The 111,459-nt window shown below is 41.9% G+C and overlaps 1 protein-coding gene across 2 annotated transcripts; it reads left to right on the plus strand.

The window, feature by feature from the left end:
• The first annotated feature begins 387 nt into the window (after positions 1–387).
• On the plus strand, positions 388–109,470 carry LOC126213136 (uncharacterized). 2 transcript variants are annotated; one of them, XM_049940755.1, is made up of 9 exons: positions 388–635; positions 19,035–19,199; positions 21,963–22,229; positions 32,634–32,767; positions 36,209–36,414; positions 39,813–39,881; positions 56,192–56,260; positions 109,173–109,232; positions 109,388–109,470. In XM_049940755.1, the coding sequence occupies exons 2-9, from the start codon at positions 19,036–19,038 to the stop codon at positions 109,427–109,429; spliced, it is 1,011 nt and encodes a 336-aa protein (XP_049796712.1). In that variant the 5' UTR covers positions 388–635; position 19,035; the 3' UTR covers positions 109,430–109,470. The 2 variants fall into 2 exon arrangements, with proteins under 2 accessions (XP_049796712.1, XP_049796711.1); XM_049940754.1 differs by lacking the exons at positions 109,173–109,232; positions 109,388–109,470 and adding an exon at positions 68,584–69,191.
• The last annotated feature ends 1,989 nt before the right edge of the window (positions 109,471–111,459 follow it).

The raw sequence follows: 111,459 nt of genomic DNA on the forward strand, positions 1-111,459 counted from the left end.
GCCTTAATTATAATGCGTCTCGGAATTTTTAAACATAGTACCCATGGAAAGTTACTATCCCACCTTTCACATATTTTTCTTAGCATCCGTAGCAACAACAGTAATTCACCTTAGCAATTACACTATCAACAAAAGGTGAAAACACAACAAAAACTCTTCATATTATAAACTTCAAACTCTGCGGAAAGCACAAACGCACAGCGAAGTCCCGATTACACGTGACAATCCTGGTTTAATGTTAACATGCGCAGAACGCAATGCTCACTCCATTTATATTTACTCTATGGCGTAAACCAAAGTGTTTACGCGGTGCGTAGATACTAGATACTTTGGGCCAAGGTGTTTTAACCTCGTTGCTCTGGACTAACCACTTGACGTCGACGCGAGTACATGCTGTTGGTAGGTGTCGGTGGCGCTGTTGGGCGGCGCTTGTTGTAGAAAAAAAGCTATATCGCTGACTTTTCGTGTGATAAGCCCTCGTGTGATAACAAAAGAATGTGTTGAACGACGCTTGGAAAAAGGTGCCGGTTTCTTCGAAATTATGTATACGGTGACTAGAAATTATGTATGAAGATAACATGAAGTCAACAATGCATCTTTCGAGTTCATGTCGCAGGCTGTTTACTTAGCGCACGGTGAGTTCAATCCTATCTTTTTAGCCATAATCTTCGAATACATATGAGAAAGAGTATGAGGCAGCTTCCGTTCCATGAACCGCGTATTTTCAGCGTAGTTTTAATTCAACCGGGAACAATGTAAGTAAATAGTTGAATTTAGAGCCGAGATGGAGATAGCGGTTATCATGCAACCGGGACTTGTGCTATAAAACTGTGGTTAGAAAGGAACTTATGATTTGGGGTACTCATTACTGTAGTGGCGAATTTAATATAGCCCCTTTTAACTTTTAAACCAAAGAACTGTATCCAATTTGAAGAAATTATCCAGGTTATAAACCAGTCTTAACACCCCACCATTAGCGTTTGTTTATTATTTTAGATGAATCAAACAAGTGTCGTGGGATTATGTATGCGGTCAGGGGATTCATTCCTTTGCCGTCGTTAGATTAATAATTTTTCTAATTTTTGAACACCTAATTGAAAATGTGACACGGGGTAAAAGTTATGTATTGGATCCCCAATGTCTTTTTCAATATGGCGCGGACGTAAACATAACACTTCGCTACCGGTCAGTTCGTTACCACAGCCTTTATTTGCCTTCCACATTCGTTGGCTTTGCCAACTCGCAGCCATATTATCACCTTTCAACATAACTTAATCAGAAAGCGCCAATGTTCGTAAACGTATAAGACGGGAAGTGTCATTTGGAGTTCTTTAAATATTTCCCTTTATCGTTCATTACAGCGAAGCCCTATCATTATTCTGATAGCTCGTGTTTTAGATTAAAAAGTTTGTGTCATATCTAGATTTCCCTAGAAAATCACACCACATCTAATCAAGCTGTTCATATAAGTACAAAAGGCATGTAACAATAATTCAATGCCGCAACAGCCCCAAAGTTTTCTTAACGCACATCATTTATTTAATTTTTTTATTCAAAACTTCTAGATGCATTTTCCACTCCAGTAAGCAGCCATCCATGCCTAGAAATTTTGTGTATGGAGCTTCTGCAGTATCATAGTTCCCTAACCTAATTCTTGTGCTGCTTACCTTTTCTTCTGATAGTCAGTTACTGAAATTGATCCATACCATTTTTCCTTATTCGTGACAAGAGCGTAATCAGTAAACCATGTAACCATTTTCGTACATCATTTATTGTCTTTCTCAGACAATATGCTGTAGATCATCCCCAGTGCATCCTTATGCTTGTTATCAGTAAACATCACTGTATCAGCTGTTATAAAATCAGTTGACAAATAAGGAACAACAGATCACCTAACACGGAGCTCTGTGGCTTTCCATAGCTAGGCCTAATATTTTTTGTACTTTGAGAGATATTCCTTGCCTTCATGACATGTTTGTATTCTGTTGTCCAGCAGGCAGTTAGGAATTGAACCATTTGAAGGCAGCTCCCGGGCCCTATAACAGTCTAGTTTCATACACAGTGAGTCATGGCTTATTAGATCAGATGGTTTGGACAAATCTTTGAATATTCCACAGCTTAATTAGTTAATATCCAAGGCATTAAGGACCATTTTTTATTAATTGAAAGACTCTTATTTCTGTTGTTCCTTAACTCCTTTTGAGCATTAGTAAGTGTTTTATTGTTTTATTCAGGAAATCAGTTATCCTTTCATAAATTACTCTTCCAGTTATTTTAGAAATACCTGTCAATTTGTAGAGTATCTTTATTATTTTGATGGAAACACCCCCCATCCTGCAAGTTGTATTAATAATGCCAGTTATCTGTGAATCTATACTGGTGCAGCTAGTTTGATTACCTTGTCTTGACTTAAATTAATACCGTTACACACTTCATTTTGTAATTAATAGCATTTCTCACCTCAGATTCTGTTACTGATTACAGAAATATTCTTTCCACAAATTGGTATTCTTATATTTTTGTTATTTGAATTGCATGTATTTTTAATTAGTTTTGGTGCCATGTTTGTACAGTGCTTGTTAAATATATTGACTACCACTCTACTCTCACTTTTAATTTTGGTATTAAAGTATTCAATTTTGCATTTTCCTGTGCTATTGTTTGTTACCTTCCAAAACTTTTACCTTATTACTTTCCCTTTTGTTATATGAATCATTGCTTGGCCTTCTTGCTGCCTTCTTGCTGCCTTCAAAACATACCTAAAGACCCTTCTGCATTTCCTGAAATACAGATTTATTGTTTTGATTTTGCGATGTCTGTTTAGGTTTTTAACGGTGACAGCTGATTTCTTAATTCCTTGTGTTAATCATGTGTTAGACTTCTCACTGGCATTGATGATTTTTATTTTATTTTTTATTTATTTATTTTTGCAGTGCTATGTCATAGCAATATTTATAGTTAGCGAAAAAGCTTCACATTTCTTGCTGCATCAGCAGTTTCTTCGGTCCCAACGCTTCCTTTTCAGCATGCTATTCAAAGACCTTATTAACAGCTCTTCTCTGTAGGTCCCTACATGTTTGTCAGTGGCTGTAAAATTCATCTACATGGATGTCAATTCACATAAACAATATTGAAAATCTTTTTCTGCAGCCTGTTCCTTATAAAGTTTTGCCTGTTTAGCCTTAACACCACTCCTAACATAAATGCATTCCTCTCCAGATTTGTAAGTTTCCATGCAAAAGACCGAATGAGGTGGCACAGTGGTTAGCACACTGGACTCGCTTTCGGGAGGCTGACAGTTCAGACCTGCGTCCGGCGTTTTCTGTGGGTTTCCTAAATTGCTCGAGGCAAATGTAGGGATGGTATCTTTGACAGTGCATTGCCAACTTCCTTCCCCAACCTTCCCTGATCTGATGGGATCGATGACCTCCTGTTTAGCCCCAACCAACCCTCGAAAAGCTACTTATCATGTCAGTCTGGTATTTTTGTTGCACAAATAGAGTTAACGGAAACGTCCGATTCTACCCGTCTGCTTTGACCTATGACGTCACAAATATGGCGGAAATGACCATTCACAACTACTCCCATATTGTGACTATGACGTCATTACGTAAACATGGCACCAAATGCAAAAAACGATCAAACACGTATTCCTCCAAAAATGTAATGAAACTAACGGGACAAGTGGGGGAAATTGGGGGCTTTTCGCTGGGGACAAACTAAAAATAAACACACGCCACTAAACCAAAATACAAAAATTATAAAATAAAACGATCACAACCTTCCCAAAATCAACTAAAAACAATATTCACTGGAATCGAACACTTCCCTTGACCTATATCGGTCAACAGCAACTACCAATACCACACTATAAGTCTCAAAACTTTCACCGACACCACACTTAAAAAGAAAGAGAGAGAGAAGTTGTCCCTGATCCGACACACCGGAACTTAGTAAGCCTAATTTCTTCACAACGCACTAAACACTTCAGGACTTCGGCCAACAGGCCAAATAGCTGAAGAAATTTTATTAGAGACAACGCACTGTCCCCCATCATTGCCGACAACTGAAAACTGTTGACCTTGTCAGTCATATCTATACTTACCTAAGACATAAACAAAGCAATCTACCAAAATTCGCACACAACGAACACGAAAAAAAAACTACAATAACAAACCCAAAATCGTTAACTCACTGAAAAATATTCAGCTGATAGCACAGCCACCACAGATACCACACACGTGCAATGCTACCACACAAATGTACCTCATACGCCACATAACAGCTAACCATAAACACACCACCGGAGAGAACCACCGACCGCAACAATACGCCACCTATAAACACACCACACACATGGAAACTAAACCAAAAACATCACCTAACACACAGCACACAAACACACTACCAGCACCACCGATCACATCAAAATGACACCTACAAAGACGCCACTCTCACAAACTAAACTCCGTGCCCTCGTGATGTCACACACCACAACAGCCTTTCGTCACGGGTCAAAGCTGATGTGTGGAATTGGACGCTTCAGTTGGCCCCACAAATCTGCCTCTCTTGTTGCCTGTGCTCATTAATAACACAGAAACCTCCCTAAGATTGCATTTTAAAATGACTTGCAGCTGACACAGTTTGTTGAGTTGCTTACCTTGGTGTTTCCTTCAAGCTCCTTGGGGGGGGGGGGGGATACAATGCTTCTGTTGATTGTGATTGTTGTTCTGCTGCTTTTACTAGTAACGGTAATAACTGTTGCTACCACAGATAGTAGTAATTCTACTGTTGCAGGCAACTCTTGTTAGTGAATTTGGGATTGGAGTCCCTACAGGTTTCCTCAGATGTCCTATTTGCTGTTTTCTTGCTCTCTGAACACATTTCCAGTGGATCACCCATTAATGTACACACAGTATAATGTACCCCGTGTCTGGGACTGGAGGAATCTGTAGAAGTGGGATTGCTTTGGAACCACATAAAATGTTTCCACCTGTCACCAGCTTCAGCTGCCGAAAAGTACAAAATACTGTGGCGCACGTTCAGGGCTCGGACGAAAGTACGGAAACGACGTGAGAAGTGCATGTTTAGAGATAAGTGCAGGCGCTAGCCGAGCCTGCGGGTGGTGCTGGTGTATTTGACCACGAATGGCACCCGGGCACAATATTCTCAGTAGGCTGCAAGTGTAATTTGTGGTCAGAACAGTGAGCTGTGTAATTGTGAGTGCATTATGTCAGAGCTAAGTGAATTTGAATGTGGGCAAATTGTTGACCCGTCTGTTGTGGTTGCTTCAATAATGAAGGTAGCAAAAGTATTTGATGCTGTAAGAGACACTGCATTGAAGATTTATACCACTTACGAGAGAAAGTCCAAAAATCGTCCACTAAGTCACAATGGGGACAAAAGTGCGTCTAGGTGTGGTCGAGACTGCAGTCGCCGTCATAGGATTGTTACGGTTGCTGAAAGACGATTGTTACAAAAAATAGGATAGCTATAAAAGTCACTCAAGAACTGAATGTTGCTCTTGTGAACTGTCAGCACTAATACAGCACGAAGGAAGCTCCGTAAGCAGGAATTCCGAAACCACTCATCATTGGTGCAAATGTTCATAGCTGGAAAACACGGTACCAAAGCCATAAAACCTAGACTGCTGGAGCTACGGAAGACTGTCATTTGTCTGGACGGGTCTCGTTTCACATTGTTTTCGGCTTTTGGCAGAGTTTACGGGCCAAGAATGAGGCACAGTAGGGGGTCTGTGATGATTTGGCATGCGATATAATGGTATTCCGTGGGCCCCGTGCTTAGTCTGTGTGGTCATACCACTGCCAGGGATTGTGTGACCAGTTCGGCTGGTTGGGTTCATCCCACGGATACTTGTTCCTCAGTGGTGCTGGTGCATTCCGAGGTGTCACGGCCGCTGTTCATGCAGATTGCATTGTCCAGGTCTTGTTTTGTGAGTAAGAGGATGGATTGTTGTATCTCCCCTGGTTACAACAGTCACCAGGTCTCAACATTACTGAGCCTTTGTCGTCTACTTTGGAGAGTAGGGTGCACAGTTGCTATCCATCTCCATCATCGTTAACTTCACTTACAACTTTTTATGGGAAGAATGGTATACCATCATCTTAAAAACTGTGCACGACTTCCATTTATCTGTTCTGAGATGACTGGAAGCTGGTTTCGATGATAATTATTTCCCTGTACCGTATTAGGCACTGTGATGGTGTGTTCCGTACACTAGTATTTACGCAAATTATAAGTAAGCGGATGCACGGGGTGTTGCTAAATCTTTTAAGTGGAGCATTTGTCTTTCTAATATAACAATTGGATTATATTCGGCTAGCTGGTTGGGTGGCTTAGCAACAAGGTTAGATATTGTATTACATATATCGCTTTTGTGAAAGAGCTAATTTAATTTTTCCATACTTCATTCTGTATATACAGTAACGCATTACATCTAATACACCAACAAAAATTATTAAAATCCCTATTTTATTTTTATCGTCAAGCTAGTAAGCGAAAGCTACAAGAAGACATATTTTACATTTCCTTCTGGATAGAATTTTCGTTTAATTGTAGTCTCTAGAGTCTCCATTTTCTGCATCTATGCTCTGCCAAATACCGGGAAATGCATGGCAGAGGGTACGTCCCACTATACCAGTTATTACGGCTTCTTCCCATTCCGTGGACATGGAGCGTGGGAGGAACGGGTGTTCGACTGCCTCTGTGCGTGTTGTAATTATTCAGATTTTGCCCCCCATGCTCCCTATGATAGCGATACGTAGGGGCTTGTAGTATATTACTAGAGTCATCATTTAAAGCCGCTTCTTGAAACTTTGTTAATAGACTTTGTCAGGTTAGTTTATATATATCTTAGAAAGAGTTCCAGTTCATTTTCTTCAGTATCTGACACACTGCTGTGGATCAAACAGACCTGTGACCATTCGTGCTGCCCTTCTCAGTATACATTCAATATTCCCTGTTAGTCCTCTTTGACACATGTCCCACACACTCGAGCAATATTCTAGAATTGGCAGCACGAGTGATCTGCGAGCAATTTGCTTGGTAGATTGCACTTGTCCAGTATTCTACCAGTGAACAGAAGTCTACCACCTACTTTATCCACAACTGCGTGTATGTGATCGTTCCTTTCCATATGCCTACAAAGTCTTACACCAGATATTTGTTTGCATTGGCAGAATCCAACAGTGACTCGTGTATGTTATAGTCATAGGATACTAAGGTTTTTCATTTTGTGAAGTGCACAGTTTTACATTTCTGAACATTTAAAAAATTACCAACCTCTGCACCACTTTTAAATCCTATCAACATCTGACTGAATATTTGTGCAGCTTGTTTTGGATAGTACTTCAATTTAGATGCTAAATCATCCGCAGAAAGTTTGAGGTTACTATTAATATACACAGAAGTGCCAAAGAAACTGGTATAGGCATGCGTATTCAAATACAGAGATATGTAAACAGGCAGAATATGGCACTGGGGTCGGCAATGCCTATATAAGGCAACAAGTGTGTAGCACATTTATTAGATCGGTTACTGCTGATTCAGTGGCAGGTTATCAAGATCTACGTGAGTTTGAAGGCTAGAAAAAGATCCTGCAAGAACGGGACTAATGATGACTCAAGAGAATCGTTCAATGTGACATAAGTAATCGTTCAATGTGACATAAGTGCAACCCTTTCACAAATTGCTGATTTCAATGTTGGGCCATCAGCTAGTGTCAGCGTGTGAACCATTCAATGAAATATCATCGATATGGGCTTTTGGAGTTGAAGGCCCACTCATGTACGTTTAATGACTGAACTACGCAAAGCTTCACGCCTTGCCTGGGCCCATCAACACCGACATCGGACTGTCGATGATTGGAAGCATGTTGCCTGGTAGACGAGTCTCGCTTCAGATTGTATCGAGCAGATGGACATGTACACTTGTACCTAATGAATCCATGGACGCTGTATGTTAGCAGGGGACTGTTCAAACTGGTGGAGGCTCTGTAATTGTGGGGGGCATGTGCAGTTGGAATGATATGGGACCCCTGATACGTCGAGATATTACTCTGATAGGTGACGCATACATAAGCATCCTATCTGATCAGTTGCATCCATTTGTGTCCATTGTGCATTCCGATGACTTGGGCAATTCCAGCAGGACAATGCAACACCCCACATGATCAGAATTGCTACATAGTGGCTCCAGGAACACGCTTCTGATCTTAAACACTTTCACTGGGCACCAAACTCCTCAGACATGAACGTTATTGAGCGTATCTGGGATCCCTTTAACATGCTGCTCAGAAGAGATCTCCGCCCACTCGTATGCTTACAGATTTATGGACAGCCCTGGCAGGATTCACGGTGTCAGTTCCTTCCAGCACTACTTAGTAGATTATCTTGCACGCTCGGGGGCGGGGGTGGGGGCTACACCATATCAGGCTGTTTTTAGCAGTTTCTTTGGCTCTTCAGTGTACAATATGAAGAGCAAGGATCCCAACACACTTTCCTGAGACACACCTGACGTTACTTCTACATCTGATTTTGACTCTCTCCATCCAGGATAACATGCTGCGTCCTCCGTACCAAAGAGTCCTCAATCCAGTCTCCCCTGCGGGTCCTGGTATTAGAATAGGCCCAAGGTATTTCTGCCTGTTGTAAGAGGTGACTAAAAGGAGTTTCACACATTTTCGCCTTTGTGATGGTCCCCTGTAGGGTTTGACCTCCATTCTTCAAAATTTTCCTGAAGAGTGAGCCAATTGGGGAAGGGCACCTTACATGGCGCATCGTGTCCATTGTGCATTGAGATCTTTAGCCCACTTTCTCATCGTCCCATTTCAGTCCTCCCCATTCTCCATCTCTTGGGTGAGGACACCTTCCTGGGTGCGTTACCCAACATGCAGTTTGCAGTGTCGATTTCTGCATTGATGATGACCATGGGCTTCTTTGCACCTCATATCCAGCACAGTAACCAGTCTGTTGTGGTGGGGCTGCCGTGTACCCTGTTGGTTGTAGCCCTCTGACACCACACAGGGATTGCTCTGCTGATGTCTGCACCATTAACTCCCCACATATGCCAAGGGGTAGATGCCTATCCCCCTGGGGCATTGGGACTCCCGGCAATGGCCATCCTGCCAGGTGGCCCTTGCTGAGACTGGGTGGTACCTGTGGGGAGGGCCCGTGGTCGGAGTGGGTGGCATCAGGCCAGATGACACGCGATGCAGCGTAGTCCATCATCTCTTGCTGGTGGTGAAACACCAGCAATCCGTAAATGTTCACGAGCTCAATTCGGTGCGCAGAAGTATGACCCCAAAGCATTCCCCTCCCTGGCTACACCATGGGAGGAACGTCAGGCTAAAGATGGCAGCTTATCTTAATCGTCCCGGTACCTTGTATGTTCGAGAGCTGATGGGGAATCTTTCGTGACAATGAAGCTTTAGTTTTTTGTTGATAATTTAGAGAACAAGTTTGGGGAGGTGGTGGGCTTGTCCAAAATGAGATCTTGGTCAATCTTGATCAGAACAGCATCCTCTGCAGTCACGGGAGTAATTCGCTTGTGACAAGCATCACGCCCTATAAGAGCTCAAATATGGTCCAGGGTATCCTATTTCACAGGGACATTCTTTTGCAGTCTGACAACGAGCTGCGTGCTAGTTTAGAGCGGCGAGGTGTACATTTCATCCGGTGTGTCCACCAGGGTCTGAGGGATAATCAGGTTGCCACTGATACCTTCATCTTGGCCTTCGAGGGTGATTGCCCGAGAAAGTGAAGGGGATGGTCTACCGGTGTGATGTAAAGCCCTATATCCCTCCACCGATGCAGTGCTTTAAGTGCTGGAAGTTAGGCCATATGTCTTCCCGCTGTACTTCCAGCATCGCATGTCGAGATTGTGGATGCTCATCACATCCCAATACTCCATATGCCCCACCTCCCATCTGTGTCATCTGCGGAGAGCACCATTCGCCTTGCTCGCCATACTACAGTATTCTCCTTGGACCGACTGACCTACATTGAGGCTAAGAGAAAATTTGAATGCCTGCATCCCGTACGTATGACATCATCTTACGTCGCCGCTACAACAATTCTGGCACCATTAACTGTGCCTACCCCAGTCACCTCTCAGAGCTGGAAGACTACACCTGCCCCCTTGATGGTGGGGGCAGTTCCCTCCCTGTTGCTCCTGCACCACCTATTTTGGGACCAAACACGCCCCCCCCCCACCCCGAAACCATCAGGGACGCCCATCTCCACTTCTAAGCCAGATAACCATAAGTCTTCTTCGGCTTCTCTTGCTACGAAGGGGTCCCATGGGTCACTCCCTTCGCAGGTTTCTGCTAGTGGGAAAGATGACACCCGCCAGCGGCTGAAGAGCCCGAAAGCAGCTGGTTGTAGTGCTTCACGCTCATCCTGAGTCCCGGAGACTAATTCAGTGCAGTCCTCCCAGCCAGGGAAACCCAAGGAACAGTGCAAGAAATCGAAAAAGAAACCCCGAAGGACAAGGAACTTGTGGTGGCACCCACACTACCGCTACCTACAAGCTCTGCGTCTGAGAGTGGGGTGGAGATTCTGGCGTCCTCTGAGGACCTGGAGCTTACCAGACCCTCGGACACAACGGATATAGACTGCTTAGGCAAAAAGTTGGTGGCAGCACCCTGAGGTATAAACTGCCTCATTGAATGTTTCACGACTCCCAGTCTCACAATGACGTCCTCCATTCGAATTGCGGCAGTTTTTTCCACCGCCTGGCTTAGCTACAGCAATTGTTAAGCCTTACACCTGCCTGGTTCCCGGCAATGTGGACCCCTGCCCTCTGCGGCTATAAGGGATATTACAGGAACTGTAGCAACTATAATCGAGTGTCAGGTGGAGTTTGTGTTTGTCCTAAACTCAGTCTGTAGTGACACTGTGCCCCTTCAAACCCTCTTGAAGCTGTGGCTGTCAGAATAAGGATGACGCAGGAAATAACTGTCTGCAATTTATATCTTCCTCCAGATGGTACAATATCCCTGAATGTGTTAGCTGCACTGATTGATCAACTCCCTAAACCTTTCCCACTTTTGAGAGATTTTAACACCCATAACCCCTTGTGGGGTGGCACCTTGCTTACTGGCTGAGGCAGATATCTCTGAACTTTACTCAGTTCGACCTCTGCCTCTTAAATACTGGGTCTGGCACACATTTCAGTGTGGCTCATGGTAGTCACTTGGCCCTTGATTTATCAACTTGCAGCCCAGGACTTCTCCCATCTATCCACTGGAGAGCACATGACGACCTGTGTGGTAGTGGCCACTTCCGTAAAGGACATTGTGCAAAATTTCATCGTGGCTGGAGATTGTCAGTTGGGAACCAAAGGTCCACTTTGTGTGGAATGCCTCTGTCAAGTTGTGTGGGTGTGGGTGTGTGCAACGAGGAGGAGAAGATAGATTAAAGGGAGGGAGGGAGCTTCTGGGTGGGAGAAAAAATAAGGTAATGAGGCATGGAAGAATAGGCAAGCCCACACTAGCATCCGTAGGTTAGTTTCAGGTAGCACATTAAATGGAGTAGGTTGTAAGGAGAAAACAGCAGAGAGAATAAGCCCTATTTATGTAACTCTGATAAGCTGGTGTACAAAGAATTATGGTGAGACTGATGGGTTGATAGCTACCCACACAAAGCGGGTTTTTTACCAGGTTTGAGCACCAGAATGAAGGTGCTTTCCCACCACTCCGATGGAAAGACGCCATCGCACCAGATCAGGTTGAAGATGACGAGGAGATGTCGCTTGTAGTCTTCCTGTCACTGCCTCAGCGTCAGGTCCATGGGCGCCTACCCAGATGGGCTCTAAACAAGGCTGACTGAGAAACTTCCACCTCTACTGTCACCGTTGAATCTCCTCCACTCGGTAACATTGATGTTATGGTTCATTAGGTGACTACCACAATTGTTTCTGCAGCGGAAAACACAATCCCTTGCTCTGTAGGGTGCCCCCAGCTATGGCAGTCTCTTGGTGGCTGCCGGATGTCGCTGAAGCAATTAAGGAGTGTTGGTGAGTGCATTCGCCAACTTATCAAACGACTGAAGCAGGAGTGTTGGGAGAGATACATCTCGATCATCGCAAACATGATTTCCGAGCCCGTTGCCGAGCACTTTGCTCGAGCGTCTGCATCGGAGAAATAGCCCCCAGCCTTTTGCACTCTCAAATGGCAGCTATAAGGGAAAGTCCTCTCATTTACTACATGCCCCATTTACAGACTGGGAACTCCTGTGCCCTTGCACATTGCCCTGACACAGCTGCTGGACCTGATCGGATCCACAGTCAGACGATTAAACATCTCTCATCTGACTACAAGCGACATCTCCTCGTCATCTTAAACCTGATCTGGTGCAATGGCGTCTTTCCATCGGAGTGGTGGGAAAGCACCTTCATTCTGGTGCTCAAACCTGGTAAAAACCCACTTTGTGTGGGTAGCTATCAACCCATCTGTCTCACCATAATTCTTTGTAAGCTGCTGAAACTGTTGGCGGTTGGTTTGGATCCTGGAGACACATGGGCTACTGGCTCCATGTCAGGGCAGCTTCCACCAGGGTTGCTCTGCCACTGATTATCTTGTTTCCCTCGAGTCTGCCATCTGACAGCCTTTTCTAGACGCCAACACCTGGTTGCCATCTTTTTTGGTTTACGAAAAGCATACAACATGACCTGGCGACATCATATACGTGTCACATTATACGAGTGGGGTCTCACAGGCTCACTCCTGATCTTTATCCAGAATTTCCTGTTGCTCCGTACTTTCCGTGTCCAAGTTGGTGCCTCCCATAGTTCAGTCCGTATCCAGGAGAATGGAGTCCCGCAGGTCTGTGTATTTAGTGTGTCTCTATTTTTAGTGGCAATTAATGGTCTAGCAGCAGCTGTCAGGCCCTCCGTCTCACCTTCTCTGTATACAGACGACTTCTGCATTTCGTACTACTGCTCCAGTACTGTTGTTGTTGAGCGGTGCCTCTGGGGAGCCATCCACAAGGCGCAGTCATGGGCTCTAGCCCACGGCTTCCAGTTTTCAGCTGCAAAGTCGTGTGTCATGCACTTTTGTCGGCGTCATACCATTCATTCGGAACGTGCACTTTACCTTAATGACAATCCACGCACTGTAGTGGAGACATATCATTTCCTAGGACTGGTTTTCGATGCTCGATTGACTTGGCTCCCTCATCTTCGTTGGCTTATCAGAAATGCTACAGCACCTCAATGCCCTCTGTTCCGTGAGCAACACCAATTGGGGTGCAGATCACTGCACGCTGCTGCAGCTCTACAGAACCCTTGTCCAATCCCGAATTGACTGTGAGTGTGGTATATGGCTCGGCAGTGCCTTCAGAATTGCATTTACACGACCCTGTGCACCACTGTGGGGTTCGATTAGTGACAGGAACTGTTATGATGAGTCCGGTGACCAGCGTAATCGTGGAGGCTGGTGTACCTCCGCTGCAGATGAGACATGCGCAACTGCTTGCCAGTTACGCAGCACACATTCATAGTTCCCCTGAGCATCCGAATTAAAGTCTCCTTCTCCTGCCCACAGTAGTCCATCTCCCACATCTGCGGCCCAGATCGGGGCTGATGATTGCGGTTCGCGTGCAGTCCCTTCTCTCTGAACTGGAGTCCTTCCCTTTACCACCTCTACTTGCAGTCCGTTCACGTACGCCTCCACGGTGTACACTTCGGACGCAGCTTTGTCTGAACCTTTTGCAATGCCCTAAGGGCTCCGTTAACCCCGCCGCTCTCCGCTGTCACTTCCTCTCGATTCTTGACGTGTTCTGGGGCTCTGAAGAGGTTTGCACTGACGGTTCTATGGCTGACGGTCACGTAGGCTTCGCACATGTTCACGGAGGACATATTGAGCAGCACTCCTTGCTCGATGGCTGCAGTGTTTTCACTGCAGAGCTGGCGGCCATATCTCTTGCTCTTGAGTACATCGACTCGTGTTGTGGCAAGTCATTTCTCCTGTGTACTGACTCATTGAGCAGCCTACAAGCTATCGACCAGTGCTACCCTCGCCACCCTCTGGTAGTGTCCTTTCAAGAGTCCATCTATACCCTGTAACAATGCAGCCATTCCGTGGTGTTTGTGTGGACCCCAGGACACGTCGGAATCCCCGACAACGAACTTGCCGACAGGCTGGCCAAACAGGCGACGCGGAAACCGCTTCTGGAGATAGGCATCTCCGAAGTTGACCTGTGTTCTGTCTTACACCGCAGCGTTTTTTTACTTGGGTAGATGGAATGGCATCACAGCATGCACAACAAGCTGTGTGTCATTAAGGAAACTACAAATGTGTGGAAATCTTCCGTGCAGGCCTCTCGCAGGGAATCAGTTGTCCTCTGCCGGCTCCGCATTGACCATACGTGGCTAATGCGAGGTTACCTGCTCCATTGTGAGGACCCACCTCGGTGTCGCTGTGGCTCCCAAATGACAGTCGTCCACCTCTTGCTGGACTGCCCACTTTTAGCCACTCTGCAGCAAGCTTTTTAATTTTCCCAGCTGCATGCCTTCGGTGTTGGGCAACAATGCCTCCACAGCAGCTTTAGTTTTATATTTTATCTGTGAGAGTGGGTTTTATACTTCTATGTAGGTTTTAGTGCATGTCCTTTGTCCCTCTGTGTCCTCCACCCTAGAGCTTTTAGGGTTTAGGTTTTAATGTGTTGCAGAGTGGCTGGCTTTCCCTTTTTGTTCTCGTGGTTGGCCAGCTACTTTAATTTGCTTTCATGTTTTACTCTCTTCTGTTTCTAGCATCTCTGTTGTTTTCTTGTCCTTGTCCTTGTTTGTTCCTTTTAGTGTTCGTTGCCTTCCCTTTGTTCTTTTGGATTTTCCTTTCTTTCCGTTTTGTGTTTATATATTTCGTCTGTTTTATTCTCACACTTGTGGTATTGTTTTATTAGGAACAAGGGACTGATGACCTCGTAGTTTGGTTTCTTCTCCCACCTTTAAACCAACGAACCAACCAACCTCACAGGCTCAAGCATAGGCCCGATGGCAAAATCCAGGCACTTAGTGGCACATGCTGACTCAACATTGTGAGTTGCTGGTGACTCTGTGAGCACGACCCTGGCATTGCGTCAGTGGCTGGCGCTGGCATTACACACATTTTGCTGGAGTTAGGCAGGCCGTGTGTGTGTGTGTGTGTGTGTGTGTGTGTGTGTGTGTGTGTGTGTGACAGCTGAAACGAGACCTGCTTTGTCACTATAAAAAATAGCTGTCCGGCCAGGCTGGGCACGGGCATCTGCCGTGTGTGAAACGGTCGACATTCCTCCACTGTCCCGACGGGACCGCGAGCCCGTGGGTCTGGCTGCCGTCCGGATAGGCCGGGGGTCGAACTGAGGTCCTCTCGGGCCTGAGCCAGTGGGGTCAGACAGTGCCGTGCACTGCTCTAGAGTCACCAGGCGGGGTTTGACCCCAGACGACACTGCCGACTGCTGCCAGCTCCAGTATTGACTCACTCTGCCCACTACACACATGCGCGCGATCGCGCGCACCTACCTCTGCCTGTCGTTACACTCTGAGGCAGCTGGAATGCGCCTTTAGTAAAATTGCTGTCGATTCGAGTGGTCGGGAAGTGCCGACACCTTTCCCAACTTGAGGTTCTTCGACCACTGCCACCACTGTCTGTCTTGCCGGTGTGTATCTAGGAAGTCGGTAAATTGTTACCAGTAGCTGTCTTCATATACTGCACCTTTTTCACACCTCCATCAGAAAACAATTCGAGAAGACACCATTACAATTCTTTTGACAGCATTCCTCCAAGTGTTTGCAATGTAAATAAATGGACTTCATATTAATGGGTAATTAGTTCTATATTAACAACTGCTAATCAGGGAAAATCATTGTCTCTCAGTGTAACTCGCCCGTTTCTGTACACAGTCGAAGCCCCCGGTTTCGGGGTCTTCGGTCACCAAGTGTCCCGGAAGATAAGTCTGCTGGCGAGTGACGTCCAATCTGGGATTGGCGGGCTCTGGCAGCGGCTCATTGAGAGTCCGATGCGGGCACCGCAGCCCGGGGTCTCGGAACACCTGCTGTCTGGCCACAGAGGCCGGCACACCCTCGCTAGCACAAGCTGCCGGCAAGGGAGGACCTGTTCGCTGCACGTGTTGTGGAGGAACAGGTGTCCCGGTGAGACTGAGTGCTTTGGCTTTTCTTGTGCCTCAAAGCTGTTGTCATTTGGAATGGACCGTCCGACGAGCAGATAATATGAACAGAGTGTTAATCAGACAAAAGCAGCAACTAGGTAGATTGGTGGTATCTCGCAAGTAAAATAATGCGCGAGAGATGTCACAGTAAGAAGAAAATAGAAGAGAGATAGCACAGGCAAAGAGGGCATTCCTAACAAATTGAGGTCTGCTAGCGTGACACATAGGCTGTAATTTGAACGTGGAAGTGAATTGTGCACTGTGTAAAAGCCAGGAGAGAATCAAAGTGTTCGTATGTGGTATTACTGTATGCAGATGGAAGTTAAGTGTGTTGGTATGACTAGAAGTGAGGAATACTCCGATGTGGGAAAGGAGGATGAGAAAGGTTGAATAGAAAATATTGGGAATAACTTGTACGGTATTAGAGGAGCTGTAAAACATAAATGTGTAGTGGAATCCAGAAATTGGAATACATCCAGCAAATAATTGGAGTGGGGCATTGTGTGTAAGTACTCAGACATGAAGAGGTTGGCACAGGAGAGACGTTTTCTGCACGATGTTTTCACAGCTGACGTAGTCTCCTTCAGGTTCTGCGAGCCGTCCCCTCGTGCGTACTCGCCGTGTGGCTTCGGATCGGGCTGTGGAGTATAGTAGGTGTTACACTGCTTTTTACTGTGCAGCTATACAGGTTGGGCACTAAGTCTTGTGCTGATTATAAAAATTTATAACAGAATAACTGTTTGACATAATAAGTTACATTTGATGCCGTTACATAGGTTAGTGTTACCTGTTTTTTTAAAGACCACTTACATTAGTAAGTCACAACATGTGCTCCCTCGGTAGCTCGGAGAATGTCGAGTCGGTATTCCACTTCCCGCCAGATGTTTCGTAACATGTGTTCTGTCACAGTACCCACAGCAGCTTGTATCCTACCCTTCAGTTCGTCGTCGTCAGCAACTGGTGTGATGAAGACTCTGAAATATTACTGTATCTCATTGCCCTATCAGAACCCCTCGGAGAGCATTAAAGATAAACACCAGTCCTAATTGCCCTGTTGCCAAATTACATACAAAAACAACCACTATTTCAGTATACATATAATTCGAAAGTGATGCTTTGCTGATTATCGTTGTTCTTATGTGAAAAACACAATATAAATGTGAAATTAATACTGTAACTAATCGAAAGATGTAGCATATGGTCAGGATTTACCAGTAAACCTATCATTATAAAATCACTACAGCAAATTAAATAGAACATATAAATAAAGCACGTTAATTGAATCTCCGATATATGTTAGCACTAAAATTCAGGCACTAGTTGATTTGTTATAAACAAATTTAGAAATGTAATTGTTACCTGTAACATAATTAGTCAGAAAATGTTATATTAACTCATAATTAAGTTGAAAATAGGTTCACCTTGTTCAGCACTGAGATTGTAAATTTTTAGCAATGTGTGTCTCATATTCGGTTTAACTTTTAATTGTGATTTTACATAAAATTGTAATTTTCATTGTAGGTAATTGTTAACAAAAGTATAAATAGAGGTCACGCAGGCGCCTTGGGGCACTCGTTTTTTGACTAGGGTTGCGAGCAAATGTATTGTAGGCTCACTCGTTTGTTGATTGTTGTGAACTCTGTGTCGTTCGATGTTAACTTTGGGTACATGTGGTGTAACCGGTACAGTTCACCGGGCTCGGACACCAGAGTCCTGGAAATGTATCAGTAGTAAAACTGCACTGTACTTTGGAATTTATTTGGGAGTCTTCCGCAATCCTTTTCATAGGCTGCACAGCGACGAGACGAATCCAGGAATTTTACAACACCCCGAGAACTAAACAACTCTCACTGTTGGTAGAATTTACGTGAAAACAATAGCACATCGACTGGGCATTTCACTCAAAAGTCAAAACATTTGCAACACTGAGGTGGGAAAATATAAACATCTCAACTCTGTCCTTGATATAGCCCCAGAAAAAAAGTGAAGTGGGTGTATTATCTGGAGAGGGGAGCAATGTCCGGATCGGTGGATCGGAAGGAATGGTTCAACACCCTGGCCACCCCACTCTCCAGACGTTACGCCCGTTGACTTTTTTTCTGGGGCCATATCAAGGACAGAGTCTTCGTCACATCAGTTGCTGACGTCGACGAACTGAAGGCTAGGATACAAGCTGTTGTGGGTACTGTGACAGAACACATGTTATGAAACATCTGACAGGAACTGGAATACCGCTTCGACATTCTCCGAATTACTGAGGGAGCACATGTTGAGGTTTACTGACGTAAGTGGTCTTAAAAACTAGTAACACTAACCTATGTAACACCATCAGATGTAAATTATTATGTCAAATGGTAATTCTGTAATAAATTGTTATAATCAGGGCACGACTTTGCGCTCACCCTGTATTACGAGCACCCACTACACCCATTGGTGCTCATTTTGTTTCCAGGGTGCACACTGATATTCCACAAAACGCAGTTTCTCTGTTGCCTAGGTCTAGTTTAGTTGCCAAAATATTCTGCACAATGTGGAATTAACAGCTTTGCTGAGCACCCGAAAGCACACTATTAAGGAATAACCGAGAAAACTTGCGTATAAAAGCTACTTCACTTTGCTCCATAGCTTTGAGGAAATATACTACTAAAATTTTTTGATAAAACTAGTTTCTACAAAATAAATTTCTCCAGCAGCTTTTTAATGGTATGTACAAAAAGTTGTATGATTTTTTTTTTTTGTTCTTTTATCTTTCTAAGCCCTGTGACTGCTTCCTGTTTATCTGTCACTTTCTTCTGATGGGTCTAATCTATTCTGTGGCAGAATTTTGTCATAGCATCTTGCACTGAGGTCAGTCTGCCCGTGTTGCAGCATGGCGGCGATCGGCTCTGCCACACTGACGGCACCACTGATCTGCAGCCACGAAGCGGCGACACCCGCGTCGGTGGCACTGCCGGTTTATGATGACGAAGTGGGTCTCGGTGGGCTGCCGGACCGAGGACCCGACGACCGGCCGGAGAGGGAACTCTGCCCAGGGTAGGTTGAGCAGTGCATTGTTTCGTACGTACACGCTTCTCTGGTGCGTGCACGGTCGGCTGACTTGTTAAAGTCTTGTAAATTTGTATTAGGGTACACGTGTAGTGTGTTGTATCTGTTGGATAATTATTTAAAGACCATTGAACTTTTAAGTCAGGATTACTATTTATTTTAACACTACTTAACAAACCCAGTATTGCATGGGTATTCTTTCTGCCAATTTTCTATTAGGGTAAAAAAAAAAAAAACTGTGCTTTTAGTGTAATATCTGCAAAGTGTTTTTGTAAACGTCTTTATGGCGGTGTCTGAAAGACATAGCTCTGTAGATGACAGCTGTTTTCACTTACAACCGTTGTGCTTCACGGTTGAAAGCCGTCAAAAGTGTTGCCAGGTGTCTGGTATTTCTTTAAGTTGACTAGACTGCAGGAGTGACTCAGTAGTAAAGATAAACATATTAAACAATGGAAATCCCAGGTTGGAGTATCAATAGTGTAGGAAGAGAGAGATTGCTACTTACCGTGAAGATGACATGTTAAATAGCAGGCAGGCACAATTAAGATGCTTACACATTAGCTTTCAGCCACAGCCGTCATCAGAAAAAGAAAGAGCGACACACACCATTCGTTCACACAAGCAAACAACCTTCACAGACACAAACGACCACCAACTCTGGCAGCCTGGGCCAGAATGCAATTCTCATGTGGAATGGAAGTAGCCATCCAGAGGGGGAAGACGGGGGGGGGGGGGGAGTAGTGGAAGGGTTGGTAGTGTGGGTAGTGTGTGGGTTCAGGGGACAGAAGAAAGCTGTTTGCCAGAGTGTGTAGGGGCTAGAATGCAGACAGGCACATTGTCAGGAGGATGTTCGGCAGATAGGTGGTGGCCGGGGGGGGGGGGGGGAGCAAAAAGGAGAGGAGTGGGGAAAGGTGAGCAGGTGGAGGGTGACACACAGAGAGTGTGGGAGGTGTGAATGCGGAGGAGGTGTTAGGACAGGGGAAAATGTTGGGTGAAAGGTTGTGGGGACAGTACGTTAGCGTAGTTTGAGGTCAGACTAATTAAGGGAGCAAAGAATGTGTCGTAACGATAACGCTCATCTGCACATTTCAGAAAAGCTAGTGGTGGATGGGAAGATCCGAACGGCTCGTGTAATGAAGCGACCGTCGAAATAGAGTACGTTATGCTCGGCTGCATGTTGTGACACGGGGTGGTCTATTTTGGTCTTGGCCACAGTTTGGCAATGGCCATTCATTGTGGTGAAAAGGTGGTTGGTAGTCATATCAATGTAAAAAGCTGTCAGTGATGGCAACAGAGCTGATATGACATGGCTGCTTTCACAGGTGGCCCGGCCATGTATGTCTGTCTGCAGCTTAACGTGTCATCCTTACGGTCTGTAACAGTTTGTCATTTCCTCCACTGTTCGATAAACACATTGAAACTTAGTGCACGATGGGGCTTTTTTTACCCATCTCAGTGTGTATGACATCATATATCTTTAACTATGTGCTGCATAATGATAATATTTGTGTAGATACATTCAGCAGCATATGTGGATACTGCTAGTGAAAGATATTGCAAGTAGATTTGGTAGCAAAGAAGTATTAATTAAAATATCATACATAATGTGGCTGTTTTAATTGCATCTTATTGTTTGTCATATCTTCTGGACTATGATAGGAAGGTTGTTCTTACCCCCACAGCAATTGGTGTGAGACTGTGAGAGTTATTTGTACAAAGTTTGGATGAAATTGGTCCAGTGGTTTTGTGAAGGAGATGTAGAAAACACACACACACACACACACACACACACACACATTCGTTTTTATAATATGAATCGAATGTATCGATATTCACAAGTGGTTTTGGTACATGATTGCCTTCAACATAAGTGGTGTGCGTATTCACTGTCAAAATGTTCATCCATAACTAAAGAAAGTAGTACTGTAAACATTTTGCCAAATAGTTCCATGTATTTCGACAGTTATATTTTAGTTTTGTGTGTGTGTGTGTGTGTGTGTGTGTGTGTGTGGGCGGGGGGGGGGGGGGGGTGGAGAGGCTTGTGTGTGGTAATTATAGTTTCATTGTTTATTTCATTATACCATTGATTTTTGTTTATCTACATATTTGTGGAAGGTGACATATCTTCGAAAAACTATCCTTGTAGAGCTATAAACTCTGCACCTTGTATGGACTGTCTGTTTAAACTTAGGTGTTTTGAGGTTGACCTCAATAGATTAGTCCCTTCAGAATGAACTAAAAATACATTAGTACTGTGTACTTCAGTTTGTAAATAAGAAAGTGTTATCGAGTATGAGAAAGTGTTATTTCATTTAGAAATGGTTTCTAAGTCAAAAATTCAGTTCAGGTGAGGTGGTCAACGTTCTTTTTCCTCCCTTAGACCCAGAATGCTTTCAGTGGTTACTTCGTAAATAACTTATTGTTCCATAAAATTTCGGGCATGCAGCCGCATAATTTCAGCTCCTTCTTCCAATATTTTGACTGAATACCGTCCAGCCATCTTCAGAGTGAGCCGAGGTAATTGACGCTCCAGCACTTGCTCCGTCCTATTAAACTCGAGGACCGAACCACTGCGTATACGGCCAAAGATACACGTCTTTGTGCCGCAAAAATGTGGAGGTACACATTAAATAACTAATTTTCTTTTTTAAAAAAGGTCCACGTGATTAGTGAACTGTATGTAAGTGTATCGGTATTTCTTATGTGAGTGTGAACTGTGACCGAGTGCACTCAGTGAAGGTACAATTGCAGTGACTCCGCTCGCCTCTCGCACCTCGACCGACTGGCGATCGGCCGGCTGCAGGAGGTGGCGGCGTCCCGCCCCGCGCCGGCCTCCACGTCCGGGTCGCCGTACACCGGCCGGCTGCGACACGCGTACTGTACGGACCCGGCCGGACGTGAGTGCCGGGATCTCGGTTCGGACCTGCACTCGGAGGATCCGGCCCTGCCGCACGGAAGCGTGGGAGGCGTCGGCAAGTCGGAGTGGTACCCCTACGCCTGCTACTACTGCGAGTGCAGGTGAGTGGGCGGGCCGGTAGTCGGCTTCCGCCTTCTGTGGGTCGCTTAGGAGGTACCTGTGGGTTCTGTGCATCTGGAAATAGTCAGAAATACAGAGTGCACCCGAACTCGACCAGATGTAGTTCGGAGAGATTTTCTGAGTGTTTCGGTATAAGAGGTCCGTCATCTCTGGTAGCATTTAGTTCGATTCCTTATCGGCACGTATCTTTGTAGGTGACGTGCTCGTGTAGTGGAACAGGTAGCACGTTAGCTGGATAGACGGAAAGGTGAGCCAGATCCGGACCCAAACCGTGTGGTGAAGTGACACGTGTTGCTGGTGCAGTGGCCAGGTTGAGTTTGGTTTTTAGGCAGTTTCCTACGATCGTCCAGCCAAATGCTGGGCTGTTCCTCAATTTCCACCTCAGAAAATACGATCACTCACAGAACAGAGGGTACACAGTTCACTGCAGGCACGACTTCCCTTATATAACTGATGACTGTGAGGACGGGAAGTGCATCAGGTCAAAAGTTATATTCTAAATTTGTGTAATATCGAGTACAGCAGACCCCGTACTAGAAGGGAATAATGTTAAGAAGAAAACAATCTTTGTACTTATGAGGGTGTGCTGAAAAATAATGCCTCTGAATTTTTTAAGGGAAAACTCTTAAAGCTTTCTAACTCTCTTGCTTTTACAGAAGGGCTCACTGCATTCGGATTTTTTTTGTCATTGTACTGTTTGTCAAACATTGCCACCTGTTGCGACAGTATCTAACACTTGCTGCTAGTGTAGTTGCTCTTCCAAACAGCGTCCTATATGACCAAACCAGTTGCTTTACCTGTGGTTACTCGCACGTTAGGGACTCGGCCAGAGGTTCGAGCTGCGCACGTCTCCTTTTGGTGACCTGTAGATAATTCGCTGCAAATAATAACTTGTAGGGCCTAACTGTGATACTGCAGTCAAATAGTCTGTGCCTTGGCCAGAATTGAGAGTTAATAAAATACACAGACATACAAAATAAAAGTTAAATGAATGATTTAATAAAAAGGGTTATATTCTAACGTCTGTAATTGACAAAGACGAAAGAGAATTATGTCGGATAATGATTATTCGAAAAGGGCACCTCAGGTAAACGGGACGTGCTCCTACTACATTCAGCTAAGATACAGACAGAAAAAACCCTTATCAAATGCAGTAAAGTTATATTGACATCATTAAGAGAATAGCGGCAAGATACCTAAACTGAACAATCGTCAAAGACTCGCGAAGACTGTGTCTGTTTCGTGATCACAATATGCGAGTTAGCAGTTTGAAGTAGTTCAGAGTTCGACACGATGATTTGCAAATTGAGACTTGCAATACAAAGTAGTTACTCGTACTCTGTCTTCTTAAGTTCCGTAATACGAGGGGAGTACGTTCGGACCCCTCGTGAGCTAGCCCGTTCAAAAGTAAGATTATTGTAGTGGCCATACACTGCCCACATTTGATCAACTGTACAACCAAATCGCACACTTTACTGTAGGCAGGCTGCCTTCTTCTGGCACTCTGCACCAAATGTACAGAACCACTCCTTCGAGCTCTTCACTCGAAAAAGTCGCAGTCTCCACTCTACTTTCGTAGTGTTCTGCTACTGTCTGCTGTTGCGTTGGCTGAAGGCCATCGCCACAAAAATAAGTCACTCTTAATTACTACAAACATAATTTGGCTCGGCTTGACCATTTCCGTGACTAAACTGTGTTACAACAATCTTTAAATAAGGAAATGTTACAAACATCATCACACTCGGATCATTTACAATAATTACAAATAAAGGTCTTTTCATGAATAAATAAGCCAGTATTCTTGCACAAGTGCACTCACAATAAATGACAACAGTGTGCTGTCATTAAGTTCGTTTAAACAGTTGTTTAGGCCTGCTTGTCAGAAATGCTTTTTGCTCACTTTTTTCAATAATGGTGTCAGCTAATGCATATGACTGACCAATTCTTAAATGACAATGATTTTTAAGAGAACTTTTTTAAAGTTACTGACAGAATAGTAGACTGTTCATTGAATGACTTCACAAGTACGATGATATGTGAGGTATTCATGTTGTATTTATTTACTGTGTCATTGTGGAGAATATGATGTTCTGACAAACGTGTATGTAATAAAAAAGATGTAAAAGACATAAGTAAGTAAAGAAAACTGCTACAGATCAGTGGCTTTTGATAGCTATTGTACAATGCCGTCATAGCTATTGTACAATGCTATCGTCTGAGATATCGCCTGTTGAAATTGCGCGAAGCATTTAAAAGTTGTTAATTCAAACATTCATTGTGAAAATGTACAGTCACTGTGAAATATTAACTTATGTAGTTTCAAAGACATTGAAAATATTGTTGTCACTGGATGCACCTTATTTTTCTGAGCTCAAAAATGTATTCAGATTTATTTTAGTCGTGGACAATAAATTACTGTGGATTTTAAGAGAGTTGTAAGAAGCAGTCTTTCACTCCACCATTTATTTGTGCATCTCCTGCACAAAGGCCGTGCGAGCAACATCTTTCCAGAGTCCCAGCTTTGGGACTTGCCCATTCCCAGTGTCGCTGCTCCCCTTTGTACCTGGACTCTCCAGTACCGACCGCAGAGCCAGACTTGCCCCTCGAGCCCTGGGCCCACTAGCATTCAGCTGTACAATTATTTCACTTCCCTTCGTACCACCTGCAGGCGGCCAAATCGTTTGCCTACGTTACACTATGCTGGGAGGCGATGTTCCAGCCCCGTTGAAGTATTTCAGGGTTGCCACAAGTTCTGGAAATTGGGGGATATCGAAGTGTCAGGGAAATCGGGGAAATATCAAGTAAATTGGGAAAAAAAAATGGAAAAATCTCGTTTTTTGTCTCAGTGGATGAAATGGTTCGTCTATTGAGATTTCGTGCACCGTTACTGGCTGGGTGCAGCCGAGTACGTGCGTCACTCCCTACTCTCTCGTTCTTACTGCTTCTCCCCTTCCCACCACTCTCCTCAGCTTGCAGTCAGTGCTGCCACCACGTCTTGCTGCTGCCGACGAGGGGGGCAGGGAGGTGTGAGGGGTGGTTTGTTTGGATCTGGTGCACGGAGACTATTTACGCAGTGGCCGGAGAAGGTGGTCGTGTGGACGTGAGTTGTGTCTGAGTGACTGCATGTGTGTGTGCTCTCATTTTCTGACAAAGGCTGTGACCAAAAATTTAGTTCTGATAGTACGATTGTCTTTTCTGTGTGCCTGTCTGCGGCACGGCGATTGTCTTTACGGTGAGTTGCTACGTATCCTCATTAGTATTGATTCTCAGAGTATACGCGCAAGTTATCTGGTGCACGGATTTATCACCACGGTCTCATTTCGTCGACACGGTGTGGTCTGATTTCGTCGACACGGTGTTTGTGACACGTGAATAGCTGGCCACACGAGTGGACTTCCCGTGACGGGCCAAAACCGCAGGCCATTTCTGTGGGTATCTCTTATAGATCACACCTGCCGTTCTGAAGCCCATTGTTTCCCACTAATGTGCAGGACCTGCCTGTCGGATCTAGTCTCGCCAGTCTTCCCGCAGAACAGGCATGTTTGTGTGTGTCGTAATGCAGTGGATTTTCGTGTTTTATCCGTGGAGCCGGGACTGCCGTGCTCCTCAGCAGACTGGAGGCCACGGGCAATGGCTTTCAGGAATTGCAACTGTCGCACCGCAAGTACATTGAACGGGGTGGTATTTTATTTATTCCACTACATTTTGACACTTTGAAAGTAGTTTCTAACACACAAAGTATGGACAGTAAGAAGAAGAAAATGGTGGCAGTCCCTCGCACTTTGTACACTATGTACACACATATTTCATGAAAGAAAAACCGCACAATATCTTTAAAATAATAGACATAAACATTTTACTGGCAGTCACGTAAAGTGTTGGTTTACGCAACTCTTCCCTGCCTTATGCACTTTTTTCAATGGGCCTACTTTTTTGTAATGTTTATTCAGTCATTTGATTTAAATATAATTTTTGAAATTTCTTTTTGTTTGTCACATAATTTTAATCATAATATTAACTTTTCCATTTGCTCACACTTTGGGGCAATGGCCTTGCTGCAGTGGATACAACGGTTCCCCTGACATCACCGAAATTAAGTGCTGTTGGGCGTGGCCGGCACTTGGATGGGTGGCCATCCAGCCGCCATGCGCTGTTGCCCTTTTTCAGGGTGCACTCGGCCTCGTGATGCCAATTGAGGAGCTACTTGATTGAATAGTAGCAGCTTCAGTCAAGAATACCATCATAACAACCAGGAGAGCGGTGTGCTGACCCCGCGCCCCTCCTATCCGCATCCTCCACTGAGGATGACACAGCAGTCGGATGGTCCCGGTAGGCCACTCGTGGCCTGAAGACAGAGTTTTTTTCCCCCGCCCCCCCTCACACACTTTTCTCCCCATCATTCTCGTTGCTTTTGGAATCTTTATTAATGTGATTTTAATTATTTTTAAGTATTAAAGTATTAACTTTGATTTAATTTCTCAAGTTTCATCATCCTGTAGTTTCATTCATGTTATTGCAGTCATTATTTCTATTCCTCATTTTGTTTGAATTGTGTGTCACAACTCCCTTCTTTCATTTAAATCTTCATCTGTGTTACTTTATCCGTACTGCAATAAGAATTTGTTTTAAATGTTTGTATGATGGTCAACATAAAAGAAGTACATCTTGTAATAAAAAATACTTATTTGACACAGTTGCACGGGCAGTATAGATTATTTTGTCTTTTGTTTTTTCAGTGATAGATGGGCATTTTCAAATGTTTAAATATTATGATAGATAAATAAAAATAATTCACGTGTGTGAAAATTAAAATGGAACAAGAATGATGGGATGGAAAGTGAGAACAAATGAAAAATTTAATGTCAGTTCAAATAACATGATAAAGGAATAAAAATAAAACACAAATTTAAACCAGTTGATTGAATAAAAATAGTGATCAGACATTTTGATAAAAATTTCAAAGCACTTAACGAGTTTCGAACCGACTACCTTTACCATGTGAAGGACAGTACCTTAATGATTATGCTAGGCAATCAGTGTGAATAATATTCCTTATTTAGAGCTGTAGAGCGTCACGCGAAATTACTTTCTTGTCGCTTACTCTCTAATGAGGGTCCACCGGGATGAATGGCTCCAGTGTGATGTTATCTGTGACCTTAAGCTACGTCATTGTGTAGGCGGTTTTACAGGGTGTATACAACCCGGGACAATCGGGAGACCCGGGAATTTTTTCATCCGGGAGAAAACTGGGCAAAACCCGGGAATTGTTTAGAATTCCGGGAATTTTTCATTGTTTTAGTTTTCAGTTAAATTTTTGTGATTCTGACTGGTAAGAACCAATACTCTAACAGAGGATATTACTGTATCCCGCTAGAGCATAATAATACTATAGTAACAAAACATGAACGAGAGGAAAAAGAAAACGAAAATAAAACTTAAGTTGCAAAGGAAATGCGCCGTATACAACAACAAAACAATGCTCATACAAGCGTCTGCCAACAACAGTGTGTCAAAGGCTTCAGGAAGACTATGCAATGCTTTATAACAACAAATTGTCTCCGATGAGCGTGACGTGACAACTGTTTAAATTAGATTAGTTTGAGCAGTTGCGGGCAGGCTCTTGTGCATGCACAGTTGAGTCGCGTATGAGTAGTACCTTCTCCCGCTTCTGGTTACAGAAGTGTGGCTGGGCGCCACTGCTTAATTTTGCCCCGGTTCGGAAATAAAGTAAATGTGGGGCTGATGCACAGAGCAGTCTAAGTTGTGGAGGGGAGGTGGGTCGTCTCCACGTGACCTGTGTTTACGTTCAGTAATTTTGTTGTTTCTTCTTCGTTTATTGTTCTCAAGTGAAATGATAACAAAACGGATTTTTGTGGCCGGGAACTATCAAATGAATTGAAATATGTGCGCATAATTACAGAAGGCTAAAATATGTTGTTAGTTTCAGATTTTATTCCCATCTTTCTGACAGTCGAGCATTAATCTCCTTACAGAACAATGAAGTTATTTTTGCTGGTTTGCCAAAGAGAGTAGGCTTTTATTAACCTTTTCTGCCAAGGCAGTCAATTTATTTGAAACGAAGTGTTTAATTTTACACTACTGCCTAGTTTCAACTGTTCGCTGCATTTCAAGTGCACATATGACATTATGCCATAATAAAGAACAAAACATGAGATAATACGGTACTGTAACACCAAGAAAATTTACATACGAATGTGCATTTTAAGCCGAATTGTACATTTTTGTATGGTTCACGAAATTCCGACGCTCTTGAAGTATCCTCTTTTGTCTTTTTTTTCTTATATGACATAATGTAAGATCTTTTAACGTTTTACACGTACGAACATATGGGCTTCCTGCATCATCGTAGCTGCGCAAGTGCGATGATGCCTATTACCTGGCGCTCTCTTGCAACTGCTGAAACGAACCTATTTCTAACAGGTCGCGGGAAAATATTGCGAATGGTGGTTTTAAAAGTATTATATTCAAAGCAGATTTCCTTTTACGCAAGATAAACTATGTGCGAGATGTACAATGACTTCTTTAAATCACAAAGCGTTTGACTATCATTTAAAAATCAACTGTTTGAGGACGACCATTTAGAAGATTGCGAGCTAGAGCGTTTATTTGATGTATCTTAAAGTGTATTACACGCAAAAAAGATCAACATTATATGTGGAAGCTTAGCTTCTCTTCCAGCTTATTAATCTTAAAAAAACCATAAACATTCAAAGTATTGATGATGAGTTTTACGGTGCGGAGGAAGAGTATACTGTCACTTAACACGGAAAAAGTGTATTTTCACCTGGGAGAAAGAGTGTTTTTAACTGGGAAATCCGGGAATTTTTTTCTCCTTGTCCATGTATACAACCTTTTTTAAAAACTGGATCCCTTTGCCGGCGACTACTCCTTAGACAATACATGAATGATTTCTGACATTTGACCAATGAATGTTTTGGCTGTTCTTGTCGCTCCTCTTGTTCTCCTGACATTATAATTCTTAGTGCTCTGTATTTGGTGGCACACCTAGCTTCTCTGTGCCGGGACTCCAAAGCACAGAACAATTGCCATGCCCAGCAGGTACTGCAAAATGTGGCAATACTGTAACCGCCAACCCACCTCGAGGATGGTTAATGTCCGTCTGTATCAGTTCACTTGCAAAAATGGTGACAAAACCCTCTAAACTGTTTTTGTTTCCAAACTATGTAATTAATACAGGGTGACAATTATTGAACTATATGAAATCAAATCATCATAATTCTGAACAGTTTGCATTAGGATGTTCAAAATGCACAGTTGGCTATGGGGCAGGATGGGAATTAATATGTGAATATGGTTTGGTTTAGCAATGAAGCCCACTTTCATTTGGATGGATTAGTCAATAAGCAAAATTGGCACATTTGGGGTACTCAGAATCTGCATTTTGTGATTGAGAAGTCTCTTCTCCCTCAGCAGGTGTAAGGTCCAGTCACAAATAATCTTGCAATATTCCTTGATGGCACAGTGACTACTGAACGGTACATGAAGGTTTTGGAAGGTGATTTAATCTCCATTATCCAAAGTTATCCCGATTTCGACAAGATGTGGTTCGTGCAAGATGGAGCTCGACCCCATCAAAGCGGAGAGTGTTTGATGTCCTGGAGGGAGCACTTTGGGGACTGCATTCTGGCTCTGGAGTACCCAGAGGCCACTGGTATGGGCCTCTGTTGGTGGCCATATTCTCTGGATATGAACACCTGTGACTCCTTTGTGTGGTGCTATATTAAAGACAAGGTGTACAGCAATAGCTCCTAAACCATTGCTAAGCCGAAAACAGCCATTCAGGACGTCATAGACAGCATCGATGTTCCGACAGTTCAGCAGGCCGTGCAGAATTTCGCTATTTGTCTGCGCCATACATCGCCAACGGTGGCAGGCGTGTCGAACAGGTAGTTACCTAAATCTGAATGTCTGTAGTGATGTGTTAGTGTTGAATAAAGTGTGTAACTAATAATGTTTTATTTTTCATGTAGTTAAATAATTGTCACCCTGTAAATGGCTCCATCTATCACAATCATCTCGTCGGCTGGATAGAGACGTGGGGTAACACGTCGAATTATTCTGAAAACTACGTGGATTGATCAGATAACTAATGAACAGCTACCGAATCGGAGAGGAAAGAGCTTTGTGCCGCAACTAAATAAAAAGAAGAGTGTGAATGATAGCTCACATTCTGAAGCATCAGGGAATAATTAGTGTGGTAAGGAAGTCATGTGTGGGAGCTAAAAATTGCACAGAGAGAAACTTAAGCATGATTGCTGAAGGCATATTAAATTGAATGTAGATTGTTGTAACTGGCCAAAACTGGTCTTCAGACTGAAGAATAATTTATCATCACTGCTGTTCTTTTAAAGTTAGGACTAGTTGTGTATTTGGGTAGTTGCCTATGTTTTGGCGAAGCATCTGAAATGAGAATTGGTTTCATTCTAGACTTAGTTGTACTCATTAATTTGCGGTTATTTGTGCACAAGCTCTGATGATTGATGTATCACATAGACTTCAACATCATATTGCTGTTGCAGAAAAGGGTAACAGCCCTTAATACTCGGATAGACTATAAAAACATAATGTTCAGTTGCATTTTGTGATCCAGAGAATGACTGTAATGGTGTACCTGATGACAACACTAGGACAAAGAAATAACTTTTGACAAAATTCATTTTAAAAATGTTGATTGAAGAGTTTTTATAGGTTGTTTGTTTTCACAAGCTACCAAACTCATTAAAACTCTTTAAGTGGGATGTATTCAACACACAAAATCTTTTGTAGTTTTTATTTGTTTTAAATATCAGTCCCAGGTCACCCAAGTAACACACCTGAAACTGAAATATACACAGCTAGTTTCAGATTATTCAGGTCAGTACACAACAGGACTGTATCAACAAAAAAAAAAAAAAAAATACACAGATTATCCTAAATACATGTTTTCACTGCAATTGAAAGCCTACTGAGCATTCTGGGTGCTCACTGTTTAATAGGGTGTTATTTGCCAGGAGCTGACAACTTACTTACAAAATTACGCTTAAAACACATTAAATTGTGTGTCAGTTTCTTTTAATTGACTTTTTGGAAATAATAATCCCATTATTTTCCGTTTCTGGTTTTCATCGCAGTTCTTATTTCCCAGAGAGTTAGAACATTAGTCAAACAAATTTTGATCTGGATACTCCGTAAACAAATCAATGTGTTCTAGTGCATGGATGTACATGATTTTGGGTTTCTTAATCAGTGTCAGTGTGATTATACCACAATTGTGATAAAGTTTCATTGCATTTTTTTCTTTTTTCCAACTATTAATAAGTCATTCATCATTGGAACAATACATTTACGGTTACCTATTATTTTCTTAGCTTGGGCAAACTGCGTGTAAGACAAAATAACAACAACAAGAAATGTGATAAAGGTTAGCAGTATTTGTCAGTGATCCATTTCAGAAGCTACAACATTACTGAGTTTTGTTGGCGGCAAGAAAAGTATGATCAAAAATGCATTCCGTCTGATGATGTTTTATAGTATGCTTTCATTTGTTACCAACTGAGAGCAAGAATCCTGAAAGAACCATTCTAGAAGAAAATCTAGATCATTTCTTTGGCTACTTGGGTAGCATTTGCCCAAAGATGTGCTGGGAAATGGAAAATTTCAAGAGCATGGTGAAAAGTAATGCTTCCAATTTTTTTATTCTCTTCTCAATATCGGTTGTGATATTTCACGTCACACACATTACTCGGTTGACTTTTCCACTTCACAGTTGAGAGTTGCAACCCCCTGCCACTAGAGTACTTCGAATCGCAGTGTGTATTGTGACTGTGTATAATGTAACTATGCCGGTGTGTGAGAAACCCTCAGAAAACTGAAAGCACAAAGAATTCGTCCTCTCCTTCAGCACGACAATACCAGACCACACACGAGCGCCGAGACATCTGTGACAGTCTGATGCCAGTTTTCACATAAATAATTGAGGTATTGCTTTTCAGTCCACTCTCGTGTTGTTAGAGGTGTGTCTGGATGGGAATTTGCGTCTTTGTTGCCGTCTGTGGTAAAACACGAGTCACATGAATTGCAGTGTATTCAAAATGAAAATATTTTGTTTAAACATGCGTGCACACACACACACACACACACACACACACACACACACACACACACTAGTGATAGTAATAATGCAAGATAGTCACTATGTGTCACACTGCAGTGGGCCAATTATGTTTTGAAACGGTTTTAAGAAGTAGCATAGAAACTGTGGTTTAATAAATATGTGAAGTAGAAATAAGATGGCACCAGTTACTTCATGCTCCATTTATTTTCAGTGGAAAAGTAACAGCACTCTTTGATTGCGTGTGTCTCAGGTTCAAATTCGTGAGCGCTCGCAGCATGCACATTGTGGACGTGCACACGAACTTGATCATCTCTTCCGGGCCGAACGAGGCAGAGCCCGAGAATCGGCCAGGTGACGCATTCGGTGGTGAAGACTCCGACCGCAGTGAGTGTCCTCCTTGTGCTTCCTCTCTCTTTTTGTTTTCTTGCTCCTGTCGTCAGTACTAAAGATAATTCGATGCAGCTCTCTGTTCCTAACACTTCCCTCCGTTATTTTCATTGTTTTAGCATAACTGCTGCATCCCAAATTAACGATGACCTGCCCCTGCAATTCATTCCTTCTACAGTTTTTTGAGCTACAGTTATTGAGTCCCAGTATATGGCCCACAATTCTGTGTCCCCTTGTGTATTACGGTATTGCAGATAGAAGAGCTGTAATGCTAAACTAATCTGAGAGAGAATCGTAGTTCAAAAATTGGTATGTTGGTCCCAGTTAAAATTGTCATTGGTCTCCATAATTCTTTTAGGAAATGAATAGTTGTTAAAAAAAAGAAAAGGCATCTGAACAGGCCTTTTGAAGGCCCAATGGTATAAAGTCTGGTATCATTGCCATATTAAGCTGGTGTTTTGCCTTTCTCTGGCCAGGAGGAGGTCAGTGTGGCATTATCCATCAGATGAGAAGCTGACTAGCAACGTCTTTGTACTTCAGAAGTACTTCTGATGATATCTGTATTGCCACTTCCCTTAAAATTTGTGGCTAGTAAGGAACGCTGCATATACAGATGTGTGTGCACTCGCAGGATGTATATGCCCTGGGAGAACCAGGAAATCTAGGAAAAGCCCTTGAATTTTTAGAATCCTAGAAATTTTTCATTGTTTGTTTTCAGCTAAATTTTTTAAAATTTTGACTGGTAAGAACTGATGATCTAACAAGGATTTTTACTTAAACCCACTACTGCAGAATAATAGTTGCAAAGAAAATGTGCCATTTACAACAACAAAACACAGTGCACATATAAGCATCTGTCGACAGCGGAGTGTCTTACTCTGCAATACTTCGTAACGGCAAACTGCTTTTGAAGAGAGTGACATCACAATTGTTTACATTTCTAATAGGTTGCAGGAAAATATTGTGAATGGTGATTTGAGAAGCATTACTTTCAAATTAAATTTCTTTTTACAGAAGATGAACTACGTTGCATGTGAAAACGTGTGTAAGGACTTCTTAAAGTTGCAGAGTGTTAGACCGCCATTAAAAACGTAATGCTTTCAGGACCAGCCATTTCGAAAAATTCCGGGCCCAGAACACCAGCCATTTATGCCATTATTTAAAATTTTACTGGCACATTTGTGTTTGATATATCTTAAAGTGTAACACACATTAACAGAGGCCAACTTTAAGATTAGGTTTTTATATGTATTTTAGTTCTTTTGTGGCTTACAAATTATGCAATAATGATGACAAACAGTATAATGAACCTTAAAAAAACTACAAAGTGAATTCTTGAGCAATATCACATGTAATTGGTTTTTCTATGGAATAGTAGTAGTGCTCAGTGGAACGTATATTCAGCCAGATAATCCACAAAATGTTCAAGCACATAGTGAAATTTATAATCGTGCTTGTCAGAAACATTCAGCTGCTGCACTTTAAGCTGTTCTCTTAAGACCTTGCTGAACCAACAAAAAAAAAAAAAAAAAGCAAAAAAAAAAAAAATGATAACCCCTTACTATACATTATGTGATAAAAAGTATCCGCACACCCTGAAAACCATACGTTTTTCATATTAGGTCATTGTGCTGCCACCTACTGCCGGGTTCTCCATATCAGCGACCTCAGTAGTCATTAGACGTCGTGAGAGAACAGAATGAGGTGCTCCACGGAACTCACGGAGTTCGAACGCAGTCAGATGATTTGGGTGTCACTTGTCATGCGTCTGTACGTGAGATTTCCACACTCCTAAACATCCCTAGGTCTACTGTTTCCGATGTGACAGTGAAGTGCAAACGTGAAGCGACACGTACAGCACAAAAGCGTACCGGCCGACCTCGTCTGTTGACTGACAGAGACTGCCGACAGTTGAAGAGGGTCGTAATGTGTAATAGGCAGACATCTATCCAGACCGTCTCACAGGAATTATAAACTGCATTCGGATCCACTGCAAGCACTATGACAGTTAGGCAGGAGGTGAAAAAATGTGGATTTCATGGTCAAGCGGCTGCTCATAAGCCACACATCACGCCGTTAAATGCCAAATGACAACTCGCTCGGTGTAAGGAGAGTAAACATTAGTCGATTGAACAGTGGAAAAATGTTGTGTGGACTGGCGAAACACGGTACAAAATGTGGCGATCCGATGGCAGGGTGTGGGTATAGCGAATGCCCGGTGGACGTCATCTGTCTGCATGTGTAGTGCCGACAGTAAAATTCAGAGACAGTGGTGTTATGGTGTGGTCATGTTTTTCATGGAGGGGGCTTGCATCCCTTGTTGTTTTGCTTGGCAGTATCACAGAAAAGGCCTACATTGATGTTTTAAGCACCTTCTCGCTTCCCACTGTCAAAGAGCAATTCGGGGATGGCGATTGCACCTTTAAACACGATCGAGCACCTGTTCATAATGCAGGGCCTGTGGTGAAGTGGTTACATGACAATAACATCCCTGTAATGGACAGGCTTGCACAGAGTCCTGACTTGACTCCTATAGAGCACTGGGATGTTTTGGTACACAGACTGTGACTATTAAGGAACGCTGTATATACAGATGTGCGTCATATGGGCAGACACACTGAAGTCTGTGTTTATCTGCGAGTGGCAGTAAGTGGCGTTGGCGAATGTTACTGCATAGTTAGTTCTGCGGACCTAGGCTTGCACTCATGCCGCGAGTTGTGTGCCAGAGTCAGTAGCTACCGGAGCCAGCTGCATGCCGAATTACTGTCGTGCTCGTATCTGTGTCGGTACGGGTGCACCATTTCCTGTAGTCAGTTCACATATCGAGTTAATCCCATTTGCAGGGTTCTGTTCACCAGTTGTTACAATGTTGCTGGCAGCCTGAACTACCGTGTCAAATGTGTCGAGTAGCGCCATTGTTGTGCATTCTGCATCCACTAAAATTGGTGCTCACCGTACAGAGGCATGCCGAGTTGCAGGCACGCTTGATGAAAAGACTGCTGTACGTTTAAGCTTTTAGCCAAAAGACCTTTATCCAAAATAGAAAGTACACACACGTTCACACAACTCGTACATGCTCGACCACCGTTTTTGGCTGCCGTAACCAGACTGCGGACAGCAACTGTGCTTGACAATCTGCAGTTTGGTGTAGGTGGTGGGGCTGAGGAGGATGGGGGGAGGTAGGGGTGGGAGAAGGTGTAGTGTTGCTTGTGGGAGTTTGCAGGGATACAGTGGTGATAGGCTACGACTGCTAGGTCCAGTCAGAAGGTAGCCACAGTAGAATAGAAAATAGATAGGAAACGGAATTGTAGCGAGTGGATTATTTGACCTCGCTATGTCTCGGTCTCCGTTCAGATTTGTAGGTGCTTTAGCAGCTGTATTTATTTTCAAACTCTATTTGCACTCACAGTTTACAGATTGGCGGTGTAATTCTTTCAGGCCCCGCCATCAACTTCGACACCCCGAAGGAAGTACTGGCACACCGAGAAGCGGGTCACCCCTGGCCAGAGCCCCCGGCGGAAGAGTTGTCACCGTCTCGCGCCGGGGCCCACGGGGCGTTGCAATCGGAGAGGGAGCCGCAGTTCCCACAGGTGCCGGCGTCTGGCACGGAAAAGGGGTCCGGGTCCGCCTTCTGCCTGCTACAGGTGAGTGCTCGCCACTTCTCAATCTGACGTTCTGGCGTATTTGTGTGCCTGCGGACATTTATCTGCTGCGGTACATATACTGTATGGAATTTCTGTTAGGTTTCACACTACATATGATGATTGTTGACTGATGCAAAGACAGACGCTACCAAAAAAATTGGGACAGTTACCTTCTTCCCAGTTGTTTACAAGTTCCTGTATTGTCAGCTGAGTTAATGAAACTTCCTGGCAGATTAAGACTGTGTGCTGGACCGAGACTCGAACTCGGGACCTTTGCCTTTTACGGGCAAGTGCTCTACCCGTACGAGGTACTGGCAGTATTGAACCTGTGAGGACGGGTCCTGAGTCGTGCTCGGGTAGCTCAGACGGTAGAGCACTTGCCCGCGAAAGGCAAAGGTCTCGAGTTCGAGTCTCGGTCCGGCACACAGTTTTAATCTGCCAGGAAGTTTTGTATCGGCACACACTTCACTGCAGAGTGAAAGTCTGGAAGCTGAGTTAATGTTGTCATTTTGTTCCCACCATATTATGACAACTTCCCTGGCTGCGTCAGTGAAGGTCCAACTTTTTTCGTAAATCTGAGATTGATTGCGACCGTGTGATCTTTTCTAAATTGATTGCTTCAGATGAAAACTGATTTGTGAACTGTAAGCTAAAACTGTGTAGGGGATGATTCTTATTAATGTGCAAATAAAAACCCAGAGTGATGTACGAGGTCTGTTCAAAAAATTCCAGAATGTTGTCCACAAAATTTTTCAACACATATCTATTACTTAATGTGGGTGGTCTAAAATACTCTCCTCCACAATTGATACGCCACTCCCAGCACTGTAAGCAGTCTCAGTACAACTCTCACTCGAGCGCACGAAGCACCGTCCACAAATTTTCTTTAATCTCGTCTATCATTGCCAATCTTCGTCCTTTCAATGGAGTTTTCAACTTTGGAAATAAAAGAAGTGTGCAGGGGCCAGTTGTAGAGAGTATGGAGGATGAAACAGCAGAGTGATTTTGTTTTTAGTGCAATAGTCACACACCAACAGGGATGAATGAGCGGTCACGTTAACTTGTTGCAAGAGCTATAAATTGTCTAACCACATTTCAGGCTGTTTCCTGTTCACATTTTCTGGCAAGTGTCGCAATAAGTCCAGATAGTACTGCCGATTAACAGTTTGTCCCTGTGGCATGAATTGATGAACTACACCTTCAAAGTCAAAGAAAACTGTCAGTGTGGATTTGACATTTGACCTGACCCCCCCCCTCCCCCGCGAGAACCTTTCCCATCCGATTGTGAAGACTGGGCTCTGTCTCAGCATCATAACCATAGACCAATGTCGCATCACCAGTTAAGACTCTCTTAAGGAACATCTCTTTCTAATTTGCTGTAATCCAATAGATCTTCAGACTGCAAGGTGAAGATCTAGTGAGCTGTGGGATGAACTTGGCACCAACATGATGCATTCCAAGGTGGTGTGTCAGGATTTCATGACACGATCCACCTGAAATGTTACATTCTTCTGCAATCTCGACAGCGAGTCTTCTGACATGAGCGTCGTTGTTAGATGTCCCGAATGAGGGTCATCTTTAACTTCCCTCCAGCCGTTTCTAAACTGTGTGAACCATTCGCAGTATGAGTAGGATTTAAGCGCTCGTAACCGTAGGCTTCCGGTATCATTTGGTGTGTGTCTGTAAAGGTTTTCTCGAGTTTCACGCAAAGTTTAATGCAGACATGAAGTTTCTCAAACTCTGCCATCTTGAAATTCACTAACTGTGTGTGACAGTCTACTCAGTACAGTGCTGAACAATAACTAACAGACATCTGACTATGAAACTTCAAGCAGTTGGTCAGCCGGAGTGGCCGAGTGGTTCTAGGTGCTACAGTCTGGAACCGCATGACCACCTCCATTTTCCATTAGTGTATTCTTATGATATACACTTAACACCTCCCTCCCCCCCCCCCCAAAAAAAAATAATAATAATAATATTACTGATATCAATTTAGTTTCAGACAACTTTCTTTGTATGTGAAATATATCTCTGCTCTGTTTTTGTGTCACAAATTTTGATGGGAGATGTTGATATATCACAGTTAATATTTTGGGTAGCATGGAAGATAATAGTAGTGTTGCAAGCAGTGTTTGATGTGGTAGTTGAACAGAGTGGAAAGATGTGTTTGAAATGTTATCTCTCCAAGAAAATGTGAATGCAGTAATTACAAAAGCTGGGTGTTTGTGTTTCACATAAATTGACATTTCACTCAGAGGATAACAAAAAATTCAGAACTTTCGGCAAATAACGGAATGACTAAGATTGTTAGTAGATGGGAGTGGTGTTCCTTATCCATGTGAACAACGAATGTTAAGCTTCCTATTCTTTAATAATTTTAAATACTTTGCAATAAACTTGTAAGTGTTTTATTTATTTTTATTAAACTGTGATCACCGCTTAGTTTTGCGTAAATTCAGTTTTGGTGATTCAGTAAAAACAGGAACATTTCATGTGTTGTGCACTTATTTCATCCCTATTGATCAGATTATTTCATACAGTGTATTTGTTGTGTTAGGCTATGTCATGGCACATCGCTCTGCTGTTCTGTGCTGTGGGTAAACATCATTGGCAGTGAAAGGTTGTGTCAGGCCTGTGGGGAACTACTCACTTGTGAGTAGCGAATCCTGGGCTGTCACAGATTTTCAACTGTAATGATATATTTGTTTTTTAGGAAATTTATTTGCCAATTGCAAATTCTTTGACATTACCTGTATTAGGTATAGAAATATTACCTATTGGTGACGTGCAGAAATTGGTGCCAGACAGGGACTCAAATCTGCATTTCCCTCTTATTGTGAGTGGTCGCCTTAACAATTTTGGCTATCAGTGCATACCTTCTGGTCTGATCCAAACCCTGTATGCCATGCTGTGTACTCTCTTACTGGTCATAACATTACTCAGATTCCCACGACAAGGTTAATGAGACAAACGTGTTCAACATTAGTACGACCGTAATAGTAGTTACGTCGAACGTGTTTGTCTCGTTAACCCTGTTGTAGGAAACTACGTAATGTCGGGCAGAAACAGTGTGGAATGTGAAGTTCAGGATGGTCTGAGAGTTGTGCACGGATAGCTCAAATTGTTGAAGGTGACTGCCTGTGATAAATGAAAAATAGGAGTTCAAGTCCCGGTTCAGCAGAAATCTTCATGTCACTAGTAGGTAAAATACTTAACACAGCTGATGTCAAAGAATTCCACAATTGGCAAATAAATTTCATAATATTAATACAGATGCTGACCATCATAACTCTCTCTTCCTTAAAATGTGTATCATGTTGTTGTGGAGTGGTTTCGTCTGTGCTTGTTGCACTCTGCTGTCCCTGTACTTACTCATTTCCTTATTTCCTTTTGTTCAGGTGCAAATGGATACTCCCTCATCTCCGAAGCGAGAGATCGAGGCCATATATGTCAACGAAGAAAGTCCGGTAAGTACTAAAAGTAACTGTCTTTACATTTAAATACCTTCTCTGCAAGCCAGAGGGCAGAGCACAGTGCAAGGTAGCTCGTATGATATTAGCCACTCATCTTACTATTTCACTCGGAAGTGATGCATAAGAAAAGTAACAGGCCCCTCTATGCATCTGAGTCTCTTACTTTATTTTTAAACTTAAAGGATACCACATGTGACGGAACCGCAGGAATTGTTCACCTACCTGAAATGCTTGTTTCCTGAATCTACTTTCCAAACTGCATCGAGTAAGGTAGAGCAGGGGGTCAGATAAGTCAGGGCAGTCGTTGAAATTTCTGTATTCACTCGTTGAAATTTCTGTATTCACTCGTTGAAATTTCTCTATTCACTCGTTGAAATTTCTGTATTCACCCGTTGAAATTTCTGTACTCACTCGTTGAAATTTCTATATTCACTCGTTGAAATTTTTCTGCAATTTCCCTAAAATGACAAGGGCAAATTCCAGGATACACCCTTTGAAAAGAATGTATTCGATTTCCTGCTCTCGGAATGTTTCGTGGCTTATTTTCCTACTGGGTTCAATAGGAACGGGCTATTCAAACAGTCCAGTAGTCGATCTGCAGCTTTTGTATTTGACTGGATTTTTCCAGTTCTCTTAAGTTTTCTGTCGGTCACTGTACAGTATTAGTATTGCGCAGTGCCCTCGAACTGTGAACTAGCTTCTCACTCGTGGACATTAATACCCAGTTTTGGTGATGCTGAAAGAGACTTTTTCTTGCTTCGAGTGGAATAACACACCCGAAGAAGTTGAACTCAATGCATTTTCTATAACGTACAATACTCATTCCTTCTAATTGTTCGACTACATAGGTGAAAAATTCTGGCTAGTCATTTGCATTAGTGCATCTCACAAGAGACTGAAATTATTTTATTTTTATTTTTTTTTTTTTTTTTGCCCCCCCCCCCCCCCCCCCAAGTAACATCAGAACATTGTCTTTTTGGTGACGATTTCTTTGATGTTGTGGAGATGAAGTGTGCTCTGTGCCTCACCGAGCAAATGACTCCGCCGGGCAGGTAGAAGTGCCAGTCGACAGCCCTCGTCGCCGATAGCACGGGATAGGTACAACTCAGATCTGCACAAACCGTCAAAAACCTCCTAAAAGTGTGGCATTCCTGCTTACTAAATACTTTAACCCACAAACATCTTTTGCCGGCCCACGAAGAGAGGAAGTGGTGCATCTCATTCTATGAATGACATGAGGTATTAACCTGTAATTTGCCTTCCGTGCTCAGTTTCCTCCATATTGTAGCCCTCCTCCCAGTTTTTGTTATTAAAAGGTTTGGTTGCTTTCCTATTGAAATTAATTGGCATTGGACTTACACTTTTGACTGGGACACAGGCTTATGTCAAGGTACAAACATCAGACTGTTAGAATTCCTGACTGTCCACTCACTGACATGTGCCCTGTTGAAACAGATGGTAGTAAGGTTCTCTTCAAAGTATACACAATTTAATTGAACACTAAATTTATTGTTCTTCAGGCTTGAGCAAAATGTCCCTATGTTGCCCAATCAACATTAATATCACTGTTCCGATCACACATTTTTCGCAGTTTCTGACCAGTTAGCCAGTGATCTCTGTACAAGGTACAGTCCCCTTACTATCAATTATCCTTTCATCGAACACAGAAATAATTCTGCTCTTCAGTTAATACTTACACACTTGATTGTGTACATTATGTGCTCCCACGATGCGGTCAGTACATTGGCTGACTGTACTTACCCTTTCTTGTCAACCAAAGTCAGCACACAGTAGAACATTGCACTTCTCATAATATGGAGCAGCCCTATGTTACTGGTGCTGCTACAGTAAGTCAAAGATCGGTAAAGGCAGATTTGATCCATTATGTACTGTATCTGTGCTTAATAACACCTACCAGTTGTTCCCAAACTTTGAGAAAAAATGAGCTTTTTTTAAAACAAAAGAATCCCATAATTAAAGAAAAATCGCCAAAATTTTGATAAAGATGATTAAACACGCCAAAATTCTGAGAAAGTAGCCCAGAACTTCTAATACAATAAAACTGAAATGATGCTCTCATAATTAAGATTATTGCACATAAAATATTAAGATACCAAAGCGCATTCATACTCATTCATCTTTGCCTAATGATAGGAAACTTTTCAGTATTTATTGCAGTTGTTTAATTATGTAATGTGAATTATTTAAGAACAAAAGCAAAACTTTAGAGTTGTGTCAGTTTATTTAAATTAATTATTCCTTGTAATATTTAGCACAATACTGATAAAAAAAGTCAGACATCAAAAACATTTACCAATAACTCATAAAATCTAGCACTAATCAAATTTTATGAGAATGATAACGAAGGTTTCCCTAGAAAAGTGTATTTGTGTAAAACTTGTAGACATTATCCTGTTGCTTCAAAAGAATCCTTAATATGGCATCTTGTAAAGGTGATTTGATAAGTGTGAAGGAATGAACAGTACAAAGATCAGAAAATTCATTGTGCTGAAATAGAAAGGCACACAACAGTTCTGTGCGTTCAACTTGGCAGCAAATTTACGCTTGGAATAGATTGTAAACAGAGCGAGGTGGCGCAGTGGTTAGCACACTGGACTCTTTCGGGAGGACGATGGTTCAATCCCGCGCCCGGCCATCCTGCGCCACTTCGGCACAGTGTCCCATTACTTAGAATGCAAATAATGTGCAAGCTGCCTGTAGCTGACTCACCTGCTGATCTGGGATTCCCCTGAGTTGCAGTGTGAAGTTGCACACCACAAAGCCTGATACACACACAGCTCTGCCACTTCACCACTCCAGTTAAATGCAGCTCTCTCCTGTCTTTGGCACAGGATAGTAAGCAAAAATGCAACATACTGTGCTTGCTGCCAGTTCTTCCTGGCAGTTACATTGTTGTTGTTGTCTTCAGTCCTGAGACTGGTTTGTCGCAGCTCTCCATGCTACTATATCTTGTGCAAGCTTCTTCATCTCCCAGTACCTACTGCAGCCTACATCCTTCTGAACCTGCTTAGTGTATTCATCTCTCGGTCTCCCTCTACGATTTCTAAGATTTTTACCCTACACACTGCCCTCCAATACTAAATTGGTGATCCCTCGATGCCTCAGAACATGTCCTACCAACCGATCCCTTCTTCTAGCCAGGTTGTGCCACAAACTTCTCCCCAATTCTATTCAACACCTCCTCATTAGTTATGTGATCTACCCATCTAATCTTCAGCATTCTTCTGTAGCACCACATCTTGAAAGCTTCTATTCTCTTGTTGTCCAAACTATTTACCGTCCATGTTTCACTTCCATACATGGCTACACTCCATACAAATACTTCCACAAATGACTTCCTGACACTTAAATCTATACTCGATGTTAACAAATTTCCTTGCCATTGCCAGTCTACATTTTATATCCGCTGTATTTCGACCATCATCAGTTATTTTGCTCCCCAAATAGCAAAACTCCTTTACTACTTTAAGTGTCTCATTTCCTAATCTAATACCCTCAGCATCACCCGACTTAAGTCGACTACATTCCATTATCCTCATTTTGCTTTTCTTGATGGTCATCTTATAACCTCCTTTCAAGACACTATCCATTCTGTTCAACTACTCTTCCAAGTCCTTTGCTGTCTCTGACAGAATTACAATATCATCGGCGAACCTCAAAGTTTTTATTTCTTCTCTGTGGATTTTAATACCTACTCCGAACTTTTCTTTTGTTTCCTTTACTGCTTGCTCAATATAAAGATTGAATAACATCTGGGAGAGGCTACAACCCTGTCTCACTTCCTTCCCAACCACTGCTTCCCTTTCATGTCCTTTGATTTTTCTTTAATCAATCAGAAATCTTCTGCGCACTTATTCATCCAAGAACATACATTATTCTTTTCCAGTAGTGTGTCCAGCATTTGATGATCCATGAAGTGTCAATAGAATCCACAGAGACCAAAGAAGCTCCTCAGTTCTTTTCTGTTTTTTGGTATAGGGAACTTCTTTTGATTCCAGTTTATCTAAGTCAGCTTTCATTCCTTTTGGTTCAATAACATGTCTCATGAATTTTATTTGTAGATACTCAGATTTGGACTTTAGAAGATTATGTTTCATTCCAGCAAGTGCAAAAAATTACACTTCATGTCATATTCTAATAAAAGTTGCTGCAGGCACATTCAGTTCAAACAACAGCATTCTATGTTGATAACAGCGTTCGTACTACAAAAACATGTATATTGCCTCACTTCTGGATCCTGTAGTACTTGATATTATACCTGGGGATTAGATTATGACTAGTAAAGCATTTACACATTTGAACTTTTGTAGCAGCTCATCTATGTTTCTCGGGTGATCTTTTTTGGGTTCAAAAATTTAACTGGCTTGGTGGGCTTCGAAAAGTAGCTTCACTGTTCTGTTCTTTTTTGCTACTGCAAATAACTCACTATTATACTGACTACGTGCACTTCCATCGCTTCCGTCACTTTCCATCACTAACGTTCGTTGTGTGGGGCGGCGTGTTAGGAAATTATGATTGCTGTATAAATGTTTGAATGTAAAATCAGTTCCTATTATTTAGAATGTTATTTATGCTGTCTTTCACCGTTCTCAACACTGGCTCTCTAATTACACTTTAGCAACCAGAAAGTGATTTAGCAAAACGTGAAGCCTGTAATTAGAATTCCTAGTGCCCACTTCATCTGAGAATACAATTATAGCTGCAGCTTATAGCTCTGAGGAAATAGGAGATTGTCCGGGATTTATAATCAAAAACGATTTTCTAAAATAGTTGAGTATATTCTGAAAGTCACAGATGAAAAACACAAGTATCCATACAACCTAACTAACAGAGCAGTTCAGAGTCTAATGCGCTGATGCAACTATAAATGTCAAAATTAAATGTTAAAATGAATGCTCGCCATAATTTGATGATAATATTTCATCAAACGCCACGCTAAGTAATTGGTAGAATTTCTGTCCCGCGACGGCACGTGAAAATACGACAATACGCAAACTGAAGCTAGATAATGAAAATCATCCCAGAATTAACACTTCCCTTGAAAATGATTTCCTGGTTACGCGCATCTCGAGTAACTGAATACGGCATCCGAGGCTGTTTGTAGCAGTGATACAGACGCGACGCGACTCCCGACACAGATGGCGTGTTATTCAGCGTCTGGAGAGAACTGGGGCCTTCTATTCCTCGCGCAGCGTTCTTATATATAAAGCCGCGGTGCGGACGGCTAAGGGAGCGCCTGATCACATCGGCTCTCCCGACTAGCCGCTGGACTAGTAATGCACCACCTTAAGTTATTGAATAAATCATAGCTTCTCTTGCTGATGGCCGATGAAGCTCTTAATTTAAATGTGCGTTCAGCATACAGGTAAGTAATCATAATAAAATTTTGATGTTGCTAAGTTAAATATTTTGGGCGAGTGAATTAATTTTATTACACTGCACGCAGTAGACGAGCTCTGAACTGGCCCTTTGGAGATACGCTATCGCTATAGTTTTATAGGTATTCAAATGAAACTTCTCACATCTTCATAGTTATAGCGGATCTCCAACCTACTTAAATATAAACATCCTAGCCTTATTTATTAGCCTACTTAATCTATCTTGCTTCCTTAAGTTTTAAGACAAAAACCAGAAAATCATGAATTTCCACTAAAATTTTAATTTGTGAAATCCAAAGTACTGTTTCTATTAAATATTTATGAAAAAGGAATCTGATTATAAATTTTGAAGTCTCTAGCTCTTTTCTGTTGCGCCAATGATTTTTACAGAAAAACGTCCAAATTTCGAAAATGGTTAAAGTTATCGAACTGATATTCAACACATATTAATTTAGTATTACTCCTGACATGCTAGAAATGTTTTAGGTTATTTGCTTGATTTTTAAAGTATTGCGCAACATTTATGACGTCAGAGCTAGTTACGCGGACTGGGCTGGCACACAAGCCTTTTACTTTGTCTGCTGTAGTATTTTCATAAAATTTTAGCTTTGTTTGTGTTACTTCCTTATAAAATCTTACTCTGCCGGTCCTGTAGTCTACTTCTGCCTGATTTTCGGCCAGCCTATCTGCTCCGATACTGATCTACTCTTGCAGGTTTGGCACAGTAGCAGCATCCGTACTATATACTTCTGTCAGTCTCTCTACCTGACACCACTTGAGCATTCAATAGGTTTTTGCACTCTCCCACAGTGCATTTTATATTGAACCCACTAATTGGTGAATTTTGTATTTGAATTCCTGTATCATTCCATGTCAAATAGACAAAGAAAAGTACAGTTTTAACCTTACCCTCTTCGATTTTCATAAAATTTGGTGTCTTCTTTGCACATGACAAGAGAATGACAACAAAATTACAGAATTTTAATGCAAGTAAGACGAGTAATGGCCACGCAAAGCTCTAAAAATGAGTGGAAAATTTGACAAACAGTGCTGACAAAAATGGCTGCAACTTTTTTTCTAATAATGAAAGAACAGTGAACCATGTAACTGTGGAAAGATTTTGAAACCAGCCTTTCAGTGATAAACAGTTTTGTCATATGCAAAGAATGTACACAATTTAGGTAAGTGACCTTCATCTTCGGTCTTCAATATCTCAAAACATGTCATATTTGAAACTTGTAGTGTTTAATAAAAAAGGATAAATGTGAGAAGAGAGACCGTGAAAAAGGGAAAGAATGAAAAGCAAATCGGACTTTGTATTACAGAAAAGCTATCGGACTTCGTTATTCGGAAAAACTATTGTTGGGGTGGTCCTTGTGGCGTTTTTGAGCAAAAGTTAAACCAATTTCCACTACAAAAGTTATTGAAAAGAAACAGAGAATAACAGAATGTAACTGACAGGGGGAAATGGCGTAGCTTTGAGTTCATTCTTTACCAGGTTAACATGTCTTCTTTCAGACGGTGTCCAGGTCTTCAAAAATCTGCTTCATTTCTGCGTGAAAAGTCTGCTCCGAAATCTTGCAATCGTCCAGGAATCACTAATTTATACCAATTAAAATCATCTTGATACTGTATGCAATTTAATTCACTTTGCTACTTCCATCCACCGAATTTCTTAATAACTTCCACAGATCAAGATTAGCCATTAAGTTTTTACATCAGTATCAGGTCACGTCTGCCTTAAGCTACGGCTAACAAGAGACAATTGAAACGGAATAAAAAACAAAAAAGAGTTAACAATTTTAGTATTTTCTCTCTGCCGTCGAGCGCTCATACCGCTGCGACGGGATATTTTTTTCTGAGGGAACGAATGTAGCGCGGCGAAATTCAAAGTCCCGCTACAAACTGATGGAAAAAATATATGATTCTTCATGTTACACGATAGAACATTGTAAAAAATTAAGTTGGGATGACAATGGGATTAGAAGATATAAATTAGCATGTACAGCAATTTGTTGCATTAATGTGAAGTAAACTGTATTCAGGCTCCAAAAATCTCCACCTACATCTGTACTCAGCAAACAACTGTGAGGATATGTCCCATTGCACCAGTTATTAAGATTCCTGTCACGTATGGTGCGTGGGAAGAATGACTGTTCAATACCTCTGTGCGTGCAGTGTTTGCAACTTTAAGACTTTCTCAGGATGTTTTACATCTGTCTTCAAGAGTCTTCCACTTCAGTTCCGTCAGTATCTCTGTGACACGCTCCCACGCATTAAACGAGCCTGTGACCATTTGTGCTGCCCTTCTCTGTATATGTTCAGTGTCCCCTGGTAGTCCTATCTGGTAAGGATCACACACACTTGTGCAATATTCTAGGATGGGTCTCACATCTGATTGGTAAGCATTCTTTTTTGTAGACTACTTGCACTCCCCCAGTATCCTACCAATACCACTAAACCAAAGTACGTGTTAGATGAGTATGTGCCAAGCAAGATCGTAAGAGATGGAAAAGAGCCACTGTGGTACAACAACCGAGTTAGAAAACTGCTGCAGAAGCAAAGGGAACTTCACAGCAAACATAAACATAGCCGAAGCCTTGCAGACAAACAAAAATTACGCGAAGCGAAATGTAGTGTGAGGAGGGCTATGCGAGAGGCGTTCAATGAATTCGAAAGTAAAGTTCTATGTACTGACTTGGCAGAAAGTCCTAAGAAATTTTGGTCTTATGTCAAAGCGGTAGGTGGATCAAAACAAAATGTCCAGACACTCTGCGACCAAAATGGTACTGAAACAGAGGATGACAGACTAAAGGCCGAAATACTAAATGTCTTTTTCCAAAGCTGTTTCACAGAGGAAGACTGCACTGTAGTCCCTTCTCTAGATTGTCGCACAGATGACAAAATGGCAGATACCGAAATGGACGACAGAGGGGTAGAGAAACAATTAAAATCGCTCAAAAGAGGAAAGGCCGCAGGACCTGATGGGACACCAGTTCGATTTTATACAGAGTACGCTAAGGAACTTGCCCCCCTTCTTGGAGCAGTGTACCGTAGGTCTCTAGAAGAGCGTAGCGTTCCAAAGGATTGGAAAAGGGCACAGGTCATCCCCGTTTTCAAGAAGGGACGTCGAACAGATGTACAGAACTATAGACCTATATCTCTAACGTCGATCAGTTGTAGAATTTTGGAACACGTATTATGTTCGAGTATAATGACTTTTCTGGAGTCTAGAAATCTACTCTGTGGGAATCAGCACGGGTTTTGAAAAAGACGATCGTTTGAAACCCAGCTCGCGCTATTCGTCCACGAGACTCAGAGGGCCACAGACACGGGTTCACAGGTAGATGCCGTGTTTCTCGACTTCCGCAAGGCGTTAGATGCAGTTCCCCTCAGTCGTTTAATGAACAAAGTAAGATCATAAGGACTATCAGACCAATTGTGTGATTGGATTGAAGAGTTCCTAGATAACAGAACGCAGTGTGTCATTCTCAATGGAGAGAAGTCTTCAGAAGTAAGAGTGATTTCAGGTGTGCCGCAGGGGAGTGTCGTAGGTCCGTTGCTATTCACAATGTACATAAATGACCTTGTGGATGACATCGGAACTTCACTGAGGCTTTTTGCGGATGATGCTGTGGTATATCGAGAGGTTGTAACAATGGAAAATTGTACTGAAATGGAGGAGGATCTGCAGCGAATTGACGCATGGTGCAAGGAATGGCAATTGAATCTCAATGTAGACAAGTGTAATGTGCTGCGAATACATAGAAGGATAGATCCCTTATCATTTAGCTAAAATATAGCAGGTCAGCAACTGGATGCAGTTAATTCCATAAATTATCTGGGAGTACGCATTAGGAGTGATATAAATGGAATGATCATATAAAGTTGATCGTCGGTAAAGCAGATGCCAGACTGAGATTCATTGGAAGAATCCTAAGGAAATACAATCCGAAAACAAAGGAAGTAGGTTACAGTACGCTTGTTCACCCACTGCTGGAATATTGCTCAGATAGGGTTGATAGAAGAGATAGAGAAGATCCAACGGAGAGCAGCGCGCTTCGTTACAGGATCATTTAGTAATCACGAAAGCGTTACGGAGATGATAGGTAAACTCCAGTGGAAGACTCTGCAGGAGAGACGCTCAGTAACTAGGTACGGGCTTTTGTTGAAGTTTCTAGAGCATACCTTCACCGAGGAGTCGAGCAGTATATTGGTCCCTCCTACGTGTATCTCGCGAAGAGACTGTGAGGATAAAATCGGAGAGATTAGAGCCCACACAGAGGCATACTGACAATCCTTCTTTCCACGAACAATAAGAGACTGGAATAGAAGGGAGAACTGATAGAGGTACTCAAGGTACCCTCCGCCACACACCGTCAGGTGGCTTGCGGAGTATGGATGTGGATGTAGATGTGGATGTAGATGTAGATGTGTCACCTGTGTTACCCACGACTGAACCTATGCGAATATTCCTTTGCATGTCACTACAAAGTGGTACACCCAGGTATTTGTGTGAGTTGACCGATTCCAACATTGAGTCATTGCTATTGTAATCATGGGATACTGTGTTTTTTCATTTTTTAAAGTGCAAAATTTTACATTTCTGAACATTTAGAGCAAGTTGCCAATCTCTGCACCTCATTGAAATCTTATGAAGAACTGACTGAATATTTATGCAGCTTCTCTCAGATAGTACTTCATTAGATAACGGCATCATCTGCAAAAAGCCTACTTTTACTGTCAATATTGTCTGCAAGGTCATTAACACTTTGCCATCCGCACGTCTCGTACAAACTTATTCGCTTGGCGCCGGCAGTGCTAATTCGGATTACTTGGCTTGTCACCAGGCGCTTGTCACCTTTCCGTTGATGACAAGCTTCAAATACATTGACTTTTGCGTGCTTTAATTTTCCGGAAATCCTCTATTTTGCTGTATCGGTCCACAAACTCGAATTTTCTTTTCAAGTAACTTCTCTGCAAGTTCTACACTGTTATAATCATTGTCTATGCAGAGGTGATGCAGCTTTCCATCAGAAGGTGTCAATAGTTTGATCACTGTTTTTGATAAAGGCTGTCCAGCACCGGAATATATTGTGAATGAGGAAATGTATCCCATACTCGAATCACACAGCATCCGAATGAGTATGCTGTATTTAGTAATTTTCGACGGATTGTAAACTTTAAAATTTAACTGTCCACACCACGGTATGATTCCTTCATCAATTTAGATGTTTTGACTTAGACTAAACATTTCTTTAAACTTTTTAGAAAAATATTCAATTACAAATTGCACTTTGAAAAAACAGGTCGGAATTATCCAGCTTGTTGTTGCTGTCGGAAAAATGTAAAAATAGTAATATTTGTCTGAATCGGTTGCGGGGCATAGTTTTGCGAAATATCGGTCTGTCTATCAATGGATTCGTTGACCAATAATCATAAATCCTTGCTTCTTTTAAAATTCCAATAATGATAGCAAGCCCAAACCATTATCTAAGTTTGGGTCCCGTAAAATTGACAAATTTGGCATTTTTTAAATCCAGTTTCTTTCTATTGCAATTTTGACTTTAGTACTCTTTTGCTAATATATTCAAATAGATTGTTCCCGATATATAATTCCAAGATATCCTCAATGCTCTGTGTATCTTCGGGAAATATGTTTGGACCCGGAGATCTTTCAAATTTATTATTGATCTTTCGTAAATCAAAGTCTGACCACCATGCACTGTCTTCTTCGACTGATTCAGCCGAATCAGTTGGCAACCGTAGCATTCGCCAAATTTTTCTTGGACGTATTTTGTCATCTTCTGCCGATTCTGCTTCTTTCATTTTTTCGATATCCTGTGTCTTCTTCCCAATGGGCCAAGTCGTCCAGAACGTCAGTCAAGACGTCCACACTTTCATTGTAAATAATTGTCTCTCTCGTCTGCCACGATGAAAGGGCACAAGTACGTATAAAAACAAAGATCTTGTTGACGTGTGCAACTTATTGTTACCTAAACAAAACACCAACAGAATGCAAAAGATACTAAAGTGCTGTCACCGGCCACTGCGCGATACTATGCTCACGGCACCACTGTGGTGTCGCCAGACAGCAGTATGTTAATATGCAACGTGAACAGCAAAAGGTCCCAACACACTTTCCTGGGACACACCCAAAGTTACTTCTGCATCTGACGATGACTCGCTGTCTGAGAACGTGCCTTGCGTGTCCTCCCTACCAAAGAGTTCTCAATCCAGTCACAAATTTCACTCGATACCCCCAAATGTTTGTACTCTCGACAATAAGCGTAGGTGCCGTACTGAGTCTAATGTTTCTCAGAAATCACACAACACTGCATCTATCTCCTTGCCTCGGCCCCAAGCTTTCAGTATGCCACGTGAGAAAAGGCTTGACTCGCTCACTCCTTCGTGCTGAATGATCTCCAGGTGCCACCCCCATCCCCTCTGCAACAATTGGGCATGTGAAAAAAAAATGTTAACAAGCTTGAAGAAATCTGCAGTATCTTTCACGAGGTATCACAAAAGAAATTGTCTAATGCAGTGTTGGAGAAGAATTCGCAGCCTCAACAAACACACTGCAGATCTATTCAGAGACTGTCAGAAGACGAACTGTGAGTTTAGGGCAGAGTTTGAGTTCTCAACTATTTTATGTCAATAACAGTTAAATCATGCATTTTGTGTCACTTAATGTAAAACAGTCATCCAAAAAGTGGTTCCTTGAGAGTTGTTGTGGTTTTTCAGCTGACACCGAGATACACTTTTTTCCTTCAGTTCAGTTTGTGTAGTTGGATTGGAATTTTTTTACCTCGTCCTTCAAATACGATAAAATACTGACCGTAACAATTCCTACTTTCTGTCTCTGAGGAGTGTATCGACCAGCGAACCCTGAGTCATTGTAGTATTGTGATGAAGGGGCAACAGTAAGATTCCATATTTCTAGATTTGTGGAAGGAATTTGACACCTGTTTCATTGCGGGCTGTTAACAAAGCTATAAGTGTTCGGAATAAGTCGGCAGATATGTGAGTGGCTCGAAGACTTCTTCAGTAATAGAACCCAGTATGTTGTCCTCTGCAGCAGGTGTTCATCAGAGACGAGGATATTGTCAGGAGTGCCCCAGGGAAGTGTGATAGGACTGCTGCTGTTACGTAAACACGAAAATCTGCAATTGTTAGGTGACGATGTCGTCGTAAACAGTAAGGTGTCGAAGTTGAGTGACTGGAGGAAGATACGAGAAGACAGACAAAATTTCCAGTTGGTGTGATGAATGGCAGCTAGCCCTAAATGTGGGAAAATGCAAGTTAATGCGAATGAGTAGGAAGAGCAGACCTGTAATGTTTGGGTACAGTATTAGTAGTGTCCCACTTGACACAGTCACGTCATTAAAATATCTTGGTGTAATGTTGCAAAGCGCGTGCAAAAGCAAAGACTTCAGTTTATTGGGAGAATTTTAGGAAAGAGTGGTTCACGTGTAAAGGAGACAGCATATAAGGTGCTGGTGAAACCTATTCTTGAGTACTGCTCAAGTGTTCGGCATCTGTACCAGATCGGAAGAAATTCGGAGGTGGGTTGCTAGATTTGTTACCGGTAGGTTCGAACCACACGTGTTTCGAAGGGTACTTCATAAACTTAAATGGGAATCCGTGGAGGAAAGGCGACATTCTTTTTGAGAAACACTACTGAGAGGATTTGGAGAACCGGTGTTTGAAGCTGACTGCCAAACAATTCTACTGCTGCCAACATACATTGCTTGTAAGGACCACAAAGATAAAACATGAGATATTAGGGCTCATGTGGAGGGATATAGACAGCTGTTTATCCCTCGCGCTGTTTGTGAGTGGAATAGGAAAGGAAATGACTATTAGTGGTACAGGGTACCTCAGCCACACACACTACGGTAGCTTGTAGAGTATGGATGTAGGTGTAGATCATTGTTATAGTACACAAGTTGCTTCCAGTTTCCACAGAAACTGTGTGCCATAAACAACCTATGCGTCAGCAAGTGGTCTGTGTACAGTTTTGATCTCTTGGTTATATTGATGCAGCTGTTATATTCACCTGACTAAAGCCTAATTCATATAGCATCTCTGCTTAATGTGAACTTGACCTTGCTTTCTCAGTATCTGTAAAAATCAGTAAAAATGCAAGGACAACAGCAGAAAGAAGAAGATATCCAGTTTTTTAAAGTTGAAAATCCCATTAAATTGTATGCTCATTTTATTTGTTATGTAAATATAACTTTTCCTGCACAAAGAGTGCAAAAACAGCAGGTCGTAGCTGTATGTTCCAGACCCCAGTGAGAATTTCTCTTGGTTTCACGAGTCAAGATTTCATAGCGTCTTCCGTCCCTAAGTAGCTTACATGCTACATCGACTCTCTCTCTCTCTCTCTCTCTCTCTCTCTCTCTCTCTCTCTCTCTCTCTCTCTCTCTCTCTTTTTACACTGTCCGCTTTCACTGCATCACTTGTTTTCCGTCTCTGCATGTTCCCAGTAGGTTGTTGCACCATGTGCTTTTTAGGGTGTTCATCAGTGTCAGGACGTCTTCAACAATCATAGGTAATTTATATTTGTTTTTAGTGATGTTAGATTAGAATGTGTTTAGACCCTGCTGTAATTTGTTAATAGACCCTACACTGTTGAATAAATGTTGTGATGAAACAAACAATGTATTGTTTTCGAAGTATTGCTTGGGCTTCATTTGACAGCTACTTGTATTTTCGCATTCCAGTGACATTGTTTTCATAACTTGTAGGTGTTTAATATTGACTTTTCCAGACATTGCATGTATTTTAATAATTTTCTAAAATATAGTATTCATTTTGAATAGTTCTTAAATTTTTACGACTCGTGCCAATATTTTAATTTCAATCTTATTTTGCCCAAGAACAATGTGTGAACAACAATATAAACTTTTTGTTCACAAAATCTAAGCTCAAGACAGGAGATTGTGCTGTGAAAACTGATTTTGTAAAAATGGAGTTAGTTCTTTTCTAGTTTCTTCATTTCAACAACTTCTGTTGCCTCCAGTTTCAAGGCAAATGTACACGTACGTCGGTTTGTTGGCCGAGAACATTGTTACACAGGAAATGAAAATGATGAAGGTGTTTTGGGCAGGAGCCAGTTATTCTTGTTGTTGTTAGTATTACAAGGTGTTTTAAAATGAATGTATGTATTTTGAATGAATATACAGGGTGATTCTTTTTCCATTGTACACAAACTCTACGGATTGATCAATGAGAGGATACAGAACAAAAAATGTCTAATGAACTTGTGTCTGGAAATGCACGGATTCCGTGCTAGAGACAATTTGTTGAATCATACATTATTACAGAGACTGCGGTGTAATACGCATTGTACTGTGCAGCCACAGTTACAGTATGTGTTGAAATTGATTTGCACGTGCCTCAGTGCATGCTTGTGCACGCCATAGTATGTTCTGCCCCTAACATTCACATCGGTCAGGCTGCATCCGAACAGTGTCAAAGGCAGCACGAATACACTTCTCTAGTGTCTCCACATCTGGCTCTGCATACATGATACGTATGATATGCCCCCGTAACCAGAAATCGCACAGGTTGAGACCTGGTGAACAAGCAGGCCTGATCCGTCGACCAGGGAAGACACAGTTGAGACGAGTTGGACGTTAAAGGCGAAGTGGGCTGGAGCACCGTGATGTAGTACCCACATAACTCTTCTGATCATCAGCAGCACTTTATCACGGGAGGCAAAGTCACCCGCAAGGCGAAGCGGAAGGAAGACAGGTCCCAAACTACAGTCACCAATTACCCTGGCCCACACGTTCCGGCTGCACCGATGCTGACGATTCGCTGTCACCATACTGTGGGGGTTCTGGATGCTATCCCACAGACGACCGTTATGAAAGACGAAGATACCACTCCGTGTAAAGGTGACCTCATCTGTGGAAAGGATGGATGACACAAATTCCAGAATTGTAGCTGCCTGGTGAAGAAACCAGTGACGAATAAATGTTAATTAATTAATGTGTCTTAAAACCATCTCTGTTTTGTCGTATTTGGCTTAATACAAACGTCCAGTTGAAAATGGTCTGTCCAGCCACTTGTTACCGTTTCAGTTTCTAGAATATAAAGATACCTAGAAAATGTGACTGGAAATGACAACAAAAAATATGGAATCCTTCTGCAATGGAAAATGCAGTTGAGGCAGTACAGAATAAGATACCTCCTTCTTCAGCAGCAAAGCAAAGCCGTGTTGCACATAATATGCCAAAAAGAAGAGTTCTAGGAAAAATAGAGTAATGGAGGGCTTGTGGAATGTGTTCAAGAAAGAATAACAACAAAAATCCTTGATAATGTTTTTGGAATGGATGTGAGTTAATGATCTATGGAGATTAACATTTAGTTGACCGAGTGGAACAAAACAAGCTTTTAAAAGGTAAACATAGAAAAGTTCATTTGATAACCTTTACACATTGCAAGAAAAAAATGTTATCCTGCTCATCACATTTGTAATGTGCGTGAAACTGTTGACGATTCAGTCAAAGAACAGCAAAGTATTTGCACTTCAAGGAAGACACCAATTCCGCATTGTTACTTCAGCTGATAGAGGGTTGTTGTCCATTTTTGCAGTCGATATCTCTGCACTAGCTGCTTTACCCTGTTAGATTGGGAAAATGCTCACTATGTAAGGTTTTAGAAAACTGCAAATAGGCCCTATTCTTTATTTTGAATCTATATATTAAAACATACCACATTAAATATATATATATTTAATGTGGTACGTTTTAATATATAGATTCGAAACAAGTAAGCAGCGTGCTTCTATCAGTAACTATGGTTTGATGAAAATTCAGTTTTCTTCTGTCTGTACAGTTTATCCTCTTCACATATGCGCATACGAGACTAACTCTGTTTTCTCCTTTTCAGTTTCTGCAGGAGTGCGAGTTGCCTGACGGCCCCGGTAGTGCCCGGGATCCCCTGAGCTTCGACGAAGAGGTGAGTGTATCTTCACTTTACATTTTATGTTACTGTAGGTAATTGGATTGCATTGCATGACATTACTTGTTTGGTAGTTGGGTGCTTGAAGGTGAGTTTTAATTGAAGCATAATGGCAGGTAGAAACTTTGTGCCCGAGTAGGGTTCAGTCCCAGGGTTCGCCTTTCACATGCAGTGACTCCTTAATAGTGCTGTCCCTTTTTGTGAAACTCATCATTTTAACAAGTATTACATAAACTTTAGTGAGTTGTGAAATTTGGCGACAGCCCCACTGTACAGGTTGTCTCAGAAAGAATGACCAGATTTTGCAAATTTATGCTATGTTTGTAGTACATTTTTACCAATAAATATAGGTTTTTAAAATTGATCATTCTTTTTGAAACACCCTTTATAATGACTGTAGGTATTATATTGAGAAGTATTACTGACAAATGGTTTTATTTATTATTTTGCAATACAGTTCTCATCCATCTGGGAAATGTTCCGATCTTTAAACCGAACGTTGCGAATGTAACTGGTTTGTCTGACCCAAATGTTCAAATGTTGACAGTAAAAACGGTGAGCAGTTAGGTTCACATTACAAAAGGGCTAATTTATAACACACAATGCAAAACATGACTTGATCACTGTGTTTTGTATTGGCTTAAGAGCATAGCATTGGATTACAGAAGACAATATTTATGAGAAATTTAACTCTTTCCTTTCCGCCATTCAGCACTTTGTCCTACTCCCCCTTAAAATGAAACACATCCATGGACAAAGAAAGTGGTTTTGTTATTGTTATCCTTTCATTCTTGGGTAAGTCTTTCATATCTACATAATGACTGCACCCTATGTCTGCTTGTTGTAGCCTAGCTTCGCTTTCCCCATATAGCTTTTAGGCACCTATATCCCAAACACTCACCCCCCCCCCCCTCCTGCATTATCTAATTTACAACTTCTGGTACCTCAAGACGTGTAATATCGATCTCTCCCTTACTTTTGACAAATTGTGCCTTAAATTTATTTTCTTCCAGATTCCATTTAGTACGCCTTTGTTATACCCATCTGATCATCATTCTTGTGCAGCACACATTTTAAAAGTTTCTGTTCTCTTGTTATCCACACTGTTTAGTGTTCACATACTATGCAGACAAATACTCCTGCAAAGCTGGAAAGTGCTTCCTAACATGTAAAAATTTGTCCGATTACGTGAGACTGTATATTAAGTATGAATTAAAGTAGGAAATTGGGGGGAGAAATTTAACGTGCACATTGAAACTAAAAGTTAACCTTTGTGCCAAGTGTAAGCTGCTGGTTCATGTGGTTTCTTGTAAGGGGTGTCCCAGCTACAGCTCATGCTTTCTTTACACTGTGAGTGTAGAGTTAAAATGATGACAACATGGCATTGTAAGGTTTTTTATGTTCTCTGTTAAACACATGCAATTCAGTTGCATTTCAAATCTGTCATAAAGGGCACACAGACACTGCAGTTCACCGTTGGCCCCGAAGGTCGTGTGATCTCGAGGGATATTTTTATGAGGTTGTTTGTGTGAGACCACATATATTGTCATTTTTCCCTGTCTAGTCTGTAGGACTGCGTACGTTCAGATTGCGAGCACTGTTACTCTTAAATTCTGAATTGCTGCATCTTAAAATAATGTTTCAGACAAACCGTGTAGTTTTCATTAATGTGGATTTCTTCATTTGTAGTGGCATGCTGGGGTCTGGATGACATGACAAGTTGGCAACTTTCTACTAAATCGGAACCGAGTGAGGTGGCGCAGTGGTCAGCACACTGGACTTGCGCTCGGGAGGACGACGGTTCAAACCCGAGTCCGACTGGCCAGATTTAGGTTTTCCGTGATTTCTCTACATCGCGTGCCGGTTTGTTTGAAAGGGCACAGCCGACTTCCTTCCCCCTCCTTCCCTAATCTGATGGGAAGCTTGCCGTTTTGTTCCTTCCCCCAAATTGACCAACAGATTAAATTGAAAGTCACAAAACTTTTTTCACAGCCGACCAGATAACTGACAGAATGGGGAAAGCAGGCGGCTTTGTAATTCTGTACAGTATCTTGTTACAATAATTTACAATGGGACATAGCAAATGTAAGGCACACAGCAACCAGGAGATCTCCACGTGGGTGAAGAATTCCTTGTATTTTATACGTAATATTTACACTAATCAACCGGAACACTACGACCATTATCCTACCACAGATGAGAGCAGTGTCACCTGGCGAGGAACGACTGCTAGAAACAAGAGTCACACGAGCACGGTGCAGGTAGTATCGGTGAGCGTGCCGCCCGTGTGTAGAGTGGGGAATGCGTGCAATCTGTCGGAGTTCGACCGAAGGCAGCTTGCGATAGCCCGGATGCTCGGCACGACCGTATCGGAAACTGCGCGACTCGTCGAGTGTTTGAGGAGTGCTGCAGTGAGTGTCTTCGACACGTGGCGAAACAGAGGTGAAACTACGTTCAGGTGTCGTGGAGTTGGGCGGCCACTCCCCATTACAGGTGTCTGAGCCGTAGGCTCGGCAGACTGGTAAAGCGGGACAGGTAGCAAACTCTGGCAGAACTAACGTCGGAATTTAATGCTGGGCAGAGTAAAAGTGTGTGTGAACCTGCAGTGCCTGTGACCGTCGGCACTGGGCATCGGTGCAGTGGTAGAGTGGGGCCGACGGGAGGGCGCTAAACTGTCGTCTTCCCTGCAACAGCTCTCAGGCACCTGTACTGTGGGACAGAGTAAAGCTGACGGTAGTTCCCGTATGCTCCGAGGAACATTCACGTGGGCACCCGCGGGTCAAGCGGAGTCCGTGCGAGGCACCGTGACGGCCGAGTAGTGTCTGGCACCGGTTGCTGACCGAGTACTCCCCTTCACGAAGACTAGGTTCCCCGACAGCAGTGGCATTTTGCAGCAAGGAGTCATAAGGACAGGAGTGTGACGGAATGGTTCGCAGAACACAGTGGCCAGATCTCACAGCTCGCCAGATCTCAACCCGATTGAAAACACCTGGGATGTGATTGAACGCGGTGTCAGACCTCATCGCCCGCCTCCCCATGTTGTACAGGAGTTGGGTGATTTCTGTCAACTCCCTCTGACGACCTTTGAGGACCTCATTGCTTTAGTGCCGAAGGTGGACGTACCAGCTATTACAGGGTGTGTACAACCCAGGACAACCAGGAAATCCGGGAAAATCACGTGAATTTTTTCATCCGGGAGAAAACCAGGAAAAACCCTGGAATTTTTTTGAATTCCAGGAATTTTTCATTGTTTTAGCTTTCAGTTAAATTTTTGTAATTTTGACTGGTAAAAATTGATCTCTAGCAAAGAATGTTACTGTATCCTGCTACCGGGTAATGATATTGCAGCAATAAAATATAAACTGAAAAAAAAAAAAAATCAGTGGCAAAGGAAATGCACCATTTACAACAACAAAACATAGCGCATGCACAAGTGTCTGCAAACAGCAAAAATATGTCAAAGGCCTTAGGGCGAAGACTACGTAAATACTTAGTAACAAACTGTTTTCTATGAGCGTGACATCACAACTGCTTACATGAGGTTCATTTGACCAGTTGCTAGTGGGCTCATGTGCATGCACAGTTGACTCGCGTACGAGCAGCACTTTCTCCCGCTTCCCGCTACTTCAAGTGTGGCTGTTAGTTGTATCGGCAGGTAAGCAGCGAGCAGCCAGATGGTAACGAGAAAAATTTTTCTCACACGTCCTAGCTGCCAGATTCGCGCATGCGCAAAGTTGTCTGGTGTGTAATGGGGGGAGGGGTTAGTCTCTACGTGACCCGTGTTTGCGTTCAGTGAGTTCACTGTTTCCTCTTCGTTTACAGCTCCCGTGTCAAATGAAAACAAAATGGATTTCTGCAGCCGGGAGCTATCAAGTGAATTATAATACATTCACGTACTTACGGAGGGCAAAAATATATTATTAGTTTCAGTTTTCTGATTTTATTTTATTTCCAAATTATTAGCAAGCATTAATTGCCTTGCAGAACAGTGAAGTTATTTTTGTCAGTTTGCTAAGGAAATTTTGCTTTATTAATTTTTCTGCTGAGGCAGTCAATTTATTTGAAACGAAGTGTTTTGCTCCACAGTATTGGCTAGTTCCAACTGTTCGCCGAATTTCAAGTACGTGTTTTCATCTTCTGCCATGTATGGCATTATGCCATAATAAAGAACCAAATATGAGATAGTACAGTACTGGTACTCAAAAGAAAATTTACACCCCAAAAACCACACTGTAAAGCTTAATATCAGTGTAATCTGCTTTCACGTCTTACTCTCTTCTGTTTCTAGCGTCTCTCTGTTCTTTTCTTGTCCTTTTTTGTTCCATTTAGTGTTAGATGCCTTCCCTTTGTTCTTGTGGCTTTTCCTTTCTTTCTATTTTGTGTTATATGTTTCGTCCATTTTATTCTCACACGTGTGGCATTGTTTTATTAGGAACAAGGGACCAATGACCTCTTTGTTTGGTCCCTTCTCCCACCTTTAAACCAACCAGCCAACCTATTCGTTGGTTTTGTTTATTGCGAGCATATTGTGCTGCTGTGGCTTGTAATTCCCCATTAGGTATTAGGATCCCACCTGGATGTTGGCACATAATCCTGTTACTATGCAAGGTTAAGTTTCACCCTTCCTTCTCTTCCCCTCTTCAGTATGACAATGCTAACATCCAGTATTTAAATAGTCGAAAGTGAACCAAAAAAATCGGGTAGGTAATAATCCATTCCACTGGTTTCATAGTAACATTAATAATCCCTGTCTTACAATTCTACTGTCCAAATATTTACTGTAAAGCAGTCTCAGTTTCTAGGCTTGTTTCATTGCTATTTCAGTACAGTCAGTGACATATAGGCAGAAAATTTTTGCTCGCTAGTGTTCCGTAGTTAAGTTTGTAGTAAAGAAAAACAGAATCTTGTATTTTCATATATCTATTTGATAAGATTCCTTTATACAACAAAAGCCAAGTCATTCTGTAGTTGAGTTTTTTAAATTTTCTATACTGTGGCAGCAAGGAAGTTTCAACTTCGCAGTGAAATATGTAATTCATTATTACAGAGGCATCGATATGTATAATTAAAATATCTGACATAAATATCTGTTGGATAACTTAAATTCAGTTTCGGGTAACTCTGGAAATGTAATGTGTGTACTATACTGTAAACAATAAATGCACTATTTAGTACTACTTATTTATATTCAAATCAATACAGTATTCATATCTTCTAACAAAACAGTTAAAGGTAAATACCAAGAGTTTCCAATTTGTTAGTGATTCACATAGGTGTGACTTCACTTGAGAATGTATTTGTAGTTTGCTGAGACTGTCTGAAGTAGACTAAGCAGTAGCTCCACTGTTGCCGAAGCATTAACTGTACGTAGAATACTGAAGAAAAATATGAAGAAGATACAATGGTAAAGATGAAGTGTAGTTGTATGTATACCAAAATATGAAGTAATATGACCTGTGCTTACGAGCTCATCGTGCCTGTGGTGTTGAAAAGCCTAGACCAGTCAACCCACATACATATAGGCATGAGGACATCTACCTTTTATTTAAGAGCTTCCTTTTTACCTCCCATAAATATTGAAAATTATTATGTGATGCAATATGAATTTCAAAAGCAGGTCTATAGCCAAATCTGACTGTCCTTTTAGTAAATAATCACTTTACTAAGGGTCAGCACTGAAGCCGTCGTCACACGGGATGAGGTAGCTGACAAAAACTGGGATGCCGATGGGAAATCCGGCTAACGTGATTTTACACTCTCTACTCTCTCGCAACTTAATTTGGCTCACAAACGTCACAGTTTATGAAAATGGATACGTGTAAAATTCGTACATTAGCCCAAGTGAAATGCACATTTCTTTTCTTGTTAATGTGCTAACATGTTGTTCTGTCTCCAATGTACAGAAATGTCCAGTCAGTGAAGACAACATCTTATAAAAGTTCACGAAGTCGAACAAACTCTTTCCTGACAGAGAGCACACACATAACATCAAATATTATTGAAATTGTTTCTGTTATTTAATAATAAAGTCCCACAACGTTTTAGAAGGTGTGAAAACGGAGGGGGAGTGGGGGACGTGAACCTGCTACCTACTGCTTTGCAGTGTGATGCCCTTAACAACATGACACGGAAGTTCTGCTACGAGCGACCTTGTATTTTTACGTTGCACTCTTCTGAAGGTTTTTACCTTTTGATACCAGTAGTTTCTGCCTGAAACCACCATTTTAATGTTTAAATACCAGAGCCTTTTCGCTGGACACCACCAATTCCGTTGCAAAACACGCATATCTAGAAGTATGCTGGGGTACTTCTGTGAATGTAATGCATTTTAGCTGACAGCATTCAAAGCAGTGGTTGGCATGGAGATTGTGGAGTGTTAATTTATTCACTTTTGGGTTCGCTCCATCTTGTCGCGTAAAGTATTTGTAGTGGTTAATAAAAAAATAAATGGGAGAAGAGAGACCGTGAAAAAGGGTGGTTCTGGCTGCCAGTCTTCCGATTCATAGACTTTAATAAGTTCTGATATGTAATTGTTGTAGATCGACTTAATCATTATTCATTGACAAATTGTCTTCTAAATACGGTTAATCCTTCTCAGACGTAATTGCTGAACCACTTCGTCGTAATATTTCTGCTGTTGATTCTGTTGGTAAGGGCAATAGCACTATTCGTCAATGAATTTTTCTGCAAAAAATTGTCTTTTTGATATTCGTTTAATGTTTTTTCTTGTCCCAATTTCATTATTTCTCAGCACGTAATGTATTCTAGGTCCTTCCCTAGGGTGCCAAAATGATGTGTTAAACATTTTATAATTTATGTGTTATGAAATGAGTATGTTCCGATTGTGAGTACAATCGCACTTAAACTCAGAAGAGCTCGGAATAAGGTTCTGATGACTGCTGTAAAGTTCGCATTAATACGGACTTGCGTTACCATTGCAGTAGTGCGCTGGAATCTGAAAGCTTTTATAAATTGCCAGCTTCGTGAAGAAAGGGAACTCCGGGGTCAAATTTAACAATATTATGAAAATAATTGTTGCTACTCAGCACATAGTGGGGATGCTGAGTCACAGATGATAACAGCAAAGGCTGTTGGAAAGTGAGCTTTCAGCCAACGCGGCCTCCTTCAGAAACACACCCACGCACGCGCTCACGACTGCAGTCCCTGGTAGCTGAGGCCACACTGGGACCGGCAGTGCAGCGTGTGACGGGAGAAGCGACGGGCCGGTGGGGGTGAGGAGGAGGCTGGGGCAGCGAGGGTGAAGATAACGGGGCACGGGTGAGGGACGGTAAAGTGCTGCTTGTGGGAGGAGGAGAGAGGGTAGGGCAGGGCAACTAGCTGCCTTTGGGAGGCTGGACGGAGGGCCGGGGGGGGGGGGGGGGGTAATGGAGGATAACGAGAGAAGTAAAGAGACTTCGGTACATTGGTGGAATAGAGGGCTGTGTAGTGCTGGAATGGGAACAGGGAAAGGGCTACATGCGTAAGGACAGTGAAAAACAATGTTTGAGGCCAGGAGGGTTGCAGAAACATAGGATACATTGCAGGTAGAGTTCCCACCTATGCCATTCAGAAAAGCTGGTGTTGGTGGGAAGGATGCAGATGGCACAGGCTGCGAAATTGTCAGTGAAACGACTGTCGTGTCGGTCGGCATGCTCGGCAGTGGGGTGGTCCAGCTGCTTCTTGGCAACAGTTTGTCAGTGGCCATTCGTACGGACAGACAGCTTGCCGGTTGTCGGGCCCATGTAAAATGAAGCACTGTGCTTGCAACTAATCTTGCAGATCACACGACTGGTTTCACAGGCAGCCCTGCCTTTGACGGGATAAGTGATGTTTGTGTTGGACTGCAGTAGGTGGTAGTGGGAGGATGTACGGGACAGGTCTCGCATCTAAGTGTACTACAGGGATAAGAGCCACGAGGCGAGGGGTTTGATACGGGGGTGTATAGGGACGGACGGGGATATTGCGCAGGTTTGACGGATGGTGGAATACCACAGTCAGGGATTGGGAGGGGGAGGGGGGAAGATGGTGGGCAGGTCTTCTCATTTCAGGGCGTGACGAAAGGAGGTCGAAACCCTGGCGGAGAATGTAATTAAGTTGCTTCAGTCCTGGGTGGTACCGAGTCACGAGGGGAATGCTCCTCTGCGGCAGAGTGGTGGTGGGTGACTGGAAAGATAACGCGTGGAAGATTTGTTTTTGTACAAGATTGGGAGAGTAACAGTCCGTAAAGGCCTATGTGAGACCCTCAGAGGGGGGGGATTCCTCCTCACTGCAGATGTGACAGCCCCAGGTGGCTAGGCTGTACGGAAGGACTTCTCGGTACGGAATGGGTGGCAGCTGTAAAAGTGGAGGTATTGCTGCCGCTCAGTAGGTACGATGTGGACAGAGGCACTGATGTAGCCATCTTGGACGTTAATATCTAGGAAAGTGGCCTGCTGAGTAGGACCAGGTGAAGCAAATGGGGGAGAAGTTCTTGAGGTTCTGTAGGAAAGTGGATCCAGATAAGGATGTCATTAATGAATCTGAACTAGGTGAGAGGTTTGGGATTTTGGGTGTTTAGGGAGTATTCCTCTAGATGGCCCACGAATAGGTTGGCACTGAATGGTGCCGTGCGGGTGCCCTTAGATTTGTTTGTAGATAATGCCTTCAAAGTACAAGTAATTGTGGGTGAGGATATAGTCTGTCTCGGCAACTAGAAAGGAGGTTGTAGGTTTGGAATCTGTCGGGCGTTGGGAAAGATAGTGTCGGATAGCAGTAAGACCGTGGGCATTAGGGATGTTAGTGTAACAGAAGTGGCACCGGTAGTGACAAGCGAGGCTCTGTGTGGTAAAGGAACGAGAACTCTGGAGAGTAGGTGGAGGAAATGGTTGGTATCTTTATATAGGAGGGGAGGGTAGGTTGTGGGTAATAGGCTGAAGGTTTATTTCTACGAGAGCAGAGATTCTTTCAGTGGGGCACAGAAACTGGCCACAATGGGATGTTATGGGTTGTTGGGTTTATGGATTTTAGTAAGGGGTGAAATCTACAAAAACTCTCCACCCTATCAGAGTTTCTCCAAAACCTCAGCACTATCTCCCCCATTCACTTCACCTGGTTCTACTCAACCCAACATACCACCTTCCTCGATGTTGACCACCACCTCAATGGTCTTCATCAATTCCTGTCTATATCAGATCTACCAACCACCAGCAATACCTCCACTTTGACTGCAGCCATCCATTCTGTACCAAGAAGTCCCTCCATACAGCCTTGCCATCTGTGGCAAATATACTGAGGGTGTCATTCAGGCCTTTACAGACCGTAATTATCCTCCCAATATTGTACAAAAACTAATCACCGGTGCCTTATCTTTCCAGTCACCCAATACATCGCAATCTCACCGTCTGGCCACAGAGTAGCATTCCCCTCATGACTTGGTACCACTCAGGTCTGGAGCCACTGAATTACTTTCTCGACTACCTCTCACCGCGCCCTGAAACGAAGAATGTCCAATCCCCCCCCCGTCGTCCTCCTCCTCCTCCTCCTCCTCCTCCTCCTCCTCCCCCTCCCCCTCCCGAAACTGTGGTATTCTGCTGCCCGCCTAACCTACTCTGTATCCTCATCCATCCCTACACAATTCCTGCACCAAACCACTTGCATCTACGTCTACTACAGTAATGTGAGCCATGACGCAAGACCTATCCTGTACGTCCTCCCACCACCACCTACTCCAGTCTGAACCAAAGCCGGGGCTACTTGTGAAACCAGTCCTGTGATCTACAAGCTAAGCTGCAGCCACTGTGCTTAACTTTACATGGGCATGGCAATTAACAAGCTGTCTGTCTGCACAAAGGGCCACCGACAAACTGTGGCCGAGAAACGGCTGGACCACCCCACTGTTGAGCACGCCACCCAAAAGTCGTCTTCATTTCAGTGATTGCTTCACAGCCTGTGCCATCTGGATCCGTCTCACCGACACCAGCTTTTCTGCATTGCGCAGGTGGGAACTCTACCCACAGTATATCTGTTCCCGTAACCTTCCTGGCCTCGACCTTTGTTAGTCATTGTTCTTACCCATCTAGCCCCTTCCCTGTTCCCATTCCAGCACTACACAGCCATATATTCAAGCAATGCCCACACAGTCCTTCTCCTTTTCTGCTGTCTGCCCCCCCTCCCCCCCCCCACCCTCTCTGCCTAACCTGTCGACTGCACCTAGCTGCTCTACCCTCTCTCCACCTTGTCCCTGTATGGCATACAGTGTATGCTATCACAAGCAGCACTTCACTGTCCCCCACCCCTGCCCTGTTATCCCTTCTCCTTACTGCCCCAGCCTTCTCCTTAACCCCACCAACCGGCTGCTTCTCTCGTCAGGCACTGCTGCTCACAGTCTGGCTTCAGTAGCCAGAGACGATTTTGTGTGTGTGTGTGTGTGTGTGTGTGTGTGTGTGTGTGTGTGTGCGCGCGCGCGTTTTTTCTATTTCTGATGAAAGCCTTTTGGGAAATAGCAAACTTGAAACTTCCTGGCAGATTAAAACTGTGTGCCAGATCGAGACTCGAACTCGAGACCTTAGCCTTTCGCAGGCAAGTGCGCATTCCGCTCCAGGGTGAAAATCTCATTCTGGAAACATCCCCCAGGCTGTGGCAAAGCCATGTCTCCGCAGTGTCCTTTCTTTCAGGAGTGCTAGTTCTGCAGCGTTTGCAGGAGAGCTTCTGTAAAGTTTGGAAGGTAGGAGACGAGGTACTGGCAGAAGTAAAGCTGTGAGGACGGGGCGTGAGTCGTGCTCGGGTAGCTCAGTTGGTAGAGAGTGAAAATCTCATTCTAAAAGCAAACTTGTTTAGCAGTCTTTTTGTTGTGCTCTTTGCAACTCAGCATTTCCGCTCTGTGACGAGTAGCGACTATTCTTTACATAATATTGCACCTTTGCGAAGAGTCTACCAGAATACTGAGTTGCATATTGAAAATATGTATATTGTCACTGCGATGCATGTATTGCCAATTTCAGATTGTTGTCATTAACCTCAGGCATTTTCACTTAGCTTCAGTAGGTCAGGCTTGTAAATGAACCAGTTGGTTTGCAAATAGTTGTACTCAACTGTGACAGATCTGGATTAAACTCTTCATGAAACAAAAGGGTTGTTGGTCCTACAGCTGATAGCTGAAATTGATTCTGACATGCGTGACATCAGCACCACGGTCATGGGCGCACCACCGAATAAATGGGTGCGCTAATTACTTCAAGCTGGGATACTGCAGCTAGGAATATTGCCAAGTCAGCAGGTGCTGCAAAATGTAGTAGAACTTATGTTGTCCCGCCCAGAGGATGCGAACATTCTTTATCAATTTACATCCATAAATAATGACAAACTTCCAACCAGTGTACAGTTCTGAATTACTTAACTAATAAAAGTACCGGATGATCAAAAAGTCAGTTTAAATTTGAAAACTTAATAAACCATGGAATAATGTAGATAGAGAGGTAAAAATTGACACACGTGCTTGGAATGACACGGGGTTTTATTAGGGGGGGGGGAACAAAGTTCACAAAATGTCCGACAGATGCACGTCCTTTGGTGACGATCGTGTGCTCAGCCGCGACTTTCGTCATGCTTGGCCTCCCAGGTCCCCAGACCTCGGTCCGTGCGATTACTGGCTTTGGGGTTACCTGAAGTTGCAAGTGTATCGTGATCGACCGACATCTCTAGAGATGCTGAAAGACAACATCCCACGCCAACGCCTCACCATAACTCCGGACATGCTTTACAGTGCTGTTCACAACATTATTCCTAGACTACAGCTATTGTTGAAAAATGATGGTGGACATATTGAGTATTTCCTGTAAAGAACACCATCTTTGCTTTGTCTTACTTCGTTATGCTAATTATTGCTACTCTGATCAGATGAAGCGCCATCTGTCGGACATTTTTGAACTTTTGTATTTTTTTGGTTCTAATAAAACCCCATCCCATTCCAAGCATGTGTGTCAATTTTTACCTCTCTATCTACATTATTCCATGATTTATTCAGTTTTCAAATTTATACTAACTTTTTGATCACCCGGTACTTTTAACTGGCGCAGTCATCATTCGTCAGTTAGGTAGACATTCGATAACACACAACTTTGTTATCCATTTCAACATGCACAGTTCACGACGAGACCACATGGCGATCAGATTTTTGTAATTTTTCGTGTTTATGGTACATGAAGCTGTGGTGTAGCTCAGGATTGGACATCATACCATTTTCCACTTTTATCCCCTTAGGCCGACTGAAAATGTCATTTAGGTAGTTGTTAACTAAGAGTGGAACTTGCCACTGTGTGCACCCTCGTTTGATATATGTGCAGATGGAAGCAAAAGGAAGTGATCTCGGCACATCGACAAGGCGCGATGGTGAACGCTCGTCTCCACTGGCTGTGGAGACCTGCTTATGCTTTGGTGCCGCAGCCTGGCAGCACTCGGAAGTCGAGGAGAAAAGGGGTGGAAGTGATTGAATAACTGAAGAATGGTTGAGACAACTGTTACCAGATCTGTAATGTCAAAGCATCACACATACATGTTACGATCTATTGTGATCTACAAGTCGTGAATGGTATGCATCATCCGAAGTTGTAAAAGTAATTCTACAGTAGAATTGGTGCTGTTGTAATACAGAATAATTATTAAAAACCTGATTACGTCATTTCAGTAGCTTAAGTAGGCCAGAGCTCTTTTTCAGGGCCCGCCTCAATTGCAAAAGGAGATGTCACAAGGCACGGTTTAGTAATGCTATGAAAGAAGTCCACTAAAGCAATTAACTTCAAGAAAGGTGACCTAAAAGTATTTTGAAAGTGAAGTTGACACACATGCAACCGGGTGACAAATCATAAATGTGGTGCAACCCAATAACAGCTACACTCCAAATGTAAACATGAAAAAGTTTTATTTGTAATTTTTTTTAATTTAAGCCGTCTTTATTAACAATATTTTATAAAAGATCACATTAAAAATCTATATTTACAATAAAAACTGGAGATTTTTTTGTGTAGTACATTATTAGAAATAGGAAGACGTGAGTTTTTCATAAAAATGACAATTAGATGTGTTCATAAGTATATATTTGGTGAATTTTAGATTTAAACTACCTTAATGCCTGCTATTTAAGGCCATACAAGCATGGTATAGTGCGAACATACTTCTGATAAAAAAAATGATTTTAGTAGCTGGAGTTGGAGATCTTTGTTAGTCTCGGCTTTTGAGATATTGCGGTGATGTATCCACAGAAACTTTCACGCATTTCTTTAGAAGTCAAATAACAATTGTCATGGATTTAGTTTTAAAAATGTTATAATATAACTAAATATTTTTGTAAAAAAATTAATCCTGTATTTCACCACCTCCCTGGGTGGTTGCATTTCCAAAAAGCACTGAAACACAGTTTTTTTTAATTTCTAACTGAGAAGCCAAACACTCAATTTTTTAAAATTATTTCATTTTTATGAATATTTTTATCCCCAATTTACCTCCTTAGGGGTTGAATTATCAAAAACACTAAAACATTCTTTATTTTTAACTGAGAAGTCAGATACCGGTTTTCATTGACATAGCAAAAAATGCTTTAGTTGTACTTTACTAATTTGTGTTTTTTTTAAACTTTCACCCTCTATCCAACCCCCTTAGTGATTGAATTTCCAAAAATGGTGGTGAAAGATTTTTTTTTTTTTTTTTAATTTCAGACAAAGAAACCAAGTAGCAATTTTTGTATTTCTAGCTTCAACTTTGCCTTAATAAGGGACGTATTTTCAAAAACCTTTACTTCCCAACTTCACACCCTTAAGGGTGGAATTTAGAGAAATGAAGCCTACCGCATAAGATCAACACCTTCTCCAAATTTCAAGTTTTAGTGGTTTGGGCTGGCGCGTGAGGAGTCAGGACATTTCTTTTATATAGACATGACGTAGGTACTCCAACCGACTGGGGGCAGGGGGGATGCAGCTGAATGGAAAAATATATATATATATATATATAACAGAGGGAAACATTCCACGTGGAAAAAATATATCTAAAAAGAAAGATGTGAGACTTACCAAACAAAAGCGCTGGCAGGTCGATAGACACACAAACAACCACAAATATACACACAAAATTCAAGCTTTCGCAACAAACTGCAACAGTTTGTTGCGAAAGCTTGAATTTTGTGTGTATACACTCCTGGAAATGGAAAAAAGAACACATTGCCACCGGTGTGTCAGACCCACCATACTTGCTCCGGACACTGCGAGAGGGCTGTACAAGCAATGATCACACGCACGGCACAGCGGACACACCAGGAACCGCGGTGTTGGCCGTCGAATGGCGCTAGCTGCGCAGCATTTGTGCACCGCCGCCGTCAGTGTCAGCCAGTTTGCCGTGGCATACGGAGCTCCATCGCAGTCTTTAACACTGACAGAACCACAGGCACATAGACACAGGCAACAGAGCATGCACAATGTCGGCACTGGTAGCATGCCGCGACAGCGTGGACGTGAACCGTATGTGCAGTTGACGGACTTTGAGCGAGGGCGTATAGTGGGCATGCGGGAGGCCGGGTGGACGTACCGCCGAATTGCTCAACACGTGGGGCGTGAGGTCTCCACAGTACATCGATGTTGTCGCCAGTGGTCGGCGGAAGGTGCACGTGCCCGTCGACCTGGGACCGGACCGCAGCGACGCACGGATGCACGCCAAGACCGTAGGATCCTACGCAGTGCCGTAGGGGACCGCACCGCCACTTCCCAGCAAATTAGGGACACTGTTGCTCCTGGGGTATCGGCGAGGACCATTCGCAACCGTCTCCATGAAGCTGGGCTACGGTCCCGCACACCGTTAGGCCGTCTTCCGCTCACGCCCCAACATCGTGCAGCCCGCCTCCAGTGGTGTCGCGGCAGGCGTGAATGGAGGGACGAATGGAGACGTGTCGTCTTCAGCGATGAGAGTCGCTTCTGCCTTGGTGCCAATGATGGTCGTATGCGTGTTTGGCGCCGTGCAGGTGAGCGCCACAATCAGGACTGCATACGACCGAGGCACACAGGGCCAACACCCGGCATCATGGTGTGGGGAGCGATCTCCTACACTGGCCGTACACCACTGGTGATCGTCGAGGGGACACGGTACATCCAAACCGTCATCGAACCCATCGTTCTACCATTCCTAGACCGGCAAGGGAACTTGCTGTTCCAACAGGACAATACACGTCCGCATGCATCCCGTGCCACCCAACGTGCTCTAGAAGGTGTAAGTCAACTACCCTGGCCAGCAAGATCTCCGGATCTGTCCCCCATTGAGCATGTTTGGGACTGGATGAAGCGTCGTCTCACGCGGTCTGCACGTCCAGCACGAACGCTGGTCCAACTGAGGCGCCAGGTGGAAATGGCATGGCAAGCCGTTCCACAGGACTACATCCAGCATCTCTACGATCGTCTCCATGGGAGAATAGCAGCCTGCATTGCTGCGAAAGGTGGATAGACACTGTACTAGTGCCGACATTGTGCATGCTCTGTTGCCTGTGTCTATGTGCCTGTGGTTCTGTCAGTGTGATCATGTGATGTATCTGACCCCAGGAATGTGTCAATAAAGTTTCCCCTTCCTGGGACAATGAATTCACGGTGTTCTTATTTCAATTTCCAGGAGTGTATTTGTGGTTGTTTGTGTGTCTATCGACCTGCCAGCGCATCTTTCTTTTTATATATATATATCATTCAGCTGCATCCCCCCCTGCCCCCAGTCGGTTGGAGTACCTACGTCATGTCTATATATATATACTACCGAAAGGAGACTGGAACCAACCATTATGACTATCAGTTTCATGATTGACACCTGACTTTGAACTGATATTTTGGTTACGTCACACGGCAAACGTGGGAATGTCAGCTCAAGTTATTTATTGGATTCTCGTGCTTAGTGATGATCAGTGGCTGAACATATAGCAACATACCTGTTTTTCGAGAGCCATGTTGAAAATATTATGAACCCTAGATAAATGCCCCGTATTTCTAAACAGGGTTAATAAATTGCTAATGCAGAGGTAGGCATTGTCACCCAAAATATCAAAGTCACCACACTTTTCCTTGTGGATTTGCTATTGTGTTGACATCCTGAACACATTTCTGTCGTGAATAGTACCTGGATAACTGGAGATTTAGTCCCAAATCCGTCGGTTGTGATCAGCCAGCCTATTTATAGTTGCAAGGGAAAATAGTATTTTCAATTCAGATACAACTAGGATCTTTGGGAGGAGTGTGTTGTAATGTGTTCCCCTTCGATTGCTCCAGTCGCACGAGGCATCCTATTTCCCTGGAAATTGGCATCTATTTGTGCCCATTCTTCTGCAGATGGCCAGTTTATGATATCAGCTTCTGAACAACTAAGAAAGTCAGTCACTGTTTCTAGGAACTAGCTGAAAACCAGTATAGATGTTAAATTTGTTTGCCATGTCTCTAAATCTTGCCAGTTCGTGGTCAGAAAACCACAAAGATATCAGAATGTGCTATAGTGGAAGCAACTTCCAATTACCACCACCCCCGCCTGATACTTATAATGGCTAGAGTTCCTGATTTTTCACACAATTCCACTGACGTATGATGCAGCACACGAAAATGTTCTATAAATTCAGTGTCGCCTCCTAGGGATGGCTATTACTGCTGGAACAACAGGGTTTTCCTTTTTTCCGCGGAAGTTTACAGACAGTTAACCGGTTTCTGAAATAAGCGATTTTCGGTTCCTTATTTGTATTACATTGTGTAAAAACTCTGTTTGGGCATTACGGATAGTGAGTACTAAAGTGTGAAAGTAGAGATTGAAGAACTCTGTTTTCATTTTAATTTGACCGTTGTCAAGGATTACAAGCAGATAAAGCCATAATATATAGACATAGGGAGCAGATCAGCTGCCTTCTATTTTTATTGTGCATTATGAATGAATTGCTAAGTTTTTATTTTGTTGCTGTTACTAAATCCCCTTCCTCTTTCATTATTTTGTAGAAACAGCAGACAAATTATTTATCATTTTAAAGCAAATGAAACAGCATACATCATTGCTACGCGACTTCGTAAAAATATTTCCAGACTAGGGTTGGTGCCACTCTGCAATACAACAGATAGATGAGGTTGGGACAACTCTTGTAAACTGCATGTACACGCATACCTTAAGCCACGACACAAGTCAACAGGTACATTATTAAATGATAATTAATTGACACCATCAGCTGCTACAGGTGTTGTTGATATACCTCGATGGGGACAATTGAAAATGTGTGCCCCGACCGGTACTCGAACCCGGGATCTCCTGCTTACATGGCAGACGCTCTATCCATCTGAGCCACCGAGGACACAGATCAACAGCGCGACTGCAGGGACTTATCCCTCGCACGCTTCCCGTGAGACTCTCATTCCCAACTGTTCACGATTCTACCTATGTAATGCACCTTATAGACATTTGCCCATTCTCTCATTACTCGCGCATGCTTTGGCGATTCCCGTAAGAGTTCGGGCAACCTGTGCGCATTCGCACAGACGAAGGCCAATGGCTGGGTAGCCATGAACATAGTAACTGCTCTCGAAACAACAGATACCATTGATGACTGTTCTACTTCTCTAGGATGAACCGAGAACAGTTAGTGTCTTCATATATAGTTAAATGGCTACCTGGCCATTGACCTTCGTCTGTGCGAATGCGCACAGGTTGCCTGAACTCTTACGGCAATCGCCACCTTAGTGTGCGCGAGTAATGAGTGGATGGGCAAATATCTGTTAGGCCCATTACGTATGTAGATTGTGGACAGTTGGGAATGTGGGTCTCACGGGAAGCGTGCGAGGGATAAGTTCCTGCAGTCCGCCATTCATCTGTGCCCTCGGTGGCTCAGCTGGATAGAGCGTCTGCCATGTAAGCAGGAGATCCCGGGTTCGAGTCCTGGTCGGCACACACATTTGCAACTGTCCCCATCGAGGTGTATCAACACCACCTGTCGGCAGCTGAGGTTTTCAATTAACTATCATGTAAATTTTGTTTGAACAACCATCATGTATTGTAGAGAAGCTGCAATGCTCATCAGTGGTATCTTTTCTTTCGAGAGCAGTTACTATGTTCATATATAGGTACATTATTGTCACAGCAATGCTGAACCGATATGTGCTTGTTGCTTTTTCTGCCGGCATTGTTATTAAAATAGTGCTGCTTCCGAAAGATTGATAGAACTCGCCACTAACAAGAGTCTCGTGGAGTTTACCCCCATTCTAACACAGAGAGCTGTGCGCATGCGCGTTCGGGCAGCTTGGAAAGAACCAGAAATTTTTTTTTTTCCGGGTAGTCTGTCTGTCTGTCTGTCTGTCTGCTCTCGCGCACCAATTTATCGACCGACTGGCCGACGAACCGACAAGTTTCGTGGCAGCCCACACACGTCCCGACCGATGGCAGTCAGCGTTTAGAGCTCCGCCCTGTTAAGACTTAAGTTCATCGAGTTTATATTTTACGAGATTCCATTTGGTTTTACACAGAAGCAAACGTTTAAGTTTGCCTTAGCTAATTTAGAGGTTACAAGGCCAAAAAACGCGAGAGAAAGCTGTGGGCAAATAAGTGGCTAATGAAAAGAACTAAATTCATCTACGATGTGTTACTTACCGAGCTGGGAGCCGCCGATTTTCGCAATTACGTAAGGCTGAATGAAACTCGTATTTCGGAGCTGCTGAACATCACAAAACCATTCTTAAAGAAAAATAGTCGTGAGATGCTTCAAGCTGCGATGAGAGGCTATTAGCTACATTACAGTTTCTACCAATTGGCAGAAGTTTTGAGGACCTCAAATTCAGCGTTGTCCTGCCATCCCCACAATTATTACCTTCCAAATTCCTGAAATCTGATCCGGCCGCGGTGGCCGTTCGGTTCTAGGCGCTCAGTCTGGAACCGCGCGACTGCTACGATCGCAGGTTCGAATCCTGCCTCGGGCATTGATGTGTGTGATGTCCTTAGGTTAGTTGGGTTTAAGTAGTTCTAAGTTCTAGGGGACTGATGATCACAGATTTTAAGTCCCACAGTGCTCAGAGCCATTTGAGCCTTTTTCGAACCTGAAATCTGAACGTGATTTATAATTTCCTGAGGAAATACATCGTGGTCAAGCACCTAATTAAAACAAAAGATGTTCATGACAAGAAAGACTACAAATCGTGGTGTGGCACGCGTGATCTAACAAATACATCATCAGGTAAGTTCATACGAAATGAAGACTTTTAACAACTGTAAAATGAAATCTCACGCGTAGCTCCTCATAGCAGAAGGCTTGAATACAGACTGGACTTCAGACTTACAACAAGGAAGCAGGTACATTTTATGAGTAAACGTCCATTGACTATATTTCGGTTTTACATCCAATACTTATGGGACAGTAAATCTAAGATCTCATCTATCTGTATTTCGGTTTTTAGCTTTCATATCGGATAAATATCAGAAGCGAAACCTAAAAACCAAAATACAGGAGGTCGTACTGTAATTGCCCGAACAGGTTCTCGCCAAGCAAATACAGGGTTATTACAAATGATTGAAGCGATTTCACAGCTCTACAATAACTTTATTATTTGAGATATTTTCACAATGCTTTGCACACACATACAAAATCTCAAAAAGTTTTTTTAGGCATTCACAAATGTTCGATATGTGCCACTTTAGTGATTCGGCAGACATCAAGCCGATAATCAAGTTCCTCCCACACTCGGCGCAGCATGTCCCCGTCAATGAGTTCGAAAGCATCGTCGATGCGAGCTCGCAGTTCTGGCACATTTCTTGGTAGAGGAGGTTTAAACACTGAAACTTTCACATAACCCCACAGAAAGAAATCGCATGGGGTTAAGTCGGGAGAGCGTGGAGGCCATGACAGGAATTGCTGATCATGATCTCCACCACGACCGATCAATCGGTTTTCCAATCTCCTGTTTAAGAAATGCCGAACATCATGATGGAAGTGCGGTGGAGCACCATCCTGTTGAAAGATGAAGTCGGCGCTGTCGGTCTTCAGTTGTGGCATGAGCCAATTTTCCAGCATGTCCAGATACACGCGTGAAACTTGCCCGCACGCGTTCAACCGTTTCTTCGCTCACTGCAGGCCGACCCGTCGATTTCCCCTTACAGAGGCATCCAGAAGCTTTAAACTGCGCATACCATCGCCGAATGGAGTTAGCAGTTGGTGGATCTTTGTTGAACTTCGTCCTGAAGTGTCGTTGCACTGTTATGACTGACTGATGTGAGTGCGTTTCGAGCACGACATACGCTTTCTCGGCTCCTGTCGCCATTTTGTCTCACTGCGCTCTCGAGCGCTCTGGCGGCAGAAACCTGAAGTGCGGCTTCAGCCGAACAAAACTTTGAGTTTTTCTACGAATCTGTAGTGTGTCGTGAGCATATGTCAATGAATGGAGCTACAGTGAATTTATGAAATCGCTTCAATCATTTGTAATAGCCCTGTACAATTCCTTCACAAATGTCCACAGAATCTTACCAAATGTGCTAGCAGATATTACAGAACTAAGCTCAGAGCATTATAATGACCTGCCTGTTGCAATAAATCTGTAAGTTAATCCCAGTCTCTTGTCGACTGTTATTGCCTCTCTCTCTCGTTAACGTTTTTTGCTTCTATGTTTTACATCATATCCACGCTAATAGTTTGGCGTACTATGCAGGACTCATCGGAAAGTAATTTATGAAATTTTTCGAGTCCGTGGTTCTGAATGCAGCCAGTAAATTAACAAGTGACCAGTTGCTCTTTTTTACCCAACCATTCTCGGACTTATTTCCTCTTTTTCATAATTTTCTGTCGCTTGCAAGCTGTAGCTAATCCAACTGAAACACGCGCTTTCATTTGGGTGTTCGACATCGTAACCTTGCAAAATCGCAATGTTAATGACAGTGTGAGGACGCCAGGTCAAAACGCCTACACACGTGCAATTTGTCGAGCGATCGATTGGTTGGTTGATGCGTGGGTTATACACACAACTTCCAGGAACCGGGAACGCGTCGCTTAATGCGATTTCAGCTGTGCGCATGCGCGTGTAGTTTGTGATTAGTTGGAGATACTGGCACTAAACATTCCATCTATGTTTTCTTTCGTACATTGTCTTTGGCTTCATTCCACAAGTGCATCGTTGGGCGTCTTTTCAAATGATGTTCGGTTCGAACATGCAGCGAGTGTTTCAGTTGCTTTCAAAAATGAGCCGGCGCGGTGATCAGGAGTTTTTATAGTCGGAAAGACTACAAGCAGATTCTAGATCGGTGTGTGGCGCGTGGATTTATCACAAGAGAGAGAAGGTGTAAAGTGTGCCTTTGACTAACGGATTCATGTGGAAGGGAATAATGGGCACGAGCAACAGTGTCAGTAGGTTAAGGTTCCTGGTTTCTAGGTAGCACATTACTACTAAATCCCATTGTGCAACTGACGTACTATTGGGTGTGTGAATGTAGCAGCACACACATTTAAGAGCTACAACTTGGCTGCCAATCTGTTGCTGACTGGAAAGAGCACTGCAATGGAGTTTATATTTGTGTGTTTCAAGAAAAATGAAAAACTTGTGGGGAGAGATGTAATTAGGGAAACTGAGGTGCTATTGAAAGAGGCTCTGATACGTGCCTTTGTTGTGTTGTGAAGAGGAATCGAAACAGGTAATTTTGAAAATAGTTATATTTCCTAGGATAGCAGTAGTTCAGTACGTACAAGTGCCTAAAAGATGCATACAAGCAACTTTCCGTAAATTACAGCCCTCATTTCAAGGATACAAGAACTGAAGCGCACGCAAGCAGCATTGAAGAAACGTGGTCTGCAATTAAAGAATTAAGGAACAAGGCAGTCTAAGGAGTTGTAGGACTATATTTATTTGAATATATGTGGGTAGGCGAAACTTGATCACTTGCATTTGTGCCACAGACGTACTTTGTAATAGCAGGCGTCGTTTTCTGTATTGCGTTTCTATTTCACTATTCGTGTCCTTGATAATTACTTGTGATTCTGCCGCAAGACTGACCGTACAATGTGTGTGTTTTTCACTTAACAGAATACCAATCGCACTTTACCATTTTTACTTTGCTAAATATAGATTCGTGTTTCTGCTGTGGTGCATTCTCCGCCAACCATTTCATGATCTCTAAAGCGCATTTCAGCACAGCCTTTCATAACTTCATTTCCAATTGACAGCACATTTATTTCCAAAATTAGTCACGTTTAGTAAGGTTCCTGTACTTATCTCTCGAAAATCACGGTTTATTATTAGTTTGTTCAGTGCATTTCAATTTCGACATCATTGTTTGTGCCGATTTTCCCACCACGTCCCTTGCTGCCATTACGATATTTTTTGTAGGTACCACACTCAATGCATAGTGCCGTTTGTCATCACAGCTTTTCTTTTCCCAGTGGTCCACTGCCATTGTGAGAAGATTATCTGATCTATACCGTGTGTCGTGAAATCAGAATTGGTTTTTCTTTAGTTTTTCTTCCCCCAGTTGCCTCAGACGACGTGGGAACCGACCGCTCTCATGGGTTGAACGATTTCTAAGAGAGCTGCCTCCTCCTTGCCCGCCAGCATGACAAGGCGATGAATCGAAAGCGTTGAGTGTTGCCGGTCCATTTAACCTGCATGAGCGCTGCTCATTACATCATCGTCAGAACATATCAATCTGGCTTGCATTTTGCGCTGCGACCATCGCCGTATGATGTGAAACTTGTGTTGCGTTTGGCTGCGTCAAGGTCACACCAGCGGTTTCTCGGGGCCCTATACATAGACAGTATTGTTTGTCCCAGCTGTCAAAACAATTCATCAGCACAAAAAATATAGTTCCACTTAGCCTTTGATTCATTACATTAATTTCCTAAGGTAAATACTATTCGTAAGAGGTATACAAACCTATTACGAATAGTATTTACCTTAGGAAATTAATGTAATGAATCAAAGGCTAAGTGGAACTATATTTTTTGTGCTGATGAATTGTTTTGACAGCTGGGACAAACAATACTGTCTATGTATAGGGCCCCGAGAAACCGCGCGCAAGTAGTCAAACGCGGCACTGCTGGTGTGACCTTGACGCAGCCAAACGCAACACAAGTTTCAGGTCTTTGAAGCTGGAGAAAGGGTCGATCTGAATCATGTAATAATGTACGCCTTGTGGCGCTACAGAACTCTTTCCCAGAATAACAAACGTGTATTAATCAAACTTGGAGGTAGACACATCCATAAATGTAATTATATTTTTCAGCAGCTGCCGTTTTCATCTCCAATGTATAATGTTGCAAGCGTTTATTACAGTCCATCCACAGCAAAGTCTCAGGTTAATTTATCCATCTAGTTCCAACACGTAATGCACATTCTTGCTAATTGTAGGATGGCAATAAAATTGTTTGCCTTTTATAATGTTAAGTGTGGACCATTGTAAAATCGTAGTAGATCAGTGTCCACTATTAGCGGACGTCGCGGATGTAAAGATTAGTACTTTTTTTTCACTGCAAGATTTGTAAATAAAGTGCGCGTGGTTGGGAAATGGCATCATTTCACAACTGCTGTTACTAATTATGAAAGGGTAAAGGTTTATTAATAAGCTCAGATGCTGAATTACCGTGTGTATAGAAGCAATTTTTAAAACCGAATGTTTTTTCAAATTCGTTTGAGAAACCGTACAAAATAAAAAATCACGCGAAAAGAAAAGCTTTCCCTTTTTGACAAGGAAAGTAAAGCTTTTACGGGGAAAAAGTTCAGAAAACAACGTGTTGTAGTCTTAAATGCCGTCAAGAGCTTTTACGTCAAGTGGCTTTTCCTCCTTTCGCCGTCTCGGCCCGGCAAGAAACGGGCATGCAGCTAAATTGGCTGCACTGACGCTTCGGACCCAAAATTGACACCACCTGACCATACCCGCCCATCTTCAGAAAACACTCGGCTGCGCGTGTGCTATCTTTCTGAAAGTAGCTGCTGGACTCGTGCGACGCGTGCCTGTTTTCATACTACTTGCTTTGTTTCTTGTTTTCAGTTTCCGTTGCTTTGTACTTGGTGCTGTAATTACGTCTTACGTCGTTTATGCTGTTAAGGAGATGAATACAGTATAGCCTAGTTTACACGACGACACTAGGTTGCAGGCAGCTGCGGTACCGGCCATTGCGTATGCGCGCCGCGCGTTTGCGCAACTCGTCGGTGAAACAAAACATTTTCGGCGTTTTCCAATTTTGGCGATACTAGTTGCATGAGTTTTGAGGTTGTTCGTGTTCGTAGAGTGTAGACATACTGAAATATGACGCGGGGAACGGAGAATAATGTTCGCTTTTTGGATATCTATGCTTTTCATAGGTGTTTGTCGGATTTCAGTGATTCTGATTACAAAAATAAGCAACATATAGTTTAAAAATATCAGAGCCGCAGGGCAAAATTTATTGAATTAGGAGCACATATACAACTGAATTAAGAAAAATACAAGCAAATGTAATTCTAGCTGTGGAAATGCTCTCGTCTAAAAGACTTTCCATCGTTAGAGTTGGCCGACTCATTTTAAGAAATACTGTCGACAGGAGGGAAGGGTACACAAACCAAGAAGCTGCATTCTTTATTCAATACTCGTCTACTTAAAACGTCGCAGCAGTGCTCCCCACTCACACATGTTAGAGTTTTGAAAGATTGCCACTGTACAGATCTCTCTTAAAGAGAGAAGTTCGCAAACCATTCTCTTCTTAATGCGGCCTGCCTCGAATAATTACTGCTGTTAATGTTAATAATTATTGGTGTTAATGTTAATAATTATTGGTGTTAATGTTAATAATTATTGGTGTTAATGTTAATAATTATTGGTGTTAATGTTAATTATTGGTGTTAATGAAAAAGCGTCATCACTAGTAAAACCGCATCTTATAGCGTGCCGAGTGTTATCGTTGTATGTCGTTATATGTAGTTTCAGTTCTGGCGACAGTGCTTCATGCGTTACGTATCTTTATTCCTTATCGCATAATTAACTCTATTTGGAAGAAACGTGAACAGTTCTGGTGACATTCTAAGAACATCTTGGGTCTTCCATTAAAAATTATTTCAGCAAGGATGCTGAGCAACCGGGCTGACGTCTTTTCTTCGTCCAGTTAGGAATCTAAACACGTTTCTTATGCAGCACTCCACGCAACAAACGTTAACTCCATCACAACTCGTGCGACGTGCAGCTGCCAAAATTTTCATTTCAGACACGACTCAGGAACCCAAAAAACGACGAAACGAGCGTATACTGATTTCGCCGTGTCTACACGTCAAATATGAGACCATTTGCGTGCGACCCATTTCACGCAACGAGTGGCGCAACCCAATGTCGTCGTGTAAACTAGTCTTACGTATGTTCAAATAACTTAAGGGTTTGCTGTCGGGTGACTGCCATGCAGCTGTGCCTTGAGAACGGCAAGGTGTGCCCCTGTCGAAATATCGGCGGTGTTCGACGACGTCACCCGGCAGCAAACCCGTAAGTTATTTGAACATTCAATTCGCCGGAAAAAGTTAAGGTCTCACATAGGCTTGTGCAGGTTCAGAAGGATGTAGGTTGCAGTAATTATTCGGAGATGCAGAGGCTTGCCCGGGATAGAGTAGCGCTCTGAGCTGCATCAAATCAATCTTCCGACTGAAGATCACAAACAACATTGTTATGGTGACAATTACGACTATTCAAATAGTCTGCTAATCGTATTACATTTGGGGAAGAAAAAGTCGCCATAACGTAAATGCCAGGTGAAGGTAGAATACCTACATTCTTAAACAGCGGCATACACGAGTATCTAGGGTTACATCCTTAAGGATTCTAATGGCCTTTTTTGTATGAGAAAACCCCCTTAAAGTTGCCAAATCACCCCAGAATATGACCCTACGATTACATTGGGAAAGAAAGTAGACCTAATAGTGCACTTAATGGTTTCTCGCATGACATCCACATTATAAATGTCATGCCATTTACGATTTTGCACCACCACAAACTCAGTGAAGGATTAGTAAGTATGCTGGATCAGATGGTAGTCGTATAGCTTGGGCTCAAATTGACACGGTAAACGCACACTGACCTAGTGTACAGCAAGCCATTAAGTGGCTTCATCCTTCACAAAGTAGAAACCATTGAAAGTGAAAAACAGTTGCTTACATGCTACACGTTCTTCTGTTAATTTTTTCTTGTTTCTATTAGTCTCTGTGAAAATCATACTGGGCGATTTCATCTCAAATCATACAGGTAAAGAGTGAATGTGTCACACCACTATTTCAAAGTGTGCTGAAAAAAATATATGTTGAAGTTCCACATGATAACTCTCCAAACCTACTATGTTTTGATTTTCTGATTATTTGTCGAAATGCTACAGAGCTGTCTGAATAAAAGTATTTGAGAAAATGTCATAACGAAAGGGAAAATTATAATAAATAAACCAAAAGAGATTGAGATCTGAACTTATTTTCAATGAATACTTTATTCCCGATATTATGAGACATGATTAATACGTACACACTTCTGAGCTTTTTCATTTTTTCGGAAAAATAAACTATGAAAATTTGTAACTTTTGTGAATTTCAAAATTGTGTTCTGAGAAATGATAAAGTGGAAGGGCTGCTAATTGTCAGCTGTGACATTGATGCATGAAATTCTTAAACTGTCAAAATATTTGTACATAAATAAGAAAGAATATGAATTTTTTTGGTTATTTAGAAGTTAGTTTCTCCAAAACCCCATCCTAAATTTTCTAAAAATTTCAAGATACGTTTGGTTGGTCGTTGTCCTTAAGGAATGTTCAGAGTGGGCAATACCTGTCTTAAGCTAGACCTAGGTCTACTCTCAAGGTCAAAAAATGGACACTTAAATATTTAAACTGATCGCTGATTTTAAAGAAATTACGTGCAAAACTGGTATTTGTGAATCAGAATAATTACAACATAAGAGAAATGAGACATAGAATATTTATACCCATTTTTATTGATGTTATTCACCAATTATTGTCTTCTGTCATGATTTTACACACACACACACACACACACACACACACACACACACACACACACACACACACACACACACACACACACACACGATCCAACAAGAGCAGTACTTGGGAAATGGGACTGCACATTGATCTTTGGATGATGGCCATTTCAAACCTTTAGCTGGACCATGAGGTGTCATAAATGGGACAGTTATATCCTGCAGCTCATGACCCACCACCAGTTCTCCTACACACAGGAAATGAAGTTGCTCACCTCAAAGCCTTCTACTGTATACTGTGGTCTCTGCATTTCACACACCGTAACAGGCTGCGTTTTGTGGAGAACCGTTCTTGCAATGTATGTGCCACTCTGGGATGCAACCTGGTAGTGACTTGATTGAATTCCTACCACAGGCTTCATAGCAAACCACTTCTCTCTCTCTCTCTATCTCTATCTCTAGCATTAACATCATAATATTGGAGTTTAAATCTTGGTTCAAGATGTTTACAGGGACCTCCTACTCCACGCATGCCCTTTATCCTTGACTTGTTGCTGAAAATATCCATTCTTTTGTCTTAGTTCCTGTACTACAGTGTTGACCAAGCTAATAAAGTGAAACCGGTTTCAAAATGAGATGCTGCCCCATCAGCCACAGTTGTTATGCTGACAGCGTAGCATGCATGTGCACTCTCATGAATGAGATCATCACTGGTAATAGCAAAACAGAGTGATGTTCCGAGGAAGGGAGTGATGTGTGAGTATTGATACTTGTGATGTGTGCCGGTGGTAATTTCGTTCTGCAGAGCAACAGACCAATTCTCAGCAAAGTAAGAATGAAGAACTAACATGTCAGTATTCTGGGATGTGGCTGTTTTTACCTCTGCTATGGCCTGTCTCTGAATCTTCCTGATGTGATGGTGAGCTATCCTTTCGTGACCCAATGCCTAACCTCTCTGGCTCTACTGTCTTCTTCACCGACGCCCCCTCCCTCTCACAATGCATTGGGTACGTCTTTTTCAGTTTCCTGAAGGCGTAATGCTTAAACACTTCAGCACCAGGACACATTGCACTCCTGCAACCAACATTTATCGTGCGGCTCTTTCATACACAAAAGCAAACCTCTTTGTATTCTTTTTGTTTGACATTGCTTATGGTGAAACAAACAATTTTCGAATTAGTTCAGTAAATACATGTGCATACTTCCTTCAGTGGCTGGCATTTTACCTGTTTTGGTTGTAAGGAGTAGAATTTTGAGAGACCAATTTTTAAATTCAAGTCATGCTTTTTCATTAGGAGATATGCTTCTCTTATTGATCATGTCTCATATCTTTTTAACTTTTTCACCATTTTCTCTAACAGATAACATCAGTCTGGTTAGGACTTTGCCTGGTCCAATCTTTGTCATCACATAGGTAATATTCCATAGCAACAGTAAGTATATCATTTTGCAACGGATGCGCACTGTAAGAATCTGGGCATGCCCAAATACCACTCATTCTTTATTTTACGAGTTTTAGAAATCAAATAATGTAACGAACTGGGTATGTTTTCCTGTATGTGCTGCTTTGAGTATCTACCTGGTATCAGTGTCAGTAACTGTAAATTCTCAAGTGGAGATAGCTGCTGAGCAGTATTTAAGTTTTGAAACTGTACATCTCATTTCGTGCACATATCACTGTACAAGGTTCTTCTCCAAATCCGTCTACGTTATACACTTCGCAAAGGTTTGAAGATGTTGCTTGTGTAAAGCTTGTTTCAATTTCTTCCACTTTTCTGTTTACAGACTCTCATCTTCTTATGCTTCTTCCCTTTTCTGGACATTTAAGTGGGGATATAGTTGGCATTACAGCAGAAACACTAACGTTCAGTCCATCAACACTTCACACCCAGGAATAGATGCAGAATGGTTTAAGTGAAAGGTCTCACTCGTTTGTTATAAATAGAAGTGTAATGAAAACATTTTATACAGAAAAATGTTGCCTACTGTGTAGCACTGACTACGAACATATTAACCAAACAATATTTTGTGTAGTTCAAAAAGTTTTTGGATGGGGGTTTCACATAAATAATTGGTAAAATCTTGTAAAAATGCAATTTTTTTACAGTTTCAGTTAAAAATATAATTTTTTTATAGTTTCAGTTAAAAATATAATTTTTTTATAGTTTCAGTTAAAATACATATACGTAATACAGATACCTTGAGCAGAGAAGATACAGCTTATAACTGCATCAGTAGTATCTGGTAATTACACTGGATAAAATGACTTCAGAAATCAGCTAATCAGATTCAATCTTTTTTTATATAATTATGTAGCAATATAGGTTGCAATGTATTTCAAACACATTTTAACAAAAGAATAAGAGCAGCAAGTAGTTCACTGTCTAAACCAATAAATTTCATTTAACTTAAAATGGGCGCCTTATTATTTATTAATATACATTGGATGTATATTAATGTACCACTCACAATAATCATGAAAGCTAAACACGCCGGGTATGCCTACAGACACTGACCCCTGACAAAAACTTCGAAATCGGCGGACATTTTGGTCAAATCGTATAATTTTCTCGGGCGCGCACACACCGTTGTAGTGCTGGCAACGCCCAAGATTTTCGCAACTTACTACCACTTGAAGGGCTTATTCCTGCACACTGTTTAAAATACGGGGAGTGACCCAGGCATCCGAGAAATATGAACAGTTTTTGGAGAGTTCTTCGCTTTTAATGAAAGGAGAGATGAAACTATGGAAGAAAAAGTAGGTTGACGAAAGTAAAAGATGTGAAAGAGAAACTTAAGCTTTAAAGAACTGTGCCAAGCAGTTTTTACTATCATTGATGTCGATGCTGAAGTTCAGTTTACATCCACAGAATACAGCTGGTCCATCTAGAAGGGCGTGTGCGGCGACAGATTTAATTGTGTTCTTCTTCTTGTCGGCAGCAGATGTTGTCATTTCGACGTCTTGTATAGTTTTGTATATTGTCTGTCTTGCACGTCGCCGTTGTCGTCGGTAGCACAAGAGTGCTTGTGGTGACAGGAATAGTCCAATATATATATATTTTGGACTATTCCTGTCACCACAAGCACTCTTGAGAAAAGCTCCTTCACTTTAAAGGCTTATTTGTGTAACACAATGGGGCAGGTGAGACTAAATGGATTGGCTCTTGCAAATAACATTAAAGAAAGATATGGACATTGAAAATGTCATTGAGATATTCAGCGCAAAGAAAGATAGACTAAATGGGCAGAAGACGGATATATCACGTGAATTTTGTTACACAGTTTTTTTATATTCATGTCGAGTTCAAGTTTTTACATTTACGTCATCTTATGTCTCCGGAAAATTAATGAAAACTTACTACAAATAAGTTGACATGTTTTATGGTTTATGTAATTTATAAAATCTCCCATGTTAAAAATAAGGTTTTTTTACCCTGAACTCCAAAAAGGTTACCAAACAATACTTTTAGCAATACCAAACTTTACTAATTATTCAGTGGAGGACACCAACACCCCTTTTGTATACTGATATTCCATTAACCCCCCCCCCCCCCCCCCCGACCATTATCAGGATAAAGAAAACTGGCGTTCTGCGGATCGGAGCGTGGAATGTCAGATCCCTTAATCGGGCAGGTAGGTTAGAAAACTTAAAAAGGAAAATGGATAGGTTAAAGTTAGATATAGTGGGAATTAGTGAAGTTCGGTGGCAGGAGGAACAAGACTTTTGGTCAGGTGAAAACAACAACAACAACCCCCTTGACCGACTTCTAGAATCACCCCTGTCTGGTAATATGATAGAAAAGATAGTGTTCTGTGACCTTCCAAATTACGAAAAAAAAATTAAGTAGAAATATTATCGTAAATCTTTAAATTTCCAAGTTAAAGAAAGCACATAAGTGTGGGACTGTCATCTAAATTTCAGCACACTAAGAGGGAGATTTAATTCAAAACATCCGCTAGGTCTCCATTACTTTTGGTTTATTAATTTTTTTTCTCTGCTGTTTTAAGAGTTATTTACAAAATATAAATGTTTCAAGGGCCCTATCATTTACAAAAATTAATATAAATTGAAAATAGTTTACTTCTTAACACTTATGCTGTAGAGATCTAATATGTATTTTTTGCAGAGAAATTTATGACCTGTATGGTTTGAGATGAAATCACCCTACTACGCAATACACTGACAGTATTCCAGCGCAAAAAGAAATCTCTCAAAGGAAAATTTAATATTGTGTGTGACTGAATCATAGAGGCCACCCTTTTCAGTGATTTGTCACATTATTGTATTACCATTGCATGCTGAAAAGATGCCTTATTCCAAAAGTAAACAAGAGGTGGGTGAGTCAGAGGCGATAATCCTATGTTAGATGCAGCTCTTTGCTTCTGAGTTCCTATTTAGTGTCGTCTAATTCTTTCCATAATTTCTGTAACCCACATTTATTGTTAATTGTTTCGTCCAGAGAATTAGAGAGAGCGTTGTTGTATCTACTTTATCGTGTACTTTCTGCCATACTATTTTTTCCAGACACTTCTCCGAATAAGTTGAAGTATTTGGGTTGATAGAAATTTCGATAAGTTTCGTATTTAGTTTAATATATCTATCTTATCTTGGGTCTCTGAGATTTGATTGAATGTAGTTTCAAATTTGCTTGAAGATGATTTCTCTGTCATCATTCACATTTTTAAACTGTATTTTCGCTTCTCTAACTATATCACAATGCTCAACAATTTTCGTTTCAAACTCCTTAGGTAAATTAGCTGAGGTTTCCTCTAATTTGGAAATTTTATCTCTTTCTGTGGCCAAATCGTAAATTTTATTATTATTTTGAGATAGTTCATCTAGTTTATCTGCTTGACTTCTGCTGATTTTAGATAGTTCATTTAATGCTCCATTTTATTAGACATCTCTTCTAGTTAATTTGCTTGCACGTCTAGCTTTTCTAATGCTGTAAGTTTATCGAGAATTTTCGGCCCGCATCTCGTGGTCGTGCGGTAGCGTTCTCGCTTCCCACGCCCGGGTTCCCGGGTTCGATTCCCGGCGGGGTCAGGGATTTTCTCTGCCTCGTGATGGCTGGGTGTTGTGTGCTGTCCTTAGGTTGGTTAGGTTTAAGTAGTTCTAAGTTCTAGGGGACTTATGACCACAGCAGTTGAGTCCCATAGTGCTCAGAGCCATTTTTTTGAGAATTTTCGCTAAGACCGTACTATAGTTACGCCTGGTTGTAACGGTCATGTAATCTGAATTCCCGTACAACCTAAAGCTTATATTACTTTAGGGTGTCCATTCGTCCCGTTTTCCCGGGACAGTCCCGTTTTTTACCAAAATATCCCGCTGTCCCGAAAGTTTTTTTGGAGACGCTCAAATGTCCCGTTTTTTTATGATTCTGCTTCGCTAGAGTATTTTACGCTACTGGTTGTTTGACTTGCTATTAACTGCTCAATTATTTACGCTAGGAAGCGTGTGATGACTTTCAGCATACCCCAAACATGTACCGAACTGTCAACAATCCCGTTATTTTAAACGGGCTATAGGTTACGAATAACAACGAAGATTCTTCTCTTGTAAATCGATCCACTGAATCTGTCCTTTCGTTCCAGAGATACTCTAAACCACTAACGCTTGCTCTCTGGCTTTCGTCACCGCAATGTTAATGTTTCGCACAGTGCAATCACTGTTTCATTATGCCGAAACGAAAGTGTAATTTTAACAGCAATATAAAAAAGCGAGTTTCCTTTTATCACTGGTAGTGGCGAAACTGTAGAATGTACGTTGTGCAGATCAAAATAAGCTATTGGTCATGGTGGAAGGTCTGACATTGTGAATCACATTAAGATGAAGAAACATCGCATGAGTGATCAAACGAAAAGAGCAAATAAATGCGTGAGTGACTAGTATGGAAACTTAAAATCAGTAACAGAACTGGATAGGCAGTTGGCAGCACAAGAAGCTACGTTTGCATACCACAGTGCAATGCATAACCATAGCTTTAAGTCAATGGACTGTACTACATCAGTTGTTCAAAAACGTTTCAATCCTAAATTCACATGTGGACACACAAAATGTAATGCAATCATTTCAAATGTTATTGCACCGTATGCAGCTCAGCAGGTTTTAAATGAACTGAAAAGTGCTCGATTCATTTCTTAATGACTGATGCATCGAATCATCTGGATTTGAAGTTGGTTCCTCTCCTTATAAGATATTTTCACCCTGAAAAAGGCATCACAGTGAAAGAGCTCGAATTGGTTAATTTAACTGGAGAAACTTCATATCTATTTCAGAAATATGTGCTGGAGGTTTTAAAGAAATATGAGCTTGACGGAGAGGTGATTGCAGTTTCTGCAGACAACATTAACACCAATTTTGGTGGTAATCAGAGGAAAGGAAAAAACAATTTGTTCTATAAATTGCAACAGAATGCAGTGAATAATATAGTAGGTGTTGGCTATCCAGCACATGTGGTGCTCAATTCCTTACAAACTGGCTTAGATTGCCTACTCATCGACTGCCAATTAATAGTAAACAAAATCTACCATCATTTCCACATATATAGAGTAAGGGTTGAATCTCTGAAGTCATTCTGTAAGTTTACTAAAACTGAATACAAAACTGTACTTGGGCACATCAAGACAAGGTGGCTATCTCTGCTACCGGCATTGGAAAGAATTGTAGAGATATTTCCTGCTTTGAAATCATATTTCATTTCCCTTGATAAGTGTCCTGTTATCCTTAAACAATTCTTTGATAACCCTGTGTCTATTGGTCTTCTACATTTTATTGTTAGCCAGCTAAAATCTTTTTCCACAACAATTAAATGGATTGAGAAACAAGAAATTACAATAGTGGAAGTTTATCAAGAAATATGCAAATTATTGGGGAAACTACAATGTAGAAAATCTGAAAGATTTCTCACATCCTTTGTACATGAGACTCTTACGGAAGCTGGAAGAAGAGGGTGCAATTAGTATAGAACAATTTCATATTTCTACTGACATCTTCTATGACTCTTGCACTGAGTATATTAAAGAATGGTGTTTACCATTTCTCACACCTTTTAAAGCATTTGACTGGGTTAATACTGAAAAGGAGCAGCTACAGTGGAAGGATATTCAGGACTGTTGTGTTTTTGTTAAAAGTATTGTACCAAATTTTCCTGTCGATGAAGACGAACTGTTTGATGAATTTTCATGTGCACAGAACTTCATAAAAAGTGAAGAAGGAGACAATGAAAGTGTTAGTGCAACGTGGTGTAAAATATTTGCTAATTTCAAAAGTAAAAACATTAACATGAAAAACATGATTCATTTGGTGGAGTTTTGTCTGGCAATTCCTGGGTCAAATGCTGCTGTGGAACGTGTGTTTTCGTTGGTGAACTTTTTGTGGTCAGACGAAAAAAACAGAATGAAAGTTGAAACAGTGAGGGCCTTGCTCATTGTCAAAACACACTTTAATGGTGTATCGTGTGTACTGACTCTTATGATACAATTTCAAACGAAAATGCACTTCTTGATGAAGTACATCAAAGTGAAAAGTATGGTGATAGTGTGGCAGAATAATTGTAAAAAGTGATTTGGGGTCATCTGAGTGCACCTTGTAAAGGTAAACTTGTATGTGTATTAAATTAGTCTATACAGTATTTATGTCCCGTTTTTTTTTTTTCATTGTCCCAGGTTTTTCTCCAATTTATTTAAAATGTCCCCTTTTTCAATGAAAATGAAATGGACACCCTATATTACACTAAAAACGTTCGTTGTTTATCAGCGTATTTACACCATCGCCCAATGTTATTCAGCGTTGTTAAGTCATTTCAAAAATGGTTCAAATGGCTCTGAGCACTATGGGACTTAACTGCTGTGGTCATCAGTCCCCTAGAACTCAGAACTACTTAAACCTAACTAACCTAACGACATCACACACATCCATGCCCGAGGCAGGATTCGAACCTGCGACCGTAGCGGTCGCGCGGTTCCATACTGTAGCCCCTAGAACCGCTCGGCCACGCAGGCCGGCTAGTTATTTCAGATTAAATAATTACACACAGATTGTGTGTGCACTTTAAAGGTCACCTAATTTGCCGTACCAGCTGCTGTAGTGACCTGCGGATGACGCCGTGTGTGTAGCGCAGTCTCCGACAGTTGTATAGCCGATCGCGCCGACTGCGAAGTGATGGAGTGTTGACGTCGGCAGCCGTCACGGAACTCGTCGTAGTCGAAACCGCTCGCCGAAAATCTTTGTGGTCGGCTTGCTTTCGAGTGATTTACATGCCTAGGACGTACAGCATCAAGTGAATAATATTCGTTGTTGACGTGGTTACTATGGCTAACTGGTGCTCCTTTTATTAAAGGCCGTGATTATAGAAGTTATTTATTTTTATTTAATTAGTCACAATCTTTTTAGATAGAATACTGTTGCTGCAGTTTTTACCGTTAGATATGCGCTTAGGATACAGTTCTCGGTGGCTTGTTTACTTCTGTCACCATAGGCAACGAAGTACATCTTTCCCTTGTCTGTGAAATTTTAGTTTGGATTTCTTGTTCTCTTATTTCTTCTCGTCAGCATCTTTCCCGGACGTCTCATGAGGTGTTTGTCTTGTTGTGGGTTGGCTTAAAGTGATCGAAATATTCCGAGATGCCAGGTTTTTACTCGTTCGCTATTATAGCAGCTGGCTTTTCTTTTTCGAATTTCCCGTTCGCCATCTTATTTTCTCTTCATGTCATGGCCCTGCTATGCAGTGCCACGTATTTGACCGCTGATACCTTTTCCGACTGCGGAGGGTCGAGGGCTATAAGAGCGCTTCTACATTTAAACAACTCACTACGTAATCGCGAAACACCGTTTCCGTAATTCTTCCCTCTTAAAGTAAGTTCTCAACTGACAGCAACTGATAATTAATGAAAATATGTCTCAAAAAGCTTCTTTTCAAACATATTCATACATGATGCTTCAATGCTTGACGAAAACAGTAAGTTCGTACTTAACCCGACATACCATGGTACACAGTCAACATAAAAACATCCGTTTTTCTTTAGTGCTCGACCAATGTCGTCAGGGCTTTTTTCTTCTTTGGAGTTCAAATGGTTCAAATGGATCTGAGCACTATGGGACTTGACTGTTGAGGTCATGAGTCCCCTAGAACTTAGAACTAGTTATACCTAACTAACCTAAGGACAGCACACACATCCATGCCCGAGGCAGGATTCGAACCTGCGACTGTAGCACCAGCACGGTTCCAGACTGTAGCGCCTAGAACCGCTCGGCCACATCGGCCGGCTTCTTTGGAGTTCACAGCAACCCCAAAGCATGCAAAGTGCAAACGACCCATTTTTTTTTCTTTTGTCATATCTGCATATAAATTGCAACGAACCCCGGAACAGTAAATGCTCTTTACGCTGCTACTAATTATTCACATTTTTCACCCGCAAGTGTTTCATCGGTGTAGGAGAAGGAAAGTGAGATGTTGGTATGCAGTTTATAGCAACATGTACCACTAGAGTCGTCATCACAAAGACGCGACGTACTCAGACATGATCCCACATGTGGTAGTAATCTTGATTTCACTCTTACACTGAATAAATCTAAATGGTTTTAGCTTCGCTGAGATGAATGTCGGTGAACTACGTTTACCAGTGATACAGACATCTAGAAAAATATGCGAGTTTCGTGTCCTACACCAAGCGTTAAAAGAGAAGTGTTTATAAAGTTTGAGTGTTCAGGCAGTCATGCAACACTAAAGTAATTTGTAGGGGTAGAGTAATAATTACATTTACAACTTTTGTATAAATGTATTTGAAGTAATACCGAAAGTGCCAGCAGCATGTGGTATGATCTCGTGTTTATTTTGCGGGAAAAGCTTCAATACCGTAATACATTTCTCAGTATTTAATACACAATGATAATTAACTTAACCACATATGTTACAACAAATGTTTACTAATCTTTAATCATTAGTCTACGCCGCAACAACGGGGTCACGCATATGTGTTACAAAAATAGCAATCACAAGCTCCTTTTCTGTCAAGCGAAAATTCTTAAGCAGAACTGAAACGTTAATTGGCACCATATTTTTCCCTTTAATAGCAGTCAGCCAGTTTAGTATACACACTAATTCGTTTCATGCCTACAGATAACTTAAGGGGAGTTGGAACGCCCTGTCCCGACAACGTTAAATTTAGTGACTTGGCTTCCGTGTATTTGAGGAACCACTGTAGCCATATTACAGGGCATTAAACTGTATGTTCTGAGTCTACTGAACTACAATAATTGCATTTCAGCCACGGCTTTTGGAAATACAATCTTTCAATCACACAGTTAAAATGTTGTGTACTTCTTGTATGTTATCCTAAATAATTTTAATTATACATAACATTATGCTCCTCTAATAGTTCTGTAGACTCAGGATATGTATGTTATTACCCCCTGAAACTTTGAATACTCTATTCGAAGCGGTTTCTGAGATTTAAGGAAAAATGCAACAGAAAATGTACGTTTTCAGGAATGGCTTATGAAGTTTCAAAAGACTGTAACTCGATATATCCTTAATTTTTTATTTTTGGTCTCTTGGAAGCACCCCTTACTGTACTGTACATCATCCTCTTGATCATTTTCCGAGATTTTTCTTCTTTCTGGACACCTTAGTGACCAACTGTGCAGCATACAATGCTTTATCAATGCAAACCTTGCCCATCTGTTAAAGTTCTCTGATACAGTTTGCTCCAGCATTAATTCCCATATGCTGTAGCACTTTAACCCTACCAATGTTGCCCTAATTAAAAGCAATAACAGCATCACTGAACCCCCACTTTAGTGTCTTCATTCCAACAAAAACATTTTTTGGTGAGTGAGTCCATATAAGGTTATTGAACGACTCATTGTGATTTTGAGTTTGATCGTGTAGAGACTCCTTCAATAATTCAGGATTTGACAAGTTTTATGATATGCATGACTGCTGCTGGCATGGAATGTTTATGGCTGTACAGACTGTTTGAGTACTGGGCATTGCTGTAATTTCACCATGAATCAGGTCCAAGAGGGCAAAGGTGGTGTACTGGTTCTTCATCAGTTGACAGTATGTGGAAGAAGGTAGTATTATTTATAATGGCCATCGCATAATAATTTTGTCTGTCAGCCTGCCTCTTATGGTTTTACCATCAGAAAGTTTCTTGTCTCTCAAACTTTGTTTGAACTTCCACAATCTGGTGCCCATCCTCTTCTGGACATGACCGACACTGTTAACCTTTATAATGCAGCGATCCACAGCTTTATATATAAAAAATTACCGATTTCGTTAGACCTTGAAGTAATGCACGTAAAAATTTTAACATTTTCAACCAGCGTAGATTATATTAAAAAAAATACTTCCCATTTGAGTTTATAAAAATGTTCAAATGTGTGTGAAATCTTATGGGACTTAACTGCTAAGGTCATCAGTCCCTAAGCTTACACACTACTTAACCTAAATGATCCTAAGGACAAACACACACACCCATGCCCGAGGGATGACTCGAACCTCCGCCGGGACCAGCCGCAGAGTCCATGACTGCAGCGCCTGAGACCGCTCGGCTAATCCCACGCGGCTTGAGTTTATAAGTGATATATATGAAATTTTATACGGAAAATTTCAAATTTTATAATGAGATAAAAATCCGAAAATTAGAAAAATTCCGTTCTTAACTTCCCTTAAAGACCAAAATGAGGAAAAGTATACAAATTTTAAAGCTACGAATATAAGGCTACGGGTATACGACCGTATTCCACTCGGGCGTAGGATTCAGCGCCAGCTTTCCTCCTGCCATTGCAACTAGTCACGTGATACCGGTTTCCGGTCAAAAGCGTCAACGCAGCTAAGCGTTTTAGGGCACGAGGCACTCCCGCTGCCAACAGTGCGGCTGAAGCATAAACTCACTCTAAATTTCGGTGTTATCCGTCGTCAGTATTCGCTCTGTATGTGACACTTTATAAAAATTAATAAAAGTGCTAGGCAAATGGAGAAATGTTGTTTAACGTGACAGGAAACAACTTCGTCTACTCTTTTCGGTGCATAATACCGGGTGATCAAAAAGTCAGTATAAAACCGAATAAATCACGGAATAATGTAGATAGAGAGGTACAAATTGACACACATGCCTGGAATGACATGGAGATTTATTGGAACCAAAAAAATACAACAGTTCAAAAAATGTCAGACAGATGGCGCTTCATCTGATCAGAATAGCAATAATTTGCATAACAAAGTAAGACAAAGCAAAGATGATGTTCTGTACAGGAAATGCTCTATATGTCCACCATGATTCCTCAACAATAGCTGCAGTCGAGGAATAATGTTGCGAACAGCACTGTAAAGCATGTCCGGAGTTATGGTGAGGCATTGGCGTCGGACGTTGTCTTCCGGCATCCCTAGAGATGTCAATCGATCACGATAAACTTGCGACTTCAGGTAACCCCAAAGCCAATAATTGCACGGACTGAGGTCTGGGGACCTGGGAGGCCAAGCATGACGAAAGTGGCGGCTGAGAACACGATCACCACCAAACGACGCGCGCAAGAGATCTTTCACGCGTCTAGCAATACGGGGTGGAGCGCCATCCTGCATAAACATGGTACGTTCCAGCAGGTGTTTATCACCCAGGCTGGGGATGATGCGATTCTGTAACATATCGGCGTACCTCTCACCCGTCACGGTAGCAGTTACAAAACCAGAATCACGCATTTTCTCGAAGAAAAAAGGCCCGATAACGGTAGATGTGGTAAATCCAACCCATACCGTGACTTTCTCGTCGTGCAACGGAGTTTCCACGTCAGTTCTAGGATTTTCGGTAGCCCAAATTCTGCAGTTGTGGGCGTTGACAGACCCTCGGAGCGTGAAATGAGCTTAGTCGGTCCACAACACGTTACTCAGCCAGTCGCTATCTTCCGCCGTCTTTGAAACTCCCACACCGCAAATGCCCTCCGCTTCACTAAATCTACAGGTAACAGTTCACGTTGCCGATGGGTTTTGTACGGATAGCATCGGAGGGTACGCCCAAGTGCCAACCGAACAGTAGTGTATGGAATGCCGGTGCGACGTGCGACTGTACGAGCGCTGACTTCCCCGTGCATAGACGAACCCGCTACAGCCTCCATTTCTTCCTGAACTGTCTCAGCAGCATTACGCCTTGTGCTCGGTCGGCCACTACGGGGTCTACCGTCTAAACAACCCGTGGCTTCGAACTTCGAAATCATTCTCGCCACAGCTGCATTTGTCAACGGACCTTTACTCGTTCGAATCACCTTCGTATGGCGATAGGATCGTAACGCTGAACTGGCACAGCCCCCATTCTGATAATACAGCTCCACTAAAAGCGCCATTTCAGGTAACGTCAGCATGCTGCGACTGCTGGCGCATCTGATTCTCTGTCTCATTAAAGCTCCTTTGATACACGATTGTCATGCGGAGTCACCGACGTTTTGTTGTGCAGCGCCATCTGTCGGACATTTTTTAAACTCTTTTTTGTTTTTTGTTTTTTTTTTCGTTTTTTGTTTTTTGTTCTAATAAAACCCCATGTCATTCCAAGCATGTGTGTCAATGTTTACCTCTCTATCTACATTATTCCGTGGTTTATTAAGTTTTGTTCAAATTTATACTGACTTTTTGATCACCCGGTACATATTTATAGAGCACCTAAATTGTAAAAACAAAAACCGGGAGAGAGGTACGTAACTTTCACCGAAATGTCTACTTTCTTGTGTGTGAATAGTGCATTTCAATTGAAATGGGGGCGACATACGTGGTAATATTTGACAGCGTGCATTTTCGATCATTTCTTTTTTGTGCGTGTCATTATTGAGAGGATTCACAGAAGTCACACCGTAATTTTGCACGGTTTAAGGACACAATGTTATTCTATTTGCAGACGAAATTTCGTTGCTTTTCGATTAGTCGTTTGGTCCTAATAATGATGGGTGTAGAATGCTGCATATAACCTAATGGTGTTACGTATGAACAAGACGATAAGTCTAAATGGAAGCTCTGTTGTTGCCTTTCAAAGCTGTTCCACATACTACCCTCTGGAAACCACTGTAAAGTGCAGGGCAGAGGGTACTTCCCATTGTTCCAGTTATTAGACGTTCCTCCCATTCTACTTACGCATGGAACAAGGGAAGAATGATTGTTTAAATGCCCCTGTGCCCGCTGTAATTAATCTGATCGTGTCCTCTCCCTATGTGAACGATACACTGGGGGCGGGTTGTTGCTTGTTGTACGTTCCTATAGTCATCGTCTAGGGCCGTTTCGTTAGACTTTGTGGGGATGGTATATGTCTATCTTGGAGAGTCTTCCAGTTCATTTCCTTCATTCTCTCACTCTGACACGGGTCAAACAAACTTGTTACCATTCGTGCTGCCCTTCTGTCTATACGTTCTGTACCCCCCGTCAGTTCAGTTTGGTATAGGATCCACATACTTAAGCGACATTATAGAATGGGTCGCACGAGTCATTTCTTATGTTTCTGTGCACATAAATCTACATTTTCAATTTATTTGCTTTTGCGTTTTCATTGGCCGCATGTTAACGATGCTGGACCTCTGAACTGTATTTCCACTCCATTGTTCGTTGTTACAGTGTTTACTTCGGAGCTTTCCGTCTGATAGGAAACAATGGTGCTCCCAGTCGTTGTCGACTAATTAGTTGAAACATAACATAATAAGTTGCCTTGGACTTGCGTGAAACCATGCGTCATTTACGGAGTTGTGTGAAGTCCATGCTAATCAGTGCGTGTACTGTCCGCCCCCGTTAGCTGAGTGGTCAGCGCGACGGACTGTCAATCCTCAGGGCCCGGGTTCGATTCCCGGTCGGGTCGGAGATTTTCTCCGCTCAGGGACTGGGTGTTGTGTTGTATTAATCATCATCATTTCGTCCCCATCGACGCGCAAGTCGCCGAAGTGGCGTCAAATCGGAAGACTTGCACCAGGCGAGCCGTCTACACGACGGGAGGGCCTAGTCACACGACGTTTACATTTATTTAGTGCGTGTACGTACTTTAGAAAAAGAATAGGGCGCGAGGAGTTGTATGTCACAGCCAGTGAAGAGAACTCGGTATCAGTAGAAGTACAGTGAAGCGAGTTTCGAGAGAATATAGAGAAACGTCGTCTTGTATGACCAGAAAGTTCTGACAGGCGACAGGAGTTTGCATTAGACGAGTTTACACAGTGAGTTATAAGAAGAAAAATCCACCACTTCTATGCAGAAGAGTAGCAGGCATATTGGAAAAGTTGAAGGATGAATTGGACGACTTTCCTGATTATGAGTGAAACAACTCTTTGGCGTGCTGTTCGGAAATTGGGCCTCAAACACAAAAAGTTCAACAAAAAAAACCTGGGCTGGCCTAAAATAACGGAGTGGCAGGAAAAAAAAGAGTTCATTCGGGAAATTACTCTTGCGAAACACTGGATAGACTATTTATTACACTGATGAAAGTTGGTGAGGTGCAAATCATTAGATAAAGTTTGGATGACAGGAACAAAAATGTGTCTTATGCGTCAGAAAACGCATACGATTATCGCAGAGGATGTTAATGTGTGGAATGGTTGGAAAGGAGGAGTTCAAACATCCCGGTTCTGGAATAATGATTGTAATGTGCTACATTGGGGACGAAAATGGGTTCGTGCAGACAGCTGACATGTCTTATATGGGGCAACGAAGAGAAGTACCAGGTGATCAAAAAGTCAGTATATATTTGAAATCTTAATAAACAACGGAATAATGTAGATAGAGAGATAAAAATTGACCACATGCTTGGAATGACATGGGGTTTTATTAGAACAAAAAAAAACAAAAAAAAACCATATTGCTAGACGCGTGAAAGATCTCTTGCGCGCGTGTGCTCAGCTGCCACTTTCGTCATGCTTGGCCTCCCAGGTCCCCAGACCTCAGTCCGTGCGATTATTGGCTTTGGGGTACCTGAAGTCCCAAGTGTATCGTGAACGACCGACATCTCTAGGGATGCTGAAAGACAACATCCGACGCCAATGCCTCACCGTAACTCCGGACACGCTTTACAGTGCTGTTCACAACATTATTCCTCGACTACAGCTGTTGTTGAGGAATGATGGTGGACATATTGAGCATTTCCTGTAAAGAACATCATCTTTGCTTTGTGTTACTTTGTTATGCTAATTATTGCTATTCTGATCAGATGAAGCGCCATGTGTCGGACATTTCTGGAACTTTTGTATTTTTTTGGTTCTAATAAAACCCCATGTCATTCCCAGCGTGTGTGTCAGTTTGTACCTCTCTACACTATTCCATGATTTATTCAGTTTTCAAATTTATACTGACTTTTTGATCACCCGGTAGATCTTTGAGGTGAATGCCAACCACTACAAAGTGTGGTTTAGGGGCGTTCTCGAAAACTTACCAAACATCTGTGATTGTTTGAGATTAGGCACCATACCACACCATGATAAATACGGTATCACGAAATAAATCTATGAAATGGAGAAAAGATTATATTATCGAATGCATGGAAAGAAATAATGTAGAGCTTCCATCACATGTCACATCATACGAGGAATTTACTAAAGCTGGCCTACTGCAACACGAGCGAATGCACTTCAGGTCACAAGAATGTCATTTGGAAATTGTATTGCGTTCAGTGGATAAGGAAATTAAACCTCAGTGGTTGACTGTGTCGCACAGCGAATTCAACGTCATTGAAGTTATTTGGGCGTTTGTCACGAACAAGGTGGCAAAGGAGAACAATAATTTTGAGATAAACGATACTAAGGTTATGCCGCTCCGCTTCGGGAAGTGCTCCCCAGTGTTTTGGAGGAATTAAATCACTACCTTTACAAGCGAGACATCTTCACAAAGACGGTAGCTGATTTTCGGAGACATTTTTGCGCAGTCGTGTTTACATGCTACGTTCTGAAGAGGATTCCAGTTTTAAATATAGCGCCTGAAAAACAGCTGTTACAATTTATGATTTTACCCGGCAGAATCGCTCTATCTCTCTCTCTCTCTCTCTCTCTCTCTCTCTCTCTCTCTCTCTCTCTTTTTCTCTCTTTCTCCAGTTAGACGTGGTGTAAACAGCTTCAGTCAAATATTTCTACTTACCCTTCACTATACGTATTACCCGAAATTTTTTAAACACAACACGAAACCTGACAGCCCAAGTACGTTTCAAAACAGATTGGGTTTACATGGGAGCGAAAATAGATTGCGTAATTGGAAAACCGGCAACCAGAAACGGATTTCCAGAATCGATTGTGGAGTTGTAAATAACAGGTTTCAGGTATCAGTCTTGTTTCTTTTTAAACTTTTTTGGCAGATCTATATTTCAGCTAGAAACTAGCCATTCCCAATGCACTATCATTTTTGATCAATGCATGTAATGCCTTTTGGTCAATAATTGAATATTCAATGAACTGTGGATGAAGCCCGACCAACAGGCATTACATGCATTGATAAAAAAATGATAGTGCATTGGGAATGGCAAGTTTCTAGCTGAAATATAGATCTGGTCAATAAAATTTAAAAAGGACGACTGATAGCTGAACTCTATTATTTACAAGTCAATATTAACAGTCTCTGAGTGCAACAGCCTTCTGAATGGAAGGCAACCGGATGACGATTGTGGAGTATTTACATGACCACCCAGAAGCAGTACTGCGAAATCAGATTACAAAATCCGGTTTTGGGAGCCCCATGTCTTTTACATGTCAGTGACGTACATTTCCCACGAACGGCTGTCCCGCCAGCCACCGCTTAGTTTGTGCGGTCAGTACACAAACTTGAGAACAGTTTTCGCACAAAGAGCCGATTGTCTTGGCGTAGCAGTAGAGCAGTTGCTGATGCACGTAGCAGCAGTGACACGTTAGCCAGTAGCGAAAACAGGGTAGTTATTATTTCACTCATCACTCTTTCCTGCAAAATTTAAGCAAATCGATTTCATTTACTTTAAAACTTACATTACATTGTTCATTTATTGAGATTCCTTGTATATGGAGCGTTCACTAGCAATTACGCTTATTAGTGCCCTCTACTAGGAACAACACGGCAGTGCGGCATTGGAATGCGACATACAAGGTTGCCATTGCACGCAGGTGGATAGGCGCTTTACAACGGTGGCAGCGCGCATGAGTGACAACTACGCTCCACGGCCTCTACCACAGCCTCGCATATATCGCGACTACTGAAGCAGTTGCTTTACAAACCCATCTGACAAACATGAGGAGTTTTCGTTAGTGATCATGTGACAACATCTAAAGGCTGTGTAACATGGGGCGATTTTGGTCGCGAGTGTTGGCCGCATCGTGTAGCCGCTATACTGGCTGGCCACACCGAGTAGTTAGTACGTAGTGGAGTGTCGTACAGGCCTCATTCCTCGTTTGTAATGTCCACAAAGCAATCTATATTGTTCGGAAACGATTGATTCGTTCGGCTTGTGCTGAATCCACTTCATTGAACCAAATTAACTTGGGGTTACGCACATTTTCAGCACCCTTGCCATCTTTCAGGGATATATTCGCTTACATTCATTTCTGCGTGCGTCCTTAATGTTCGTTTTCTTTTTCCCCCCTGAGACGTTCGCTAGAAGGAGTGTTCAATCCAATTTCATTCTGTCGTACATGTAACATTCTAAAACTGTTTTTCGACGTATTCTTCTTCTTGTAAGTATTCTTACTTGTGTGCCACAGTAATTCACATTTCTGATAAACATCCAGAAATTTCAACACGTCGTTGCCTGACCACTTACACGCATTTTCTTCCTGCTTCTCCATCACGACGACAAAGAAACACAAACAAAATACAAAATAAAACAAATGGACAAACTAAGTCGAACGCCACTTCTGATAACGAGGGAGCTGTGGGAAGAGGTGACAACAGCGCCCTGGAGCTAGTCACATGACCACCATACGCGGCTACTGCAATCTACCATCCTCAGTTCCAGTCGTCGCTAGCTTTTAGCAGCTAGCCGAGTCAGTAGCAGCCAGTACGTTGTCACATGAAGCGATTGTGACACAGGCTTCACCAACAAAAGTTGAAGCGTTCCATCCGTTCTTTCTCCTGCGCAGCGTCAACGGTAAGCTTAATCGCAGCGTCTTTCATTTGAAATTATAGAGATGAAGCAGTTAATCAGAAAATAACGATGATTCGCTTGCAAATAAAAAAGGCTGTATCTTTAAGTAGCGCAAAGGAAATTTTTCTCTTAATTACGGTTTGACTATCTGACTACTCAAAGTAGACACGCGCAAAAAAAGGGCTCAAAACAGCACACTTTCTTTCTTTCTTTCTTTCTTTCTTTCTTTTAAGTACTGTAGCATCTAGTACCCCCATTTCAGTTAAACTCTTGTTGTTGTTGTTGTTGTTGTTTTCTTCAGTACAGAGACTGGTTTGATGCAGCTCTCCATGCTACTCTATCCTGTGCAAGCTTCTTCATCTCCCAGTACCTACTCCAGCCTACATCCTTCTGAATCTGCTTAGTGTATTCACCTCTTGGTCTCCCTCTACGATTTTTACCTCCACGCTGCCGTCCAATACCAAATTCGTGATCCCCTGATCCCTCATAACGTGTTTTAACAACCGATCCCTTCTTCTAGTCAAGTTGTGCCACAAATTTCTCTTGTCTTCAATTCTATTCAATACCTCCACATTAGTAATGTAATATACCCATGTAGTCTTCAGCATTCTTCTGTAGCACCACATTTCGAAAGGTTCTATTCTCTTCTTGTCCAAACCATTTATCGTCCATGTTTCACTTCCATACATGGCTACACTCCATACAAATAATTTCAGAAACGACTTCCTGACACTTAAATCTATACTCGATGTTAACAAATTTCTCTTCTTCAGAAACGCTTTCCTTGCCGTTGCCAGTCTACATTTTATACCCTCTCTACTTCGACCATCATCAGTTATTTTGCTCTCCAAACAGCAAAACTCCTTTACTGCATTGTCTCATTTCCTAATCTAATTCCCTCAGCATCACCCAACTTAATTCGACTACATTCCATTATCCTCGTTTTGCTTTTGTTGATGTTAATCTTATATCCTCCTTTCAAGATATTATCCATTTCGTTCAACTGCTCTTCCAAGTCCTTTGCTGCCTCTGACAGGATTACAATGTCATTGGCGAACCTCAAAGTTTTTATTTCTTCTCCATGGATTTGAATACCTATTCCGAATTTTTCTTTTGTTTCCTTTACTGCTTGTTCAATATACAGATTGAATAACATCGGGGACAGGCTACAACCCTGTCTCACTCCCTTCCCAACCACTACTTCCCTTTCATACCCCTTGACTCTTATAACTGCCACCTGGTTTCTGTACAAATTATAAATAGCCATTCACTCCCTGTATTTTACACCTGCCATCTTCAGAATTTGAAAGAGTGTATTCCAGTCAACATTGTGAATCCTGAACAAGGATAATCTTTAACGTTTGCCCTGCCATTTTTAAACCGTATCAACCGTTTATAATACTGAGTACGACTTAAACACTCATCGCCGTAGACTTCCTGCATCATTGCTATGTCTCTGTAAAGGTTTTCTTGAGTTTCATGCAATATTTAATGCAGACGCTTTGCTCCTCTAACTCTGCCATCTTGAAATTCACAAAATATGTGACGCAGTATCCTACTCAATACAGCACTGAACAATAACTTAACACATGTGGAACAATGAAACTTCCAGCAGTTACACATTAAAAACAGGCACATGCAGGGATGCCAAGTGCATTTCACTCCAACACATCATTGGCACTAAATTACGAATGTACCTGAATTTTTTGGACGGACCTCGTATCTCCCTTTCAAGACAACGTTTAATCCGTTTAACTGCTCTTCGAAACCCTTTGCTGTTTCTGACAGAACTACAATGTCGTCAGCAAACCTCAAAGTTTTTATTTCTTCTCCCTGAACTATAAACCCTCCGCCAAATTTTCCTTTGGTTTCCATTACTGCCAACTCAGTGTACAGATTGAATGACATTAGGAGTAGACTACAACCCTGCATCTTTCCCTTCTCAACCAATACTGCCCTTTCATGCTCCTCAACTCGTACATCTTCCACGTGAATTCTGTACAAGTTGTAAATAGCTTTTGGTTCCCTTTATTTTACCCCTGCTACCTTCAGAATTTCAAAGAGAGTATTCCAGGCAACATTGTCAAATGCTTCCTCTGTATGTGTGGGTTTCCCTTGCTTAACACTTGTCTTCTAAGAGAAGTCGTAGTGTCCGTACTGCCTCGTGTGCTCAGGCTTTTCTCCAGAATCCAGACTGATCTTTCCTGAGGTTGGCTTCTACCAGTGTTTTCCATTCTTCTGTAACAAATTCATGTTAGTGTTTTGCAACCATAGAAAATCAATGATGGAATAATTACTATGTTATGAAAATAGTGGAATACTACTAGATTACTACTCAATACATATAGGAGATGTTGAGCTGCAGATGGACAGACCAAAAGGCTGCCACACATGTGAGCTTTTGCACGCACACACACACACACACACACACACACACACACACACACACACACACACACACAATGTTGAATGTTGTGATTCTTCCAAGGCTCAAGGCTAACAGTAGTTCTGAAGGAATGTTGTCTACTCCATGGGCCTTGTTTTGACTAAGGTGTTTAATGCTCTGTCAATTATGCTCGCAGTTTCCGCTCTCTCGTCTCGTCTTCATCTGTGTCCTCTTTTGATTCTGTAATATTGTCTTAAGTTCATCTCTGCTCTATAGGTCCTCTATACACTCCTCCACCATTCAGCTTTCCATTCTTTGCTTATTGATGCTTTTCTATCTAAGCTCTTGATATTCATATAGCTGCTTCTCTTTTCTCCAAAGGCCCCTTTAATTTTCCTATAGCTGGTATCTATCTTTCCTCGAGTGTCGTATGCTTCTGAATCTGTACATGCCTAGTCATTTGTGCTTAGCTATTTTGCATTTCGCACTAATCTGATTTTTCAGATGTTCAAGTTTCAAATGTCAGTAGATTTTACCATTTGCTGGATGTATCATTGGTAGAATGATTCCTCATTTATCTCTACTATCTTTACTGCATTATGTGCCCAAAACATCACTAGATGGCATAATCTCAGGTTGACCAGTGGTCATAGTGTTTTGTAATATCAGTTTATAAGTCCTTTCAGGTTGAGCAGTGTTGCTGGACCTGATCCACAATTAAAGGGTATCATATTATCACAGTGGATAATGTTTCATGCTCCTTGATGTGAAGATATTAATAACAATAAACATTGCAGAAAAACGACTCTTGCTTTGGGTGATGTCAGCATCTTGAGCAAACTGATAAATGACCAGTTCTCACATAGGTAGTCATGTAGAGCAGATTAAATAAGGCAGGAACCTCCTTTCCAGCACATTCGCGCTTACCACCATTCTCTTTACGTGACCTCTGTTGTACATCTATATGTATACTCTCACAAACCGTGGAAACTTCAGATAGAATATAAACAATATAGGAAAAGATAGATTGCTACTTACTGTAAAGATAATATGCTAAGCTACAGACAAGTACAATTGAGACCCTTACACGTAAGCTTTAGATTTCAGCCTCACTGGAAAAAGAGAGAGACACACCATTCATTCACATCAGCAAGCACACCTCACGCACACTTGAGTGCCAACTTTGGCAGCTCAGGTGAGAATGCAACAATCTCGTGGCATGGAAGCAGCGGTCTGGAGGGGTTGGGAAAGGGGGAGAGATAGCAGTGTATGGGTGAGGGAAGAGAGGAGCTGGATAGTCCCATTGTGGCCTGACCGCTGGAATTGGGGGGTTGTGTGCGTGTGAGGTGTGCACGTTTGTGTGAATGGATAGTGCGTGTTTCTCTTTTTCTGATGAAGGCTGAAGCTGATATCTTAGGTGTAAGTGTGTTTTTAATTGTGCAACTCAATGTGTCATCTTCACGGTAAGTAGCAATCCATCTTTTCCTATGTTGTTTATATGTATACTTATAATTAGATGGAGACAAAGTGTATACAGCAAGTGGTGGCAAGAGAAAACACACAGATTTGCAAGCTTTTGGAGCCTGTGGCAGAAGGGGAATTAAGAGGGATGAAGCAAAAGGCGTGATGGTGTTTAGGAACTGGGGATATTTATGGAAAAGTTGCCCAGAACCCGGATCAGGTGAGACTTAGTGAATGGGATCTGAAGGAAAGACTGATTTTGTAGGTGGTGTTGGCTGTGTTCTGCTGTGAAAATGCGCATTTTTATTGTCTTTCTCACAGTCGAACAGATTGTTTCTCTCACATGTGTTCTTTATTATTATATTTTTTAAAAATTATATGCATAACAATAAGTACTTTTTATTTCCTTCCTTACTGTCTTTTTTCACAGAAAACAAAGTTCGGTGCATGCTTATTGGCTTATTAGAATAGTACAATGGAATACAAATTTGCAATAACAATAAACAAGGATCAGAGAGAGAGAGAGAGAGAGAGAGAGAGAGAGAGAGAGAGAGGGGGGGGGGGAAGAAGAAATGGAAATAGAGAGGTGGTGGACAAAGATAATGGTGAAGGGATTGAGATGGATCAAGAGGGGGTGAGGATGAGATGGACACAGAGTTGGAGGGAGAAGAAGGCTAGGAAGTCTATCCAATTTCCATACATATTTTCAATTTTGATGCATTGCTGGGCCATCTAGTAATAAATAAAACTATATCTAATATATAAAGGCGAAACATCACTAGAAACCTCGAAAAGTTCTCGACAGGTTTACTTCAGATTTTTACACAATACTCTAATCAACTATTGGATGGGAGTAGTATATATATTTTTAATGTATATAATATAGAAAAGGAAGTGCTGCTCCCAAAAGTTTCAAGGCATAGTTGACCAATCTGCTTTTGCATGATACTCTAATGAACATTCAGATGGACATAGGCTATACATGTTGTCAAAAATTGTGAAAAATTCTTGACAAATTTACTTCAGAGTTTTACATGTTACTGTAATGAATATTCAGACAGATATAGGGTGAAGCGAAATTCGTGCACTCGAGCCTCGCAGCGTGACTCCTCACATGACTGCGATAAAAAAAATGTCTCTCACAAAATTTCGTTTGGCAAGTACATCCGGCAGAAAAAGGATGTTAAAGAGTGGCAATCTGGCAACACCGTAACAACATGTGTGGTAATTACCTCTGAGAGCTCATTTTCATCGTGCTGTACAGTTGGCGTAGTGGATAGAGTTTTGGGTTAGCATGCAGGGGGTCGAGGGTTCAATGCTGGGTTGGGGTGCATTTTTATTTTTTAAGTATTTTTTATTATTTTTATTTATTTATTTTGCTAATTTCATTCTGACATTACATATTGTAATAGGCCTATACACCATTTCTTATGTCACACACATCCTAAATTTACAACATTTTGTAACTCTGAACAGAACAAATACGTGATTAGACAAATAAGAAATAGACAGTTAAAACAATTAATGGGATCATGGTGATAGCACATACAAATAGTAACCAAGTTTGAACATTAGTTGCAAAGCACATTGCTAGTCCTACTGGTAATGTAAGGCCCTAACAAAATGTAATGGACCTGAACGAGGCAAGAATAATAGTTTGTACTACTTGGTACCACTTGGACTACATTTACCAAGTAAAAAACATATGCTTGAACTCACAATGGAACCCTCAACTTTCTGCATGCTAACCCAAAACTCTATCCACTGCACCAACTGTACAGCACAACTACTGTGTGTCAACAGAGTTAGTTACTATACATGTAGTTACAGTGTTGCCAGATTGCCACTCTTTAATGTCCATTCTCAGCTGGATGTACTCACCAGGTGAAATTTAGTGACAGACATTTATCACTGGCATGTGAAGAGTCACGCTGCGAAGCCTGAGTGCGCAAATTTCGCTTCACCCTGTATATTGTAATGTATATAATAGTTATATTTAATATAGAAGGTAGAAAAGTTTTACCAAAATGTTTAAAAGTACAATGTAATAGCAGAAAAAATATTAAAGCTGGGAAATTAATCTTTCTTTGGAAAACTACCGTTCAAAAATTGAGTTTTTTTAATTTGGGCTGATAACTTTGAACTATTAAAAATATATTGAAGAATACGTTCAGCTAAGTGATAATTATGTTAATTTGTAGCCCAGAGTGTGTTGAACTAAATCCATTTTATCTGAAAGGCTTAGGACAACCCACTACTGAATAATTGTAAAAAAAATTTAGATGCTTGCAAATACGAAAAAACGCGTCCGGCCTGGAACAAATATAGCCGCCATTTCAAAATAATAAAAAATAATTTTTTTAAAAAAATATTTTTGTGGCTACTAAACATAGGGGAATTCACCCAGCAAATATAAATTTTTTTTTGAGATGGTCAAGCAACCAGTGCTGCACCACTTGGTATGGATTGGCCCATGTAGTTCCTGTGCAAATTCCTATTCCCGGCTTGTAGGAATTGTAGAGAAAACTTAGTAAGTGAAGTTCTTTTGGGAACCCATGTCCAGAAATGTACAGTTTGGATATAAAATAAGTTTGAAGGTAGGATCATTTTCAAATCTCCAACTTCACAGTATGCACAGAAGCAGAGAAATGGGCTCTGTCGTCAGCCCCTGTTGTAATTATGACATGGTGTTAACACATTCACCTGACTACAATGGCTGCAAGAAATTGCTACATTTGAAACTAGACGGGTTGACTGTAGCGCTCCACGGACGCACAGCACTCGAGAGTTTGAAGAGGGTGTCGTTAGTCGTGTGGAAGAGAACCGAGGAGGAGCACTCGGAACACTGCACGTGCTAAGTGACTCTGCAGCACACGGGTCAGGGTTGTGGTCCAATCTGCAAACTCAGTTCACATCCAAATGGTACTTTTCCAGACATGGGTTCTTACTCAGGACTTCATCAACCAAGTCGCCCCAACAACCTTCAGAATCTCTAATAGGAATTTTGAATCGCCCTGTTATTACCTACAGAATCACAACAACTAAAATTAGTTTTGTTTCATTTTTATTATTTGCTTGTTACAGAGTGAGGCACTTGCGGATGACATGCATTCCACAAGTAACCTGCAGAGCATTAAGAAAGAGGTATGTAGCTGCTGCACGTTAAGGTCTGTTAGTTCTTTGCTTGTCTCACTAATGTGGTTGATTGTTAGATTTAGTCCCAACCAAACAAACAACTGAGCACAACAATTAGTGACATTGAGCACAACAATTAGTGACATTGCCTGCCTTGTTCACAGCATTGGCGTCAGTTGGATGAGAATTTTGGAGTCTTGTGGTGACTGCAGATGTTGACATCATTGAAATTTTAAGCATTGTGAAGAAAATAATATTAATACGCAAGATAGTTTTGTAGACTATGATTATGTGAAAGATGATGACATTTCTCTTTCCAAAGGTTCGATATCACTGCAGTCGAGTTACTGTTTTAACCCTTGTGCCTGTTTGGGGTCTTTTTGGACCCAGTGTTAATAAAAATTGTTAATTAACACACTGAGTTCTATTTATAACATATTCATGTTAGACACATACTCTTGTATAAACTTTTTATGTCTAAGTGAGTAAATACATCCTAAATACTGAAATGAATGATTTAATGTGGTTCGATCATATAATTCCTCTTCCAGGAATTCCAATATTTTTATTTCTTAGTGTATTTTATGTTATTGATTCTGCTGTTATTGTTGTTTATATACAGTTTCTATATATTCTCCTTACAAAAGTGCCTGTTAGATAAGGTGAAGATATAGAAAGAGAAGATCGAATTTTACAGAGCAATGCAAGTGATGTAGAGTGCGACTACATTGGAATACAGGAAGAATAATGATGTTGTTGGCACTGTAAATAATTGTGACTGGTTTGAAATTTTAGAAACGCAACTTACAAACATAAATGGTGAAATGATACACAGTACAATTCAACCAAAAGTTAAGAAGCAGTGCTCTGGAAGTATTCTAAGGCAAGAGAAATAATTACAAGAAACAATTCTTTTTTATGTTTTGTTACTGAAGTGATCAGAAGAATTATGTGTGATAATACTAATAATCACGCAGAATAACTGAAGACCAAACAATTTTTACCTTGAAAGACGGCAAGAGATAGATAACACTGAATTTGTAACTTTTCTTGGCCTTCTGATTGTGTACGGTTGCAGAAAGCTGGTGGTAAGCCTCTTCATGGGATCTGGTCCCCAGGATATGGACTTTCATTGTTCTGAACAACCATAAGCAGAATCAGGTTTGAGAATATTCTACAATGTCTGAAATTTGATAAAGCTACTCACAAGACAAGAAAACAAATCTTGCAAAATACAGGAGAGACTATACAAGCCATATTAAAGATGTTCGTCGAATCTTGTATTTCGTCAAATATACCAGGTGCTAATATTACAGTAGATGTGCACATTTAAGGGATGGTGTGGTTTCAAATTATATATATCGTCAAAGCCAGGGAAATATGGTATCGAAATATAGCCTGCTGTAGTATGTAGTAAGTGCACAACTGTATACACGTCAAGTAGGCATCGTCAGAGATACCCAGCAGGTTAAGAGAGTTGTTCACAGTGAGATAGACCATTTGAGAGGCAGTGGAAGAAATATCACAACCGATAACTTTTTCACCAGCTATGAAATTGGTCAGTAGCTAGAGACACAAAACCTTGCCTTCGTGGGGATGCCCCACTGTAGTCATTGGGAACTTGCTAAAGAGAAAAGGTCTTATGCTTGTTGGAACACTCTGCTCTAATCATTGGGAAATGCCAAAAGACATGCTGCTATGCAGTCCTAGAAAAGAGTTTTCCAGCATCTTTGGAATTATCAGGAATACGCTGTGGTATCGTATGTTCCAAGGAAAAGTAAAGACGATATTCTACTCTCTACACTGCATCAGACATTTGCCACCAGCCCAGATTAGAAGAAAAATCTGGATGTTATTTTATTCTACAGTAGCACAATGCGTGTATTAGTGCACGAGTGAGGGTATGTCCCATTGTACCAGTTATTAGGATTTCTTCCCATTCCATCCACATATGGAGTGCGGGAAGAATGATTGTTTGAATGCCCAATTATTCTGATCTTATTCGTACGATCCCTATGTGAGTGATTTGTAGGGGGTTGTAGTATATTCATAGACTAATCATTTAAAGCCAGTTCCTGAAACTTAAACAGACTTTTTCACAACGCGTAATTAACTTATCGAACTTGGTTCTGTCTCCGAACGAACAAAAAGTGCTAGAGGAAGGTTTTAAATATGCTCCTCCTCACCCTCCATCAGAAAAACAACTGGATGTTATGAAATTGAATATGCCTCAACG

This window comes from Schistocerca nitens, chromosome 11, assembly GCF_023898315.1.
Source record: "Schistocerca nitens isolate TAMUIC-IGC-003100 chromosome 11, iqSchNite1.1, whole genome shotgun sequence".
In the NCBI taxonomy this organism is placed as follows: Eukaryota; Metazoa; Arthropoda; class Insecta; order Orthoptera; family Acrididae; genus Schistocerca; species Schistocerca nitens.

Bases quoted from the DNA above. Each gene is read 5' to 3' on its own strand.
- LOC126213136 (XM_049940754.1), top strand. From the start codon at position 19,036: ATGGCGGCGATCGGCTCTGCCACACTGACGGCACCACTGATCTGCAGC. The intron at 22,230-32,633 runs GTGAGTGGGCGG...CGTGTGTCTCAG, and splicing joins TGCTACTACTGCGAGTGCAG to GTTCAAATTCGTGAGCGCTC. The intron at 56,261-68,583 runs GTGAGTGTATCT...ATATATGTGCAG, and splicing joins CCCTGAGCTTCGACGAAGAG to ATGGAAGCAAAAGGAAGTGA.